General features: G+C 37.4%; 7 protein-coding genes and 2 pseudogenes across 8 annotated transcripts; 2 read left to right on the top strand and 7 right to left on the bottom strand.

Moving 5' to 3' along the window:
- Positions 1-5388: 5388 nt before the first annotated feature.
- On the bottom strand, positions 5389-5487 carry LOC132287387 (small nucleolar RNA R71; annotated as a pseudogene).
- A 13418-nt stretch (positions 5488-18905) lies between these two features.
- Positions 18906-19852, top strand: LOC132281339 (uncharacterized). The gene is made up of 2 exons (XM_059783050.1): positions 18906-19278; positions 19746-19852. The coding sequence occupies exons 1-2, from the start codon at positions 18906-18908 to the stop codon at positions 19850-19852; spliced, it is 480 nt and encodes a 159-aa protein (XP_059639033.1).
- A 73-nt stretch (positions 19853-19925) lies between these two features.
- On the bottom strand, positions 19926-22432 carry LOC132281338 (uncharacterized). The gene is made up of 3 exons (XM_059783049.1): positions 22334-22432; positions 20680-20862; positions 19926-20477 (listed from the first exon to the last, which is right to left on the bottom strand). The coding sequence occupies exons 1-3, from the start codon at positions 22430-22432 to the stop codon at positions 19926-19928; spliced, it is 834 nt and encodes a 277-aa protein (XP_059639032.1).
- A 40587-nt stretch (positions 22433-63019) lies between these two features.
- On the bottom strand, positions 63020-63607 carry LOC132282389 (uncharacterized). The gene has a single exon (XM_059784055.1). It carries the CDS (start codon positions 63404-63406, stop codon positions 63035-63037), a length of 372 nt encoding a protein of 123 aa, XP_059640038.1. The 5' UTR covers positions 63407-63607; the 3' UTR covers positions 63020-63034.
- An 18500-nt stretch (positions 63608-82107) lies between these two features.
- LOC132281337 (uncharacterized) lies at positions 82108-83145 on the bottom strand. Its single transcript, XM_059783048.1, has one exon. The coding sequence runs from the start codon at positions 83143-83145 to the stop codon at positions 82108-82110; it is 1038 nt and encodes a 345-aa protein (XP_059639031.1).
- Positions 83146-86465: 3320 nt separating this feature from the next.
- LOC132281336 (zinc finger protein 3-like) lies at positions 86466-87590 on the bottom strand. Its single transcript, XM_059783046.1, has one exon. It carries the CDS (start codon positions 87588-87590, stop codon positions 86877-86879), a length of 714 nt encoding a protein of 237 aa, XP_059639029.1. The 3' UTR covers positions 86466-86876.
- A 9091-nt stretch (positions 87591-96681) lies between these two features.
- On the bottom strand, positions 96682-108318 carry LOC132283694 (Golgi SNAP receptor complex member 1-1). Its single transcript, XM_059785694.1, has 5 exons — positions 108122-108318; positions 106946-107176; positions 105798-105965; positions 97387-97500; positions 96682-97005 (listed from the first exon to the last, which is right to left on the bottom strand). The coding sequence occupies exons 1-5, from the start codon at positions 108158-108160 to the stop codon at positions 96892-96894; spliced, it is 666 nt and encodes a 221-aa protein (XP_059641677.1). The 5' UTR covers positions 108161-108318; the 3' UTR covers positions 96682-96891.
- A 3970-nt stretch (positions 108319-112288) lies between these two features.
- On the bottom strand, positions 112289-125318 carry LOC132280745 (DNA-directed RNA polymerases IV and V subunit 2-like). 2 transcript variants are annotated; one of them, XM_059782468.1, is made up of 8 exons: positions 125131-125318; positions 123540-124109; positions 122369-122581; positions 120311-121194; positions 117737-118028; positions 113613-114545; positions 113135-113406; positions 112289-113013 (listed from the first exon to the last, which is right to left on the bottom strand). In XM_059782468.1, exons 1-8 carry the CDS (start codon positions 125134-125136, stop codon positions 112512-112514), a joined length of 3672 nt encoding a protein of 1223 aa, XP_059638451.1. In that variant the 5' UTR covers positions 125137-125318; the 3' UTR covers positions 112289-112511. The 2 variants fall into 2 exon arrangements, with proteins under 2 accessions (XP_059638451.1, XP_059638452.1); XM_059782469.1 differs by having other exon boundaries at positions 125135-125318.
- A 3956-nt stretch (positions 125319-129274) lies between these two features.
- LOC132281335 (two-component response regulator ARR12-like) lies at positions 129275-143670 on the top strand (annotated as a pseudogene).
- Positions 143671-144179: the final 509 nt, after the last annotated feature.

The raw sequence follows: 144179 nt of genomic DNA, 5'->3' as shown, positions 1-144179 counted from the left end.
CACCTTCACTCCCTAACCACCCACCACCCTTCACACTCAATCAACCCCATCCTCAATTCCTCCACAACACCCTCATGCATGCCATTCAAAAAAAAAAAAAAAAAATTGGCACACTTTTGGCATTCTTTTGCTATCCATTTTACACTTGTGGCTAATGTCTGCATTTGTGTTTTGTTTGGATTTTTATCTTGCACTACAATTCAGGTTAGTGTTTTTAATTTTGTTTTAATTTTTCTTAAGAGCCTATGCTTTTACATGTGTATATTAGTTGTGTTTTGCTAGGTCTTCATGACCAAGTTTGGGGGAAGCACTTGCATATTCACATAGATGGAAACCTTTGCCTTCCTCACTCCGCCTTCCTCACTCCGCTTGGTATTATTGCTCTTTAACCCTCTCTGTTCTTATTTTCGTTTGCTTGTCTTCTCACATTGAGGACAATGTGACATTCAAGTTTGGGGGTGCATTTATGTATTTTTGGTTTTACATTTTTGCTAAGCAATGATAATGGAATTTGAAACCTGTTGGAGATGAAAGCATATGTTTAAAACTTTGTGCATAGAAGCAGCTGATATTTTTGAAAATAAAGAAAATTTGAGTTGAAATGATCATGTAGATTCAAATTAGTCTGTATAAATGTCTCAATTAAATTCTCACTGGATTTGACACTCTTTTAAGCTTCACAATGCACAGATGCACATTGGAAACTTAACTGTGAGGCATGCAACTTGATTGAACTTGACCTTGCCCTAGTTAATCTGATTTGATGAACCTAATGGATGAATACTTTTGGCATGAATCTAAAAAAAAAAAAAAAAAAAAAAAAAAAAAAAAAAACTGAGAAAGAAAGAAAATAATGATCAGTTGACGTTCGTAGCCTTTCCAACTCGAGTTATTAAGCCATAGGAGTGTCTCTACACTTAGCACCCTAAAACCTTCTGGTTTGGGAGTTGTCGGCCTAACGCTTGCTACAGGGGTTGGTTAGAAAGCTTAAGGGACTTCAGCATTGCACAACCATTCTATGTTTCGCTTATGAGTTACAATAAATTGTCAACAAGCAACAAAAGTTGTCTTGTAAATAAATTCATGCCTTAGGGCCTTCATTTAAAAGGGAATTCAGTGATTTGAAAACTCGTGTCTTGGAATTGGAAAAGAAAGTAAAAGCTGCATGTTGAGAATCCAATCCACTTTCACTGAAGTTAGAGTTGATTTCCATTTAAGAGATGATAATTGAGTTATTTATATAGACTTTGATGTTGATGCATGTATGTGGAAATGTATTTAGCCAATTTTTGTATCAATGCTTCATATATGCAAGGTAGTCTTCCCAATGACCCCATCTCCAGCTCTTTTTCTATTTCAAGTTATTTTTGAGCAATGTATATATCTTATTTTACCATGGATGATATTTTTGTAGTAGCAAGCCCATGGTTGTCTTTTCATTAAGTTTTTCATTGTAGTTTTGCTAAGGGACTAGCAAAATGTAAGTTTGGGGGTGTGATAAGCGCCGAATATTGTATATTCAAGCGCCCTAAATTGCATTAGTAAAGCCCGTTGTATGTTATGTAGATTATCTTCATTTCTATATTTTTATGCATTTTCAGGTTCATTGGCCAAAATGGAACAAGAATAAGGCCTTGTGGAATCTTGAGCAACAAAAGGTGCCAATGCTGAATTCTGGCAGCAGTAGAACCTGGACTTTACTTGCCATTTTGACCTTCCAAACTCGAGAACTGGACTTCCCTCATAACATGAAAGATTTAGAGCTCTGAATTAGCTTCCCAAATCTTCAAACGGTTTGTCATTCGGAGCTTGGAGCAGAGAGTTATAGCCTTGTTACCAGAGGTGCGCAGAACTGCCTGGCAGCAATGAAATTCTGCCTTGATCTTCATTTTCGACCAACCATCCTTGAGAATTGGATCTCCACAAAAACATGAAATATTTAGATCTCTGAATTAGCTTTCTAAATCTTCAAACGGTTCATCATTCGGAGTTTGGAGCGCAAAGTTATGGCTATTTAACCAAAGTAGGTCTGGGCGGAGCAAGTGAAGCATGGAGCTTTTTACACTAAATTCGAGTGCTCGAGGCCTTGCTTAGAGTGCTCGAATTTTGGGCAGAATGCCCTTCAGAAATGGCTCATTTCAGCCCACTTGCACCTTGGTTTCTTCATTTTGTTTTCCTCTTTAATGAAGTGGTTGGAGATGTTGGTTGGTGGCCTTTTGGTGGTAGATAAGAGGGATAAGAGCCACACAATACATTAAGCTTCATTTTGGCAAGTTAGAGGAGAGAGAAGGGAGCAAGAAGGAGGAGTTCTTGAAGCTTCAAGGAGGGTGCACGAAAATGGAGATGAGGATCAAGCTTCTTCTTCAATCTAGGGCCACCATGGGTAACTAAACCCCCTTCTAGGGAGGTGATGAAGCCCTCTCTAGTAAGCATGTTCTAGCCTTAGTTTATTTTGGGGAAAATGATGTATATATGTGATTATTTCACAATCTAGAGTTACACTTGATGTAATCAACCTAATTTCTTATAAATGATTATGATGAATGTATTATCTTGTCTTAGATCATCTTTTCTCATGATTGTATGCCTTGCATTTCTATAGTGACATTGGAAATGAGATTGTGAAATGGGTTTCTTGGCATGTTGTATGAGAATCTTGATATTCCATAGCTTAGGACCCTCCTTTGATGGACTATTCTTGACTCTTGACTTCATGTGCTCCTATCATGTGATTAAAGGCTTGATAATCTCTAACTTAGTAAGCATGTCCAAGGCTACACACTAGTTTAGGTAGTTCAAACATGTGCATCTTTGATAGGTTATACTTGCCAATGATTTCATGAAATTCTTGAAGGAATGTAGCAATTTTGGTTGTAGCATTCCATGGTCACATATTTATGTTGTTTCCCCAATTTAGCTCTAATCTAGCATGTGTTTAGGGATGGAGCGGATTCATTTCCTTAGGCTTCTCTACTTGTATTATATCTCTTTACTTCCTAGCACATTACTATTTTATGCATTCTAAGTTCTAAGTTTAAGTGACAAACAAACAAAACCCTCTATAAAACCCTTATCATTCTAAGAACAATTCTAGACACTTAGGTTGCCATAGACTAGCGCAGTCCCAGTGGTTCGACTTACCCGACCAATAGCCCTATTTTACAATGATTCGTGCTATTGCGAAGGTTGATGTTTAGTTGATCAACCGATCAAGATCTTGTTTATTCAATGATTTATGTGGTTTAATGTTTCCAATTGATCATTTCATTCTATCCATATGTCTATGTATGCTAGAATAGATGTTCATGTGTTTGTCTCTATTTCTTGTGTTATTGATGCATGTCTATGTGTATTAATGCCATAGATCTAGAGATTGTCAAAACATAATGCTTAATGGAATGCTCTTGTAATTTTCTTGATGGTTCATGCTTATTTATTGATGGATTGTGCCTCTCCCTTAGCTTAATTAGTTTAATTTCATGTCATTAGCTTAATTGTAGTGTAGTGGTAGCATAGTTGTTAGATGGGAGGACAATCCATACTTGTTGTTGATGTTCTATACTTTTGAATGCAAGTAGCATATGTCTCTAACCTTGTGGTGTATTTGACTTGTGGGCTTAATGAAAGGATTAATGACTTGCTAGATATATTGTGTTTTTCACATACTACTTAGACAATATATACTTAATTGTTAGATATATTGTGTTTTTCATATCTTGATTAGACAATATATACGTAATTGGTCACCCTTGCTAATTGAATCAACCAAACACACACACACACACATCAATATTGCAACACACATTTCCCTCATTACTCACTTGTTAAGGGTGTAGAAAAATATTGTTTGGTGGTGACCTTTAAACCCCAAGATCTCTCTCTCTTACTTACTCTTTATTGCATTCAATTATTTAGTTTAATTTGTTCTCTAGTTAATCAACCAACCAACTATTTGTTTGATCACTCGACCTACTAACCCTAATAGTGATTCCATAACCAAATTTGACTCCAATCCCTTAGGACGATCCCTACTCACCCTAACTATATTTTTAGTGAAGGTAGTAGTGGCTTTTATAAATATAAAACTTGGCCCTAGCCTTCATGCACACTCTTAAGCTTATGGTGCAGCGACTGTTCGGCAACCATCAAGTTTTTGGTGCCGTTGCAGGGGATTAGGCAACGTCATATTTGTGGAATTCATTAGGAATTAGTACTCTTTTGATCGTGTCTTTACTTTGTTTTTATTTTTCTTTTTAATTACTCATTGTGTTTGTTCATCTTTGACAAGGAACATTGAGCTAGGAGGCAAGCAAAGGAGCCACCAAGCAAAGGAGTTAAACAAGCAAGGAAAAATGCTAAAAAATTAAAAAAATTGCTAAGCTAATCTAAATTTGGAGTTGAAATACTAAAGGACCTTTGTGAGACTTTCTTTACTCAATCCCTTAGTTCAATCGTCGGCCCGCGTGGAGGCTTATTTTTAAATTTTTAGATAAATTGTGAGCCCGCGTGGAGGCTTTCTTAATTGTTCTTTGCATTATTGTTGTTAAAGCATAGGAGTATGGGTTAAGTGTTTGTGGAAGAAGTTTCATTAAATTGTTGTAAAGTCGAAGTGTTTATTCATTCATTGTGTTTGTGTGTTTTTACATTGTGCATGCATGGTTGCAGATCACTAAGACCAACTCTTGTCCCTCTTGATTTGCATCTTGAATCCGTAGTTAGAAATCCTAGGTGAAGAGGAAGTTCTAGTTCTACCCAATCTATTACATCAATGGAAGGCCATAATGAAGAGCATGTAGAGGACCTTGGTCACATAGACCAACAAGGTATCCTCCATCCAAATGTGCATCACGAGAACATTCAAGTACCATTAGATATGCCCAGAAAATTCATTCACCAACCACAACAACGATAAGGCCAAGTTCCATTGGGAATACCAAGGCCAATGTCTGCTCCACAACCCCCCATCATTCAAGGAAATCAAAATCAAGGTGCCCATGTTACACCTCAAATTGCTAATCCTCCACTTGCTTTAAGAGATCACTATGTGCCTAATGAATACAATGCACCCACATGCATTCAATTGCCATCATTTAGAGCACATCACTATGAAATCAAGCCACAAACCATTCAGATACTTCCTAACTATCATGGACTTCCAAATGAAGAACATTACAAGCATTTGGATGAGTTTCTTGAAGTATGTTCCACCGTAAAATATACGGACATGCCGGAAGAGGTCTTAAGACTCAAACTTTTTCCATTCACCTTAAAAGACAAGGCAAAGTATTGGTTTAACAATCTTAGGCCTTTTTCAATCACTTCTTGGGCAGAAATGCAACAAGAGTTCTTGAAGAAGTACTATCCGGTTTCTAAGACCAATGCCATGAGAACCTCAATTCGGGAATTTTCACATGGGGATGGAGAAACATTTCATGAGGCATGGGAACGCTTTAATGAATTGCTTAGGAAGTGTCCACATCATGACATGCCCAAATGGAAATTATTTCAATATTTCTTTGAGAGCTTATCAGACAATTACAAAGGCATGGTTGATACTTCCATGGGTGGCTCTTACATTGATAGGCATGAGGATGACGTGTGGCGTCTTTATGAGAGCATAAGTAAAAATTCTTTGCATGGAACATTATCATCCAAGAATGGTAAAAATTTACAAGGTAGGAAGAGTGTTGGCTTACATCAAGTTGACCATTCAACTGAAATAGCCGCCGAAATGAAGTCTTTATCTCAAAGGTTTGATCAATTTTTTATTAACCAAAACTCGGTGAACCAAGTATCTTCCTTCCTTAACCATTCTCATCGTGCATCAAATGAATCATGTATGACTTGGTCTAGTGTATGACTTGTTCTAGAAAGAGTGTTGGCTTACATCAAGTCGACCATTCAAATAAAATAGCCGCCGAAATGAAGTCTTTATCTCAAAGGTTTGATCAATTTTTTATTAACCAAAACTTGGTGAACCAAGTATCTTCCTTCCCTAACCATTCTCATCGTGCATCAAATGAATCATGTATGACTTGTTCTAGTGTTCTTCATTCTACTTCTCATTGTCCTCACGGACAAGTGCAAAATGAACCTAATGAACAAGTCAATGCAGCTTTTGTGAACCAAGGGAACAATCCTTATGGTACTCATTATAATCCAAGTTAGAGAAATCATCCGAATTTCTCTTGGAAAAACCAAGGAGAGGGCTCAAACCCTTCCCAAGACGGTTTTCAAGGGAAGTACATTCCACCTCCACTTCAAAGCCAAGGATCCCAAGGTTATAGACCTTATCAATCACAAGGGAATCAATTTGCTAACTCTCATTTTCCCAACCAATCTTAATCCCAAGGAAACGCTAGAAGTCCCGCCTTTGAAGAAAAAGTTTTGAATGCTTTGGGCACTCTTAAGGCAAACACACAATTGCTTCATTCGCACTCTCAATCTATTGCGAAACTAGAAACCCAAGTACGGCAATGTGAGGACTTGCATTTTTATCATTTTTCCGAACATTTTAGCATTCATGCATTTTATTTTTATTGTCAAAAATATGATTATTTTGCAAATGTGTATTAAATCAATTAAACATCATTATGTGTTAAAAAGTATTATAGACTTTATTATGCAAATGGCATATTTGTCAATTAGTATTTCATAAAGGGCATTGTGGACTTTTTGTTTTACACATGGCATATATGGTAATTGATCATTTTATAAAGGGCAAAGTTTACTTTTATTTTTCAAATGGCATATTTGGCATTTGGTCATGTCATGGGGGTAGTGTGGACTTTTAGTATGCAAATGGCATACTTGGTAATACGTAAATGTGTGAAGGGCCTTTTAGTCATTTCATGGGGGCATGCTTTGGCTAGGTTTATGCTTGACATGTGGAGGGACACTTGGTTGCATATTATGTGTATAGATGGTGACTCTTGTTTTGTGATCCACACATTTGCAAAATAATTATAATTCCGACAAGAAAAATAAAATGCATGTATGTCAAAATGACCAGAAAAATGATAAAAATACAAGTGCTCACAATCTCCCCAATATACAAGGATTTCGTCCCCAAAATCAAGTCGTACCTGGGGAAGAAAACAAACTCGGATACGCAGAACAAACATCCTGTTCACGTAGCCTCCTCAACACCATGATGTCACCACAAAACCTTCACGAGAGTCACCGTTTTACCCCTTAACACTTTGTCCCGAGTGTCAAGAATCTGAACGGGTCCTTCCTCGTAAGAAACATCCTCATCAATGTCAACATCAACCCAACTCAATACATGTGATGGATCGGGCTCATACTTCCACAACATCGAAACATGAAACACATTATGGACCCTGTCCATCTGTGGTGGAAATGCCAATTTGTAAGCAACCTCGCCCACTCGGTCCAAAATCTCAAATGGCCCAATGAAACGAGGTGACAACTTGCCACTCTTTCCAAACGTATCAATCCTTTTCGTGGAGAAACCTTGAGAAACAAGTGGTCTCCCACTTCAAAGGATAATGGTCGTCTCCGTCTATCTGCGTAACTTTTTTGTCGGCTCTGAGCAGTCAACAACCGCTGCCGAATCAACTTAATCTTTTCAGTGGTTTCCAAGATAATGTCTGGCCCTAAGGCGGCTGTCTCACCCACCTCAATCCAACAAACAGAAGAACGACAAGGCCTACCATACAATGCCTTAAAAGGAGCCATCTCAATGCTCGACTGATAGTTATTGTTGTAGGCAAACTCAACAAGAGGTAAGTGATCCTCCCAACTACCACCAAAATCAAGTACACAGGCCCAAAGCATATCTTCCAAGATCTGGATAGTACGCTCCGACTGGCCGTCTGTCTGCGGATGGAATGCCGTACTAAAATGCAACGGTGAACTAAACGCTGCATGAAGCCCTTATTTTGCAAATGTGTATTAAATCAATTAAACATCATTATGTGTTAAAAAGTATTATAGACTTTATTATGCAAATGGCATATTTGTCAATTAGTATTTCATAAAGGGCATTGTGGACTTTTTGTTTTACACATGGCATATATGGTAATTGATTATTTTATAAAGGGCAAAGTTTACTTTTATTTTTCAAATGGCATATGTGGCATTTGGTCATGTCATGGGGGTAGTGTGGACTTTTAGTATGCAAATGGCATACTTGGTAATACGTAAATGTGTGAAGGGCCTTTTAGTCATTTCATGGGGGCATGCTTTGGCTAGGTTTATGCTTGACATGTGGAGGGACACTTGGTTGCATATTATGTGTATAGATGGTGACTCTTGTTTTGTGATCCACACATTTGCAAAATAATTATAATTTTGACAAGAAAAATAAAATGCATGTATGTCAAAATGACCAGAAAAATGATAAAAATGCAAGAAAGAAAATTTATTACATGCCAGGAAAATTCTAGGAAATATAATACAAAACATAGTCTATTATGCGGAATATAACACAACAACACCAGCCCCGACTATGTCTACAGCTGAGGAGGAACACCCTCCACACCATCCATGCTATGACCTAAAAAGATGTGAATAAAATAGGAATGAGCAACCACTGCTCAGCAGGAATTGCCTAAAGCGCACTCCTTAATACCTCCGTGAATCCAAACAAAGAATAGATAAAGGATAATGGGATCATATAAACACGGGAAAGAAATAATGTCATGTAGGATAATAAAATGAAGTGCCATGCAATGCGGATGCTAATGCTAATACCACTGACACTTCTCACTTCCCAAAATCCAATTTCCATCACAAAAAGTTAATATAATCTGTCCAGAGCTGCTCCCTGTACCACGAGGAGAGAGTTAGTCATCTATCCCTGACACAAAGCCACTCTTTGTAATCATTTTGGGGCTTTAGTGACACAATTACGCATAGAGCCACTCCCTACGTCTCCTCTAGATTCCCATTAACTGCACAGATAAGGCAACTCCTTGTCCGGTTTTAAAAATCATTGATTCAATTCCCTTCTCTAAACTCACGGATACAAGGCACCTCCCTGTAATCTAGTTTTCAAAACCAATTTAATGAGATGCTCTCACTTCCTTTTCCATTCTAACCTTAACCCCATGACCATGCAAGATGTATGCACAATTGTGTCATGTTTCGAAGTTTCTAAACAGTAAACAGTTCACACGTAGCATGTTACTTCCATCTTTGAAAATTCATAAAAAAATTCAATTCTAAGTCAAATTGAGTGATTCTATAGCCTAATGAAAGCTTAAACAATGTAATTTGAGAATGTTAATTTAGTTTAACAAAATCCCTTCCCAATTGGAACAGTTTTGACCCAAAAGTTTGAACTAAAATATGCCAGAAACTGATTTCCAGCCTGTAGCTTCCATCTTTGAAAATTCATAACAAATTCAATTCTAAGTCAAATTGAGTGATTCCAAAGCCTAATGAAAGCTTAAACAATTTACTTTAAAAGTGTTAATTTATTTTAACAAAATCCCTTCCCAATTGGAACAGTTTTAACCCAAAAATTCAAAATAAATCTTACCCAGAAACTGATTTCCAGCCTGTAGCTTCTATCTTTGAAAAATCATTAAAAATTCAATTCTCGTCCAAATAGAGTGAATCCAAAGGTCACTGAAAGTTCAAAGACTATATTTACAAGATAAAATTTTAATTCACCAAAATACCTTACCATTTAAAGCAAGTTTGATGAAAAACACTCGAACAGAATCTGCCCCAACCCAGAATTTCCAGCAAGAACCCTCTAACTTTGTGAATGAAAAAGACAAGTAAAGAAGAAGACTATGGTGAGGGAATGCAAGGGATGAAAATTCTGCAGCTTGCTTTTCTTTTCTTTTTTTATGGTTGTAGAAAATGTGTGGATCACAAAACAAGAGTCACCATCTATACACATAATATGCAACCTCTATAACACACTCGCCCACTCACGCTGCATGTGTATAGAGGGCGCAGCAGAAGCTTGAAGATTTTTGATGATCCAGTGAGGAAATCTTTTTCAGAGTAGGGTTCTCTATATCTTGAATGGCATGGGGAGGTTTTGTTTCAAATAATTTTATTAACTATTTTCATGAAATGCATATGTATTTTGTTTATACTCACCTGTATATGTTTATTTTGTGAAGTTGTTTTGTTAAACCTCCATAAAATTCTTGTTATGATTTTTCCTACAGGGACTTTTAGTCTCACCACCCTCCAGTTTCAGGTACTGAAGATGAACAGGGATTGCTAGATTCGGGCTTAGGCTAAAGAGCCGGCGTTGCAGGATTTTATTTTTTTATTTGGAGAATTTTTTGTATATTTGAGAAAATTGACTTTGTATAAAAGAGGGGGTAATTTTTATGATCTTGGGTGTATTTTGATGTATTTGAATTGAATAAATTGAGGATTTTGTTTGAAAATCCAAGGCGTGACAAGCAAATAGCAAGCACTCTTAATGCAAGAGAGAGGGGAAAGATGCCTATGAATGCCCCACCTAAGCAACAATGTGTTATGGAAACCCATTCCTCATCGAAAGGCCACACCATTGAGCATGTCAATGCGGTGACTACCTTGCGGAATGGTAGGATTGTGGACAATCAAGTGGGTAAGTTCAATGAAGAGAGTGAACTAGTGCAACCACGAGTTGTCACCCGTCCTGTTTTACATCCCATTCCTCCTCATTGCATATACATGATCTTGTGAATGAGAAAGCTTCAAAATGTGATTTGAAGAATGATTTTGAAAATGATTTGAGGAAAGATTTGCCGAAAAATGAATTTGAAAAGGTTTTGTTGAAAAATGATTTGAAATAAAGTGATTTGAAAAATTCTCGTGTTGAAGAGCTTTCAAAAGAAAATGCTAAAAAAGTGTTTGAGCCAAAAGCTCCATTTTCGGATGCCTTAAAAAAAAACCATTTCAAAAGATAAGTAAAAGGCAAAAACCAATGAAATCATGGAAATGTTTAGGCAAGTGAAAGTCAATCTTCCACTTTTGGATGCAATCAAGTAAATTCCGGCTTATGCCAAATTCTTGAAAGACTTGTGCACCCAAAAGCGGAAGAACAAGAGCCAAGCACCAAGAAAAGTAGTTTTAACCGAGCAAGTGAGCTCAATTTTGCAACATAACACTTTACCAAAGTTTAAGGACCCTGGATCACCCACCACATCAAGCATCATTGGTGATCATATCATTAATCGGGCGTTTCCTGACTTAGGAGCAAGTGTTAACCTTCTTCCATACTCTGTTTATGTCAAATTGGGCCTAGGTGAATTGAAACCGACGTCAGTAGTTTTACAACTTGCCGACCGATCCATTAAGAAGCCTAGGGGTATCATTGAGGATGTTTTGATAAAGATTGACAAATTTTTCTTCCCCGTTGATTTCGTTGTCATTGACACGGAACCGGTCCTTAATCCTAAAAGCCAAATTCCCGTTATCCTTGGCCGTCCTTTTTTGGCAACCGCTAATGCCAACACCAATTGTAAGACGGGGATAATGAAAATCTCATTTGGCCATATGAAGGTGAAGTTGAATATCTTCAATCCCACACCCATTTCATTTGACAAATATGAAGGAGAGGTTAATGTTGTAGATAAATGTTATGATCTTCAATGTCAAGGAAGTGAGCTTTTGTGTAAGACCAAAACTTCAAAGGGATCATCTTTGACCTTGCATTCTCAAAGTGTTGTTTCAAATTCTTGCTTTGAAAGGGCATGGAAGCCCAAAGATTGTGATTGCATTGACAAGGGATCAAAAGTTTCTTTTGAGCTTAATCCAACAAGTTCTTCAAAGAACCATTTGTTGGGTGGAGTTCAAAGCATCTATCACCCCAACAAGGAAGGGATGCATAACAAGATCTTTGATCCGGGCTAAAAGAGCCTAATGTCTTGCTAGAGACTTTAAAGACTAGCACGACATTTCGTAGGGTGTCAAAACCCTATTCCTCCCTTATTTCTATCTTAAATTTCATTTCTTGCGAAGTCTAGATACTTGTTTTTGGTTCATATGCATTGCTAGGAACTGTGGTTAGGATTGCATGAGCTTTCATGTTGGAGTTCAGCATTTTGCATAAGTTCGATCGATCTCAAATGAGAGTTCGATCGATCGAACGAACTTCTACCTGCATCCAACACTTAGAAAATTTTTCGACCTGCATCCACCTGCATCCAAATCACCTATCTGTCCCATCTTTCAAACTTATTCTCAGATCGATCAGAAGACCATAGATCGATCCAACTTCAAAATTCGATCGATCTTGAGTTCCAACACTTAGCCAAATTTTTGAACCAAAAACCTGCACATTTTTGCTCTCTATCTGATCGATCGAACATTTTGTTCAGATCGATCTCAGTTCTTCATCTCACCATCTTTGACTTTGTTTGACTTTTTAATTTTCAAAAATCCAAAAATATTTTTATTTTATTTTCCAAAAATACCAAAAAGATTTTCTTTTATTTACTTTTATTTACTTAATTTTTCAAAAAAAAAAAAAAAAAAAAAACCAAAAATATTTTCTATTTTTCAATTTTAATTTTTAATTTTAGTTTTTAATTTTTCAAAAATTCCAAAAATACTCTGAAGAGAGATCATCACAGTTCGATCGATCTGAAATCTCAGTTCGATCGATCGAACTGAACGGGAAAAGGTTTTAAAAAATAGAACTTGAGGCTCTCAAGATCGATTCATTAGATCGATCCAACCCTCCAAACCCTCAGTCCCTCATTCCCATCGCCACTGGGCACCCATCTTCATCATTATCTCCAGTGAGCTTTGATTCTCTCTCTCTCTTCTCTCTCCTCTCGGATTCCATCACCCTCTTCACATCTCCACTTCTCTCTTCGTTTGGGGTAAGATCCGAGATCCACTTTGTGATTTAAGCTTCTATTTTATGTATTCGTGCTTTACATACTAGATCCATGATATATTGTTGATGAAATCCACCATTAACGAAGCTTGAGGCACTATGTATATATGTGTATTTATATGTTTATTTGGTTTGTATATTTTTTATTTTTGAATCGATTTGTGGGAGTATGGGCTTTGTAAAGTGAGTAGGATTGATTGTATGTTGTGTTGATGGGCCCACGACACTGTTCGTGAAGGCCCAGTGCCATCCACGTCACAGATCTGTGACCTTTTGATTTTCATTTTCATACAGTTCAATCGATCGAACTTTTATCTCAGATCGATCTAGTGAGATCGATCGAACTCATTTTTTTAGTTTCTCAGATCGATCGAAGTTCTCAGATCGATCTCACAATTTTTGTGATCGATCGAACTTCACGGATTTTATACGCACATTCCATGCATCTTATCTTGTATCCATGCTATCTCATTCATGCCCAATGCCTGTGATATTCCACATTGGATGCATGTCATACTCATATTGCTTAGCATGTTCACCTCCTATCACTTGTATAGATTCATGTCATATATGTTTTATCTATCTTATATGACATGCATGTTTCTATTTTGTGCTTTCAAATCTTTATTCTGGCACTGACTCCCCTTGCAAGTTTTAAATTATTTTTCAGGCCATGACTAAGCGCAAGACTGTTGCCAAAAGGCAACACAGGCCTCAGAGACTTATCAGACCTAGGACAAAGGAGCCAGCAGAGCCCTCTCATATATAGGAGGAGCCATTAGAGCCTACTCCACCTCAGTCACCTTCTCATGAGGCTGAGGCTGATCATATTCCATCTACTTCTGAGGCTCAGCTTGCGTTTACACCATCTCCATCTCCATCACAGGATGAGGCTGAGGCTAAGCATTCACCATTACCATCTCCACCACACCAGCCAGCTCAGCCAGCTCGAGAGCGTGACAAGCCCGCTCCTAGATATGCACATATAACAGTGGACCATGAGTCAGTTTTTGACACAGATTTCTTCTCCAGATCGATGCTGACCCGATCAGCTTATGATGATATTATTTGAAGGGGCCTTGTAGCTATTCTTGCCCCAGTTACTGAGCCAGTCTACCCGCGGCTAGTACGGATGTTCTTCCAGAACCTCCGACCGTCCCCGCGTACCACGGCAGAGCTGGTCACTACCATAGATGGCCACCAGATTTCTATTACTGTGGACACGCTAGCCAGATCACGCCATTGTCCACACCGATGCCCTCCGGAGCTACAGGAGCTATATCCGAGGCTATACAGGCCTTCTTATGCCGACATGGTAGTTTTCTTGACAGGTCACCATGTCGATGGCGAGACTTTCGCCACCTGCACTTATCTTCCAGATGACCTATGGTTCTTTGATTCCGTTCTCTTTCTAAACATATATATGGCCGGGCACAAGATTCAGCAGCGAGGAGATTATCTGACAGCCCTCTACACATTTTATACAGACCGCTAGGTATCTATCCCCACGCTCATCTAGAGCGTGATGAAGAAGCTCTACGATGAGCATATCAACAAGGAGAAGCCCAGAAGGGCTAAGTCTCTCCCATTTGGCCACCTTATCACCTAGATGCTGATTGACCAGTGATATCCTTTCCATCCTCAGGAGCACCCTGAGCGAGGTTCCTGTCACTTCTTGAAGAAGGACTGGGATAAGAGTTATAATGCTATTATTACCCGATTACAGGAGGCTGCAGCTCAGGCGGCAGAGGACTTAGATTTAGATGATTTAGAGGCTGAGGCCCCAACAGCAGCAATAGACCCGGCAGCAGACGACGCACCAGTTGATCCGGCTGTCGAACGTATAGACATTGATTTAGAGTGACCTATAAATGACGTAGAGCAGCACTCTTCAACTGGATCACCCATTCATGTAGAGGAGCAGACTCAGGATCTTTCTTCAGATTCATCCGTACCTAAGGCTCCTAGTCAGATCCCCAGCTTTGGAGAGCGTCTTCAGGCTCTTGAGGATGCAGTGGTTGTTATCAGAGCTGATACTGCTGCCATTCGAGCTGATGTTGTGGCCCACCGAGTTGATTTTGCTACATTCTACACGGATGTCATGACTGCACTCCAAGACTTATCTCACGATATCCGCAGAGCTCGCCCTGCCCGTCCTGGCTCATCCACCTGAGATTCCCAGTTTCTTCTATCTTTTCATACTACACCTCTGTGATCTATACTTTATTTTTGTCACTGTATATTATTTGCAGCCGGATATGTCGACTTTGCTCTTTTGATGTACTCTACACTTTATTTTCTTTATATATATGTTTTTGCTATGGATGTCATTTATCATATTTTTATATCTGTCTATTTGATTCCATCAGGTGCATCATAGTGACTACAGTGAGAGAGAATGCTACATAATTTTCAGAACCACCCTTATATCTCTCTCCCTACTTTATCTGCTTTATCCCATTTATGCTTGCATGTCCACTATGCACTGAGTATCCCTTTTGTTATCTGATGAATTTATCTAAGTGCCAAATTTCAAGACCACAGTCAATCCCAAGTTTGGGGGGGCCATGCTACCCACTTAATTGCACCGGTATACTCTTTCCTTTTGTTCTCTTTGCACATTAAGGACACTGTGCCATTTAAGTTTGGGGGTAATGTTGTAATTAATAGTGTATGTTACAGTGTTTGCTTTTAAATTCAAAATTTTGAGCATGACTTGTGTATTTGAGAGATTTTCTATGATTGGTCCATATTAGCGATGATTTTGATCTTTTGAGGACTATATTACTTAAAATTTAAAAATTACTTGACTTGAGAGTCTAACACTCCTTGTATGCCTTGCGGATGCCATTTAGGAGTAAATTTTTCGAAAGATTGATATCTTGCTTGCACTTGTGGTCCACATCATCTTGATTTTGTGATTATTTTGAGATTCACTCTAGTATTCTACACTAGCACAGGCGCACACTAGTATTCATTTATGGAGTACATGCTTTGTTGATTATTGAATTGGTTATATCCCAATTGGGCTAGTAGTGCAATGAAAGCTTTTATTCTTGATAAAGGTGGATAACAACCCCTTTTCACTAAGTAGCCGGGATTCTAGCCTCATCAAGCACTAAACTTCTCGCGCCGAAAGGTGGAGGGCCCAAACTCTAGGTTAATGATTAAAAAAAAAAAAAAAAAAAGAAAAAAAAGAAGAAGAAGAAGAAGTTGCAAAAGCAATAAATAAATAAATAAAAGTGAGGACTTCTCCCAAAAGGTGAGAGTGAGAAATGATTAGATGGAGGTTGTCTTGATTTGTAGTCTAGTTGATTTGAGCTTGTAAGTCCGTAGGGGTATTTGAACACCTAATGCCTTAAAGCCGTCTGGTTTGGGAGTCATTGACCTAACGCTCGACCTCATGAATCGCTAGAAAGCTTAATAAATCAACACATTGCACCATGCTTTCATCTTTGATCCTATAAAAAAATAAAATAAATAAAAAAATCAAGCGAAAAGAATAAGCGCACCTAGAACAATAAAGCTTTAATAAAAGATCCATTTTTTATCTTGATGATCAGTACTAGATTTGTGTGCTAGTTTGAGGGTAAGGATGTAATTAATTCTTTAGTTGGCTTAGATAGCAACACACTTGATGCCGGTCCACTCAAAAAGGATTCTAGAGTTGTTTTGATTTGTATGATCATTTTCTTGATGTGTGGAGGACTACACTTGCTTACTTGATGTTTAGATTTTGGGAGATTTCTTGGAAATGGTTGAAAAACTGCATACTTGAGGTAGTTTTCTCCCAATGCTTGTTTGCAATATTGGTGTCACTTTTGAAAGAATAAGCTTAAAGTTTGTGGGTATCATTTCTGGAAACCCTCATGAGACTTCACTCGTCCACTAGGGGTAACCTAGGGGTTTTAAAGGCTTATTGCATATGATAAGTGCAATCGTGTTCCCTACGAAAGTGGCGTTATCCATTTATTGCTTTCTAGTTCATAGTTGTATAGTTATTCATTTCATTCCTTTACTTTCTAGTTCATTGCTAGGGACTAGCAATATTTAAGTTTGGGGGTGTGATGAGCACTGAAAAGTGTGTATTTAAACCCCTTAAGCTTAGGTATTCTAATACCTTTATCTATCTTACTTTACCGTTTTGGATTGATTTCATGTTATTTCCATTTTCAGGCACTTATCCCGAAAATAAGCTAACTCAGCCAAATAAGAGCAGAAATGAAACAATTCTGGGATGAATCAAAGAAATGAGCCAAGTGGAAGCAAAAGGAAGAAAAATGTGGAATTCAACATCTTCGATCGATCTCAGATCAAAGTTTGATCGATCTAACATAATCAATCTCAGCACTTCAAGATGGATCAGAGTTGTGATGACATTTTCAGAGATCTCAAAAGTTCGATCGATCCAACATCATTCTTCGATCGATCGAACTACCTTGTCCTTATTCAAATGATTTATCTTATCTAGTTGTACCACCCTACTAACCACTTTTGTCCTTTTCCCAAAAATATCTTCGAAATATCTCAGATTTGTTTTTATCCAAAAGGATGCCGCCATTGAGGATCGATCCAACTTCAGTTCGATAAATCTCAGCCATGATAGATCAATCCAAGTCCAAGGTTCGATAGATCGAACTTCCTCCAATGCGAAAAAGTTAAATTTCCTGCTCATTGAAAGCTGTCCTTATCCAATCATTGGGGAATATTTTGTGCACAACCCTAACTCATTTTGTGTGTCACTTGACCTACCTATATATAGAATATGATACACTTTTTAAGGAGGAGACACTTAGATTGATCTGTCATAAGAGAGGCTATTCTTAGGGAGGAAAAAATGATGAGAAGGCTAGAGACACAAGCTTGGGAGCTCTTCATCAACCAATAAGTAGATTTCTTCCATGGAGTTTGCCCTTGAGGTTTGGAAAAGCATTACCATGAGTGGCTAGACATCCTCTTGGGGCTAGAGTTAGCCCCAAGCATGCTTTCTACATCTTGATTTTGTGTATTATTGAGGGATTAGTGTTGTAATACATGTTTTGGCACTTTTATATATATAGTTCTTGTTTATTCAATGATTTATATGGTTTAATGCTTCCAATTGATCATTTCATTCTATCCATGTGTCTATGTATGCTAGAATAGATGTTCATGTGTTTGTCTCTATTTCTTGTGTTATTGATGCATGCCTATGTGTATTAATGCCATATATCTAGAGATTGTCAAAACATAGTGCTTAATGGAATGCTCTTGTAATTTTCTTGATGGTTCATGCTCATTTCTTGATGGATTGTGCCTCTTCCTTAGCTTAATTAGTTTAATTTCATGTCATTAGCTTAATTGTAGTGTAGTGGTAGCATAGTTGTTAGATGGGAGGACAATCCATGCTTGTTGTTGATGTTCCATACTTTTAAATGCAAGTAGCATATGTCTCTAACCTTGTCGTGTATTTGGCTTGTGGGCTTAATGAAAGGATTAATGACTTGCTAGATATATTGTGCTTTTCACATGCTACTTAGACAATATATACTTAATTGTTAGATATATTGTGCCTTTCACATGTTGATTAGACAATATATACTTAATTGGTCACCCTTGCTAATTGAATCAACCAAACACACACACACACATCAATATTGCAGCACACATTTCCCTCATTACTCACTTGTTCAGGGTGTAAAAAAGTATTGTTTGGTGGTGACCTCTAAATCCCAAGATCTCTCTTAGTTACTTACTTTTTATTGCATTCAATTATTTAGTTTAATTTGCTCTCTAATTAATCAACCAACCAACTATTTGTTTGATCACTCAACCTACTAACCCTAATAGTGATTCCATAACCAAATTCGACTCCAATCCCTTGGGACGATCCCTACTCACTCTAACTATATTTTTAGTGAAGGTAGTAGTGGCTTTTATAAATGTAAAACTTGACCCTCGCCTTAATGCACACTCTTAAGCTTATGGTGCAGCGACCGTTCGGCAACCATCAACGGTTCAACCGGATCGAAAGGATTGGTCATTGCGTCTCAATGATGCTTTATGGGCATATCGCACAGTATTCAAGACACTAATTGGGATGTCGCCACATCGCTCAGTCTTTGGGAAAGCATGTCATTTACCTGTGGAATTGGAGCATAAAGCTTTTTGGGTCGTGAAAAAATTGAACTTCGATATGAGTCAAGCTAGGCTGAAGAGGAAGTTTCAGCTAAGTGAATTAGAAGAACTTCGCAATGATGCTTACGATAGCGCAAGAATTTATAAAGTTAGAACCAAGGCGTTTCATGATAAGCACATTGTGAGAAAATCTTTCAAGCCAAGTAACAAAGTCTGGTTATTCAACTCCAAATTGAAGCTATTTCCAGGGAAATTGCGCTCAAGATGGGATGGTCCATATCAAGTTCAAATGGTAACCTCTCACGGGGCTATCACCATTTTTGACCCAAAGAAAGGTAAGACACTACAAGTAAATGGTTAGAGATTGAAGTTGTACATTGAAGATTTTGTGCCTATAAAAGGAGTTGAATCCATCACTTTGACAGATCCCATTTACTCCACCTAATCATCCAGGTATCACATCGCCTACCGACATTAAATATAGGAATTGTAGGATTTTTCATTTATGTAATTTTTTATTTTTTATTTTTTCCTTTTCTCTTTAATTTTATCTTTTGCTTTAGTAGATTAGGAAAATTTAATGTGTTTCGTAAGATTCAATCAAACTTTAAATCTTCCTAATCTACTAAAACAAAAGATAAAATTAAAGAGAGAAAGAAAAACAAAACCAATAAAAAAAATTCATAAATGAAAAATCCTATCTACAATTCCTATATTTAACGTCGGTAGGCGATGTGATACCTGGATGATTAGGTGGAGTAAATGGGATCCGTCAAAGTAACGAATTCAACTCCTTCTGTAGGCACAGAATCTTCAATGTACCAATCTTTCCGATCTGATCAAACAGTTTTCTTTCTTGATGCCTTCCAATTCATAATATCAGCATACCATGGTGGAGTCTCCTTCTAAAGTTGAAATAGCTACGTATCCGGGAATGAATTATGGAATGGAAGAGTGTTTTCTAGCCCAAGATATGCATAATTCAAATGAAAGGGTACGACTTCAACTCTATCTCTGGTGGAGACTTCAAAGATGGCGTAGGTGGTTCACTTAACAATGGTAGAAGTGGCTCAATAGGAATTTTCCATGGTGGAATGTTATGCATATTGGCTCCATCAAGAGTGACATTTACTTCTTCAATGCTTTTGTCGACATCAAAGGACTCGGTATCAAAGTAAGATAGGTATGCTTCTAGTGGATCTTTTGTTAAGGCAAATGGGACCATTTCTTCAACACATTCATCGATGGTATCGACAAAAAAATAATCCTTATCATCTGAAGGGCATTGATTGGAATTGAATATATTTAAGCGCACATTCATATTGCCAAAAGATAAGTCCATGACGTCATTCCTATAATTTATGCTTACATTTGCTGTCGCAAGGAAAGGACGACCAAGGATCACTGGAATACGCCTCCTTGACTCTGGAACTGGCTCGGTATCTAGCACAATAAAGTCTACTGGGAAGTAGAATTTATCTACTTTGATGATCACATCATCAATGACACCACGGGGTTGCTTGGTTTTACCTATCTGCCAATTGGAGAATAATTGAGATAGGTTTTAATTGTCCTAATTTGAGTTGCAAGTAAACCGAATAAGGAAGAAGGTTTACACTTGCACCCAAATCTAGGAGAGCTCAGTCTACTTGATGATTCCGTATTATGCATGAAATTGTTAGAGCGCCTGGATCTTTGAATTTTAGAGCAGTGCAGTGCTGGATTATGGAACTGACTTGCTCAGTTAATAGCACCTTCTTAGGAACATGGCTATTTGAACGCCTCTTCTGAGTACACATATCTTTCCAAAATTTGGCATAAGCTGGAATTTGCTGAATTGCATCAAGCAATGGGAGATTAATTTTCACCTGTTTGAATATCTCCATTATGTCCTGAAGTTTGCTTGCTTGCTTCCCTGCCTATGATGTTTTTTGTAGTCTCTGAGGGAATGGCACAACTGCATGCCTCTGCTCAAAGATGGCTCAATAGTTGGAGGTACTTCTTGTGCTTTTTCATTGCGCTCCTTTTTCTCTTCAAGTCTTTTCTTCCAATTTTCATTCTTTTTTGCTTCCTCTTCTTCCACCTTATTTTCAACACTCGTACCACTTCTCATAATAGTAATTGTTTGCACTTGTTCATGGTGAACTTCTTGGCCAATAATGTCATCAATTATATGCACACCTCTTGGATTAGCTACTGGTTGACTAGGAAGTTTGCCGTCCTCTCTTTTGTTCAAAGGTTGAGCTAGTTGGCCAACTTAAGTCTCTAACTTGGCAAGGGATTGAGAATGAGACTGCACAAGTTGATTAGTTGGCTCTAACTGCTTTGCCATCATTGCCTCGAGTATTGATAAAAATTGTTAAGGTTGACTCATGGCATTCATAGGAGTAAATCCAGGAGGATTTGAAGTCTGAACTGGAGATTGAAAATTGCCTTGAACCTGAGGTACTTGAGGTGGAGGAACTGATGTCCCTGTGGCGTGATTTCTCCATGACAAGTTTGGATAGTTTCTCTAAGCAGGATTATAAGTATTTGAATACATATTATTCCCTCCGGGCCTTCCATAGGTAGCATTAACTTGCTTTTGTGGAATTTCTGAATATTAAGCTACACTTGGACAAATGGACACATGGTGAGTTGGACTAGAACAAAAAGAGCACACTTCAAAGCCTTGAGCATTAGTCGAAGGAGGAGTAAAATTGGACTGTGAAGTCATCAATTGATCCATCATGTTGGTTAATGCCTCAATTTGGCTTACTAACCCTTGATTTATTCCTGCTTCATTCACACTTTCTGCTCTCCTCAATATTATAGGAGGTCTTGCTACTGGAGGTAAGACATGTTGTGTAGAATTATTAGATATATTTTTGAAGAGCTGCCATGCCTCCTCTATACTCTTCAACATAAAATTTCTACCACAAGAGGCATCCACCATATACCTTTGTGCCTCATTGAGCCCCTTATAAAAGAAGTTGACAAGCTACCATTTTGGCATGTCATGACGAGGACATTTCCGAAGGAGGTCTCTAAATCTTTCCCAAGCCTCATGAAAAGGCTCGTCAGGCCCTTGAGCAAAACGACTAGTAGCATCTTGATATTGAGTAGTTCTCACCATAGGGAAGTACTTGTTTAAAAAAATTTGTTGCAATTTAGCCTATGTAGTGATGGAGTCTAGTGCTAATGAATTAAACCAGTCCTTCGCCTTGTCTTTTAATGAAAAGGAGAAAAGGTGTAGCTTGAGCACATCATCGTTAAAGCTTTAGATCTTTATTGTTCTGCACACCTGTGCAAAGTCATCCAAGTGCCGGTATGGATCCTCTTTTGATAGGCCGTAAAAAGAAGGCAATAACTGAAGAATACTAGCCTTAATTTCGTAGTGAGGGGCCTCACTTGAGGATACTGAACTACAGATGAAGTGTTGTATGCACCTGGTTCGTAGTGATCCTTTAAACAGCGAATTGCTTCTGCAGCTGGTGGATCATCTGCCATCTTTTCCTTTTTAAGGCCTCCAAAATCTTTCTTCAAGTTCTTGATAGTCCTTTCGATTTCTAGGTCTAACGGAAGCTAAGGGAGTGACAAAGAACGTCTTCCAAGCATATAATGTCAGCTACAATAATTAAAAGAAAACAGTATAAAAATAAAGAAATAAATTAAATTAAATTAAAATCCTAAACTAATATCATAGTTGAAATTAATTGTAGAATTTAATATTATCTGTCAAGAACTAAAACAAGTTCCTCAGCAACGGTGCCAAAAACTTGTCGTGAGATTTATATGTACCACTCACAAGTGCACGAATCTTTACAGATAGGGTTTACTTGTAAGGATGTCGTACCCAAGGGACTTGTGTAAAATAAGTTTGTCAACAAATTTATTAAATTCCAAATTAACTTGAAAGTAGGATAATCGAATTGTGATGATTTATTCTAAATTAACTAAATAGAAAATAAATTAAAGAACTATAATTAAATATGATATAGAAAATAGAGAGATAGAACTAGGGGAATGACTTCACCACTAAAGTCGCACCACCAGTTAATTGTATCAATTTATTGGAGATATATCATATAACATGCATAGGGAATAAATCATGGCTACAAGCACATATTAATTCAGCTAGAAAAGAATATAATTTAAAGCTAAGCATAGACTATCTTCGATTAGCATAAATCATTTACCTATTTACTTTACTCTAGGGTGTAACATGGTTTATCTTTTCTAGACATAATCTATCAAATCTCTAACATTATATTCAGATAAAAACCATTGTGTAATCATCTCATTCACAACTACAAGAAGTGAATAAGTTGTGTTCAATCACAAGATTAAAATATCTAAGACAAAATAGAAAAATATTTGTAATTGAATTAAAACTCTAAAACCGATTCTTATTGAAAAGTCAATTAAAAGTCCTATAGATTACACAATCATGCATGATAAAAATTGTTCTTTAATAATTAAATGCAATCAAACTAGTGTGCTAAGCGAGGGCTACATCACAACCCTAGCAAAGCGTTTAGCCAAGCATAACTGGAATGGAATTCTTCAAGGTTGAGGAAGACATCTTCACCGCCATGGATCGATCTCTTCTTTTTTTTCTTAATGCTCCTCTGATCTCAGCCTAAAGCTCCTCTGTATGATGATTCAATATTGTAGAGGACTCCTTTAAATAATAAAAGATCGGCCCTAAAGTTCCCTTTTTCATATAGAAGACATACATAGAAATTCTATCAAATAAGGATTCCAAAATTCGTACAAACTTCCAGGCCATTTTTGACAAGGTAACCAGCTGTTTTATATAATCCTCATGAAATACAAAATTGTAGCTCTTCAAATTTCCTTTCAACCCTTCGTGGGAATTTAGCTGTTTTGACACTCGAGGAGAGAGATACAACCAGATTACCAAAACGGGTTCAAGTTACCAACTTCGGTGAAAGTTTCCTTTTCGGAGAAGGAGTTTTCCTTTTCTTCTTCTTTCCATTCTTATCAATTGGTGTCTTCTTTTGGAATATTTTCTAAGTATAATTAGACTTGGATCTTCAACATCGCTCGGTTCCATGGAATGTCATCTTTTAAAGCTCAGAATCACTGATCTTGACGGATTTTACAATTAAAGCCCTGAAATAAATAAAAAACAATAAAAGAATGTAAAATCACAAATAAATTATTATTAAGATAATAAAACATGCAAGTAAAGGGGCTAAAATGTATAACATTCAGCGCCTAACAACTAGAGTAGACTCTATACCCCCAAACTTGAATAGGACAATGTCCTCACTGGGAAAAATCAAAAGTAAGAAAAATAATAACTAAAAATAAAATAAAAACAAAGAATGAAAGCACTTAACAGGATAGCTAAAATAGATGCGGTGGAGCATCGGGATTAAGCCCGTTATGAATCATACGCGCACGCATTATGGCCATCATTGATCTTTGATCCTGACGAATCATCCTTTGTTCCTCAAGAATCATCCTCTGCCCTTCCAAAATTGTCCTCTGCTCTTGATGAATTTCTTGAACTTCAAATTAGAGTTGGGTTACCTCACCAACCAAATAGTCAAGTGCTCATCAATGTCATCAGCGGCAGCCTCATGGGTAGGAATTATTCTAATGGGGTAGGAAAGGTGGTGCTTATAGTGGTGATTGTGGGGAACGATAATGGATTATGGTATAATGGAAGGAATTTGGTGGTGGTTTATATAGAGATGGAATACGGTAATTTGGAAAGATGAAAGGATAATGGGTTTAGGTAATTTGATGTTATGTTAGGCAGTGAAAAAAAAAAATTTACCACGAGATAATCAACAATTATAGTGCATACTTTACCTGGTGAATAATCATTCATAACCCAACATTCAATGAATAAACAATCACCCAAATAATACCCGTTAACAAAATCACAAACTCACTGAGTTGTAGTCACCACCCACAAATTAGAATTCAACCAAGTGCAACAACCCAATCAACCACTAAACAGCAACCAAACTACCAAAGTCACCACAAATATCTGCCCTAAAATCTTTCTTCAAGTTCCTGAGACTCCTTTCGATTTTTGGGTCAAACGGAAGCTGAGGATAAGAATAAGAATAAAGTTGTGCAAATTTTGGCGCCGTTGCCGAGGATTATTCTTAGGCTACTGCAATTTCATGCCTTAAATTTTTTTATTTCTTCTCCAAAGTTGTGCAATGGTATTTGGGATGGTGAAGAATAAAGTTATGGAATAAGGTATATATAGATGGTGAGGAAGAAGGAAGAAAGGAAATTAGGATGGTGAAAGGATTTCTAATGTGGGAAGGCAAGAAATTGGGGCACCCACCAAGTGTTCGACAAAGGGTCTCAAAAGAAAAAAAAAAAATTCATCCTCCATGGCTCCAAGAAAGAAAAACACCACATAAGGCGGTGCTTACGCAAGCCGATCCATTCAATCTTCCGTAGTGCAGCCCACTCTTCGAGATACCATAGATGAGAGGTGGTATGAGTGCAAACTTAATTATGAAGTGGGCTTTGACATCGAATTTCTTAATGCATGCATTCCAGAAACTCAATGACCCATTGCAGATTTACAATGCCGGTAAGCTGAATGCCTTTTTGAGGTGGCAGGTAAACTCATGTACCCCAAACTAGTCAAGGTGTTTTACAAAAATCTTCATTCCAATCCAGATGAACAGGGAGCATTAATGTCATCTGTTGATGGTACTATAATTCGCATTACTCCTTCAACGATTGCCATGACTTTGGGATGTCCACATCAATGCCTGGCTAATTTGGAGTTAATTTTCACTCTGATGTTAGAAGTCCCCACTAGACTGATGATTAATCGCCTTGCTGCAAATTGTTTCTCCGGTTCCAAATATAATTCTACTGCCAAATCATCTCTACCATTACACCTATGGTTCGCTGATGCCATACTTTTTCATAATGTGTGCCCTCTTACTCATCAATCTGAGTATCATCAAGATTTTCTACGTGCCTTATATGCCATCCATTTTGGCCATTGGATATCTTTTTCGGAAATCATCTATGGGCAGCTTAGAAAATTTTATGATTTGGTAATCCAGCAAACTCCGAAAAAAGAAAAAGATTGGGAGTTTCCTTTGCCATTCTTTGTTATTCGACTAGTCACTTCTCAGGGCTACACTATTGCTGCAGATGAGTTCGCTTCTAAGCACAATGATCGCTATAATGACGTTGAATGGAATCGTAGCCGATCTCACATGAAATTAATGGTGGTTACTGCACCTGGAGAAATGACTCGCAAAATTGTGGAGGGTGAAAAAGTTCTACCTGTTCATCCAAGTCAATTGGCTACTAGACAAGTCATAGAAGATGAGTCCACTGATGAACCCCATGATGAGCCTATGGCAGAGGCAACCCGTGATGACGAGGATGATACTGATGACCATCCCTATGACTATTTGGTTGGTGAGGTGACCCAACTCCGATCTGAAGTTCAAGAAATCCATCAGGAATAGAGGAAAATTCTAGAAGGGCAAAGGACGATTCTTGAGGAACAAAGAATGATTCGTCAGGATCAAAGATCAATGATGGCCATCATGCGTCCACTTATGATTCATAACGAGCTTAATCCTGATGCTCCACCGCCTCCATTTTAGCTATCCAGTTAAGTGCTTTCGTTCTTTGTTTTTATTTTCTTTTTAGTTATTATTTTTCTTGCCTTTGATTTTTGCCCAGTGAAGACACTGTCCAATTCAAGTTTGGGGGCATAGAGTCCACTCTAGATTTTTAAAAATAAAAAATAAAAATTTAAAAAAAATTTAATTCTTTTTCTTTGGCATATTGACTTTAATTCAAGTATTTGAGAATTGTTCGAGGAATTAAGACACATACGTACTTTTAAAATTCTTTTCTGAGATCGTCTTGAATCCCTAATTTTCGTGTTTTATTCTATGTGGGTTCCACTATCTAGTATGATAGGAATTTTAGTAATTTTCAGTCCCTGATGGATTTCACATGCACACTAAAATTTTATCTATAGGTATTTGTATTTTTGGTTGAATTCTGATGACTATGGTTGGATATGAAGTGGTGAACTTTGAAGGTTATAACTATGCCAGATATACTAAAAATAAAAAATAAATAAATAAATAAATAAATAAATAAAGAAGGAAAAATAAATAAATAAATTTCGTAACCCTTTCATGGAGTAATCGGGGCTCATGTCTCATATGCATAGAGTGTTCGCATGAAGAAGTGGGGGTAAGGATAAGAGAGAGAAAAATAAATAAATAAATAATATTTTGCCATAGAAAATAACTTGAGAAGGGATTTGAGAAATTGAAGTTATAGAAGTTAGTTTCAATTGAAAAGACATTACTACATAGGTAATTTGCTAGTTCACAAATTCCACAACATTAGGGACTGATTCTGCTATTGTTCTTGTTATATAAGTGTGTGGGAAACATTGAGATACAGTATGAAAATAGGGACAAAACAGTATAGTCAGATGATAATTTTTAAAGTACTTTTGTGTAGTTTTTCCCTTAATTATTGTGATGATATGAGAACATGTTGATTGCCAAATGATTGAATTATGTTGTATGTTTATGGGTATCATCTCTGGAAACCCTCACGAGACTTCACTCATCCATTAGGGGTAACATAAGGGTTTAAAAGTCTTATTGCATACGCTAAATGTAATCGTTATTTTTTCTTTAGTTTTATTGCCATGGGACTAGTAATATCTAACTTTAGGGGTGTGTTAGGTGCTGAATGTAATACATTTTAGCCCCTTTATTTGCATGTTTTATTATCTTAATAATAGTTTATTTGTGATTTTACATTGTTTTATTGTTTTTATTTATTTCAGGGCTATAATTGTAAAATCACTCAAGACCAGTGATTTTGAGTTTTAACAGATGACATTCCGTGGGACCGAGCAATGTTAAAGATCCAAGTCTAATTATACTTAGAAAATATTCCAAAAGAAGCCACCAGTTGATGAGAATGGAAAGAAGAAGAAAAGGAAAACTCCTTCTCCAAAAAGGAAACTTTCGCCGAAGCTAGTAACTTGAACCCGTTTTGATAATCTGGCTGTATCTCTCTCCTCGAGTGTCAAAATAGCTAAATTCCCACGATGGTTGAAAGGAAATTCGAAGAGCTACAATTTTTTAATCTTGAGGATTCTACAAAATAGCTGATTACCTTGTCAAAATTGGCCTGGAAGTTTATACGAATTTTGAAGTCCTTATTTGACATAATTTTTATGTATGTCTTCTATATGAAAAAGGGAACTTTAGGGCTGATCTTTTATTCTTTAAAGGGAGTCATCTACAACATTGAATCATCATACAGAGGAGCTTGAGGCTGAGATCAGAGAGGAGCATTCAGGAAAAAAAAGAAAAGGAAGAGATCAATCTATGGCGGTGGAGATGTCTTCCTTAACCATGAAGAATTCCACTCCAGTCATGCTTGGCTAAATACTTTGCTAGGGTTATGATGTAGCCCTAGCGTAGCACACTAGTTTGATTGTATTTAATTATTAGAGAACAATTTTTATCATGCATGATTGTGTAATCTATAGGATTTTTAATTGACTTTTCAATAAGAATCGGTTTTAGAGTTTTAATTCAATTACAAATATTTTTCTATCTTGTCTTAGATATTTTAATCTTGCGATTGAACATAACTCATTCACTTCTTGTAATTGTGAATGAGATGATTACACGATGGTATTTCTCTGAATATAATGTTAGAGATTTGATGGATTATGCCTAGAAAAGATAGACCATGCTACACCCTAGAGTAAAGTAGATAGGTAGATGGTTTATACCAATCGAAGATAGTCCATGCTTAGCTTTAAATTATATTATTTTCTAGCTTAATTAATATGTGCTTGTAGCCATGATTAATTCCCTGTGTATGTTATATGATATATCTCCAATAAATTGATACAATTAGCTGGTGGTACGACGTTAGTGGTGAAGTCATTCCCCTAGTTCTCTCTCTCTCTATTTTCTATATCCTATTTAATTATTGTTCTTTAGTTTATTTTATTTTTCTACTCAGTTAATTTACAATTAATCATCACTCATCACAATTCGATTATCCTACTTTCAAGTTAATTTAGAATTTAAGAAATCTATTGACAAACTTATGTTACACAAGTCCCTTGGGTATGACACCCTTACAAATAAACCCTATTTGCAAAGATCCGTGCACTTGCGAGGGTACATATAAATCTCACAACACTCTTCTTTGTGAGTATTTTGGTGTCCTCCAAGTGCTTGTGAGCTGTAGAATTTTCTCTGGCAATAGTTGCATGAGAAAACTCACGGTTCGGGATTGAAAGATTGGGGAGTTTCTGATGAATTTTGAGGTGAACCCATGTTGAGACAGTCAATGAGGTTGAGTTCTGGATTGAACATATGATCATTGAAATCCATGCTAGACAAATTGAGATCCATATCTTCTCTCTCTTCTTTTTCTTCTTCTTCTTGTATGTTTGCCTTTGGACTCTGCAATGAGGTCCCTGGTGTAGAGATGATTCTTGAGGTCTCTGGACATGGTTGTTTCCCTAGTGGTGGTTCCATTGGATAATATAAGTTTATTGATGGGAGATAAAATGTTTAGGCTTGATCTGTATGGAAGTTTACAGTATTATAACAAAATCTAGAGTGAGAGAATAGTATATTTGTTTGTGACATGGAACTCCACAATATAGTATATTTCTTCCTTAACTATGTATTCATTGAGGAGTTCATTATATAAAATACAAAAACCAAGGAAGGAGAGTCCATTGTTTTTGCTATTTAGGTCCAAAAGTCGCTCAAAACTCTTTTCCCAAAATTATCTCATTGCTTGTTCTAAGGCCTATTACTGGTCAACGTACAAGGACAAAACAAAACAACTTGTTATGCAAAATTTATCTACTCTCTTCAACTTCAGGTCACTATTTGGTGGTCTATATCAACTTCTAAAACCCATGTGTTTATTGCATCAGTAGGCTCATCCTCGCCATCACTGATTTTATTTTTTATTTATATATTATTATTATTTCTGTTTTCTTAGAGATCTTTGAGAATATAATTGCAGTTTGGAAAGTACTCAATTTCTTAATTTCTTCTCATCTAGAACACTTGACATAAATGATTTCTTAATTTCTTCTCATCTAGAACACTTGGTATAAATCCAACTCATTTATGTCTGAGAAAAGTTTATGCACTAATATACCTAAATTACATACTTGGTGGGTTCCAAGACTTTCCTACGATGATTCGTCGCGGCCCTTTTTAAATTCCATATGCGATCTGTATCGGTCAATTTACACTAATTATATTCAAATCTGTTATACCGCGATCCGTGATCGGGAAAATTGCGAACCATGTTCCCTACTTATTAGTTTCTTTTGAAAGCTTGCTTCCACAATATAACTTTAGATTTACATTGACTGCCCCTTACATGCTTGCATAGTGTAATCAGTAGCTTGTTTTCTTTCTCACGTCTTTAATTGCTTTCATTAGTGTGATCATGTGATAGAGCAATTTTGTAACACTTAGTTTAGTTTTCATTTTAAAATTGTAATTCATGCATGGATCGAGGCTTTGGTCAAATCATAATTGAATGTAACTAGGACCTCGCATTTTGTACTTTTGGAGGAATTGTAACTTATGTTAATTCCTTCCTTGCTTAAGCGGTTAGATTGCTCCTTATTGTCTGTGGGAGCTCAACTTCAAACATTCGTATCTCCCTCTCCACTAATGCCTTGCCATGAAAAAATGAAACTAATGTCCATCTACTACTTTGAAGTTAATGACAAGAATGCTACTTTTTAAGGTATTGATTGTGATATGATTGTTCTTCTCTTTTAACTCTTTCTAATTGCAATTAACTTATTTCAAATGGTTCAATAGATTTTTTTTTGTTAAGATATTAACTCCCTCCAATTAACTTACTCCACGGTCGGTTATTGTTGAGAGTTAAATATCTTCTTCAGCATACATAGCGGAAACATATATCATTATCACACAAATATATATATTTATAGAGATAACAATTATACACATCCACGCACCACACAAAATTTTACATAATTCACCCAACTCTAGAACTACGTCCATAGAGAGAGAGATTTCATTATTATGAATCAAGAAAGAGCATATACAACTAGATGCCAAAACTCCCACTTACTCATCATCGTTTTTGAGGCTACACCTCGAAATTACATATATTCTCCTCTCTCTTCACAACAATCACCAAACTCTTACATATTTCCTCTCTACCTCTCATACCCCATTTTTAATTATTTATAGAGTTTTCAACCTCAATTCCTTGTTGGACAAGAATTCTCTAACTTGCCTACTAGGAGTTACCATATCAGTATTCAACTCTAAAATAGCATGAGCTTATTGCCAAAAATGAACAAGTTCCAAAACTGTTAAACAAATCCATTTGGGTCACTCATCTTTGCAACACTGTAACGACCCGAACCCAAGGGTCCGAATCGCTAACCGGGTCCTTACCCAAACCCGAGGTCATCTAAGGCATTACCGTTTTTTCCTATGTTAATGCATAAAATATATACGTCACCCCAACACTCATAGTATATCATATCACTAACATCATAGAAAACTCACAAATGTAGATAGAATGGCAGCGACATCCAAGTCCGTGGATACAAGTCATACGTCCATACTCCTCCGGTTTCCTGAAAATGTTAAGATAAGGGGTAAGCTCAACACCTCAGTATGTAATGCCTAAAACACCGGTTTTGGACTCCCTTGAGCGAACAACCAAAGAACAGTAAAAAGATGTCAGGATCATACACGGGGAATTATCAAAATCACAATCCCCGTCATTCAATTTAAAAGATTATCATCATATAATCAATCATAATCATAGGTGCCAAAATGCCATGAAATGCAATGCATTGCGTAACCATCCCGAGCTTGGTCTAAAACCAACCCTAAATCCCCACCTACGCTAACCGACTTTACTGAGCTGGGATTGACACTTTTAGTGTCAACTTTTTCACGTCCTACACCAGGCCGTTCCCACTCTAGATCAAGTTAGCCCCGATCTCGCGATACCCGATTTGTTTCTAAATCTTTTTCTCACAATTCCCTTTCAATCACATTTCTTTACAAGAATCATTTCAATCTCACTTTTCCCAAATCATACCCATGCTATGAATGGAATCAAGCATGAATGAAATTGACAATACACATGCTTGCATTTTATCAACTTAATCATACATACTCATCATTGTCATCACGTATATATATATATATATAACCTTAAGAGAACAATTCAACGCAAGGCATGCTCATTAAATAACTTTACAACTAAGCACATATATATACACAATTAATATCATTTTGATCATGTTTTGCCACATAAACTTGTAAACACATAATCAACAATTCAATCCCGATATTCGTCATTTTAAGTAAGCTTAGCAAGAAATCAAATAATGAACTCAACTAAAGTCAAAACGTGACGGTTTAGACATCTCTACCTCAAAAGTAGCCAAAATGCATCCCCGGCCAAAAAAGTCAATGCTGGTCAACGCAGCCAATGCCAGTTAACGAAAGTCAATGCCGGTCAATGGCGACGGAACGAAAAATTGTTAGGTGGGAACGTAGCCGACGACGAGGTGAGTCTACTATTCTAAAGACGTGTCTCCGAAATCCTACTCTAAGTGGCCCAAAACCCCTTCTAAAACCTTAAATCTAAAAACTTCAAAAATTCGTAAAATAATTACCGCTCCTCCGAAAATTAAATCCTTTGACTACATGAGAGAGAACGACAAGAGGAATATTTTCCGTCAGGGAACCAAGATTGGAAACTCTACCGATTAGCCGAAAAATGGAGGAGAAATATAAAGTTCAAAGAAAAGAAAAATAAAAATAAAATGAGAGGAAGAGAGAGAGCTGCGGGAGAGCTAAAGCTTTCTAGAGAAAAAAAAATGGCCATGCGATATACGTTATAAGTGTACGATATGTGGGGCTTACCAAGAAAATATCTCCCATTTACCTTTATATATATAAATATATATATATATATATATATATATATATATACACACACACACACACTAAACACCTCACAACCACAAATTTTCACACACATAACCTCATAATTATACATCACAAAATAATGTATCGAGAGTAACGACCCCCTGAGAAATAATTCTCGTGCATAACAACACCGGTTACAGGTCCCGTCTGGGACATCCCGGCCCAAAAAACTGAAAAATGCCAAAATAGCCAACAATGCATTTATAAGAGTCCTGAATTTGAAGAAATGCCCAAACCAACTCTCGGGACTCACCCGGCATACCCAACGGTGTCCGGCATACAAAACGAGGTACGGAAAGAAAAATCCTGAAAAATTAAAAGCAAAATCCCAAAAAATGGAAAATAAGGAAAATTAGAAATATTACATTCTACCCTCCTTACAAAGATTTTCTCCTCAAAATCTACCCTTCTTAAAGAAAAAGGGGCCCACAACCACACACCTTCCCGAGAAATACTTCACTAAACAGCAAGATTAAGAACTCACCAACTTTATTGCCTTTGACATTGGAAGTCAACAGGCAATGACACACCACTGCCACTAAAACACAATGCTCACCACCCTATGAGGGTACTCATCACTCACAACATCCTAATACAATTCCACTGGATTCTATACCTGACTTAAAACGAACACCGGTCCATTCTACAAAGCTATGTAAAGCTTCGGAGCCCAAAAAAAGAACGATCACTAGACCACTGAATGTGACAACTTCCAATCTCGACTCATCCTTTAAAGGATACACAAAACCCCAGACAAGGAATCCCATCTGTCATACACTAAGTCCCAATCCAAGTGAACACATTCTCGATAACCACATTCATGCTACTTAATACACAGCGACACCATCACATATCAGTACAAGTGACTACTAACCGCACTATACAGTAATCATCATACTTAACAATCTCAAGATGACTAAACAACAGATCTCCCAATGATTACATAATTATGAGTTACCAGAACAATTAAACGTACTATCCTGTATTCAGGATAAAAATCCTCAAAATGAGATCTTCAATAATCAATGGTCATACCACGACCCTTTATCGAACACTTGGTCCTACCTACACACCTCGTCACCCGAGACAAACCACCCGAATCCACACTGTTACACTGATACAATGCGTAATTCTGTGCTCTCACTGTCCTTGACAAATCATAACAATCATGGACCTTTGACCCGACATCATACTAGAGAGGGACTGATTCAGGAGAAATGGTTGGCAAGGCCATTCTCATCATCGATCCGATCTCAACACAGACGTCGTTCCTGTCCTCAGGTCCAAACCTCAAACACAATCTCACACAGTCTACAAGACAACCATGAGATCCACTCATTATCAATCCATCGCTCTACGTAACCTCAACAATTATACTATCATATACCTACTCTAAAAATCTCAATCATGCCTTAATCACACAACCATAACAAGCTAAAATCAATACAGCACCAAATACCACAATCATCAACCCATATAAAAGCTTTCCGATCTTTCACAGTATCGATACCAGGTAGAAAACTCTATAACATCATTCAATTCAATTCTTACCTCGTCAAACACACAATACGACTATCTCATGCCTAAAATCTTAAAACCACAATTAATCATTCCCATTATTCCTCAACAGAATCACACATTCACTTTCTATAATCGCGTAGTTCTAAGGCGACATCGACAATTGTCCTCAAAACACTGCTCAAATCAGATATCTATAAAAACATCTAAGTACATGACTCACATCACATCACCTAACCATCCTTGAACTTATAGTTCATGACACACCTCTAGCCATCACCGCTAGTACCAGACACTGGAAACATACAATCGTGCCTCACATACCACCGGTCGAAACCATTCTTAAAATAAACACCACCAAGACCAAAGACCCCACCTCCCTCTATGGGAGTAAGTCGACCAAAATAACCAAACCTTTACCGGTGAACTCTAACAGCGTAATAAACCACACATAAGTTCGTCCATCCGCAGACGCAAATAAAACCTAAATAGAGAACAAAACTTATAACAAGCGATGTCCTTAGCAGAACTAGAACAAATGGAAAGGGTAACTAACCTCGCTCTCACAAGAGACTGACAACTCACACTTTAATGCACCTGACACCTTGTCACATGCTACTTACAAATCGTCCAACTGTGACACCCAATCTCACCCGAGATAAACTAAACTCCCTACACACAAGAAAAAGAACCAATCGGATATTCGTACAGAACTACGAACACAAATATAATTGATCTCGCCACTAATAGATCGCCATACACAATCAACACCGAAACCTTGCATATGCCACTCCGTAACACCCACGCTAACCAAAACTAATCAGATAAGAGAACCAATTGCTCACAGCGTACTAACACTAGGAATGATCAAAGCCCTTTAGACACCGCGTCCCATTCCATTTGGAACCCGTCACCCCCAAATGACAACCTCTATGCTACATGATGACATTAGATCACCCATTCCATCTCTACCTTTCTAGGCAACACTCTCTTGAACACCGTGCACATAAGACCCGTGACCTTAATCACAACAACCTACTACTCGTTAAAAGAAAGAGGTGCTTATATGGCAACATCGCCCTCACTGGCTCTAAAGACTAAACCGTTCATAATCTCCTCGATCGTGCACACAACTCCATCACCTACCTGATAACATACAACAACAACTCAAAATTTCTAATCCATCCTTGGATCATACCATAAACCATTCTGTTCATCAGTACTAAAACACCACGCCACAACACCTTTACTACCATCATCCTCAAATAATAACTCGAACCTCTTATCTCACCAAATCATTAAGCCATTACCAAACAATTCCTCCTCAAACATCCTTAAGATAACACCATCATAACAAGAGAATAAGCATTACTCTCGATACTCCCCACAATGACCACTACTTACCATTAGAAAATAACATCTATATAACAATGACATGCCGACAAATCTCTAAGGAAAAACGAGCACAAAAACCACAATGCTCAACACCCAACTGTCTCCTCAAACCATCTACAACACTCAATCACTAACACTTAATCGATTACTCCGACCATTCATCCCAAGATAACCTACATACTCAACCAAAGCAACCTTACGTCCTAGTGTCAACACCATCACCATCTCTCTTCACCGTTCCTTAGATCACATTTGGCCCCGACAAAAGTCAATTGGGGCTACCTACTATACCTATAAGATCACCCTCGTTCCAAATTACTCCAAACAATAATCTATTCCTTTGGATCCTCAATAAGGAGTACCACCTCCTTATAATTCAGACGCAATTTGAATTGCAACCCCAATCCACAACTCTTAATTTCCAAAAAATAATCCATTTGGTAACACAATACATACCATCTATCACTTCATCCACAACCAACCAAGCAATTTAATGACCCCATACTACCTGCCTTATCGTGCAACCCTGCACTACACAGTTAAAAACTAATCACTATACCCCACCTCGAGACTCTCTCGATAACCGCGCCAACCTACTACCTTGCTTATCTACCAAGCCATGCAATCAACTCCCCGAGAGTCGATTACCCGCAACACATTCATGTAGCTCTTCAAAATAGGGATCACTCCTCAACTAACCAGTCTCTAAAACATACTCTTGCAAGATCATGTAATGAACCACATCTAACAGTCAATTACCCAGCACTAGCACGACTCCGATCTATGCCTACACCATCCTAGACTCACAGAGTCCAATAAGTCCCCTTAATAGTCGTACCAACACGCTTCCTTGGACTGTATGAGAATACCCAAAATACACGTCTATAACCCATAGACTACATTCGTGACTCTAGCAACACCCGCCACACTTATCACAAATTGGTTCGAAAAAAACCTCCACACCAAACCGTGACCCAAGTCACAAACACTAACCCCCTAAGGTTATACCTTTCTCCCATGGAACTCTCACTCTATACACCTAACCTTTTCGGTCACCAAAACCCATACACTAACACATGAAACTCATACATCCCACCCTGGACACTGCACTACACCACATGCAATCATTCAAAAGTCATGCCTCAAGCACTACACCATGAAAACCAACAAAGATAACCGCGCATCGAATAACTCAATCCACGAGCTAGAAGACCAAGCCATTTATTCAATAAAAACTGGCACCCAAACAACCCTAGAGCAATCGAGCTCCTTGCTTACTTAGGTCAAAATCCATAAAACCATCTATTCGCGATAAGTACTTTATTGTACTAATAACTATCCCATACTCAACCGCATATACATATAAGTATATAGATATAGATATATATATAATGATTGTAACTCACAATACCATACAAAACATGCTTTTAAATCACATATACACTTCATTTACATATACTGGTATTTAAACACATAAGCACTTAGCAAATAGGCATGCCTTCAAAACCGTAAACATATAAGCGATCGACGGATCGATTACAATTATAAATCAACCCATTTTTGTAATAGCACAAATCACTGTAAAATAGGGTTATTGGTCGGGTAAGTCAAACCACTGGGACTGCTAGTCTATGGCAACCTAAGTGTCTAGAATCATCTTTTAGAATGATAAGGGGGTTTATAGAGGATTTGTTGGTTGTCACTAAAACTACGAATTGAGAAAAGCATAAAATGGTAATGCTAAGAAATAAATAGGCAAAGGTAATTAAACCTAAACACATGCTAGATCAAGACTAAATTGGGGATAGATAATATATATATAATGGTCAAGAATTATATAGCAACACATGGTTACCCTATAATCATCAAGAAGTTCATTAAATCAAAACAAGAATGATCCATCAAAAGTTCATACATTTGAACTACCTAAACTAGGGTGTAGCATCAAACATACTACCTTAAGCAAAAGATCATCAAGCCATTAATCAAATGATAAAGCACATAAAGCAAGGAATCAAGTATAAACCATCAAAGGGAATACCCAAGCAATGGACTATCAAGTTTCTCTATCAACATGCCATGAAAACCATTCATAATCTTATTTCCATTGTCACCATGAAAATGTAAGCATTAAGATTAATATAAGGATCATCAAAGGCAAGATAATTAACTTACATCAATCATTTATAAACATTGAAATTCATTACAAAAAAAATTAATATGCTCTAGATTATGAAAAGACCAAAAATTATACATTATTATCCCCAAAATAGAGCCTAATCTAGAACATGATTACAAGGGAAGGCATCATCACCTCCCTAAATGGAGGTTTAGTTACCCATTAATGCAAGGAGTGGAAAGAAGGAAGAAGAAGAATTCTCCATTGTTGCACCTTGAGCTCCAAGAACACCCAAAAAGCTCTCCCCTCTTCCCTTCATTTCAATCTATGAGATATGAGATATGTCTCACCATACCCGCTTCTTCTCCTTCCAAAACCTACTCCCCATACTCCCAATCCCGAGCCTTTTCCTCTGCATAAAGCTGGACCACACAAAAGAATGATAAGGGGACAAGAATGCTAAAAAACAGGAGCAGTTGAACTGCCTTCTACAGGTTAGCGGGTTCCCGCGAGGCACCCGCGGGCGCCTACGGAGGCTTGGCTTCGAGGGGATGCTAAACCGGACCGTGGATGCACTTCCACGACGAACGCTCAGTCATGACTTCACGAAACGCCAACAAAAGAGGTCAGGTCCAAAAGATGACTCCCCGACACAGCGCACGTATTTCAACACAATTGATGCCAAATCCGCTTCTTTGATCAAATTCAGGGAGACCAACCTGAAACAAGACAAAAGTACAAAAATGAATTAAAACTGTACATTCTGTTCCATTAAGAAACTTAACTAATGCAAGAAAGGGTGCTTGAATATGCAATATTCAGTGCTTGAATATGCAATATTCAGTGCTTATCACACCCTTAAATTTACATTTTACTAGTCCCTTAGCAAAACAAGACAAAAAGCTTAATGCAAATGACGACCAATGAAATGCTAACACATGCTTCAATCATGAGACAAAAATATCGACGAAGCTCAACTATGATTTGGAGCGCAGAAAATTTTGAAGATAGACATTAAAAAGACTACCTTGCATATATGAAGCCTTAACACAAAATGGCAAAACAAGTTCAACTTAAATGCATCGATCATCAAGTTCTATATAAAAACTTCAATTATCATCTCTTGAATAACATGAACTCTAACTTCAGTGAAAGTGAGCCGGTTTCCTAATATGTGGCTTTTACCCTCTTTTTCCAATCTCAAGAACACATTTTCACATCCTTAAATCTCCTTCTGAATGAGGTTCCAAGGCACAACTTTATTAACTGAACAACTTTTGTTGCTTATTTTTTTTTAAAAAAAAAAAAACATATTATGGTCGTGCAATGCCGAGAATTCATTAAGCTTTCTAACTATCCCATGTAGCAAGTGTTGGGCCAATAACTCCCAAGCCAGATGGCTTTAGGGCGCTAAGTGTAAAGACATTCCTAGGTCTTAATAATTCGAATTGGAAAGGCTACGAATTTCGACGAACCATCTTTTATTTATTTTTGAACAACCGTGCAATGTCTAAGTTCTTTAAGCTTTCTAACCAACCCATGTAACAAGTGTTAGGCCAACAATCCCCAAGTTAGATGGCTTTAGGGCGCTAAATGTAGAAACATTCCTAGGGCTTAATAACTCGAGTTGGAAAGACTACGAACTTCGACTGGTCATTGTTTGAAATTTTTTTTTTTTTTTTTTTATAACTTTTGCCAAGGATAACCATTCATTAGGGTCATTAATTCAGACCACTGAGTCCTGATCAGGGTCAATTTGGGTTGCATACCTCACAATTAGGTTTCCGGTGTGCAAATGTGCAATGTGAAGCATAACAGAGTATGAAATCCGACGAAAATTTAATTGAAGTTTTTATACAAACCGACTATGAATCAACATGTTTAATTCAAAATTTTCTTTATTTAAAAAAAAAAAAAAATGTCTTGGCGTCTATGCACAAAGTATTAAGCACATGCTTCATCCTTCAAAAAGTTCCCTTTAAACAAAATGATTTTATTAACTTATAAGCATCAAAAATGGGTAAAAATATCAAATGAGCAAAGAATATCGAAATTGCAATAACATGCTCATGCATCAAAAATGTAATAGCATGCACATGCACCCCCAAACTTGAATGTCACATTCTCCCCAATGTGAGAAGACAAAGGACAAGCAAAGAGAAAGAACAAATGGGGAAAGAAACAATAGTACCAAGTTGATAGGATTGGAGTGGCGGTACAAATACAGGCCAGCTCACAAATTCCCGGAGCATGCCCCCAAACTTGGTTTCAAAAACCTGTCAAAAGATATCTATACAAGGCAAGAATCATATGAATCTAAATTCAATGAAAATAACTGCAATTTATTTGACTAAAAACGATAAGCCATGCAAAATAGCAAAAGTGATGCAGTTATAAGTGCCAAAGAAAAACTGAAAAGCAAATGCCAAACGCGGCCCAAAATAAGTCTAAAAAGTACTACTGAAATGAGAAATAAGAAGAATAAAATCACTCCACCATTGGAGTAGAGGAGGAGGCACTAGGTGGGCCAGGTGCACAGTCAATCAAGGACTGGAGCATAGCCTGTAAAATCTCTTGATTCTCCTGATTTTTCTGGACGGCACCCTCTATAGCATCAAAGCGCAAGGAAAAAGTATCAAGACGAGCATCCAAGGTAAGATAGTCGGCACGAGTCATGACATCCGGCAGCGGGGCAAAAGGGGCAGCTGGAGAAGCGGGGGCATCAGTAGGAGAGGGAGCAGGAGCCACAAGGGGCCGGAGCACCCCAATCCAACTCGTCACCAATGCGGGCCTAACGGGACGTCTGAAGTTGAGTTGTACTGGACTTCCAAACCCCAAGGTTGAAGTTCAACACATCTTTCTCTTTCTGTTCACCACGGGGAGCTCGGAACCCCATATTTTTTAGCAGCCTTATAATAAGGTATGGAAATGGGAATGCCCAAGTTGTGGTGGTACGCAACCGAACCAAGATTAATTCCTTGTAGATTTTTAGCAATTGGTCCTAGACAAGTTGTGGGACACAAAACCAACACTCCTTTTCAACATAGTAGAGGGTTTTTAGAAATTCCCCCTTTCGCTTGAAATAGCCTGGCACGGGTAGGACGTTCTTGGCCAGGACCGAATCGAGAAACCATAGCCGATATGGTAAGAAAGATTTATTGGTGCTTGTGGTTCTGTTTCCGGTGAATTGACCATGACAAATTTCTCCCACAATGTCCGCTAAGGTAGGCTGATTGGGACCTTCAACATAAAAGGGGAGGCCCGCCTCATCCACCGGAAAAACCAAGGGGCAATCCATAGCCATAGCAAGGTCATCGAGGTCGAATTCATAATCATAGCCATCAATGGGGGTTTTAATTTTGTCCGGTTCCTCACATGAGTGGACCATGTTGGCATAGAATAGATGGACCACACGCGGGAAGTAAGAAAGAGGCAAGGCCACGAGCCCTCAATTCGCGGACGGACCATGTGGTCTCCACATTGCTCTCAAAAGTAGGTGTAATGTTGAAACGAGCTTCGGTTTCAATTGGCCATTCAGCCCAATTTGGGGTCGGAGGAGCATTAGAAGGGCCCTCGGATGACCTAGCATGCTTGAAAATAACCCTAGGAGCCATTGGAATGAAGAAAATTGGTTCAGGACTTTTTTCAAACACCTGGTATGCAGCAGATATTAGAAGAGAGCAAAATGAGGTTAGAAAGGTGAAAATTCTAAAAATTTGCATCTAAAATCAACCATGCACAACCCCAACAAATTCTATAACCTTCACCACAGCAATCCCATCCTCCATTGATCATGAAATCAAAGAAATAAAAGAAGAAGAAAACTTACCTAATGTGGTGGAACAAAGTCTCCTCAAGCTTGAATGATGGAGGGTGAGGATGGAGATTGGAGATTGGATGATGAAAGTGGGAGAGAGAATGGGCTTTCAAGCCCATTTAATTGCCAACGGAGGGAATCCGCGGGCTCCCGTGGGGTGACGAATGCTACTGCAAGGTTTCGCGAGGGCCCGCGAAGGCTCGGCGGGGCCCCGCGGTTCTGCTAAGTACACTAGCATGATTCGCGGGCGCCCACGGTAGCGTGGCGGGTGCCCGCGGAGGCTCTTGAACTGATGCCTTGCACAGCAACCTCAAACCTCTCAAGGCCGTGAGTGAATCAGGTGAACTCTTAACATGACATGGGGTATGACGGAGATCTTGATCACCGTATAAAGGAAGATGGAGCGAATGAATTCACAAGCTATGGCCAAAAGATGAAAACACTATAAAAGCTTTGAATGGAACGGAGAACATGCCCAATGACTTCGAATATTTCCCGAAGTGGAGCAAAGATTTGGATATAATGAATAAAACCAAATGGAATTGCCGGAATGCCCAACGTACCAATTCAGGAAACATGCACATTCTTGGTCAACTTCGCAACTTCCCAGGAAAGTCTTGGCACTGGACGTGTAGAAGACGGAAGCTAAGAATTCGGAAGAATTGCTTCTCATTAATGCTAAATTTATTGTTGATAGCTAGACGAACCAGGCATTGCATAGCGCACTAATCCTCGTAGATTGGGTCTGTCAATAGGACTTTCTCAACTTTTCGAACAGGGATCATGCCATCAATGTAAGGCTTAAGCCGTTGGCCATTAACTTTGAAGAGAGATCCATTGGTAGGATCTTGGAGTTCGACTACACCATGAGGAAAGACGGCTGTGATGACATATGGACCATCCTACCGTGAACGGAGTTTACCGGGAAAGAGTCTCAATCTAGAATTGAAAAGCTAAACTTTTTGTCCAGGGGCAAAAGACTTTTTGACAATGTGCTTGTCATGAAAAGCTTTAGTCTTTGCCTTATAGATTTTGGTGCTTTCATACGCATCATTTCGAAGTTCCTCAAGTTCATTGAGTTGCAATTTATGAGTAGAGCCGGCTTGTTTGAGATCAAAGTTGAGCCTTTTTATGGCCCAATAAGCACGGTGCTTTAGTTCAACTGGGAGATGACAAGCTTTTCCAAAGACAAGCCGATATGGCGACATGCCAATGGGTGTCTTGTAAGCCGTTCGGTAAGCCCAAAGCGCATCGTTTAGTCTTAATGACCAATCTTTGTGGTCCAGTCGAACCATTTTTTCCAAGATGTGCTTAATCTCCCGATTGGATACTTCCACTTGACCACTCGTTTGAGGATGGTAAGGTGTGGCAACCTTGTAAAGGACGGAGTACTTAGAAAGGACGGATTTAAGATAACGGTTTCGGAAATGAGTTCCACTGTCACTAATGATTGCCCGGGGTGTACCAAAACGACTAAAAATGTTGGACTGAATGAAGTTGATCACTACTTTATCATCATTGGTTTTGGTAGCATCAACTTCCACCCACTTGGAAACATAATCCACCGTTATAAGAATGTACTCATGGCTATAAGAAGATGGAAATGGTCCCATGAAGTCAATTCCCCACACATTAAAAATTTCTATGATTAAGATGGGAGTGAGGGGCATCATATCTCTCTGAGACATGGATCCGAGCTGTTGACATCGCTCACAAGATTTACAGAAATTGTTTGCATCCTGAAACAAAGATGGCCAATAAAATACGCTTTGAAGGACTTTGTCGGTGGTCTTTTTGGCACTAAAGTGTCCCCCACAAGTAGGAGTTTGACAAAAATTTAGGACACTTGTGGTTTCATTGTCGGGAATGCATTTCCGGATGATTTGATCCGGGCAATATTTGAACAACTCCGGATCTTCCCAAAAGAAATGCTTAACTTGGGAGAAGAACAGATCTTTCTCTTGTTTGGACCAATTGGATGAAATTTTGCAAATAACTAGATAGTTGACAATATCCGCATACCAAGGGAGAGTAGAATGGGAAATCTGAAAAAGTTGCTCATCCGGAAAGGAATCACGGACTGCAGCAAATTCAGAAGATTTTTCGATGAGTAAACGAGAGAGATGGTCTGCGACAACATTGTCGGACCCTTTTTTATCCCGGATTTCAATGTCAAACTCTTGAAGTAAGAGTATCCATTGAATTAGACGGGGTTTGGTCTCTTTTTTAGCTAGCAAATGCTAAAAAGCGGCATGATCCGAGAAGACAATAACCTTAGAACTAAGAAGATAAGAACAGAATTTATCCAAGGCATACACCACAGCTAGCAATTCTTTCTCAGTGGTGGTGTAATTCAACTGGGCATCGGAGAGAGTCTTGCTAGTATAATAGATGATGTATGGAAGTTTTTCCACACGTTGGCCCAAAACTGCGCCTAATGCATAATCGGATGCATCACACATGATCTCAAATGGAAGAGACCAATTAGGCGGTTTCATGATTGGGGTGGATGAGAGAAGAGTGTGTAATTTCACGAAAGCTTCCATACAAGCTTCATCAAAATTGAATGGAACGTCCTTGGCAAGAAGATTACACAAGGGCCGAGAGATTTTGCTAAAATCTTTGATGAAGCGCCGATAAAAACAGGCATGTCCAAGGAATGAACGGATTTGGCAAACCGAATTTGGAGGAGGGAGATTAGAGATTAACTCTACTTTGGCTTTGTCAACCTCAATTCCCCTTTTTGAAACGACATGTCCTAAAACAATGCCTTCTTGAACCAAAAAATGACTTTTCTCCTAACTTAGAATGAGATTTGTTTCCTTGCCCCTTTGAAGCACAAGAGATAGATTTTAGAGACACGAGTCAAAAGACGATCCAAAGATGGAGAAGTCATCCATGAATACCTCTAGGAATTTTCAACCATATCTGAAAATATGGACATCATGCATCTTTGGAACATGGCCGGTGCATTGCATAGCCCAAAAGGCATGCGTCTATAAGCAAAGGTTCCGAAGGGGCATGTGAATGTGGTCTTCTCTTGATCTTGTGGATCAATTGCCACTTGGTTATAGCCGGAATAACCATCAAGGAAACAATAAAAGCTTTGGCCGGCTAACCTCTCTAGGATTTGATCAATGAATGGGAGTGGAAAATGATCCTTCTTAGTGGTAGAATTAAGTTTCCAGTAGTCAATGCACACACGCCAACCGGTGGTGGTGCGTTGTGGCACGAGTTCTCCCGAGGAATTTTCAACAACGGTGAGGCCGGATTTCTTAGGAACAACTTAAGTGGGACTCACCCATTTGCTATCGAAGATAGGATAGATGATTCTTGCATCCAATAGCTTGATCACTTCTTTCATGACCACTTCCTTCATGTTGGGATTCAACCGGCGCTGCACCTCTCTAGAAGGTTTAGCGTCCTCCTCCATATGGATGCGATGCATGCAAATAGAAGGGTTGATACCTTTCAAATCAGCCATTGCCCAGCCAATAGCTTCTTTGTGCTCTTGTAACACCACTAAAAGGCTAGGTTCTTGATCCTTTAAAAGGTCAGAAGCAATGATGACTGGAAAAGTTTGATTAGCACTAAGAAACACATACTTGAGGTGAGCCGGGAGCGGCTTTAGCTCAAGTTGTGGAGGGAACTCCAAGGAAGGGACCGGAGGAGTAGAAGAGAGTTGAGGAAGCCGTTCTTTTGGAATTTTCCATGGAGGAGTATCCATGATAGCATCAATGTCAAGCACGGAATTGACTTCTTGGATTGATTGGTCAATATTAAAGTTTGAGAAGTCGAAATGAGACATGCAAGTTTCCAAAGGATCTTTGCTTAGAATGAAGGGGAGAGATTCTTCGACCACTTCATCTACCACATCGATAAAGAAGCAATCATCCTCATCGGAAGGATGTTGAGTTCCATGGAAAATGTGGAGTTTGACTTGCATATTTCCAAAGGCGATATCCATCACCCCAGTTCGGCAATTAATTGAAGTGTTAGCCGTAGCTAAAAATGGCCTACCGAGGATCACAGGAATATGCTTCTTTGGGTCATGGACCGGTTCCGTGTCAAAAACCACAAAGTCTACCGGAAAGTAGAATTTGTCCACTTTGATAATAACATCCTCAAGAATGCCTCGTGGGTGCTTGACCGATCGATCGGCAAGCTGCCAGACCACGGAGGTTGGCTTTAGATCTCCCAACCCAAGCTGTAAGTAAACTGAATATGGAATCAAATTTACACTAGCTCCTAGGTCAAGGAGGGCCCTTTCTATCTTGTTGTCGCCAATGGCACACGAGATAGTTGGGGCACCCGGATCCTTATACTTTGGAGAAGCATTGTGCTGAATGATTGCACTCACATTTTTAGTTAATCTCACTTTCTTTGGCAAATGATTTTTGGAAGTGCACCTTTGAGTACACAAATCCTTGAGAAATTTTGCATAGGGAGGGATTTGTTTTATAGCATCCAAGAGAGGCAAGTTGATTTTTACTTGCTTGAAAACTTCTCACATGTCTTGAATTTTGCAATTCTTGTTCCCAATATGTGTCGACTCTTGGAGACGTTGAGGAAACGGAGCTTTAGGCTCATAAGAAGTTTCCACACTTGGGGTGACAAGCTTGGGATTTTCATGAATAGGATTTGGATTAGAAAAGCTGGGACTTGGATTTGGATTTGTCGAGGGAGAATTTTTCTCATCCTTGTTTCCATTAACCTTGTTGTCAACAACACGACCACTCCTAAGGGTGGTGATTGCTTGGATTTGTTCATGAATTGGCCCACTCGGAGGAGGGGATTCATCAATCACATGCATCCCTCTAGGATTTTCAAATGGTTGCGCAGGAAGCTTACCCTTGTCTTTTTGGAGCAATTAATTCATGGAGTTAGCTATTTGACCCACTTGATTCTCAAGTTTAGCTATGGACTGAGTATGAGAATGAACCATTTGGAGAGTGGGTTGCAAAGATGTCAAGAGTTGCTTGTTAGAATCCATTATTTGATTATTCAATGATTCCATCATTTGCTTGTTTGCAGCCACAATCTCATCAGTTGGGAACACATGGGGTTGATTGGAGACATTTAGATTATATGGAGGATGATAGCTTGAGGAGGCCTGGAATTGCCTATTTTGAAATTGAGAAAAGGGCTGATTTTGTTGCCCTTGATTTTGAAATTTTGAATTTTATGGGGCTTGTTGCCTCCACGAGAAATTCGGATGATCTCTCCATCCGGGGTTGTAAGTATTGGAATATGGATTATTTCCAAGCCTTGAGAACATTGCATTCGCTTCCTCTTGATTGGAATTAGGAAATTGTTCCGGTGTGGGACAATATTTTAAAAGATGGAATGGACTAGTACATGACGCACAAACCGCACTTGCAGAATTTTGAGACAAAGAGGGGGAGAGATGTGGTGACATCAATTGATAGAATTTATGAGCTATGGCGTCCACTTGGGAAGATTCCTCCCTCACTGTTTCTGGTTGACAAGGGTTGGTGTTCTTTGTATTGGTTGAGGTTGGACCACTACGAGAGTTATGCTGCAATGAGTTTTCACTCAAATTTTCAAGTAATGTCCATACCTCATCCGCATTTTTAGACATGAACATCCCTCTACAAGATGAGTCAACCATGAACCTATGTGGGTTGGTTAACCCAGCATAAAAAGCTTGCACTAATTGCCATTTTGGAATTAGGTGGTGCGGATATTTCCTTAAGAGGTCTTGAAATCGCTCCCAAGTCTCATAGAGTTGTTCCCCCTCGGTTTGTGAAAAGCTAAGAATGGAACGCCTCATTAAATTGGTTTTACTCACTGGATAATATTTCTTTAGGAATTCTTGCTGCAGTTGAGCCCATGTGGTGATGGAATTGGCAACAAGGGAGTTCAACCAATATTTTGCCCGTTCTTTTAATGAGAATGGGAAGAGATACAATTGGAGAGCATTATTAGGAAAGCCCCTCAACTTAATGGTAGAGCATATTTCAAGGAATTCATCAAGGTGCTTATAAGGGTCCTCATTTTCAAAGCCATGAAATGATGGAAGCATTTGGATGGTGCTAGATTTGATTCCATATTGAGCGGCCTCAATATTTGGCATCACTATGCAAGAGGGAGAAGTATTAGTGGTAGGGATGAAATGATCTCTAAGAGTCATAGGAACCACATTTAGAATTTCGGCCCTATCATTATTAATTCCCTTGTTTCTGACATTTCCTACATTTTCATCCATTGTGTTAAATTCAGTTTCAAGCTCTCTTATGCTAGAAGATTCCCTAAGGGTTCGTCTAAGAGTTCTTTCAAGAGAATTTATATCAACTGGAGATTCAAGAGTTGGTAGGGAGAGTGATCTACGGCCAAACATCAACGACTCACAACACAATCATCACAACAATTTATCATCATCAACTCCACATACGATGTTCCCTTTCTCCTCAATTATCAAGATAGGAATTAAATGGCCATGACAAGGACCGATGTTTTACAATGTAAATTCACAATAAGTAGCCTCAACAAGGGCTTCACAGTTTAACTATCGCTAATTTTAACACATGCACGATATTAACAATTTCGAAACTAGAAGGTCGAGAGACTTACCTGGAGTCCTCTAGACTTACAAATTTGTTAGCGTTCCCTCGGCAAGCATTAAGTACCTAGAATCACACAAACATCTTACAACACCAAGATGGCAAATCCGCACAAGAAATACTCACAAATCACAATATTAACAATCAATCCAAAATTAACCCTAAAACTTTGGTTGCAAAAACCGTTTGCAGTCCTTGGCAACGGCGCCAAAAATTGATCGACGGATCGATTACAATTATAAATCAACCCATTTTTGCAATAGCACAAATCACTGTAAAATAGGGCTATTGGTCGGGTAAGTTGAACCACTGGGACTGCTAGTCTATGGCAACCTAAGTGTCTATAATTATCTTTTAGAATGATAAGGGGGTTTATAGAGGATTTGTTGGTTTGTCACTAAAACTATGAATTGAGAAATGCATAAAATGGTAATGCTAAGAAAAAAATAGGCAAAGGCAATTAAAAAGAACTAGGGAAGTGAATCCGCACTAAACCCTAAACACATGCTAGATCAAGACTAAATTGGGGATAGATAATATATATATAATGGTCAAGAATTATATAGCAACACATGGTTACCCTATAATCATCAAGAAGTTCATTAAATCAAAACAAAAATGATCCATCAAAAGTTCATACATTTGAACTACCTAAACTAGGGTGTAGCATCAAACATACTACCTTAAGCAAAAGATCATCAAGCCATTAATCAAATGATAATGCACATGAAGCAAGGAATCAAGTATAAACCATCAAAGGGACTATCAAGTTTCTCTATCAACATGCCATGAAAACCATTCATAATCTTATTTCCATTATCACCATGAAAATGTAAGCATTAAGATTAATATAAGGATCATCAAAGACAAGATAATTAACTTACATCAATCATTTATAAACATTGAAATTCATTAAAAAAAAATTAATATGCTTTAGATTATGAAAAGACCAAAAATTATACATTATTATCCCCAAAATAGAGCCTAATCTAGAACATGATTACAAGGGAAGGCATCATCACCTCCCTAGATGGAGGTTTAGTTACCCATTAATGCAAGGAGTAGAGACAAGGAAGAAGAAGAATTCTCCATTGTTGCACCTTGAGCTCCAAGAACACCCAAAAAGCTCTCCTCTCTTCCCTTCTTTTCAATCTATGAGATATGTCTCACCATACCCCCTTCTTCTCCTTCCAAAACCTACTCCCCATACTCCCAATCCCGAGCCTTTTCCTCTGCATGAAGCTGGACCACACAAAAGAATGATAAGGGGACAAGAATGCTGAAAAACAGGAGCAGTTGAACTGCCTTCTACAGGTTGGCGGGCGCCCACGGAGGCTTGGCTTCGAGGGGATGCTACTGGAGCGAATGGCGGGTGCCTGCGGTGGCACGGCGGGTGCCCGCGGAGGGCTGCGGGGGCTTTAGCAAGGCTCCGCAAAAGAGGCCAAAGAGTCGAGGGGTTCGGCTGGCGCCCGTGAGGTGTCGGAGGGCGCCCGCGGGAGCTTACCCTTGCAACATTATCTAGGCTTCTTGCAAGCCTTCTTCAAGTAGGACCGTGGATGCACTTCCACGACGAACACTCAGTCATGACTTCACGAAACGCCAACAGAAGAGGTCAGGTCCAAAAGATGACTCCCCGACACGGCACACGTATTGCAACACAATTGATGCCAAATTCGCTTTTTTTATCAAATTCAAAGAGACCGACCTGAAACAAGACAAAAGTGCAAAAATGAATTAAAACTGTACATTCTATTCCATTAACAGACTTAACTAATACAAGAAAGGGCGCTTGAATATGCAATATTCGGCGCTTATCAATAAGCAAGTAGCAAGTAAGCATGCTTCATAAAACAATAACCACTTAAACACAAACACATAATCAATAATTAAATCCCGATATTCGTTATTTTAAGCGTGCTTAGCAAGAAATCAAATAATGAACTCAACTGAAGTCAAAACGTGACGGTTTAGACATTCCTGCCTCAAAAGTATCAAAAATGCATCCCCGGCCAGAAAAGTCAACACCGGTCAACGCAGTCAATACCGGCCAACGGAAGTCAACGCCGGTTAACGGCGATGGAACGAAAAACTGTTTGGTGGAAACATAGCAGACGACGAGGAGATTCTGCTGTTCCAAAGATGAGTTTCTAGAATCTGACTCCAATTGGCCCAAAACCACCTCCAAAACCTTAAATCTAAAAACTTCAAAAATTCGTAAAATAATCTCCCCTCTTCTGAAAATTAAATCCTTTGACTACGTCATATAGAACGACGAGAGGAACATTTTTTATCCAGGAACCAAGACCAAAAACTCGACCAATTGGCCGAAAAATGGAGGAGAAATATAAAGTTCAAAGAAAAGAAAAAGAAAAATAAAATGAGAGGAAGAGAGAGAGAGCTGCGGAAAAGCTAAACCTTTCTGGCCAAAAAAAAAAAAGGTCATGTGATATATGTTATAAGTGTATGATATGTGGGGCCCACCAAATAAAATATCTCCCATTTACCTTTATATATATATATATGTGTGTGTGTGTGTGTGTGTGTATATATATATATATACACACACACACTAAACACCTTACAACCACACATTTTCACACGCATAACCACATAATTATACATTACAAAAAAATGTATGAAGAGTAACGACCCCCCAAGAAATAATTTTTGTGCACAACAATACCGATTACGGGTCATGCCCGAGACCTCCTGGCCCGAAAAACTGAAAAATGCCAAAATGGCCAATAATGCATTTATAAGAGTCCTGAAATCGAAAAAAATACCCAAACCAACTCTTAGTACTCACCCGGCACACCCCACGTTGTCTGGCATGCAAAACGAGGTACGAAAAGAAAAATCCAAAAAATGAAAAATAAAAAAAATTAGAAATATTACAAACACACCCCAAGTGAACAGGTCGATCTTCTGCACATGAATTCGAGACACAAACCTAACAATCTCCACCTTGGCTTAAATTTAATCTTCACTTGTTAGCCCATAACTCCATATCGACTAAAGATATCCCATAGCTCCATCTGGATTGAAGATTTTTCCACCTCGAACCAAACACTACAATGAAATTAAAAAACACTAACATTTGAGTTGAGGCTGAAGTAATCGAACCTGTGAGATGGTCATTTCATGCTCTCCACAGTCATTTAAGTTTAATAAGGACAAAGTAACATGCCTCTCCAGTTTATAGACATTAGGAATATTTTTTTGGCTCTAGTTAGGTTGGCTGAAGCCAACTTAGCCACCCCAAATTTGGACTCGACAATCCTGGCACACCCACACTCATAAAATTACAGGTATACCCCTCCAGCACACTTTGAGCCAAACATAAACCTTGAAACACTAGTTTAATATTAAACAAGTTAATTAATGTAAGTAAACCACAAATTTGACCCAAAAATAAATAAATAAATAAAAATAAAGACATGGAACATGTGTGTGATTACTAAAGAAAGAGCGATGTTACTTGATCGAAGATTAATAGCACTGAAAGCTCTAACCGAAGGCTTTTAGCCATAGATGCATCTAGTAGGACCAAATCAAGAGTTCACCGGATGCATCTAAAAGATTAGAGAGCCCTTCGATTAGAGTTTCCGTGGTCCTCACTTATAGTTCCGCAATCATTTTCCTTGAAAAAAATTCTTGAAAAATTATTAGATGGTACTAGTTCTTCTCTTCTTTTGGATAGATTGATTATTAGTTTCTTAACCTGGATGTAAGACTTTAGGTTACTAATTTTGAAGTCTTATTAGGTGCATTAAGACTATAAATTATTAAATTCAAACAAGCCAAGTTTATATCACTAAAGATCATAATTTAGGTGAAAGAGAGTGATGATTTCTTGTTTTTGTAATCAAGCTACCAAGCAGAGCTCAAATTTCTTCAATTATGGATGAGCGAGTTCAATTATCTAGGTTAGAGTCCACTGGTTTCAGAGCCACACTTGCACCTTTTTTTTGTTTTTTGAAGTTAAAGCAATAGACATATATAGAGCACTTGCACTTTTTTTTTTTTTTTTTTTTTTTTTTAAGTTAGAGCAACTGACATATATGGGATGGGGTATCGAACCTGGGCCTTTGGCCACAAGCATAAACACCGTACCACCTAGCTATCACACCACACCCCATACTTGCACCTTGCATATACATGTCTGTGCAAGCACAAGCGTCAAAATAAATTAAGCTTATGTGTCCATATATAAGCAATACACCCGTTAGTTTTTTTGTTAATTAGTGCTCGTTTGGCATAGTTTTTGCTTCTACTTTTATACAGAAGAAAACGAAAAGTAGAAGCTATCAATTCTATTTGGGAACTGTATTTTAAAAAGAATTTTCAATGCCATAAGAGTTTTTTTTTTTTTTTGTCAAACTCTTCTACTATTAAAATAACTACTATACGGAAAATGATATTTATGCCGATAGGTTTGGCCAATTTCCTAAGTGGTGTCTAGTTGGCAAAATACAATCCATTCATCTTCCCCGTTTATCTCCTCTCTTAGGCCAGACAACAGTTTTACGGTTCCACCAACATCAACATCTTTTGGGTCTTCTTCCCCCCTCCCACTCCTCTCTTTCTCTCTCCAGCTTCATCTAGTGTACTATAGGTGCAAGCACACGAGATCAACGCCAGTGAAAAGCAAGGACAGAAATTTCAGATTGTTATCATTGTGCTTTGTTAGGTCACCGATGGGTGTCGTGAGTTGTGTCATCACTGTAAGAAATTGATTTTGATTTTGCGGTCATTGTTTGCATAGGTGAATCTTCATCGGTTCTTTGTCCTTTTTGCCGAAAGTTGCAGAAGTGGTGAACAATCCAACTAGTTCATCGGTATAAATGAGTACGAGTTGTGTGAGATCGCCTAAATGAAGATGGGTAGGTTCGAAACTGAGAAGATTGGGTGTCGGTGTGTCGCCGTCGGAGAGTTCACCTCAGATTGTGTGTTGCAGTCCAACAAGAGCTTATTGGATTTTACAGCTCAACCTTCACCATGGAAATTGCCGATGAAGACCTGTTACAGCGACAACTGAAAACGGTCCAGATACATGCTGTTTCGACCTCGACCACACACATCCTACAACGTCAAGGACAGAAGCCACGTTGTTTGAGCAAGTCATCTGAGCATTGCCGGTTGAGTTTTTGTGAAAACAGTGTTAACGCGGGGTACGGAAGCTATTAGTTGATTTTAATTGTGATTAACTCCTTTAATGACCCAGATCTGATTATTAGGTCAACTTGCTCAATTTATGATTGATTAGTTTATATGATCAATTTAAACATCCACAATCATAAATATAAATACTAAAAAGTAAAGCAAGTTTAAGTTAGAGATATTGCACTAGGATTTTTAGCGAGGAAACCCCAGTTGATAAAATACGTCAACTGTTTGCATGAGAAAAACCTCGTGGACTGTTTAATCAAAAGTAAACCGATCCACTATGTTTGAAACAAAGTACACTGAACTTTGACTCTGGCTCACACCCTATCGTTCTACCAAACACCAATTGCTGACAATCATTTAGTTTTTGCGACGTCCCGTCCAACAGCAACTTGACCTCAAGTTTATGCTTGATCTTTGTAGGAGAGCAACAAGTAGATCAGACAACACTTCTCGAATGCTCTAACCCTTTCAAAGTGTGATCGCTTTTAATTCTGTTCTTTAAGATTTGAACTCAATGTAGAAGAATTAAATCCTGATTTTCATTCAGAATATCTAAATCTTCAATATAGCTCCAATTCCGATGATATAAAGAACAACACTACTAAATAACTCATGAATATATGTGTGTGCTCTCATAAATAAATTTAGAATAATCAGATTTGACTTTCTGAATTTTCTCTCTCTAAAGGCTTTCTCAAAATATAGAATTGATATTCCTTAAAGCCATGAATACACCTAGAAGACTAACAAGGTTTATATATAGTTTAGAATGTCGTAATCTCTCTGAAAATATAGAAAATTTCGTGCATAGGATTTGGAGGAAGTTGGGATAAAAATGAAACAATCAGAAAAAGAAACTAAAAGTTCTGATGCTGCCAGGACTTCTGGAACTGGTTCCCAAATCTTGGAACCGGTTCAAGAAGGTCAGAATCCTTTCCGATGCACTTTTGCTACCGGTTCCCAACTGTGGTACCGGTTCAAGAAGGGCAGTGAAGAATTCTGCTGTGAACCAAGGTTTGGTACCGGTTCAAAGATTCTCCTACCGGTTCTGAATGAACAGAAGTGATATTATGTTTCCTTTACCTTCTAAACTCCCTAAAGTATTCTTGCTTACTCACATACCTTTCTAAAGCATTGTTCTCATCATTCCAGAGTGTAGTAAACCATGAACACTTGAACTTCTTCAAATCTACATTCGATCTTCAATTTTGAATTTTAGAACTGAAAAATTATAACTCGATCGAACTTGTTTTGACAATGAAATTAGCCAATTACAAAATATATATCTCATAATCTCCCCCTCTAGTAATTTCGTGACAAAACCCTAAAAACAATTCAGCAATTTACCCAAGCAGGAAAGTAAATTACAATGATTGTTAAAGGAAATAAACCGTGGAAATTTTTTTTCTTGAACCTCATGAAGCTTCAACACATGTAGTAATCCACTATGTTTGAAACAAAGTACACTGAACTTTGACTATGGCTCTCACCCTGTCGTTCTATCAAACACCAATTGCTGACAACCCTCTGACTTTGCGACTCCCCGTCCAATAGTAACTTGACCTCAGATTTATGCTTGATATTTGTAGAAGAGTAGTAGGTAGATCAGATAACACTCCACAAATGCTCCAATCCTTTCAAAATGTGATTGTTTTTACTTTTGTTCTTTAAGATTTGAACTCAATGTAGAAGATTTAAATCCTATTTTTCATCCAGAATCTCTGAATCTTCAATATAGCTCTAATTCCGATAAGATAAAGAACAACACAACTAAATCACTCATGAATATATGTGTGTGCTCTCAAAAATAAATTCAGAATAATCAAAATTGATTTTCTGAATTTTTCTCTCTTTAAAGGCTTTCTCAAAATATAGAATTGATGTTCCTTAAAGCCATGAATAAACCTAGATGACTACCAAGGTTTATATAGAGTTTAGAATGTCCTAATCCTTCTGAAAATATAGAAAATTTTGTGCATAGGACTTGGAAGGAAGTTTGGTCCAAAAAGGAATTAAAACAGATAAGGAAACTGAATTTTTATACTGATCAAGACTTTTTGAACCGGTATTAGAAGGTAGTTACTAGTTCCAGAAGGTCAGAAGATTTTTCAATGCACTCTTGCTACTATTTCAACCTTTGGCTACCGGTACCAAGAAGTTCCTATATGTTTCCAATGGACAGAAGTGAATCTGCTATTTTCCTACCAGTACTAGATTTTGGCTACCAGTACCAAAAGGACAAAAGTAAATTTTCTACCAATACTAGATTTTGGCTACCAATACCAAAAGGACAGAATGTAAATTTCCTTAACACTTCAAACTTCTAAAACTTCCTAAGTGTTCTCACTCACTCACATACATTTCTAAAGCATTGTTCTCATCATCCCGAAGTGTAGTATACCATGAACACTTGAATTTCTTCAAATCTGCATCTGATCTTTAAACTTGATTTTTAGAACTGAAAAATTACAACTCGATCGGACTTGTTTTGACAATGAAATTAGCCAATTATTAAATATATCTCACAATGCTTGAATCTCAATGCAATATGTAATGCAATGATCAATGGTTCTCCCCCTCAATGCAAAAAGTATTTCTTCCCCTGAATGATAAGACTCTAAACTTTCTCCCCCTTTTTGTCACAAATTAACAAGAGTTTAAAGGAAGAAATATACTAGAAGTAAGAAGCAACCAATCATATAAATCTTATAAATTGAAACCAATGAGAATGTAGACTCTACAAGACTATACGTATCAACACAAATAACCAACATCAATTCATTTAAGTTCCACAAACTTAGTAAATGTAGTAAAATCACCACCAACTTCCAAAAACATATGATCTGTCAACTATTCAGATTTCAAATAATAAATCAATGATTTCACATATCCTTATAAATCAAACAATCAACATGTAAAAAAGACTATTTTTTTTTCTCTTTGTGTTCCATTTTTCTTTTTGCACATTGGCGGTTTTCACACTTATGGACAGCCAGCTCTTTCTCTTATTCTCATTTATTTCGAGTCAAGGTAGCTTCAGACAAGTCCCATAGGTAGCCTTTTCTATCTCACCTTTTTTTTTTTTTTTTTTTCCTTTCTCAAAAACAGCAAATATATTGTCAAAAACTTTTTATTCCAAGCTGTTTTTCAATTTTCTTTTCTTTTCACTCTTTTGATCTAAAACACATAAAGCAAAATTTAAATTCCAAGACAATGATCAACCATGTCAACATTATCTTTGATCAAAACAATGACATCAAACACAAGTAAATATACTATCAATGATTCATTTACTATACGAAATAAGTAAGTAAAATCAATTTCAACAATTCATAACTATAGTATGTTTTCCACAGATAATTCACGTGTAATAAAACTCCTAGTGTTTAATATACTCAATTAATATGGTTTGCTTAATTTCCCAAAAACATAATCTAAACACTCGAGATATGTAAGAAAATCCTTTCTAGACTATGTCATTGCAATGCATCTAATCAAGACAACAAACGCCTATAGATTTCCTAAGATGAGAAAACGTAGGAGCATCTAATGGCTTAGTGAGAATATCAGCCAAATTCTTATCAGTATGCACTTTTTCCAAGACACGACATTTTATTCAACAAGTTCCCTAAGAAAGTGATGTCAAATGTCAATGTGTTTAGTTCTAGAATGCAAAAATGGATTCTTTGAAATATTAAATGTACTAGTAATATCACAAAAGATAGCAATAGTACCTTGATCAACTCCATAATCCAGAAGCATCTGTTTCATCCAAAGCAATTGTGTGCAACAACTTCCAGCAGCAACATATTCAGCCTCACAAGATGATAAAGATATGCAATTTTGCTTCTTGTTGTACCATAAAATATGATTAGTACTAACATGGAAACAACCACCTGAAGTACTCATTCTAACATCCTTGTTACCCACCCAATCAGCATCAGTATAGTTTGCAATTGTCCAATTTTGCCTTTCCACTACACCATTCTGTTGTGGTATTTTAGGTGCTAAAAATTCATGCTTAATGCCATATTTATCACAATATTCAATAAATTCCTTAGGTTCGAATTCACCTCCATTGTCGCTCCTAATCCGATTAATTCGATATCCCTTTTCATTTTGAATAAGTTGGCAAATAAACCTGAAATTCACAAAAGTATCACATTTTTCTCTCAAATATGTAACAAAAATAAATCTAGAAAAATTATCAACCATAACAAACATATATCTTTTTTCTCCAATGTTATCAAGTGTTATGCAACCCACTAAATCCATATGTATCAATTCTAAAGGTCGAGAAGTGACTTTATAAATAAGTCTCTTATGTGACACTCTAATTTGTTTCCCCAATTGACATGGACCACACATTTCATTCTTAGGCATCTTCAATTTAGGCAAACCTCGAACAAAATCATTGTTAGACAAATTCACTAAATCATTAAAATTCACATGTCTAAGTCGTTTATGCCATAAAACTGTCTCATCAGTAATTGCAGAAAAACACATTAGTGAATGATTTGAAAACACAACATAGCAATTATCAGAAGTTCTAGTTCCTTTCAAAACACATTCACCTTTTTCATCAGTTACAAAACACACTTGTTGAGTAAAATTGACTTGAAACTCTCATCACAGATTTGACTAATACTCAACAAATTAGCAGCTAAACCTTTAACATATAGAACATTTTTTAATTCCCCAATTCCTAGAAATTTGATTTTACCTTTACCACTTACTTTTGAAGCATTACCATCACCAAAAGTAACAATACCAACAATACATTCCTTGAAAGTGGTAAACAATGTTCTATCCCCTGTCATATGCCTAGAGCAACCACTATCAAAGTACCAACCACATGGACCAAGTGCTCTAAGTGTTGTGTGCATGGCAAGGCATTTAAAATTTTCTTTCTTTACTCAAAAAATTTTAGATTCATTATGTAATGATTTCCCTATTGTTCTAGGCAAAGTGTCACAAGACTTATAAGTCCTAATCCTCTTCTTTTTCAAATTTGAACTCTCTAGATTTTTTAATTTCTTCCCTAGTTCAATTTTTCTTTTCTGACACTTATACTTGATATGCCCTTTTTCACCACAAAAATGACATATTGAAATAAGTTTGGGAGAACTAGAGATAATATAAGGTTTGATTTCAACTTTCACAAAAACATCTTTAGATTTTTGAAAATACAAATCCTTTGAAGTTGATACCAAATCTTTGTTACTCCAAATATTCTCAGCCACTTCTTTTAATTTATCAATTCTGCAAGTGTCAAAGTCAACTTTCTAAAAAGACTATTTTGATTTAACAAAATCACTACTAAAATTATCAATTTTTAGTTCCAGTGATTTATTAAACAAATTTACCTTCTAAAACTCTTTTTCCAGAAAATCAATCTTATGAAGAAGATTCAAATTTTTATGGCCAATTTCTTTCAATTTTTTATTAGAGACAGAAACTTCTAACTTATAAATATTTCTATCAAGTTCCGCAAGATTCAAATTCTCTAACAAATTTTTTAAATCCTTTTTAAACTTAAACCATTCAATTTGCATGCTTGTGATAGAATCAAAAACAGGAGTTAAAGATAACACATCAACAGATGAATTTTCAGACATGATGCAAAAATCAACAAATATGATCAATTCAGTATATCGAGTTACCCACTTTGATATCAATTGTAAAAACAGTGTTAACGTAGGGTGCGAAAGTTATTAGTTGATTTTAATTACGATTACTCCTTTAATGACCTAGATCTGATTATTAGGTTAACTTGCTCAATTTATGATTGATTAATTTATATGATCAAATTTAAACATCCACAATCATAAACATAAATACTGAAAAGTAAAGCAAGTTAAAGTTAGAGAGATTGCACTAAGATTTTTAGTGAGGAAACCCTAGTTAATAAAATACGTCAACTGTTTGCATGAAAAAAACCTCGTGGACTGTTCAATCCAAAGTAAACCGATCCACTTTGTTTGAAATAAAGTACACTGAACTTTGACTCTGGCTCACACCCTATCGTTCTACCAAACACCAATTACTAACAATCCTCTGGCTTTGTGACATCCCGTCCAATAGCAACTTGAACTCAGGCTTATGCTTGATCTTTATAGAAGAGTGGTAAGTAGATCAGACAACACTCCTCGAATGCTCTAACCCTTTCAAAGTGTGATCGCTTTTACTTCTATTCTTCACGATCTGAACTCGATATAGAAGAATTAAATCCTATTTTTCATTCAGAATATATAATCTTCAATACAGCTCAAATTCCAATGATATAAAGAACAACACTACTAAATCACTCATGAATATATGTGTGACTCTCATAAATAAATTCAGAATAATCAGATTTGATTTTCTGAATTTTCTCTCTCTAAAGGCTTTCTCAAAATATAGAATTGATGTTCCTTAAATCCATGAATATACCTAGAAGACCAACAAGGTTTATATATAGTTTAGAATATCTTAATCCCTCTGAAAATATAGAAAATTTCATGCATAGGATTTGGAAGGAAGTTGGGATCAAAAAGGAAACAATCAGAAAAAGAAACTGAAAGTTTTGATGCTACCGGGACTTCTGGAACCGATTCCCAAATCTTAGTACCGATTCAAGAAGGTCAGAATCCTTTCTGACATACTTTTGCTACTGGTTCCCAACTGTGGTACCGGTTCAAGAAGGGTAGTGAAGAATTTTGCTGTGAACCAAGGTTTGGTACCGGTTCAAAGATTCTCCTACCTGTTCCCAATGAACAGAAGTGAAAACTTTATTTCCTTCAACCTTCTAAACTCCCTAAAGTGTTCTCACTTACTCACATACCTTCCTAAAGCATTGTTCTCATCATGCCGGAGTGTGGTAAGCCATGAACACTTGAACTTCTTCAAATCCGTATCCGATCTTCGATCTTGAATTTTAGAACTGAAAAGTTTCAACTCGATTGGACTTGTTATGATAACGAAATTAATCAATTACAAAATATATATATCTCACAGTTTTCGCCATTCACTAAGGTCATCGGCCTGATTTCTGCAAAACCGATTTTAGTAAACCAAGTTTGGGCTATCTAACTCATGTAGCCAAACACCCTTCATCTTCTTCACAATTTCAGTCACCAAACTGCGGCTCACCTACGACAAGGACACGGCAGCCTCTGCAACTCTCTCTCGGTAATATAGAAGAACCAGTCGATGGCAAAGGACTAAGTAATCAGCCCCAAATGAAAACACAGATCACAAAACAGTCACAAACGGCAAGTACACAACCAACGACAACTGGCGACAGCAACAGAGGGGCCGTCAGTGGTCATCGATGGGATAAACAGCACAATTAATCTCTGCAAACTTCTCAGTAACCGAAAATTGAAGCTCATCGGTGAAAAAAACTGGCCGATGATTTTGGCCATTGGTTTGGCATAATATAGGTGGCAGTCCAGGTAAGTAACTAGGTTGGAAAACAATTAACATGATGAGAATCGGGAAGAGAAAGAGAAGAAGCGCTCCGCCGACGCAAATTACAACAATCGTTGCCGATAAGACCTCTGTTGTGGCGTTGGCGATATACTCGAAGGTGAAAGCGAGGAAGGAGTCGCTAGTAGGCATCACGTCAAATTCCCTGCCACTAATGAGCTCACAGGCAGCAATACAGAGCACTGGTGAGACGCACTTGCCACAGGAGAAGCTTTAGATTGGAGAAATCGAAGGGAATCTGACCGGAGAGGCGTTTGGCACTAAGGCTAAGGACTCAGAGCTAAGCCAATTTTCTGATTGTGTTGGGTGGAATCTGACCCACAAGACCTACACGGGAAGTTGTAGAGGTGCAACAACCCAGTTATAGCGCACCGACAATGAGTTCTTGATCGGCGTATGGCATCTCGAAGTGGTGGAGCTGCTGAGAGGAGTCATCTTCGTTCCAATGTCTCGGTGTTTAACATAATGACCAACTGTAGCTTCCACCTCTGGATGCTTCTTCTGTATATCTCTTTCTAATTCTCAGCATGTCTGCGGCGATGGAACGTATGAAGGATTAAGGTAGATTTTGTGTGGTGAAACTGCCGAGAGGAGTCATCCCCAATTTGATGTAGATCTTAGGCGAGCAAGAAATAGGCCAAAATACATTTTCCTCTACCTTGCCTGAACCATCAGTCCTTGCTTTTCGTCGGAGTAGATCTCTGTATCACTCTTGAATTTTATTTTGGGTTGATTAATAAAGTGTTCTATATGTGTTTGATGTGTTCTGGGTACAAATTTTGGTTCATTGTATTGTGATTTAACTTATTTGTATACATAGCTTTATCCATATAAAATACTATAAAAATGCTTGTTATTGATTTCTGAATTTCAGTCTCTTCACCATTAGAGAAGACCCAAAAGAGAGAGGTGGTATATACGTTGCTCAGGCCAGAGAGAAGAGAGAGAGGAGAGACGGGAAGATGAATACACGCGTATTCTTTTTTTGCCAACTAGACGCCACCTAGGATTCTGCCTAACAAATCAGCCAAATCCATCGATGTAAATATTATTTTCCTTTCACAATATATTTGAATGTAAAATTATGGGGAGCTGTCGAAGAACTAATACGGACTACTTGCTTATTAAATTCAAAATTAAGAATATTTTGTAAGATTTTCCATTTGCTTTCCACACCAAAGTTTATTTTATAGCTTCGTAAGAAAATTTATGCTTGATTAAATGTTTCTCGAGACCTCTAGTGATGAGTGAAATAGTTTCCTAAATTTAGTAGAAACCATAAGGAACTTCATCCTTATTTTTATCACATAATTTCATTTCAACCATAAACATAGAAAAATAAGGTACTATCAAATACTAACGAGATCACTAAATACATAGGAGGAAAAAGAAGGCACCAACAAATATCAATGTAATCATAAACATAGAAATCAGAGAGCCAAAGTATAACAATCCAACAAATATCCATGTACTGTCAATCACTTTTTATTGTTTATTTTACAATATGATAATAGTTCAAAAAAAAAAACAAAAAAAAAGAAAAAAAAAAGAAAGAAAGAAGCAGCGTATATTACCGGATAAAATGATAAACAAAAGAGATGATAATATACCGGATAAAATGATAAACAAAAGAGATGATCGTCTTACGAATGAGTTATCTAAGTTGTTGTATGAGTTGTCTAGGTAAATATTAGAGTTTAGGAAGAAAATCATCATCTTTTATTACAACATAGTTTGTAATTTTAATTTTTTCACTGACATACGGGTACACTTGGCATTTTGAAAAGTTTTTTTAAAAGTTTAAATTGCTCAAGTTTTTTCAAGAAACTTGTCAAGAAAACGCTCAAAAAAATCTTCCAAGCCCAAAAAAGCCAAAAGTAGCGTTTGAATTTTTTTTACAAACAGGCACTATTTATATATATAATTAATCTATAAGCAAAAGAAAGATCAAAGACACAAAATAAGACTACTAGAAAATGAAACTCAGAGCTTGAGAGACAAGTCTAGCTCTTTTAACTTATCCTGTTTAGTCTTCAAGCCACCACTATGTCCCCACCACTTGACACCAATGTCTTCATCTGATAGAGAACTCATCACCTTCCTCTTGGTGTTGAATCTGCCTTCTCCACCTTGAGACAACAGTCCGGTCAACGTAGTTGCCTGATAATTCTCCGTCGCTAGCTTCCCAATCACCGGTCGTTGGTGATCCATAGGTTGTCTTGACCATCCACCATGTCCATACAAACTTTTGGCCCCAAAAGAATTTGGCACATGAGGAGGCTTATACATCATAGAATGAACCTGAATTCCAAGAGAATTATAATTGTAAGCACCATGAAGAGGGAGTGAAGCCATACAAGAATAATAGTCATAATCATGATGGTCTAAGTAGTAGTAGTTTTGTAACTTCTGTTGTCTTCTTTTTGCCAGAGTCCTCTCTCTCGTGGGCAATTTGGTGTCCTTTAAGTGCTTGTGAACTATAGAATTTTCTTTGGCAATAGTTGCATAAGAAAATTTGTGGCTCGGGATCGATTGGTTAGAGAGTTTCTGATGAATTTTGAGGTGGACCCACGTCGAGGCAATCAATGAGGTTGAGTTCTGGATTGAACATATGATTGGAGACCATGCTAAATAGATTGAGGCAATCATTGGCCAAAAATGTTATGGAAGTGGTTAAGCAGCTCACACTTAAGGTCCTGTCCTTGAATAAGATTTCCATTTGGGTCAGTAATTGACTGTATCTTCCTTCTGTTGGCTTTGGAGTTAAAACTTTTCATGAAGAATGTGGTATTCTGGTCACCCTCTCTAAGCCAGTGAACTTGTGTTTTTTGTTTAAAAAACATCTCCTCAACTAGTAAATGCTCAGAGAATTTCTATAAGAGTTCTTTCTCCCTGAGCCTAAAAACATCATCATCTGGGTTGGAGTCAAGATTCTTTTGGTAAAGGAACAAATCATCTCTGGAAGCTGCTACCCTTTCTGAAATAGAACTGAATTCCTTCTTGTTTAACAGTTTCAGAGGCTGCTTGAGAGCTCTTAATTTCTAAACCAACCTAAACATTCTTGAACCATGCACTTTCATTTACTAAATTTGTGAAACAACGGTTGCAAAGCTTGGATGTAAGGCCCAGAAATTAAAGAATCTAAATGGGAGGTTTCTTTTAGGAGCAAGGGTTCCAAAGTTAACCATCATAGGTAAATGGTCTGAAATTCCATTTGTTAGGAAATGGCATTCTGCTTATGTGAATTCGACATCCAAGGTTGGTTGATAAGGACCCTGTCAAGCTTCCTTGAGATATTGGCACATCCAAAGCTTCTATTAGACCATGTATGGAAAATTCCATTAAATATTAGGTCCTCAAGACCATTCGAGCTCAGAAAATCCTTAAATTCTGCCATTCCATTAGTCAACCTAAGGGTTCTATCAAATGAGTCGTTTACATGTAGGAGAACATTAAAATCACTAAGTAAAATCCAAGGGTCATTTGAGGAAGAATTGAGCCTCAGGTTCCTCCAAAGTGCTCTTCTATCCACTGCAGTATTTGCAGCATAGATGAAAGAGGTTCTACAATTCACCTTCGGATCCTTGAGGAAAATAGAGCAATTGATTGCCTAGCTGCATTCATTTGATGAAACTATCTCTACACTGAGTGAATCCTACAAAATCTAAACCTTCCCCAACACTGAGGTTGTGTAATTGCATTTAATTAGCCAATGAGGAGCAATTCTCCTGTGAATTGATGCCACATTCCCATTGCAAACCTTGTTTCAAAGATGGCCATCATGCTCAAACCATTATCTCTAATGAGATGGCTAACCTCTTCTTATTTGAGGGGAAAGTTGAGCCCTCTTATGTTCCATGCTCCCCAAATCATTGGGATGAGGTTTTGAGGTTACACATACCTTTATACCCTTTTAGGGTAGTCAATCCTTTTGCTATTCTTGCCCTTCTCTCAATTGTTAAGTGCTTTGAATGTGTAGGTTTCCTTGGTTTAAGGATTCTTTCAATAGCAAGAGAGAATGCTGGGTCATTGTTGCTAGAAATTGTCTCTTTATCAGATGAGGAAGCTAAATCGGCTGAGTATTCATTGTCTTCTTCCAAACTTTCAACTGGCAGTACATCAAATTGATTTGAGGTTGTAATGGGGGAGCTGTAACTGTATTTTTCTGTTAGTCTTAAGGTTGGAGGGTGTGAGGTCAATAACAAAGTTTATTGCTTTTGTGTTGGCTGCAGTTGTCATTAGGGTTTCGACAGTTGGAGGGTAGCTTACACTGGGTAGTAGGAGTAGAGGAAGTTGGTTAACTACAGCTGAGGGTGTGGTTGTCTTCTCCAAGTTTGGTATGGGGACCAATGGTTCACACAGATTTGATGAGGTTGTAGCTTCATTCTGTTGCTGAGAGTTAGCATTCGGGAATGGATTAGGAATAGGTCTACAGACAGATCTTCCATTGCATTTAGTAACCATCTGCCAGTTATTCGAGTCTGTGGGATTCATTAGGATGCCTCTACCCTCTTGTCCTATTTTACAAGACTCGTTGTCATGGCCAAAGGTTAAGCAAGTAGGACACCTTTAGGGAATCCATGGGTACTGAATTCTTACAGTTTCAAAACTATCATCCAATCGGACTTGGAATGAGGATGGCAATGGTGAAGTAGGGTAGATTTCAACACATAGCTTGTCATAGTCAATTCGACTCTTATTCCCAGTGTTTTCATCCGCAAATAGGGGTTTACCCACTGCACTACCCAAGTAACTAAGACCTTTAGGTGACCAGTATTCAAATAGGACATTGAATAGCTTGATCCAAATTGTAATTTTGCTTGGAGAGGAGGAGGAAATATGTGCTTCTTGATCCCACAATGTGATACCCCCGAATTTCTGGATGCGGGTTGGCAAAGTCCATGCCCGATTACCCGAGGAAATCAAACAAATCAGTAATAAACGAACACAAAAGACAGATAAGATAAACAAGAATAAATAAAACTGCTGAAAAGAAACTAGAATGATAATCCAAAACTGAAAACCTCAAAATAAAATTTTATAAATAAAGTATTAATCTGATACATCCAACTTTTCCAATTCCAATACAACTCGAGAATCCATCTGGTGGACCCCTAATCAAAACCAACACTGGAAAGCGAACAACTGAAAAGAAGTCCACTGCTAAACCATGAAGAAACCTCCTACGTTGTCGGTAGAATGAGTAGTCATCTCTGCTCAGCACGAACAAGCTCTAAGACCTGGAACCGTCCATTACCTGAAAATAATAGTGGGTCAGGCCCACGAACAAGTTCTATCCTAACTACAGTCCAAACAGAGACCCGATACGCAGATACATCCTAGATGTCCCAACCATATCTATATAGTCCGTAATAGATAAATATATATCCACACTACAGGACTCTCACTAAACTATGCTGAGGGTCTCAACCTGAATAAAAGGCAACATGCAATACGCACCTGAGTGGGCATGACTACCTAAGCCTAACAGGGTATACCTCAACCAACATAGCTAGCTACGCATCCTACTGCATATACGCTCCCTAACCGTCGACTATGAGACTCAAGTTCATGTCACGGTACCATAACAATATATATATAATCCGTTCACATTCATCCATAAGAAATCCAGTAAGTCGTTCGGCGTATTCAACCGCACTGACTCATATATATAAGGAGGATTTTATTTAACAACCCGTACCCTTATTCCAAAATAGGTAGGACTGAGTATTTTGAATCAGTCTGTCCCTAGTATGCCACGGTCCCATACCAGTGCATACAATCCACAAAATCCATATAATTGATTGAACAGGTAAAACTGTTCACCAATTAAAATCCATAAAGTAGGAATTAGCGTTTTGAGCCAAACCATACCTAATATGTCACCGTCCCATACCGGTGCATACAATCCTCCATATCCATGTAAATTACAACATATAAATAATAAGTAAGTAATTTACAGTCCAAAACCAAATATCCAAATAATTGCAGAAAGAAGATTAACAATCTTGCAATTAAAATCCAGTATTAATCCATGTAATTGCATCAAAGAATTTAATATTCTAACAATTGACATCCAAGGCATGCATAGTTCCAATCTAAAATAAAAACCTTATCATGCATTTAAAACAAGTTTTATTAACATACTGGATCCCATTAAATTGCTAAAAATTTAATGAAGCAATTAATCCGTCTTCCATCCGTTAACAGCATAGAAAATTTATCAATTTTATACTGTTTGTCCCATTGATTTAGAAATCAACTTTAATCAATTCAAGGTTTTAATCTCACCCAAATTAACTATTTAATCCCTCTGTGAAGTCCTATTAAATTTCTGAAATTTAAACAAGCCACTCAGTTCCTTTCTTCTGTTAATAGCATGAACAGTTGTATATTTTTACACTGCTTCATCCTTTATCATAGAGACTTAAACCATGCAATAATAAGTTTAATAACACTTAGAATTAACCATTTAGACCCTCTGTAAAACCTCAGAGTCAACAGAACAGTTCCCATGCTCCAACAGTAAACAAACTGTTCGTTAAAAAAATAAATAAATAAATAAAAAATAAAAATAATTCAGAAAACACTATTGAAGAGAGCCTTCTCCAAAAAACTGGAGAAGGCTTTAAACTCCTAGAGCCTTCTCTAAAAAACTGGAGAAGGCTCTAAACCATTTAGAGCAGGCTCCCACATTCCAGAGCCTTATCTTTTTTCCTTTGAGCCTTCTCTTTTGCTTTCTATTCCACTTGCATTATTGCATCTCTTATGCACTGAGAGCTTATAACAATACCTAGGTTGCATGTTAATCATTTTAGTTTACTTCCCACACAGTTCCAGATTCAAGAATCGTCCACACAGTTCCAAACAAAGCCTAAAAACTACTCCAGAACCCATCCAAACAACCTTGTACATGAAAGCCATCATAGAGCCTGCTCTAAAAAAAAGTGGAGCAGGCTCCAAGCATCCTAGAGCCGGCTCCCTAGCCCTTGGAGCCGGCTCTGCAAAGGGGGAACCGGCTCCCCACTTCTAGAGCCGTCTCTCTCTTCCCCTCTCTGAGAGCTGCTCCTTCTTGCTTCGTTTTGCATCATCTGTTCATCTCCGGCCTCTTCCTACCCTTCTGTTCTTCCTTAAGACTAATTTTAACAGTCTAATATTTATACATTGCCATCCCAGTTCTTGGTTTACAACAATAAGTACCACAACAACAATTAAAACCATAACAGTTTCATGCTTTAAAACTAACCACGAAGAACAGAAATGCAAGGAAAATTTCAGACATATTGTAAACATATACAAATGATTATATTGGCATATGATAGGCATGCAAAAACTTAATTAATATTTAATTAAAACCCTAGAGACCATCTAAGAGTGCACAAAACACAGGCCAAGGGGAGAGAGACAGAATAGAACTTACCTTTACAGTTTTGGATTCAAAACCATGTCGCCGTCTTCATAAGCTTTCCCACAACGTCCGAGTACTGTCAACTCCACCTTCTACTGCTCAGTCTTCCCTTCTGCCTAATTCGCAACCGAAACCCTCACCTAGGTTACTCTGTTTTCCTCAAACCCTCTTTCTGTTTTCACTCTAAAAGCTCTCTGTAAAATAAACCCTTATATACGTGAATAGGGTCTGTGTTTATTTTCCAACCCTAAGACGACCTATTGTTGTATTTATATAGGCTTAAAGAAAACCTAATTCCAATTCTGAGAGGAGACGGGAAAAAAATAAAATTATACTAAGTCGGCTAACTCGTGAGATTAAACGAAACCCTAAAATTATAATATTCATTTAATAATAATTTTCTAATTTAATTATTAATAATTTCTTATAATTAAATTAACCCAAACATACATATATCCCCATAAATACATGAATATAAAAACATTAGTATTAACCGTACCCATGTAATCCAACCCATCCAATTGGCTAAAAATAAAAATAAAGCAACTAACCACAATTAAATCAAATAGACTAATTAATCAGATACGGAAAATTCAAATACACTATGAACAATTAAATCAAGTAAAAATAAAACAATTAAACACATAACCAATTTGACATATAAGCACCTAGCCACAAAATCAAATTAAAATTGCACATAGAACAAAATTTAAATTCCAATCTTATCCTTTTGAAAACTAGGAGTATTACACACAATCTAAGAGAAACTAGTTTGCCAGCTAGGTACCATTGAAGCCCTACAATAACACTTTTGCAACTCTCCTTACAATCAAAACAGAAGAAGAATGTACCTTTGGTGTTTGCAACCACTTGCTTTAGTCCTCTGTTCTTTCATAGCTTAAAGGCAGAGCTTGAAACTGCTTTAAATGGCATTCTTTTATGGAATGAACCAAGAATACAGCTTTGCCAATACTGAATACCCTCAATCTTTGCATCCTCAGGTGGTTCCACCAACACTGTGCCATTATTAAATTGGGGTTCATGGTAGTGATGGTCCCATGAAGGAGAAGGTGATTGCGCAATATCAGCCTAGCTTGGAGGTTGTACAGTTGCCCCATAATTGTTATGGTTATCAATTTGAGGGAAATCCACATGGTTTTGAGGGATTGTTGGGGGATCAGAGTGTTCAAACTTTTTGTTAGGGTTAGGGTTATGGGGGGGTAGGGGGACAATATGTAATTCTGGTTGGGTTGGCGAGGGAGTTTGTGTTAGGTTAGTTGGATTTTGACTTATATAGTTAGGATGCAATGGAGTAGGACTTGACTTCACTTTCTTGTGCTTGGGGCAGTGTACAAGTTCAGATCATGGAGTGGGTTTGCATATGGGGTGACTGGGGTAAGGTTAGCCTTTTACTTGTCAGCCACGGCTTCCAATCTTTCCAAATTTGAATTTGAAAGAAAGTCAGACTTTGGTGATGTTAGCGTAATCTCTGCTTGACCAGTCACAGGTTCAATCACTTGCTCGATGAAGTCAGGGATCGTCGCCGAAGCTGAAGGGGAGGACATCATCATCTTCATCCGTTCCAGTGCAGCTTCAACTTCCTCCTCTTTTGACTTAAGCAATTTCCTGAGTCTACAGTCTCGTTTGACATGCTTTTTAATCTTGCAATTTTTTATTCCTTCTCCTATAAAAGTAACCTAAGCTTCACAACTTCCTCAATGAGCTCAAACTTCGAAGCTTCCATAACCACCTCGTCAATGCCATCTGGGAGGAGGACTACATCATTGATCTCAAGCCCAGTGGGATTCAAGAATCTGTCCTTCTGCAATGCAAGTCTGACTTTTTCCTTTATAGCCCCTGCGACTGAAGAAGGGCGAGGGAGAAGATGATCTGGTTCGGTACAAGCTGCTTTCTTAGGTGGTAGTGGTGGTTTAGGTAGTGCGGTGGGTTTGCAAGGTGTGGGAGGTTTTCCTTGTATAAAGTATGGTAGAGCAGTTTCGAGTTTAGAATTAAGGTTAGATGTGCTATGGACTGGTTTAGAAGGAGATGCGTAATGGTGAGATCTTTTACTGTGAGCTAGGAGGAAGGGGGGTTTAAGGTGGTTTGGTAATTGGCTATGGAGGTTTGAGGAATTTAGGGGTTTTAGAGGTTTCAGAGGTTCCATGGCTTTTATACACATACTTTTTACACCATTTAGAGCTTCCATATAAAATTCCACTCTTCCTATTAAGGAAGATGCTAGGTTTAAAAGAATTACTACTACTTGAATTTACACATTTGCATCACATGCTTGCCAAGAAAATTTAAATAGTCAAACCAAGACACCATACTTGGCCTACAATAATAGAAGCATTAAAAGGACCCAATAAAGTATAACAAGCTAAAAGCATAAAATCTGTGATTTTAATTGCAAAACATATTGATCATTCACAAACCATATTATAAGAGTTACATAAATATCCCAAAAACAACTACATATATAGTTCATCCAAATCATATTCAAAAGTAAACTTAATAAGAGATATAAATATCCAAAAACCATAGTTACTACTTGTTCATCCAAAAACCATATCTAAAAGTTTAAGTAGCATCATAGAAGCATTTGTTCATCGAAAAACCATATCCAAAAGTTTAAGTAGCATTTAAAGAACTACTTCCTTAACCCATGTTTCCTTCTCCTCGTCTTCAATTGTAAAAAAAAATTATCTAGCAAGTCATGATCACGAGCAAGTTTAGCAGTTGTTCTATATCGCTCAATCATACTAAAACTGGATAATTTTTTCAATTCTTCATTTAGCTTGAGTTTCATATCTTTCACTAATGCATCTTCAATTGCTCTACTAATGCGTTTACTAGATGAATCTATCTTAGAGCCGATGAAACTTGATAAACTCTTTACTACTTCGAATATCATTTCTTCACCATTTTGGCTTCTCTTCTTTCTTTTCTTTTTAGAACTTGTTTCACTAGTATTACCAACTGAAAGTACAAAGAATTTTTCCCTAATTGTAGAGAGAGAAACTTTACACTCCCAATGATTTTTCAACCCCTTTTCCCTCTCAATCCCTTCTATTTATAGACAGTTACAACCTCCACTGAGTTGATCCTATCCTATTCTCCTTTGGCTAGACTCGATTCCTCTCATTTCATCATGGGCTTTTGAAATGGCTTTATGGACCTGGGCTCATACGGTGCGAACTGGCTCCATCCCGTTTGTCCACATCCGACCCATCCTATGCAATGTGGATCACTCCAAGCCCGGGTCATTTTGGTATCCTCATCTGCCCCCAATAATCTCTTTCCTCATTAATGAGGGTGAGATTATTGAAAGGACACGATCTTGGTCTGACGGCTAGGAGCAATAACTCGAGGAATCGAATGGCTGGTACAAGAACCCAGGTTTCGAGATCTACAGCGCCACTTTTTGCCTTGACCTTTGGAGTTCCATGTCGCTCTTACTTCTCCTCTTTATAAATTCTGATCTTTCTCTCCTTCATCCTCTCTCTTACCCCTTTGCTTCTACTCCCTGTTGCTTTCCTGCACATTCTGGCGATCCTTTTTACTTTCTCCGGCAAGTTCTTCCGACGAGTCCTTCCTTTTCGATTTTTAGCTAATGTGCCGTTGTTGAGTTCACCACAAACCTTCGAGGTTAGTTTCTCTATTTTTTTTTTTAAACATCCTCTCCTTAAAGGCGCCTTTACTGCCTAGAGCTCTTCCCCTTTTCATGGCTTCCCTTAACCTGAACACCATTCGATCCAAGAATTGTATCCCTCGCGACGTTTCTCTCAGAGTCTACCCAACAAACTTAGATGAGAGATCCGGTGAGGGTCTTCTTCCTGGGGAAGTTTTGTTCTCTGTCGTTCACCTGAACGTCATTAGGTTCCCCGTACACCTATTCTTTTGCTACATTTTCAACAAATTGGGGCTCTGCCTCCTGCAAGTTAACCCAAACTTTCTTAGGGTAATTTCAGTTCTCCTGCTCTTGAATCGTGACAGGGGTCTCAATCTTGACATTATTGACCTTCTCCTCTGCTATCGGATTAACAAGATCTCACAAAACGACTTGTACTATCACTTCTTTCCTATTGACAAACGGTCAATCTGCACTGATAAAAGCTCATTTGAAAAGGGTTGGAGGCGGAATTTAATTGTGGTTGGTGGGAATTGGCGGACTCCGCTCGGCCGTTCCTTCCCTATCCCCTCTTCCTTTGGAACCTGTTCTGTCTCTGGCTACAAGAAGCTGAAAAAACATCCTTCTGAATGCCACTGTGAAAGTAGTCTTCCCCGCTTTTGCACTTTTCTTTGTAGATGCCTTGAAACTCCCCATGATGAACTAGTTTATAGCGTCTGCAGGGCTAGGCTAGATACCTTGCAAGAAAACGTGCTGAACGATGTTCCTTCAGCTACTGATTTGCTTACATCTGATAATCTTTCTGGCATCTCTCTTTTAAGGTTTACAATGGAGAACATTCAGATCCCATCGTTCAGCAGGAGGAGGCGTCTTGCTCCCACCCCTTCTAACACTCCTGCCGTTATTCCATCACCTACACCTGCTTCCATATCATCTCTTCCTGCTGTCTCTACCCCAGAGCAAGTTGTGGTTGCCCCAGCTACAACTCAAGTCTCAACCCGTTCTGCTGATGCGCCTTTAGAGCTCACCCATGTTGAGAACCCTGTTGCGGGCCATACTGCTGAAGTCCGTCCTGCTGCCCCCGTCATTATGCCATCAAACATTTCATCCGACACTTCTTCAGAAAGCACTCAGGATGCTGGAAATTCTTAGGACAACGGGGGGCCAGCTAATGCTGCTCTGTTAGAAAAGAGTTTAGGAAAAAGGCCAATGCCTGAGGGCGGTCATGATCAGAGTGATATCCCTCCGACCCGAAGGATAAGGACGGCTTCCTTCAGGGTTACTGAACCATCGCCCCCTGCCCGGTTCTTTATTCCTGAAGGTGAGTCGGCCAGAACCTCTGGTCCAATTCCATCCGTTCTTCCATGGCGACCTTTGCTCAGCCGTGAAGATGGATCAACCATTGGCCCCACTGACTCAATATACAAAGACCCTCAAACCTCGTTTGCTTTTTACAAGGGCTTCTGGACCCCCAAAGACCTTGAAATCCAGAACAAACTGTCCTTTGGTGAGATGTTCCAACGGTTCTCGGCCGCTGCTATGGAGGTGACCCTTCTTCCACTGAACTGTGTTCCTTTTCAGTTATGATTCCTTTGTACTTAATCTGATCTGAATTTCTTTTTCTTCATGCAGACTCTGTTCCGGATGTTCACCTTTCAGAAAACAGTTGAAACACTGAATAAAAAACTTAAGTCTCTCTCTGTGGGCCTTAAAAGGTCTGTTGAAGCAGAGACTCTTCTTGAGGCCAGAGTTGCTGAGCTGGAGTCAAAGCTTAGGGACTCTGAGAAGAAAGTTGCTGACCTAATGGCAGAGAAAGATGGTCTGGCAAACAAGAGGGATTCCCTCAGAGCTGAACGGGATTCCCTGAAGACCGAACGGGACTCTCTTCATGATGAGGTTGATGTCTTAAAAACCGAGAAGAGTGTAGCTCTGACAGAAAAGGACTCTCTCAAAGCCGAAAAGGGGGACCTTCAGCGTTCATTCATTGCTGAACGGTTATCATATGCGAATTCCAAAGAAAAACTTCTGAACGAACGGTCTTCCCTAATGAACATGATCAGCAGAGTCGAAGGGGGAATGAGGGCTCTCCTTGCTCACTTTACCAGGACCAGTGCCACCCGGTATGCTGAAGGGTACAGAGACGGTTTTGTTGACCGTTCTCCCCCCGAAGGTGAATCAAGCTCTTGTGCTGGTCCTGATGAACTGGATGCTTCTCTGGACATCCACCCCCCAAACAACTATCAAAATCCACCATGCGACCCAGCCGAGAACATTTTTATTAAATGCATAGAGGTCACATCTTCAGGAATTGTCCCACCCTTTCACCCTCTAAACATTCTTCCCCTTTCTACCATCGTGCCATCTTCCTCCGTCGCTGCTGAAAGACCTATGCCTGCTGAGGGGGTGATTCATCTCGACTCCCCTTCTAAGGATGATAGGGCAGATGGAGATCTCGATGGTCCAGAGGGAGATGGTGGCGAGAACGACAAGCCACAGTCTGGAGAAGATCAGAATTGAGAGCCAATAGCATTTTTTTTTTTTTTTTTTTTTTTGAATCTGCATGTATGGTACTATGTACCTTGGGGCCTTTTTGGCTATGAATGATAATATCTTTGCTCAGTATCACTTTCCTCCATTGAGTTTTCTGTTTTCAGCATTGCAGTGTTGTTTTTTTTTACAAGTGTTTAGCGTTCGGCCATATCATCATTCTGTCCTTTCCTTACTCATTTTTGAGCAAGTGTTTGGCGTTCGGCTTTAAGTGCCAGCTGCCACTAACTTGCTGAAAGCCTGTCGCTCGGCCTGAACGCCTCTTGCCACTTGGCTTTTTCATTTTCTGAGCAAGTGTTTGGCGTTCGGCTTTAAGTGTCAGCTGCCACTAACTTGCTAAAAACCTGGCGCTCGGCCTGAACGCCTCTTGCCACTTGGCTTTTTCATTTTCTGAGCAAGTGTTTGGCGTTCGGCTTTAAGTGTCAGCTGCCACTAACTCGCTGAAAGCCTGGCGCTCGGCCTGAACGCCTCTTGCCACTTGTGTGATACCCCTCGGATCCGAGACACGGGTTGATCAGGCCCAGGCCCAAACCCGAGGGAATATCAAACAATTAAAGCATTTTAAAACGAACACAGATGACAAAAAGAACAATAAAGGTAGAATAAAACTGAAAGAAACATTAATTATAAAATCCTCCATGTATAACTGAAAATTGAAACTCCAATCCTCCAAAACTTTAAAGTTACAACTTGGGAATCCACTGATGGACCCCTAACTAAAAGTTCAACTGAGAATGAAACTGAAAATAGATAATACTAGAAACATCGAGAGAAGTCCTACGTAATCAGATGAAAGTGAGACTGTCCTCGATAAGCACGATCAAGCTCTAAGGCTGGAACCGTCCTGTACCTGAAAAGAATAATAAATGAGTGGGTCAGACCCACGAGCAAGTTCTAATCTAACTGCAATCCATACAGTGAACCGATACGCAGATACACCATAGACACCTTACAATATCTATCTAGTCCATACGTATAAATATATCCACACTAAGGGACATTCACTAGTCTATAATAGGGGTCTCAACCTGAATAGAAGGCAACATGCGAATACGCACCCAAAGGTAGGCATGAGTACCTAGACCTAACAGGGTACACCTCAACCTATTATAACCAGCTACGCATCCACTGCATATACACACCCTAACCAACAAGTCTGAGACTCAAGCTCAACTCGTGGTACCATAAACATATATATAAAATCCGTCCAAATCCAGGGTAAGCAGTTTAATAATTTATTAAACTGACCTACAATAAACCAACTAGTTAGTCACTCAACTTATTCAGTGGATATGACTTAACTACCATCCGTTAATCCAGGAAGTCATCCAACTTGGTTACAGCTGATCTGACTTAGTCACAATTAGGATTCGATATCTTACAATCCATTTCATTAATTCATTAGGTTAGGTCTTAGCGTTTTGAAGCTAAACCATCCCTAGTATGCCACCGTCCCATACCGGTGCATATAATCCTCCATATCAATGCCAATTACAATATAGAAATCATAATTTAGTAAATTACATTCCAAAACATTATCCAAATAATTGCAGGAAGATATTTGATGTTCTAGCAATTAAAAATCCAAACGATAATCCATATCATTGCAGAAAGTATTTACTATTTCAACAATTAGCCTCCAAAGCATGCATAGGTCAACTTCAATACATCAATGACCCTATAATGTATTTAGAACAATTTATAAACATATTAGATCCCACTGGAATGCTCAAAAATAAGCTTGAGCAATTAAGTCTTCTTCCATCCCTTAATCGTGTACAATGTGCATAAATTTTATACAGTTTGTTCCGTTAATTTAGAGGTAAACTTTAATCAATTAAAAGACCTCTTAATACCCAAAGTTAACTTCTTAATCACTATAGCAAGTCCCAATATTTTTTTTTAAACAGTTCCCACACACAACAGCTTTAAACAGTGCATTAAACACCTTCTGGAGGCAAACTGAGCGAGAACGGGTTATGAACAAAAGGGGAGCCGGCTCCAATTTTTATTGGAGCCTGCTCTACTTGGGTAGAGCCGGCTCTACACTTCCTAGAGCCGGCTCTACACTAGGGGGGAGCCGGCTCCCTCCTCCATGGAGTCGGCTCTCTCCCTCTCTGAGAGCCGTCTGTCCGTCTGTGACTTCTTCGACCTTCTTCTTCAACGCCGGCCGCTTCCCATCCGTTTTATTTAGTTTTAGACTGTTCCCAAGGGTCCTAACTATGTCCAATATAATCCCCATAGAGTGTTTACAACAGTTGAAATCAAAAACAAAAACTACAAGTTCCACAGACAAATCACGCTTAGGAAAACAACTACTGTAATGAACTTAAAAAAACCATCACCGAATTCATTCAAGGCAAAGATAAGGTTAAATTGACATATAAAAACATGCTTAATTCAATTATTGATCCATTAGAACCCTAGAGTATGTCTAGGTGCACAGAACACAGGCCAACGGGAAGGAGGAAGAAAAGAACTTGCCTGAAGTTTTGGACTCAAAACTTGTCGCCGTCTTCCCAACGTCCGGTAACCACTGCAACACTGTCTAGCCTCCTAATACCTCCTTGGTCCTCTCTGTACACTTCCTCTTAAGCCTCACTCTGTTTTCCCCACAACTGCTCTCTGTTTCCCTCTCTGTATCTTTGGTACGTGAATAGGGTTTTTTTTCCAACCCTTGATACAGAGTGACCATATATATATAGGTGTAAAAACATAAACCCTAATCCGTGTTTAATCAGAGACAGAGCCCTAATTCTAAACCTAGTCGACCCATGAAACTACCGTTGTTACGGCTTACCTAAATGTGAAATTTCCAACCCCAAAGTTAACTGTAACTTAACACAGCATTAAATAAAAAACAATTAAATAATTAAATCCGCTTAACTAATTAATTCCAGTTAAAAACCCAATTAAATAATTAAAAACACTTAATTCAATTTAAAACACATGACACATAGGTAAACAACAATTAAACCAAATAATCACATAAAACAATTTAATTCAAATTTCAAATAACCAATTAAATAAAAATGCGATAAAGATAATAAAATAAATTAAAAGGCAATACAATAAATATGTTGAAAATGCCGAGACTATCCTTTTTAAAATTTGGGGTATTACAACTTGGCTTTTTCATTTTCTGAGCAAGTGTTTGGCGTCGGCTTTAAGTGCCAGCTGCCACTAACTTGCTGAAAGCCTGGCGCTCAGCCTGAACACCTCTTGCCACTTGGCTTTTTCATTTTCTGAGCAAGTGTTTGGCGTTCAGCTTTAAGTGCCAGCTGCCACTAACTTGCTGAATGGGAAGGGTGTAGATTTTTAACAAAGAAGAGGCTTTTTATAAAGCATGGAAATTTCATACACTTTCAAGCATGCAATTCAGAATGTACAATATGCTTGAAATTAAACTCTACTTTTACTGGTAGTACCTTTTCAGAGATATAGCATTCCATGGCTTATTGACTACCCTTCCTGTCATAGTTTCTAGGACGTATGCCCCCTTCCCAATGACTTCTGTTATTCTGTACAGACCTTCCCATGGGGAGAACATCTTTTTGACTATTCCCACCTTCCTTTTCAGAACCAGATCGCCAGGAGCGAAACCTCTGTGCCTCACCTTCTTGTTATGGCTATTCACGAGAGTCTGTTGATAAGAGGCGAGCCTCACTGCAGCCGCATCCCTTTTTTCTTCCAATAAATCAAGATTGAACCTCAGCATTCTATCATTCTGCTCTTGATCCCATGCCAAGCTCCTTACAGTTGGAACTAAATGCTTGACTGGTATCACCGCCTCGGTGCCATAGGCCATAGCGAATGGGCTCTCACCAGTTGGCCGTCTTGGGGTTGTTCTGTAAGCCCACAAGACGTTCGGTAGCTCATCCAACCATTTGCCTTTTTCATTCTCCATCTTTTTCTTGATACAAGCAAATATTGTCCTGTTTGTGATTTCGGCTTGACCATTAGCCTGAGGATGACTGACTGCTGCTAACATTTGATTGATTCCATATTCCTCTAGCAGCTCTCTCACTTGCTTGCTATCGAGGTTGGTTCCATTGTCCATCACGATTGACCTTGGTATGCCAAAACGACAGATAATATTATTCCAGATGAAGCGTCTTACTTGAGTTTGGGTGACACTAGGGTACGGCTCCGCTTCTACCCATTTGGTGAAGTAATCAGTAGTTAGCAGAACGTACTTATTCTGCGATCTTGCAATCGGCAAAGGGCCAACCACGTCCATCCCCCACTGCGCGAAAGGCCATGGGGTGGCCATTACGTGCAGGTCTTTAGGTGGTTGATGTATCAATGACCCCAACCTCTGGCATTTATCGCATCTTCTAGAGAATTCTTCTGCATCTCGTGCCATGTTCGGCCAGAAGTACCCCTGTGTCATTGCTTTGTGTGCGAAAGATCTTCCTCCGGAGTGATTTCCGCATACTCCCTTGTGAATGGTTGGCATAATCTGTCTAGCTTCTGTAGGGGTAGCACACTTCAAATATGGACCCGAGAAGGAGCGTCTATATAACTGACCGTGCACAATGGCATACTTTGCTGCGCTGGACCTAATTCTTCTTGCCTCGTCCTTACACTCGGGGAGTGTACCACTACGTATGTAAGCCATGATTGGATCAATTCAGCTCGGCTCATATGGTATGACATTAACATGTTGAGTGCTCGGATCAGGCAGTTCTTCAAAAATGGAAGGTTGGATCAGTATGTCGACCGGGATGACCCTAGCTAAAGTATCTTCAGAACTGGATGCGCTACAAGCCAAGCGATCGGCATCTTCGTTATACTCTTTCGGCAACTGGATAAACCTGATCTGATCAAAGGCTTTCGCCTTACGCAGAACCGCAGTTCGGTATGCTTCCATAGTCTCATCCTTGGTTCCATAATCCCCATTGACTTGTCGAATGACTAGTTGCGAGTCACTATAAGCCATCAGATTCTTGATCTTTAATTCCTTAGCCAACTTCAACCCGGCTATCAGCGCCTCGTATTCTGCCTTATTGTTGGTCGCGCTGAACTCTAGTCTTATCGCTTGGCTCAGCGTAGTTCCTTCTGGTGTTTGCAATTGAATTCTAATCCCGGCCCCCATTTGATTCGATGAGCCGTCCACGAAAAGCTTCCACCAAGAACAATTACAATCCTCCACCGTATCTTCATCATCACAGTCAAGTAGGAAATCCGCCACCGCTTGACCTTTGATTGCCGTCCTGGCCTCGTATGTGATATCAAATGAACTCAATTCAATGGCCCACTTGGTCATTCTCCCCGACAGGTCCGGTTTGTGCAGGATCATTCTCAAAGGGAAAGTTGTTAAAACGACGATTGGGTGAGATTCAAAATAGTGTCTAAGCTTCCTTTTTGCGTTGACCAGCGACAAGATCATTCGTTCGGCCCTAGAGTATCTTCTCTCTGGTTCAGACATTGTCTTGCTAACATAAAACACCGGGAACTGCTTGCCCTCTTTGCAACGGATCAGAACGGCACTGGTTGCTATGCTGGACACCCCGAGATATAGAAAAAGATTTGGTTCTGGAGCAGATAGAACCGAGGGATTACGCATGTACTCCTTCAGGCTGGTTAGTGCATGCCGTTGTTCATCCCCCCAGGTTTGCCTTCCATGCCCTCGTATTGTATCAAAGAAAGGTTTACAGTGGTCCGAAAGCTTGAAAATAAATCGGCTAAGTGCGGCTATCCTGCCTATGAGTGCCTGCACCTCTTTAATTGTCTTTGGCTTTGCATTCCTGATCAAGGCTTCTGCCTGTGCTGGGCTGACCTCAATTCCTCTATGATTAACCACATGTCCCAGGAATTGAACGGAGCTTACACCGAATGAGCACTTGGCCGGATTAAGCTTCATCCCATACTGGCGCAACACATCGAACACATCTTGCAGGTGCGCTAAATGATCGCTCTTCTTCTTACTCTTGACCACCATATCATCAATGTAAGCCTCGACAGTGCTGCCCATCTGGCCCTTAAAAATCTTGCTGATCAGCCTTTGATAAGTGGCTCCAGCATTTTTCAATCCGAATGGCATGACTTTATAGCAATAAGTCCCTCGTTCAGTAATAAATGAAGTCTTTTCTTCATCAACTGGATCCATAGGAATTTGGTTATAACCGGAATAAGCATCCAGGAAAGTTAACCGCTCATATCCTGTGGTGGCATCTACCATTTGATCAATCCTGGGCAATGGGAAACTATCCTTTGGGCAGGCTTTGTTGAGGTTGGTGAAGTCGATGCACACTCTCCATTTTCCATTCTTCTTCTGCACTACAACAACGTTAGAGAGCCAGGCCGGGTACGGAACTTCTCTGATGAATCCGGCTTCAAGCAGCCTATCAACCTCCTTAGCTATAATCTAGTTTCGTTCTGGAGCAAATCTTCTCTGCTTCTGCTTTACTGGCTTTGCATTCGGATCCACATTGAGGGAATGGCAGGATACAGCAGGATTTATCCCTGGCATATCTGAATGGCTCCATGCGAATACATCCGCATTCCGAATCAGGAAATTAGTCAACTCTAGTCTCTCTTCTTCAGTGAGTTTGGTGCCCACCCTTGTTGTTTGGTCTAGTTTTCCACGATCAATCTTTGCTTCATGAAGGGGTTCTGTGGTCAGAACTAGCGGCTCCTCCCCCCCATCCTTGCTGGGAGAAGGGTTCTGTAATTGCTATTTTGGAATGGCAGAACGGATGGGATTTTTCCCTTTTCCAGCAGATTTTAAAGTTACTGAATAACATTCTTTAGCCGCAACCTGGTCCCCATGTATATCTATCACCTTGGTCCCATCCGGACCTAAACATCGCATCACTTGATGTAAGGTTGACGGAACGCCCTGAATTCTATGAATCCATCCTCTGCCCATCAAGAGGTTGTATGATGGATAAATTTCCACTACCACGAAACTTTCAGTCAGAACTCGCTCAGCGGCTTGTACTGTCAATTCTACTATTCCAATGGGTTCCACTCGCTTCCCATCAAATCCGAGCAGCGGATTCCCTGTGGGTTTGAGATTTTCGGGTGCGATCTCCAGTCGATCGAACATCACCCTGGGCATGACATTCGCACTACTTCCTGGATCAATCAGGACTCTCCGAACCAGGCATTCTGCAATCGTCAGACTGACGACTAGTAGATCTTCATGAGGAATCTGAACGCGTAGCAGGTCCGTTTTATCAAACTTTATCGATGTGGACGCGTTCTGCTGGTGTAAAGCATGCACACTGCCAATTCTTCTTTTCAACTGGGCCTGGCGTAACCTCGTCCTGAGCAACTCCTCTGACTCCATCGTTTACTTAGGCCGGCCATGAATTGCGTTTATAATCCTGACGGATTGAGAGTTGTGTTGGTTTGGCCTCTGGTTCCGCTTGATTTGCTCAGTCGGGCGATTATGCTCTTGCGCCGGACCCTGGACATAGCTTGCAAACTCCCCATTTGCGATCAGCATCTCTACCTGCCTCCTTAGGTTCCTGCATTCGTTAGTCTGATGCCCAAAATACTATGGAAAGTAGAATGTTTAGTCTGATCTCTCTGTTCAAGAGGTTGCCTGATTGGCAGAGGAGGACGAAACTTATCTTTGTTCTCCTGGTATAGCCTTGCTAAAGTGACTCTGAGTGGAGTGACTGATTCCTCCTCCCTGGGCCTCTTCTCCGCCTTCCATGAGGGGTGACGTTGCGGTTGAGCTTGTTTTTGCCGGATCTTGGCTTTGAACTTCTCCTCCGTCGAAATAATTGACGTCTTCCTTGAATTAGCTGCTTCTTCCTCCTCAAGGCGAACAAAACCGTCAGCTCTCTCGTTCAGCTCGTCTATTGTCTTTGGCGTATTAACCACCAAGCTGGTGTGAAACGGCGTCCCCCGGTTCATTGCAAGTTTAAATGCTTGGACTGCTATGGACGGGTGGCACTCCATTACCATGCTCTTATCGAGGTTGAACCGGGTGAGAAAAGCTTGGAGCCGTTCATCCTCATGCTGCTTCATTGTAAAAAGGCTCGATACATCCTTAGCCGGACGCTTATTCCCGTAATACTGGCTTATGAACTTATCGCATAAGTCCTGGAAACTGGCGATTGAGCCTTGAGCCAGATTCTTGAACCAATTGAGAGCTGGTCCAGCCGGGCTCGTAGGAAAACACTTGCACATCAAAGGATCATTATTAGTATTCAAAGCCATTTTTAACTGAATATGGTATATGTGATCGACCGGATCAGTTGTTTCGTCAAACAGAATGAAGATCGACATGGAAAACTTCTTCGGATTCGGCGCGTTCAGAATTTCATCAGTGAACGGCGATGCGACTGTCCTTGCTGAGGAACGCAATGCTTCGTTTTCTGTTGAAAATCGTGACAAAAATCCTCGATCGGCAGATCTCCTTTCCGAGCTATTGTAATCAACAGTCGCTAATAAAGGTCGGTATGGCGGATCGAACGACCTATCCTCCGCAAATTCACTCCGCCATGGTGACGCAACCCAATGTTCATACGTTGGTGCTTCCTCCCTCATAATCCGTTTGTGATGCGGTTCCAGACTAACAGATCCTTCCCGATCTTCTACTCTTCCGTCATTCGGAGGCAGATTACCGATTATATCTTCATCACAACGTAGACCACCACGATTGACGTCTTCTGGATCACCTTAACGATCAGCTTCGGACGGTAAAGCTCCTTCTCCTTCAGGAGGTGGCCTCGGAATTGCAAGAGCCTCACGATGCTCCATTCCAGCTCGTAGCTCTGCATTTTCTTTCCTCAAAGCATCGATCATGTTCATCAGCTCGTCGAGCTTTGTCTGCTGGCTGTTCTCCAAAGGATTCGAGTTCGCCTCTCCGATCATCATTCCAGATCGGAGCAAAGTCATCAACTGCAGACTTCTTGACCAAATCGGAGCTCCGCTAACGCGCGCACACCAGATCTGAACCTACACTTGCTGAATTCAGTCCACTACTGGCCGGATTCAGTAATCACAACAAATCGCAATTGCGCAGTTCGCCGGATCAAGCACGGATCTGATCTGCTTGGATCGGACGCCAATTTTTCGAAATCAACCGGAGCCTTAACTCGTCAAGACAGATCGTATTATCATCAATGTTGATTCAGCTTTCACAGAGTAGTCGTCTTCCTCGCAGAATGCGTTGAATCGATCCGATCTAGAATGATATCAATCAATCCTTCTTGTTCTTCCCACAGACGGCGCCAATTGAAAGTACAAAGAATTTTTCCCTAATTGTAGAGAGAGAAACTTTACACTCCCAATGATTTTTCAACCCCTTTTCCCTCTCAATCCCTTCTATTTATAGACAGTTACAACCTCCACTGAGCTGATCCTATCATATTCTCCTTTGGCTGGACTCGATTCCTCTCATTTCATCATGGGCTTCTGAAATGGCTTTATGGACCTGGGCCCATACAGCGCGAACTGGCTCCATCCCGTTTGTCCACATCCGACCCATCCTATGCAATGTGGATCACTCCAAGCCCGGGTCGTTTTGGTATCCTCACCAACTATTAGTGGTATATCATCTAAAGGGTTTTCAAAGTCATCATTATTTTCAACCTCTTTCTCCTTATTAAGTTCTTCATCTTCCAGTGCTTCTAAAACATCATTTGGTGTTGCAGCTTCTTTATCGTTAGCACGATCCTTTCCAAATATTTTGCACAATTCCTTGTAGTGTGGAAAACACTTATCTTTGAATTTTACAACATTCTTATGACTCTGCAAATTGACATAGAAAAATAATTATTGAGCATATTATAATGTAAAAGGATTTATCCAAATAAAGTAATGTATAAAAAAAAATACCTGTAAGTAGGCATCCCATACTGCTTTTTCAGCTACCACGCGCTGTTTCATTTCATCATAACCAAATCCACTAGCATTTAACATATCATGGACAACATCAAAATGAGTTTTCAAAGTTTTCATTCTTGATTTTATATGGGGGTCTGTCTTTAAGCTTGAATTTGGTAAATTGTCTACAAGTATTTTTTCCACAGCTTGAAAATGACCGGGTTTAAAACCACAATCAGCATTGTACTTCCCAATGTTATGTAAATCAAGAAGAGCCCCAATAAGTTTCATATCTTCTTCGTCAATCCACTTTCTTTTATTTTTACCGGGGCCACTTTCCATCCCTAATTTAAAATAGTACACCAATACAAAAAGTTTTAAAATAACGCCAAACATAATTCTTTATATAACATAATAATATTTCATAAACAACACGAATAATTAAAAAAAGGACATATAACACAAAAGAATTACTTAACACAAAATAGATACCAAGTCTTAATCAATAAAAAAGTACAAAAATGCTATTTTGTAAAATTTTTATTAGGTTATGAACAATACAAAACAATGGCAAACCCTTGCCAAAAAAAAAAACTTATTAAACCTCGGACCCATTTCATCAAAAATCTAATATGCAGAGTGCTAGCTAAATTCTTTTCTTTATACATAAAGCAAAATTGCATAAAACCAAGAATCCAAATCAAATATTGATAATCCATCGTATTAGAGAACATGATTTAGTGAAAGAGAGATTGAAAATCAACTACAGAAACAAGGGAGAAAATCAACCATACAGTACAACAAGAATACCATATAACTCCACAAAAATATATAAATAAATAAAATCAAACGCTTTAAATTATTATGAAGAACAGAAATTTACCTCAGACTTCTAATCACTTCTACCCTTTTCAAAACTCCACTTGAATTTCACTTGCTCTTGTTTGGTTGTTTTGGAAATCTGCCAGGTAAGAAAAAAATGAATGAGCAAAACTTTGAGATAAAAATAAAAAAATAAAAAGAATCATTTTTTTTCTTAAATCAATTCCTTTCCGTTATAAGGTCTTGTTTGGCTAAGTGTACAAGAATCGCCTCTTAAGGCAACCGTTATAAGGCCTTGTTTGACTAACTGATCAAAAATTAGCCATAGCTGTGTGGGGATGGTCAAAGACGGCCCCCACATGGCTGCTGGCCAAATCACATGCCACAAAAAAAAAAAAATGCATCAGCCGTTGTTCTCTTTTCTCTCCATTCTAACTCTTCTTAATTGCAATCAACTCACTTTAAACGGTCCAACAGAGTCTTCTGAGTTTGGGTTGAAGTGAACAAATGTGTCATTCCTGCTCCCCACAATGGCTAAAGTTAGATATACCAGGCTAAGCTAACAGGACACTCGTGACCATAGACATAAAGAATATTTGGTTGGCTTTAATTAGTTAGCTCGGCTGAACCCAACTCAGCTACAAATTTAAACTCGCCAATCCTGCCACGCAGCACTCATAAAATTACAAGTATACCTCTGAGGCATACTTTGAGCCAAACAAAAACCTTGAAAAACTTAGTTTAATATTAGATAACCAAACTTAATTTGGATATTTGCATATGTAGCCAAATTGATTACAATTAAGAAAGACTAGTTTTTAATCTTTATAAATTTCATACAAAATAGACTATGTAGCATATTTGTGATTATTAAACAACCTTATGGTTTAGTTCATTCCATGCATGGCTACCCATCCTAAACCTTGTATCCACCTTTAACAAATCATTGGCTAAGCAGTAGTAGCACTTCCTAAATCACTACACCTTCTGTCTATCCTCAAATGAGTCATCTCTTCTACTCTTGCTCATTCGTCCACCCAACCCTATGTTCATTCTCCATTGCGGCACTCTCCGCAATCATTTACCATGTTTGGATTGAGAGAAACTCACATATCTTCATCCGACCGCCAGGCCCACCACTGCAACTGCCGGAAAATCATCTGAACGCCAAGTGGTGAGGCCATGTCTAACATAGGGAACTCACTGATTTAAATTAGCAGTAATACAACGGGTATATATTGCTCAATTTGGGCTTACACTTTTAGGTCAAAGAGAGGAACGTGTACCATCTTGGATAGAGCCCATCGATTGCATAAATGTGTATTTGTGTGTGCACTAAGTCTCAAAATAAATTAAGCCTATATGTCGATAAGCAATACCTTTTTTTCTTTTCTTTTTTTCTTTTTTCTTTTTTTTTTTTTTTTTGTAAACTAGGGGAAAGAGTACTCGGACACGGGTAGTTGGAGCACTTTACTAACTAAACCACTGAATAATGCCCGTGTGTCCATAAGCAATACACTTATAATTATAAAATTAAGAAGCAAAAGAGAGATCAAAGACACCTTTAAAAAGAAAAAGAAAAAGAAAAAATCAAAGGCACAAAATAAGACATACTAAAAAAATGAAACTTAGAGCTTGAGAGACAAGTCTAACTTTTTCAACTTATCCTGTTTAGTATTCAAACCATCACCATCTCCCCGCCAATTGCCACCAATTTCTTCATCTGATAGAGAACTCATCACCCTGCTCTTGGTATTGAATATACCAACACCACCTTGAGACGAGGGTCCTGTCAACACAGTGGCCTGATAACTCTCCGCGGCTAGGTTCCCAATCGCCGGTCGTTGGTGCATAGGCAGCCTTGACCATCCACCGTGTCCATACAAACTTCTCGCCCCAAAAGAATTTGGTATGTGAGGTGGCTTATGAATCATAGAGTGAACCTGAATTCCAAGAGGGAGTGAAGCCATGCAAGAATAATGACCATGCTCATGGTTGTCCAAGTAGTAGCTGTTTTGCTGTCCACTTTTCGCCAAAAACCTCTCTTTCTTGTGGGCATTTTGGTGTCCTCCAAGTGCTTGTGCACTATGGAATTTTCTTTGGCAATAGCTGCATGAGAAAACTCGCGGCCTGGGATAGGATAATTGGGGAGTTTCTGTTGAATTTTGCATGTTGAGGCAATCAATGAGGTTGAGTTCTGGATTGAACATATGATCATTAATGGAGTCCATGCTACGTAGATTGAGATCCATCTCTTTTCTCTCTTCTTCTTCTTCTTGTTTGTTTGCCTTTGGGCTCTGCAATGATGTCTCTGGACATGGTTCTTTCCCTAGTGGTTCCATTGGACAGTATATAATTTAACAAAATTTTGAAAGAGAGAGAGAGTAATATATTTGTTTGTGACTTGAAACTCCACACCATATAGTATATGTCTTTAACTATGTATATTCATTGAGGAGTTGATTATATAAAAAATCATAAATCAATGGATTCACTATATATGGAGTGGTGTGTCATCCAAAAAGATTAAAGGATTAGCTTGCATGTTCATGGTTTTTGCTATTTTAGTTCCCAAAAGTCCCTCATAACTTTTGTCCTATAATTGTCTCATGTTGATACGCTATCCACTCTCTTGAATTTCAGGTCACCAGTTGGTGGTCCATATAAACACCTGAATGCCACGTGTTTATTGTGTCAACAGATTGAATGTCACCATCGTTTTTTTGTTTTTTTTTTTTTGAGATCTTTGAGAATATAATTGAAGTGTGAAAAGTGTAATGAGCTATGAGTACATGTTTTCCATGATATATATATATATATATATATATATATATATATATATATATATATATATTCGAAGTCTATTAAAAAAAAAAAAACTTGTTTAATATTAACAATCAGTTTTTAATTTTGTTTCAGAGCCTAGGTGAAAGAGATGATGAATTATGAATGTTTATCAAATGATATTGAAAGGTTATTACTTGATACATGTGTCAAACCTAGAAACACTTGTTTAATATTAGACTAAATTAATGTGAGTGACTAAACTTTGGATATTTACATATGTCAAAACAAATTGATAATAAAGTATGAAATAAAAAAAAAATTAAAAAAAAAAATCTAATCAATGAAGTATAGAGAACTGTAAGAACAGAAAATTATTTCATGAAAAACATAGGTAATCAAAATATGAATCAGTAATTCTTTAAGGTACTAAAAGATGCTATAGAGGAGCTATAGCAAGGTTGACGTAGAGAACTCACAAGATAAAGCATCTACAAGTAAAATACAGATAATATTCTTTATCAGACATGTTCAAATGAAGATGTGTTTACACACGAAATTCTCGAAAATACTGGAACTTTTTACCTTTCACATGCATTAATCAAATAAAATTAGAATATATTGATTTTGACTATGTAATAAACATGAACAAATCATGAATTGGGTTCAAATTGTTTAGATTACTCTAATATACAAATTGCACTGTATTTAATACAGCTAAATTTTAATTCTTTACGCACAAGAAAAGGAAAGATGAATAGATATGAAGATGTAATAATATTTCTATTATGTTGCTTTCGATGTGCAGGAATGCAAGTAGAAATATAATGAGAATGGAAATGAAATGAAATGGCCATTTTCATTCTATTGTTTGGTTGCAAATCTAAAATGTGTAGGGATGAAATGATAATAATTAATCATTCTAATATTTGGTTTGATCAATCTAAAATTTAGAATGGAATGAATTTCAAATTAAATTATCCAAAATACCCATCTTATTAACAAATAAATTAAATTAACAAAATAACATTCTTCTATAAAAAAAAATTTAAAGAAATGATGGTGGTGGTAGATGGTGGTGGAGGTGGAAAGCAATAGTGGTGTAGGTGGTAGCGTTGGAAGGCAGCACGGTGGCGGCGACGGTGACAATGGAAGGTAATGGTGGAAGCGTGGTGTGGTGGTGGTGGAAGGCGGCGACAGTAGTGGTGGTGGTGGAAGGCAGTGGAGGTGACGATGGTGGCGGTGGCGATGGCAATAGTGTGGCGGTGGTGGAAGGCAACGGAGGCTGCGGCAGCGTTGTGGTGGTGGTGGAAGGCGGGGACAGTTGTGGAGGTGACAATGGTAGTGGTGGTGGAAGGCGACGATAGTGGTTGCAGTGGCAATGGTAGAAAGTGGTGGCAGTGGAAGTGGCGGTAATGGTAGACGTAGCGGCGATGGTGGAAGGCAGTGGTGGAGGCGTGGTGTGGTAGTGGTGGAAGGTAGCAACAATGGTGACGGTGGCGGTGGTGGAAGGTCGCAGTTGCAACGACCCAATTCGGTGGATCCGGATCAATGTCGAGTGATGCAAACATAAGCCAGGTTCTTACCCAACCTGAGGTCAATTCAACAGCAAAACGATCATTTCAAGGTAAGAGAGAGAAGTGGGTTGACTTTAAACTCATTTCATAAGATTCTAGATGCAAGAACAATGTTTTCATACAATTGACCCTTTTGGTTTAGAAGATTTCCAGAGTAGTCCGTACTAAATAGTCATAACTTCCTCTACAGTTTGAATTTTTAGATTAGGTACCATTATAAATCTGACTCAAAATCCTTGAAATTAAACTTAAACATGATCCAATTTGAAGTTAAAATGAAGGAGATATGACTATTTGAAGTCGAGTCAATACTCTAGGTAAACTGAAAGTTTCAGTCAGCTGAAATTTATGTCAAACTCAAGGATCAGTCGACTGATAGTGATTGTCAGTCGACTGAAATGATGCTCCAGGTCCCTAAGCTTCTGTCCAAGCCCAATTTACACTATCAATCTATTGGCTAATATCACCAGCTGACCGAAACACCCTTGAAGCTGAAAAATAGGCCATTTTCAAGGTGCAATGGTTGTGCACTCCATCTATACCAATCAGATGGGTACCAAAATGATCCGAAACTTACCTAAAAGTTGAAATATGCCAAATGAACACCATGTACATTGATAGATATAGATCTTTATCAAAATACATCATTTAGTCAAAACATAACCCTTTCTTCATCATTCATCCTTACATTAAACAAAAGTGATTCCATTGCCATCATATACATATCCAAAAATATAAAAAACCATGTCTAAAATAATAAGGTTACTGGTTACATTGGCAATGCATTACAAAAACTGAATTTGATTACAAAGGATGTCAAAAACGATCTATCTAGCACTAGCTAAGCTTGTGGAGGAATATCAGCCACCACTTCCTTTCCATAACCTGAAAAATGTTAAATATAGGGTAAGCACAACGGCTCAGTAGAGATTGCTTAAGTGGCATCTCCTCAAGCAAAGTACACAATCATATGCTCTATACAACAAGGAATAGAGATGAGATAATGGGATCATGCTAGGAATTTCACAACGCCATTAAAAACATCAAGGATCATTCTCATCAACTTCAAGCAATACAATGCATGGAATGCATTATGCAACCACATTCCACACACACACTCTCGTATATATCCACACACCCACAACGAAAACGTACTAGCTAGCCGGACCTTGGGTACCTCCCTCGGTCCCTAAGGAGAATTTTGCTATCATCCCTAATGGAAGGGTACCTCCCAACCGCCATTTAGGGCCCGAGTCGCTAAAATTTCTCACGGGTACCTCCCGTATCCCTATTAACTAGCTTGCACCATCGATAAAGGGGTACCTCCCAAATACCAGGTTTGAGAAAACTGTTCTCAAAAATTTCTCATATTCACATTTTACCTCTTCACATTTCTACACACGTCTCTGCACACCCACCTCATGAGTACATGAAAATGTCATCAATGCTATGTGTATAGAAATGCTTCATACATAACTCATTCACTACTTATCATGCTTTGATAATCCAAGGGATAATTTCATGCTCACAACAAGCTTTAATTGATAGTCATAACATCACTTCAAGCATATATTAGAATAATATTGAGCATGTGAATAGTCAATATCATCACAATAATAACATAATGTAGTTATAGAATCCATCACATAGCAAATTTGGTAGCATGTCATTTGAAAATTATACACAAAGTGAGCACATAGTCACATATAATACATCAATTAGACAAGAACTCAAACATACACCAAACCTTAGAATTTAATATATCATGCAATTAACAACAAATTGGTATGCATATAAAGGGGAATAATGTGTAATCAATTACAAAAAAACTCTATCTCAAATAAGACCAAAAGACCCAAATTCAAAATTTTCCAAGGTCACCCAAATGAAGCTTTGCTCCGATCAAATCAAAACTCTCATCAAACCCTCCAACTTTGCATTCTATGGTCTAAGCTTGAAACATGTAAAGCTTTGGTTTATAAAGAGAGAAAGTGAAGTAGTGAGAAAGAAAATGAGTCTCGGCTAAGGAAAGAAATGATAAAATGGACCAAAATACATTTCTAAGAGTCATGGGCTTAAAGAAATGTCTCAAATGACTACCAGAACCCATGTGACACGGAAACCGATTGGCTAAAAAAAATTTAAAAAAAACAACAAAAAATGTCATAAAAATCCGAAAAAATCCAGGACGCTATAGTAGTGGTGTATGCGGTAGTGATGACAACGTTAATGGGGGTTGTAATGGTGACAGTGATGGTGGCAATGACGGTGGTGGAAGGAAATGGAGGTGGTGGTGGTGGGCGACGATGGAATGTGCAGTGGTGGAAGGCAGTGGATAATACGGCTGTGTGGTGGTTGTAGGAGGCAACAATGGTGATGATGGTAGTGACGGTGGTGGAAGACAATAGAGGTGGTGATGGTGAAAGGAGGCGATGGTGGTGGTGGAAGCAGTGGTGGTGGCGGTTGTAACACCCCCACATTTTCCACGCATAAGTTGATCAGGCTTATACATGAAAAACGAGGGATATCAAAAACAATTGGCAATATACAAGCATGGAATACAAAATGATGATAATAAAAGAATTTAGACAGGAAAGGAACACTAAATAATACAACATCCATCCATCCTTTATTTAAATACAGTACTCCATTACAACTTGGAAATCCTATGTCAAGGATCCCTAAATATAAACCTGAGAGTTTAACGTCAAAAGTAAATAAAAACTAAAACTGAAGTAATACGTAAAACTTCTACCCTGAACTGGATCGTAAGAGTAGATGAGTTCGGATGGTGGTCCCTCACTGCTAACCTCAACCTTGGAACGGGTACTGACCGTATCCTGAAATAACAACAATGGTGGGTCAACCCCACGAGCAAGTCTTCTCTACTATGACCCAAATCAGAGAATCAAATAAATTAATCATTTATATCCGGATGAGTACTATATCTGTATACATCCTAAGGGAACCATCCAATGTATAACATGACCTCAACCAGAATAGACGGTGATCACCTAGACTCACACTAGGTGGTTAAGTGTCGCATTTCCCTACCCGGAAAATCAGCTATTATACATGGTGCACGATACTGACAACACAGACTATAACGAACTACACAGTGATAACACCTCTCAAAGTACTGATGAATATACTGAGCATACAAATTAGGCAACACATGCCAATAATATTACTAAATATACTGAGCATGTCCATTAGGCAACACATGCCAATAATATTAAACCACATACCCCGACAGCCACACATCTGTCTATAGCAACGAATGCATAAGGTATAAATGAGTCTAAACTTATTAGCCAGCTCACATGGTTCTATATGGCAACACATCCATATAATATAAATGCGACATAATAAACAGTCCATTTATTCCCTGAAATGCACACAGCATAATAATCATGGTTGATATATGATTAACAGTATAAATATCCCATAATATAATGGATAATTTATATGACGATAACCGTGACATTATTATATTTGAACAGTAATAATGAATACCATTTAATAACATAATAATACCATCTATAGTAATGTGGTCAAATGAGTCACATTCATATACGTACGGTAAACGGGCCAATTAAGGTTTAGAAATATTAATCGGCCATAATAATACTTAACGGGTATTAAAATAATAATTTCGTGGCCCATTAAACCCGTAAATACCAACGCAGTACCTAAAAATCCAAGTTTAAGGTTCTGGAATTTACAAAACAGGCCTTAGGGGTATTCTGGTAATTTCCAGCAGCTGTAGAGACCCCACACGCGCCCTCACGCGCCTCCCAGAGCCTCCCCACGCGCAGCCCAACCTTCCCCACTCTCCCACGCGCCTCCACGCGCGTCTGGCATCAGCCACGCGCGCGCACGCGCGTCTGGAATCAGTCACGCGCGCGCACGCGCTCCCACGCGCGCGTTGATGGCTTCCTGCTGATGTGGCGTCCTCCGGTTGGTTGGCTGCATCAGTTTTCCTACATGCGCGCCACACAGGATCAATCCACCTACCTTCCCTCCATCCAACGCTCACGGATCCGGGTGTACCGCGGTAACATGGACCGCGGTGCACCGGATCAATCGCTGCTGTTTAATGGTCCAGATGCGCGCGCATACCCTCCTATGGTGCGCCGCATCACACCGGATCACTCCGGTCATCTCCCCCATTGCCGGCGACCGGAAAACTCGCCGGAAGGTCGCCGGAAATTGCAGAAAAGCCCCGGAAAAATCTAAAAAATTCTAGAAAAATCCCTAAAGCTTTATTTAATTATTTTCGGCCATTATTAATTTCATAGGATATTAAATAAATATATACCATCCTATATAAATAAAATTTCATTAATTTAATAAGATAAAATTTATAATTTATTAATCTACTAACCTTGGCTCTATGCATACAAATAAACTAAACAATTAATTTATTAATTCAAAGGGGAAAAGTAGATAATAACTTGCCTTTTTGGATTTAAAATAAATCCGCCGGTTGCGCGTAGTCGGGTAAATTTCTCCTACACCGGTCCAAACTCCTTTCTTTCTCTCTCACCTTTCTTCTCTTTCTTTCCTCTAACAACAACTCTCTACTATTTTAAATTGGTTTCTAACTTACCTTCTCATCAAACTAACTAATATTTATACAAATTAAAATAATATAAATATTACAAATATCTAAATTTACATTAAACTCACCACATTCCCAACCATATGGCTTCAAGTCCTACCTATAAATATTAATGAAATCCTATCCTAATCTCTAATTTCATCATGACTTATGATTTAATACTATTATTATTATTATAACTATTATTATTATTATTAATAAACTATTATAATTAATATTATTATTACATAAGAATACATTATATCATCATAATACTTTATAACATAAATATAATACTTTAATTAACTAATATTGCTTAATTAAACATAATCAACAAATAAAATTGTTAATAATAATACATGCACAATTAAATGAATAAATTTACTATTTTAACATATACAATTAATTTACATGCACCATTAAATGAACTTAATATAATAATGTAGCATGCACGATAATAGGTAAAGAAATCCACACATAAATGAATTTAAATAAACTAAACTTTTTAATAAAATACGGGGGATTACAGCGGTGGCAGTGGAAGGCAATGGTGGTGATGGTGGTGGTTTTTGGACTAGGAACATGAGAGTTTTTTGGAAATTTGAAATTTTTTAAAAAAAATTTCGAGAATAGAATGACCATTTCATAGATTTAATTGTGGAATGGATTTTTAATCCAATGGAATGTACATTCCCACTTTAAATTGCATACCAAACAAATGAATGGTCGAAACAGGTATTCCATTCCAGCCATTTCATTTTTGCACACCAAACACATCATTAGATAACTTTAAGGAATTTGTGGAATAGAGAAAGACTAGTCTTTAGTCTTTACAAATTCTAAAAAAAATAAAATAAAATAGGCATGTAACATGTGTGTGATTATTAAAGTAAAGAAAGGGTAATGTAACTCTAATTGAAAGAAGCATCAAAATAATTTCCTTTAAAAAAATAAGCAAAGAAATGTGTCCTATAAATAAGTCAGCTAAAAAAGGAAAAGTTCTTGTCTCCGTAAAATTATTGGACCTAAACAAGGTGTTTAGGATCTGAATGAAAATTCTCCAACTTAAAAAAGTAGACCCCGCTCACAGGCCTTAGCTCTTGTTCGGCTATTCGACGTTTAAAGCATGTACAGAGTTATGATTTCATTTAAACAGGGAACATTGTACTAGATAGAAATAAAAATAAAAATTCAACTAATCGGATTTACGAGATGATGTGGTGATTGTATTGGATAAATATTGAGGACTTTGAATTTTTAATATACAATATTAATTCACATTAGTGGTATGACTTCACCCGTGAGTACGCGTGTAGTGTCAAAAGAAAAAGAAAAAAAAACAAAAACAAAAACAAAAAAATTTAAACGAAGTTCTTTTGGTACAAGTAACAACAATAAGACAAATTAAACAATAAGACAAATTGCCGACAAGTAAATAGGAAAGCTGTAGTGCATTATCTTTCGAAAAAAAAAATTCAACTTGTTTCAAAAAGGCATGAAAAGAAAGAAATGGAGAAAGTGAAGCTGACTTGTATTTGTATTTGCATTCCCATTTGCATTCGCTTTATGTAATGAAAGCAACCCAGATGATTCCATTGTGACTTTGCTTGTCTAGTCTAATGGGCGCGTGTCTCTCTATTTAAGATCTCTGATGGGTTTTGAACAATTGCATGTTTTTAAAACCCGTTTGTTGAGCTTTGTGTGGGTTCAAGCCTACACAAAGCTTATGAGTTATGAACTATAATTAATATATTCTTTTATAACGGGCATTTAAAGTTTGAAGTGGATGGTAAGAGTCACTAATTAATTAAGAGGGGCTAAAACTTATAATTTTCGATTTTACATATAATAAAGACTTTTACCAAATCTCCACCGTAAGTAAGCTTTACCGAACCACGTATAAATTTTTGTATTCTTCGTACGATATACTTATTTTTCTATCATATTTCGTAAGAATTATTTAGTTCGCTACATTTGCCGTAATAGACGAAAATGAGATCACGGGATTCACTGTTGAGTTGATTACATTCTCACTGATACACCACAGAATGAAAGTATGCAGAAGAGGATGAAGTCCTCCCAGGAAAACACTAATTCAATTATCTTAACGGGCCCTAAAAATAAAATAAAATAAAAAAACAGTTAGGCAACATCTTACCCAATGGTTTGGATGGGAAAATTTTAATCCGTTACAAGTGGTATCAAAGTCTTTATAGGATCCAACCACTTGGTCATTATTGAGACCTCCCAATACAAGATCTGGAAAGAATTAATTGTAACATTGGCAGAGGTGGTGGTGGTATTTAAACTCTTATGGGACGTTTCACCAGTCTACCATTGCTAAAATGGAATACTACACAACATTCAAACAAATTCTCAGTAATTCATCAGCTGTCAAAAAAAAAAAACCCTGGCCTGTCAAACTAATATTTTTCTCGTAAGCGAAGGAAATGGGAAGAGATCAGAACATTCAATAATGTTGATTTTTTTAACTGAAATAAATCTACCAAGCTGGAAGCATTAACTTGTACTACAGAAGCAGAGTGCATATAATGCTGTCTAACGTACCATAAACATGAAGAATGCCAAAATTTATTAACAAACCAACACGGTATTTACATACAATACAGTGGAGGAAGAACATGCCGTGAGGCTCCCACCAGAAAACCGCAATAATTTCTATTTGGTCAACCAATAAATCAAAATGAGAAATGTGCAAACTGAGGCAACTAAAGAAAGGATGATAGTATCCATAGACTTTTTCTTCTTTATTGATGAGAGTATATGGTTTACCTGCAAATTTAAAATCAGATGAGTATCAATAAAACTCACAGATACAATTAAGCAGTGACGTCAAAGGTGTCCCTTGGCAAAGGGTGGATTGCAAGAGGCTGATGGAAATAGTATATAACTATCAACAATTCCACTTTGTATTTGCATCATTTACAATGATACTCTGTCTTCCTAACAAATTCTTTGAATGATCTCACAAACAGTATTTTATACGTAAATTTACTTCAATCTGGAGACAACTCAATTACAAGGTATTTTATGCCTTCAAATGTTACTAATATTGAAATTGTATCATTATAGTATACACAAAATATACATTATAAATATATTTACCAGAAAATATAATATATACAAATACACCCATGGGATTAGTTACTGTACCGTTGGAAGGCGGCTGCTGACATTGCTAAGCTTCGAATTGATACCCCCAAATGTTGAACGCTGAAATACAAGTGTCCTAAGGGTCTCTTGTGCGTGAGAAATCACAGAATCCATCTGCGGCAATATCAAAACAGTGACCACAAGTAAGAAAAGACTGGAATACCAGGAAATAACCAGGGAGCTGGATATAACTTGTTTTTCATCAAGAGCAAAAGAAAGACCTACCCTTTAGTTTCCAAATATTATAGACCTCCCTTGAGGTGGTCAAGACAGCAACAATTAACTTTCTTACATATAAATATGGTGCCTTAAGAATTTCTTTTATTCCTCATAATATGGTTACTTGTGAACTCTTTTTAGACGCTCAAGAGGGGAGTGCATCACAAATACAACTTCAGAAAGAACAAAAGATCCACTATAACGGTATAACCTGATCCTTCGTAGATTTACAATGCCAACCATGAAGGCAACAATTTAGAAACAAGTAAATATTACTAAATGAAAAGTATTCTATATCTATATGAATGGATGGATAAAAATATTGCAAGAATGCTTCTTTTTCTTTTCTTTTTTTCTAAATAAGAATTAGACAGGCACCCATGATCCAAACCTTCAACTTCCCCCCCATATGGTCTAGCAGGAGAATGAATCCGGCTAGAAAGCTGGTACTTTATTGTCAAGAAAATAAAGAAATGGGTAGATCTGTTTCAAACAAAAAGAACGCACCCAAGCAAGGTCAAAAAGTTCTAGTTACCCTAAAATAGTTGCCTGTTACAAAAGACTTTCCTCGTTCAATTCAACTCAACTCAACAAAACTTTTTCCCAACTAAAAGACTTTCCTCATTCAGAAATGATAATTTCACAATTTAATATCCAAGCAGGTAAGTCAAAAAACCGACTACAACTAACCCACTACTGAACTTCCTTTAACCAATAAAAGCCTCTAGAGTTACCCTGACCAATAAGACAACCCCGTTAAATTACACACTGCAAGTAATAACATAGAAACTATTATTGTTTTGGTTTGAACTGACAACATGGCATCCTGAATGCTCCATTTACATCCAAAAACTATTCTTCAAAGTAGCACCCCAATCCCAAATGCCCCCACCCACCATCCCCCTTGTCATCGAGGTTTGGCCAAGGCATCATAGGCCTTCAAGAAACTTGGGCTGGAATGTGAGCATCAAAGGAGAAGGTACAGCATCTCAATGGTATACACAAGACCAGGCTGCACAACCACAGTACTATCAAGAGCAATGACTGCCCCATCAGCCCGACACTAAAAAACTTCCAAGCCAAGATCAGCTCTTGCCAAGTCAACAATTGGATGTATATAATACCCACCCAAGACAAAATAAACAAAAATAGAAACAATTTTGATGCAGACCACAGACCCAAATACATATGCATCCATCTTCATGCCCACCAACCGTGGCATTGCTTCATCTGCTGTCGCAGGCTCTTCCACATGCAAAGATGCAGTATAGCATCCGCAAGTCATTATCAACCATGACCAATAAATCCAAGCACAATCCTCTTTCTCCTCTTGTGCTTGCTTGCAGGTTCTCTACTTCACAATAGCAGCAAGGAAACACTATCACCCTGGCCCGCAAACACCCTTCTCTATTATGCTGTTTTACTCCCAGAGCAACAAATCCAAAATAATTTCCAATAGAAAACATTTAAATGTCGGCCGAGAATAATAGAACTCTACTGAAACTGAAGCGGTTTCTGGAGAAAATGAGACTCTACTGCTCGCAAGGAAAGAAAGAAGAGCAACATACAAAAGTTATATATATATATACAAAAGAAGAGCAACATTGTACAGGAATTTCTTGGTACAAATGTTTTGGGCAATGAAAAGCTGCAAGCTTCACCTTCGCAAGTTCAACAAATCATCCCTGGAGGTGATTCATTCCTTAGTTGCAAAATACCATAACTATATGTGTTCTCACATGTTAAGCTTATCCAAGGCATTTGATTAAAAATTGAAAGCAATCACATTTTACCTTAACCAGTGATTCGGTAGCAAAGAGCTATAATTTATACATAATCTTTGAGATTGAAAGAATAATGTGCAGCATCTTAAAAGAGGTTCATATTGTCTACGATAAACAATCACAAGTGATGTCCCATGAATTATATGCATTTAGAAAAAAATTAAAGAAAAAGGTAAAACAAAAGAAACAACTGCTGGAAGGTAACAGATGTTGACATCCACTGGATGTTGTAATCACAGTAATAGCCTGATTATGACTCAGCTCATACAATTCCAAATTTTGTATTCTTACAATCCAACATGGAGGTACAATATCATATAATACAGTGTCTGACGTGCATAAATATAATGTATGCGTCTGCCTGTCCGGTATTTACATCTAGTACACTTCTTTTTCCTCTTCAAGCAGACTTCTGGCTAGATGGCTGATATCCTGAGATGTCTAAGGCACATTGATGAAGGTTCAACTTAAACACGTAAGAGCATTACTTTTATGGACTTCAACACTATGCTGTTTCAACCAAATTGATGATTTGACTTAATAGGTATGATCCATTCTTTATAGATATGGAAGTTCAAGCATTCTACCTTCTTTCTATCAATGCTATAGTAATCCGATGTAACCAAATCCAAGCCCTAATCTCAAAAGAAATCTGAGCCAATTTGAGAAAATTCTTTTGAGATACTCTAACCAGAAACTCAAATTAAAATTTTTTATCACAGTTTTCCAGTACATAAACCACTGGAGAAAGCCCAATCACAACTAACTACTTGGGATCAATCTTCTTACAGACTCATATTTCATCAGCATTGAGCAACAGAATAGCATCCTATAAGGATCCACTTCATCTATCATGTGCTAATGTCATTCTCTAATTTAATGATGACAAGCTCCCTAATTTCCCGTACATGGATGAGCACACAAAGAAAATAGTAAGAGTCATACTTATCCAGAAAAAAAAAATCGTAACAGTCGTGCCCGAATCTTAACCTTACCCAAATTACATTCCAAATATATTGTCTCAGTCCATCTCATTCAGAAACTATCCAACTTTGGAGCATCACTTGATTATTTTAACCAAAAATTTAATCTAACAATTTGCCCTTCCATTATTGTCACCAGCTTAAAACAATTTTGTAATTGGAAAACAGCAAACACCATTTAGCTCTTCTATACATCCAGCAAATTCATTCATAAAAAATGCTAAAAAAATATAAGGTTTAAATGTGGCACTTCATGTAACCCTGCTGTGATAAAAGAATCTCATACTGTCTACTCAAATTGTTATTGTTATTCCATTATAAAATTCCTTGACCACAACAATGTTATATTGTTCATACTAATTTCTTCATAAGAACACATCATCTCTCTACAGGATCCGTACATATCTAAGTCAATGAATACTTGTCGTCTAATTATTGGACCAGCCATCCACATAATAAAATAGCTTCATTTTACTATCTAAGGTCCTGACTCCTAACTGATGATTTTTGCATAAGCTTTCTTGTTTAATTCCTGCAGCACGAACTACATACTATTATCTGATACATTTGTTTAATTACTTAGATCTGTATGCTGTTTAATTCCTGCGGCATATTTTCTAACAGCAAATTTGCAGCAAACAGAAATAAGAAACAATCTACACACAGAAGATAGACAAGAATTACTCCAAACCTGAAATGTGATGCTGATTAAGACTTATTATAGAAGAGAAAAGGGGCTGCCAATTTATAATACAGCCAATAATGACCTCTAATCTTCCCTAGATAAACCTTACAATCCCCACACAGCGATAATATCACCTTCACCACTTTTCTAACTAAACAATTAGCAACTCCAAAGCTTAATTACTATTTAGTACCCAAAAACAAAAATGAGTCTTTGACTCACTTCCATAGCTCCATTAATTATTTGCATAAAATTTTTAACACCGCCTCCTTTTGAGCATTCATCGAAGCACACCATATGATGCATATAAATATATATTTACATGGTTCCTCTCCAATTATTTAGCATTTTCACATTTTATTGCTTGCAGAAAACTCCTAAAAGTTCAGTTCACCAGACGGCATGATCATTAAAGCTGATATATTTCCTCACCTCAAAGGGAATTCCATGATTTGTATTGTTTCCTATTTCATTCCTTTTTTTACTTTTATTGGTAGTTTGTCTAATTGAATTGTACTAACCTGCTAAAATATTAATGACTTCTATCCTCAAAAAAAAAAGAAAAAAAAAAAAAAAAACCCCAAATCTACTTATCAAATATATATATAGCAAGTCCATAAATTACCTACATTGTTTTACTATGTAATTTATGTAAGAAACCTTACATCTTCCATCAAAATAATTCTTTGATTCTCCCATTCAGAGAATTTATCATTACCCCATGATGCATTTTTCCCTCCTCAAAGTTTGTATGTCTTACCAACGGGCTAGTGGTCTAGCGATATCAGGCTCTTACTTCCCAAAAGGAGGTCAAGAGTTCAAGCCTCAGTGGAGGCACGTGCGTGTTAGTACCAATTAAGGAAAAAAAAAAAAAAAAGTTTGTATGTCTTCATTAAATCCTTTGCCTCTTACTACCAAAAATTATGATACAAATCAGGTGCTCGATCTAACCTCACCATGCTCTTTGAGCTCCCTTTTTAATCATACACCTTTCAGAACATTCCTCACACCTAAATATTTGCCAAGTTCTGTAATATGCACATTTTGCACAAATACTGTCATTTAGACTTATTGGTTCGCCTTCACGTTTCTTTTCAACAAAATCCAGTCAATTCAATTCATTGAGACCTCATTGTCACGATCCGATTCCTAACGACGCCATGAGCATAGAAGATACGCATGCTGGTTGGCTAAGAACATTCATTGACTGGGAATGGTTCCAGGGAAGGGGCGTGCAGGACCACAGGATGGTACCTCTTCAGAGTTCAGGCAGGTCGACTCGGTTCAGTTCGAGGTGCTTGTCGCTAGTCTTGGACTTGACTATGAAGAAGGGAGTTGGCCATCCCTGCACAAACTGGTCGGGAGCTGGAGCCGTTCCCCTGACGAGGCCATGGCAGGCCGAAACCAGTCAGCATGTATCCTTGGGAGGGCAGGTCGTGGTGGCTGACCAGGGCGCTTGCGCGAGCTGAAGCAACGCCTTGGTGCCGCACGGGCCGTGCCGCTGCGCCGAATCTCTAGGCCCGTGACAAATGGTATCAGAGCAGGACTTGGGGAAAAGCACAGAGGTGTGCCCCCTTGTCGATCCGGGGGTCTTGAGAATGAAGACGGTGCACTAAAGCGTCAGTGGGTAATCAATGCTGTTGGAGGAGAGCCTCCATCTCCCCATGAAGACGCGTCCTTGAAGGGCCGGAGGGCCGCGCGCATCGGATGGCCGGAGGGCCGCGCGCACCAAAGTTCTTGCAAGTTCAAGAGGCGTGCAAACCGTTGTGAAGGGCGGGTATCAAGTCAGTCGGAGGGCGCTTGTTTGCTCGGGGTGTCGCGGAGGCGGCATAACGTGGGGTTGCGTCCCGAAGAAGTGGGCGTCCCTTTAGCCCGAAACCCTATCATTGGGCGAGTGCAGCCAGGGGTTGTACAAGGAAGCGATGGTGGGCAGGCGAGCATACCACTTGGAGGAGAGAGACTTTGGAATGTTGGACGCAGCGGAGTCAGCGCCGCACTGCGACGAGGGCGTCGCAGGATTTGGGTGGGGGAGAATGTCACGATCCGATTCCTAACGACGCCATGAGCATAGAAGATACGCATGCTGGTTGGCTAAGAACATTCATTGACTGGGAATGGTTCCAGGGAAGGGGCGTGCAGGACCACAGGATGGTACCTCTTCAGAGTTCAGGCAGGTCGACTCGGTTCAGTTCGAGGTGCTTGTCGCTAGTCTTGGACTTGACTATGAAGAAGGGAGTTGGCCATCCCTGCACAAACTGGTCGGGAGCTGGAGCCGTTCCCCTGACGAGGCCATGGCAGGCCGAAACCAGTCAGCATGTATCCTTGGGAGGGCAGGTCGTGGTGGCTGACCAGGGCGCTTGCGCGAGCTGAAGCAACGCCTTGGTGCCGCACGGGCCGTGCCGCTGCGCCGAATCTCTAGGCCCGTGACATCATGCTCTTCATAAGATTGATCATTCATTTTGAATCTTTTCTATTATTACCATTGTAACAGTTTTTCTCCTTACGAGTTTTGATTTTTTCATTCTCAAAATAAATATATCCATCAGCATAAGACTATTCTGGTGAAACCTCCTTTAGTATAACTTCATAATCCTTTTTGAAAAAGGAGCTAAACAAGCCAAAAATGTATAGCAACACTCAACTTTTTCCACATTGATAATATCTGATGTTCCTAAAAATCCAAATTGCATTTTCTTTTTCAGCAGCTGGCTGCAATGAATCTTGGAAATTTTATCTTCTGAAATTGTGGTCGTAGTGACAACTCCTCTTAACATGCGACCAAAAACCCTGACACTTCTACACAGCCATGTATTAGAGCAACAATATATCCCATTTTTTCTAGTACTATAGAGAAATAAAGGAATTCCACTAGCACAATGTTGGTAGCTCTGGAGTCCCTACAGGGATATAAGTGTAGCCTATATGATGCTTTACATATATTAGAGCTTGTAGCATCAGAAAAATTGAACCCCATCAAATTTAACAATTTAAAATATGCAAATTTATCATGCACCAATTTCCTCTTCTAAATATCCACCAGATTTGGCTGAAACTCTGCTCTCGAAAAAGATCAAAACCGGATTTCAGTAGGATGGCCATGTCACTTTTCCTCTTCCAAAAATTCTTGCATATACTTACCCAAGGAAGGAAAGAAATCATACTTGACTACGAACCTTGACAGTGAAATTTTTGAACAGAATATGCACAATCCATTACAAGAGCAATATCAAACAATGTCACAGCCTTATCTTCTATGAATTATAGTTAGAAGCCTTAAAAGCTAATAAAAAGCTTCTAAAATGATGAATAGGCATTCAATGAGATTTCTCTCAAAGGTATCAAACGAGATTTCTATCGACTTGAGTAACCTATACCATATTCCAATCCTTAAAATCATATCCACAAAAAACAAAAACAAAAACAAAAAAACCAAAGACAAAAACAAAAAACCTTTAGTATCCCAATATTAACAATCGTTATCAGGGCCCGAGTGAACCCATGCAAAGAAGTGAAGGACCCAACATCTAACACGACGTATATAATCCAATTGAGATCTGCATATTGCGTATACTGAGACCAAATTCTTAACCCAAACGAAAAACCCCCACCAACTTGCAAGACTTCTAGTGCTCTTTCACAAATCTTACGGAGAATTGGTTGCTTACACATCTACTTCTCCCAATTTTATCCTTTTCTTATTTATTGTAGTAGTCCAGAGAGTCAGGAGGTTACATCCTTCTCCCCCACATGCATAAACCTTCTTCTACCTAATTCTACATTTCTTATGAAAAGAAAAAAAAAAAAAAAAAAAAAAATGCAGTTTTCAAAGGTTCACTTGGGAGGCTTAAAAGACATGAGACTCACCTTGTGCACTTGGAACTAAAGGAATATATCATTTTAGTTAATTTTGTGTCCTTTTCTAGTTTTATTATAATTTAATAACTAAGGTTGGACATTATAAAAATAAAAAAGAAATAAAAATAATAATAAAAATCTACCTAGTGCAGGGGTTGGTAAATCTCTCTCATTTCTGTAGTATTCCCATAGACTTTTCTTTGTGATTTTAATTACTTTTGTAGGATACCTGAAAACTTATCAATTTGAAGGTGCATGGTTCTCAATTATGGGATTAAAGCAAGGATGATGATGGTTCTCAATTATGCGAGCTATGTTCAGTCATGGACCTGGAATTAATGGAAAATACCTAATTGTCCATCTTTTGCTAGTTTAAGCCTGGCCATTAGTAATGGACCACAACCCAAAATTATCTAATACAAGGGTTGTAAAGGTCTTCCTAACAAATTTCTTAATAGTTTAAATATTCAAAATTTAATAGTAACCGATTTGCAATATTTAGAGAGTCTAGTATTGAAAAAAACAGTAGTGTTCGGATTGAACTTTTCCAAACTAGAACTGACCACCTTGCAACATATAAATCAGGGCAATTTACATATAGTTTAAAACCAAAGTAGAGACAGAATTGTACTACCTGTAATAACAGTGGGCTCACATGAAAAAAGTACACCATAAATGGAAGTTAGAAACAACTCCAGACTAGGAATAAAGCTTCACTCAATGTTTTAACAAAATAGAAGCTTAAGTATCAACCATGTTGGCTTAGACAAGGTGAAATTTTAAAAGCTGTATTCTGCTAGTCTATCTGAGACAACCAAATATTCAGCTTTAAAAGATATGGAACTTTTATGTGGTATAAACATATTAAAATTTGCTTATAAATACCTGCCCTGTATTTCTGCTGATGGATGCATGCTCCTTAAGGAGAGCCTGCTCAGAAGAACCACCACCTTCTTCCAGATCTAATCTTGTCCTATCAAACTCCCTGAAATCCTCCAGCAGTGAAGCATGCTCTTTCTTAGCTCTAAGGCTGGAGCGTAGCCGATTAAACTCCTGCAGTTCAATTGTTTTTGTTAAGCACCGTATGATCACTGGCAAGTAAATTCTTTTAGCTCAAATTACCGGATTGGTTCAAAGGTACACTATCATTTAGCATCGCTAGATTTACTATGAAGCCGTATTCCACAACACCCCTAGGAATTTTTTTTCTAAATAATAAGGCAAGTTCAAAAGTAATGCAGCACACGCAAGAAGATTCAAATTCTCAAATTAAAATTCAAATATATTCATCTATTTACATGATACCCCACAGTTTGTACTTATCAAGTTTGTGAGCACTGAGCAGTTTTCACGTCTCCTCAGTCCACTAGAACTTCAGATTAACAAATTAAAATATTTCCTCTCATAAAAAATTCTATGCATGAGGAATAGGCCTCGTCCAGACAAGTAACAAAGAGAATATGAAAGCTTTGGATTTTTTTTTTTTCAAGCAACAGAGCAAAGCCCAATCTTACCACAACCTTCTCCTATCTTCTCCAATGGGATAAGAACAATTTACTTCCACACTCTCTGTGGGAATCTTAGCATCCAATGTGAATCCCAAGAAGAAGAAGAAGAAGTAAGGTAGTGAAGCATGCCAAACTTTCTCTTACTATAGAGCAATCGAATGATTCCATGATTGCAGATTTCGGTAATATGGCATAGGAGAAGTTTATAGTTTGGCCAGGAGTGGGCCTCATGCAACCGTATCTTGATTGAGGTCGAAGAAGAAGAAGAAGAAGAAATTAAAAAATAGATTCACAAAATCATTTAGGAAAACTGCTCTATTGATTGACTAGTTCTGTTTAAGTATTCTTGCTTTAGGTTGGTTCAGAGTATTTTGTTTGTTAGCAGCACACTCGTTTGTGGCTTTTAATGCAACAAAGTTCATATTGACTAGAAGAATCAATGCTAAGTGTTGTAATTTCAACAGTGTCTGTTGAATGGTAAAAGCAACAATACTTATAAAAAAAAAATGGTAAAAGCAACAATACCTGAGTAAGATCTTGAAGAATTTCTTGATGGCGTGTCAATGTATGAGAAAATATTTCTGAGCCTCCCGATGATAGCCAAGCTTGCATCTGTAAATTTACTTGCTGAAGCTGTTGTAGTAGTTGATTTATTCCGGATTCAAGATCGTTATCTGAACCATCCTCGACTTTCGTAGAAACTAATTTACGATACATATGCATCTGCTCATCCAACTGAGCTTCAAGCTTCCTTGCCTACATACACATGATTAACAACAGACAAAAGTTACACTCGCCAATTATATATGAAGTTCATAATCAAATTAACATTTCCGATTTTTCAGTACATGCTCCAATTCTTTATGAAGTTCATAATCAAATTAAATTTTCTGTTTTTTTCAGTAAAACAAAGATTAAATCTTGAGAATTCGTATATGACTATGATGGCAATTTTTGAAACTAAAGGAAATTAATAGGATCATTTTGATTTTGAAATGAATAGAAGAGAGATATCAACACCAAATCATGATTTTTTACTTGAGGGTTTTTTGTGAAGAGCAGCATTGCTCTACCGAAATTACAGTAGAACAGCAATCCTATACATCACAACTACCCTATTCCAAATCCATCTCCATCTTGAGTGATGTGACCCTTTTCTTACCGTTTTCAACTCAAAATAAAATGAACACCACCCTCCCATTAGTTTCAAAAATGCCTCTCTCTCTCTCCCTCATATCATTCATTACAAAGCAACCAAAACAGGGCTTTCACGACAAATTCAAGAGAAATTATACAAGTATATACTTTGACCGACAATCAATGAGACAACACAAATCTGTCAATGAACCTGTCCAAACATTTTATTGATACAATTACCTCATTTAGTTATGCAGATCACTTCAAAGATACCATCATCAACGCCATTCAACTAGATTTGACATTCTAAACACCATTCAACTAGATTTGACATTCTCATTTCAAAGAACTTTGAGACTCCCACTTTTTTTTTTCCATTTACAACTCACAAAATGAAATTTTCAATTTCATGATACCCTAACCCTAATACAGATATATAACAACTCAATCACAGCAAGGAATTCAAGTTCATCGCAGCATAAGAAATATTCTGATATATGTCTATGCAAAAACATACATATATACAGAGATGTCAATATATTGGTGGGAGGGAGAGGAATTGACCTGTTTCCGCAAAGAGTCCCAGGAAGTAGGCGGATCCATGTTGTAGAGAGATAAGGAAAATCAAAATAGATATACAGATATATATATGTGTGTGTGTATTGTTTGGAGCTTGTAGATTTAGAGAGAGCGAAGAGATCGAGATGTATTGAAGAAATTTAGGAGGAGGCCTTTTTGTTTGGTGAGAGGTTGAAGAGAGAGGAAGGAAGGTTTCATTCAGCTGTCAACGGATGGAAGTGGGGTCCACTTTCCGTATTATCTGATTTACGGCCCGAAATTTACTCGACGACCCGACTATCATATTAACCAGGGAAGCGGGCCGGGTTCTATCCAAATTCAAAGCCAAATCATCTAAATTCGATTTCATATTCATATTTTAGTGGTAAGTTTTACATTTGTGTTCCATGGACACATGTATATCTGATTCTAATGATCAAATCAAGTCCTATTAAACTAAAATATAATTTTGAAAAAAATAAAAATAAACGAAAATATAATTGCTTTTGATTGAATCTCAAGCAAAGGTTAATTTATTTCATAATTGATTTTGTTCGAATTTTAAGCAAAAGTCAGATTTATTTCACGATTAATCATCAGTTTTAGCTTGAATTTATGATTAATTTATCAAGGAAAATTCTAACCCATCTATGCCCACTAAGAATATCTTGGATCAACCCACGCATTTCATTCCTTGATAATATTTGAGAGGGGCCAATTGAACCTTTATTTGTTACTCCTTTCCTTTTGACCAACTAGTTAAATTCCTACCATCTTGCCGTTTTATATATTAAAAAATTTATGAGTTGATTTTTAAGAGTTAAAGTTTTTAATTCGTAATTAAAAAATAAATATTTTACGTTAGTGATAAATGATAACATGCCATGTTATTGTTAATGATAAGTGATATATCATTTAAAATTTTATCCTATTTTTAAGTAGTAAATGATATCATGTCATGTTAATAATAAGTGATATGATATTACTTAAAATTTTAACATATTTGTAAGTGAAGGATACTTGGGTCCTCACTAGTGACGTGGACTAATAATAAATCACCATCTCTGATTTGGTAAGTAGATATTTATATCATCACTAGTCACCATCTCTGATTTGGTAAGTAGATATTTATATCATCACTAGTCACCATCTCTGATTTGGTAAGTAGATATTTATCGTGTAGAGTATTGTTCTTTTTAAGTTGTGTTTATCATTTTCAGTTAGAGTAGTAATATTCACATCGAACAGAATGAATTGTCTAATCGAATAAGTTTTAATAGACTATTTATATCACATACAATTAAGTGAAGAGTTTCATTTCCTTATTTGTTGCATAATTGACTACTTACTAGAGTAAGTCTAGCAATTCATTGCAATTATTCGATGTAAGAATCATTTTCCTTTCAGTTATATCAAAATTTCATTATCAAATTCACTTAATTAGATAAGTGCTTAATCTATTCATAATTAAGCGTTGAATTGAGTTGTCAAACAGCGTCTTAACTCAATTTACTCCTTGATAAGAAGTTCCAAAACCCAATTGTAAATAGAATTAAAGCAAGTGTAGACATGACAAATTAGTTCACACGTATTTGGTAACAAAGCACTTTGACAGGAGGCTATGGTGTTAAGTAAAGCATAATAGAAAAATGCGATTCAGGTAGCCCACCCTCAAATAATTGGAAAAATATTTTTTTACTATAGTGTTGTTAAAAAAGTGTTTTTATTTTTTATTTTTTATTTTTTATCTATTCATTTTATCTTGACAAATATTTCATGTATTCACTATATTTGGATGAAAACTTGAACAACTTTTGACCTTCCACTATGAAAGATGATGAACTACTAAATCATCGTTATTGATGGTAAAAAAAAATATAATGGTTATTAAAGGAGTAAAATACCGCCAAAACTCCAAGCACTTTTTTGTAAATATTTTTATAAAATACATATTTTCTACTGTATCATTTTCATCTCTACTCACAAGCAATACATAACATGTCAATTTTTATATTTGATAAAAAGCTTTGTGATGTCAAAATTTTCTTTAAAAGCCCAAATGTATATTATTTTTCTGTCACAAAACCATGTGAAATGAGTTTCCAAACTAGCAAATGAGAATCATTCAATTTCCAAATATATAAATGATATAAAAAATAGAACAATGCTTGGGTTCTTCCCTGGTAAGATGAAGTTCATCCTTCAACTTATGTGGTCCAATGTAATTAGAACACATGTTTTAAAAAAATTATCATTTTTTAAGGTTTAAACTGTTTTTTTTTTTTTTTTTTATCTTTTCCTTTTTTGCTTTCCTTCTTAATGATGATCGTTTACCTCTTTTTCCCTCAACAAAGCAAATCTATCTTTTCCTCTTTCATCACAAACATAATTACACAAATATTATAGTCAGTTATTAAGTAGCTATTCCTTGCAAAATTAGAAACAGAATAGGATTGAATGTGAAGTACTGCAAAGTAAACGTGTGCCTTATTCCTTACAAAATTAGAAACAGAACAGGATTAAATCTGAAATATCCTCTCAATTAGTAACACCTCTCACATGGAGTTTGATCAAAACTTTTAAATAAAGCAAAGAGGTTTTGTAATTTTGAATAATTGTATATCAAAATATAAAACTTGCAATAATAAAAATAATAAAAAACAAAAAATAAAAATTATAATTATACAACAATCTTAGGGCTAAAAAATGATTTGTTTTATTGTGGAGAGAGGGGAAGAGAGGTTAATGATCGTGATTCATAAGGAAAGAAAAATAAATAAATAAAAAATGGTTATGGAAAGAATAAAAAAAGAAGGGGAAAAAAAAAATTGAGTTAACTTGTAAGAAATGGGTAATGTCCATCATTGAACTTTTTTTATTTTTTAAAAATGTGTTCTAATTACATTGAATCATATTGACGGGATGTCATCCTCATGAGGAAGGGACCCTTGTTTCACAATAGTTTCTATTGTGAAAATATAATAGAAAATATAAGTCTATATATATATATATATATTCAGTAATTTTCAGTGCAGATCGACAACTCCTATGACTAAGAGCTATGCTGTCTTAAAGAACATGCTAATAAGCATTTCTATTATAGGATACACTTATTTTTTAAAAACGATATATTAGGGTACTCCACTTTTATATTTACAATTTATTTCATTTTTCTAATAGATAAATGATACAATTACCTCTTCGAAATGGAGACAATAATATATATTTTTTTAAAAAAAGAATTAATAATTATAGTACATGATGGTCTTTTATAAAAGCAATTATGTCATTTCTAAAGAAAAATAAGTATAGTAGTGCAAAAATGAAGTACCAATTTCTTATACCTTTTTTCTTTTTTTCACATCATCAATAAAAAGTGAAGATTTGGTTGTTACATTTTTCCAACCAATGTAACACACGATGGCTTAATCTAACTTTTCCTACCATAATTTGATTTGTAGATCAAGTCATTGACATCAATGCAATAACCACTAGTAATTGAATGTTGCTTCAAGTCAAATTAAGCTTGGCAATGCAAGCACACATTATTATATTTATATATATGAGATTGATGTATGAATGAGTGTTCTTGGATCTCAAACTTCAGCGTACCATTTCGTCTACGTTTGTTAAACATAGTGTAAAATTAAATTAATTTCTGACCTAGATACATTTTAAACATCGGATATTAAATATTAAAATAATATAAAAAAAGCCAAAATGTTTACTGAATGAAATACATGATATCATTGCTTTATGTTTTTGGACAATACCAAAATAACCGTTTTGTTATAGGAGTGTTTTAAGTAGAAATCGGAATCATGTTTGGTAACCAAAATTTGTTTAATTTCTTCGATACAGTACCAAAACACACGGTACCAGGCTACCAGTAGTCCCAAACATGATATGGGCCAAATTTGAATACCAATATCAGGAAAAATAATACCATAACACTTCCCAAACCGGAATTACTTTTTTTTTTTTTCTTTTTTGGGTAAACAATTGCTAGTTTTAACAAAAAAAAAAATAGCATTAATTTTAACCAATAAGATTCATTTTTTTCCTAATTAGGGAAGTCTCAGCATGCAGACATCAATGCCGCTTGGTCTTAAAACAAACAAATCATAAAACAAAAATATATTAACACAGGTAAGAACAAACAAGACCTGCAGATAAGCAAACGTACATTTTAAGACCAATTATTTGTCATTCCTGCAACAAACGATATTACGTAATTTTATACCATTTGCCTCCTGAAACCAAAAATAAATTACTTTTACCACGCATATTAACAGATTTCCACCAAAATGTTGAACAAAACCCAGCACAGATCATGTTTGCTTCACATATAAACAGACCACCTATTTCCAACAAAAATAAGAGATGTTTTTCAGGCTCAGCATAGCTCAGTATCAAACTTCAGAGATATGCCCATGCTGAAAAGTTCCTGACAAAGCAACTTGGCCCCATAAGGCACATTCACCCTAACAATATCTTCCACGGTTTCACAAAACCGACAGTACGGACCCCTAATCTTACGGCCACCAGGCACTGGCCTTTGGATAACACTAGCAATGTTTTGGCATTTCCGACAGATGTGCATTTGCGAAGAGTCACTGAGTGTGAACAGGCGTTCATGAAGATTGGCTGATGCACCATGGGCTATAAGGCAGTCGCGTTCCATCTCACCGAATTTGATCCCCCCAAATCGTTTCCTGTCTGCCACTGGTTGTCGGGTAAGGGGATGGACTGGCCCCGTGTTTCGGAATTTCACCTTGTCTTCAGCCATATGTGCCAGGCGCTGGTAAAATGTTGGGCCCATAAACACAAGGGAACGAATCATTTCGCCAGTCCGACCGTTGTAAACTCTCTCATTCCCCCATCTTGAAAATCCAGCTCTGATATGCATATGAACGAGAACATGAATCAATTTTCAATATGGAGCAACAACAAAAAACCAATTACTAGTTAAATATGCATTATGATTAACGTGTAGGACACTTCAAATATAGAGTTTACCTATGCAGCTGCTCTGTTATGGCATCAACAGATGTGGCTGAGAAAGGCGTGGCATATCTTTGTGATCCCCCGCATGCAATCCCCTTTCCAAGAGCCGCCTCTAGCAGCTGACCAGGAGTTTGTCGTGAAGGAAATGCATGTGGGTTTATCACAATATCTGGAACTATCCCCTGTATTGTGAAAGGGAAGTTCTCTTGAGACTCCAGAAAACCTAGAACACCCTTTTGTCCGTGCATGCTTGAAAACTTATCCCCAAGACACGGTGAACGAACCTGCACCATAGAGTCGAGAGAAGCATTATGAATTGACACGAACTTGATTTATTAAAACTTAATTTGAGAAGGTAGCAGGGAACTTCATGTTTTCTCCACATCAAATATAATATACTAGCGTTATGCTACCAAATGTGTAAGTTCATGGTCTGACACACTATTTTTGACAAGCATATATATTGAGAATGTATGAAATAATAAATTACCTGTCTCAGAGATACCACGGCAAAGTTTTTACCATCATCATTTGCAGATAATACAACCTTCTGAACCATACCCCTTTCTGTGTGCTTCAATTTTATACTATGATCGGCCCCTGATTCTGCACACCTCCCAATAACAATATCACCATTCTGGAGGTTTGCACCAAGGAAGGGAAAACCGTCATCATCGAGGCTATCCACTCTGCCAATTTTACTTTGTATCTTTCCAAAATTGACAGCATCCTCAAATTTTGGCCTCTTTCCCAATGCTTCCTTGTTGTCAACCTCAGCCTTGTAACTTCTTATGTGTTCAGATCGAAACATACCACGCTCTAATGAAGCCCGGTTCATTACCAGAGAATCCTCTTGGTTGTACCCAAGGTGAACGTTGACCGCCAAAATAACACACTGACCGTTGAAGAATTCAGGCCGTGGAAGAATGTTACTATGCCTTGGCTTTCCAAGACAATCAGAAAGCACTGTCCGGAAAAGTGGCCTCTGGGGGTAATATAACTGATGACTCAGGGTATCCACTCTGATATTCGGATTTGTAGTGGAAAACCCAAAAGCCTGCTGAGAATGCTTTTCAGACTGATAGAGGACTCTCCTCGCGTGGTCATGATTTCCAAACGGAATAAGTCCACAGCTTAAACCTAATAAGAACGACATATCAAGTTCACAATGAGTATACTTTACCGGTGGCTCACTTTCCACAAATAGGTACTTAATTCCCCATGCTGTGCGACAGTCTTCTTCCTCTTCAGTTCCAATCAGCTCAATTATTCCACTATCCAAGAGAGACTGAAAGTTGTACTCCCCCCCTTTCAAAAGTTTAATCTTTTTTAGATTCTCAACAACCAAAAGAGGACGCAGAATCCTGCCAGCATCCAAAAATATGCGCACTTCTCCATTCTGCTCATCTCTTTTGATTTCCACCTACAAGAAAAACAAGCTTCAAAAGTTCAACAGCAACACGAAATCAATCATACGAGAGAGAGAGAGAGAGAGAGAGAGAGAGAGACTCATAAAAAAATGGCAGGCTGTTAAAACTTAGAGATAGAGGTTTAATACATTTACATATCTAACAGTAAAAGCAATATTTGAAAATGAAGCATCCGCCAATTAAGAGATACGTTAGTATTTTCAGCAGAGTAGTGGCTTCTATGTTATAAAATAAACCACCAAAACAAGTAGGTCGTCTAAAATCATATGTTCCAGTAACTTCAAAAATAATACGAAACCATATAACATGTGCAAGATAGGCACTCTCATCTGTATCTGACATTTTAGGGTTCAATTATTAGAACAGAGAAAGCTAAATACAGCCCTGATGTGCCTCCCTCCAAGAGCACTTTTTTGTTACAGAAAACAAAAAGGAAGGACAAAAGTTGCCACCAGGTCAACATTTCAAATTTTTCTGTCTAGCTAACAAAATGCCAAGATCTCTCCACCATACAGGCCAGGGAAGAAGTTTGTAATCCCATGAAACAGTTATGGACATGTGAAATCCATGAGAACTTAATATCTCTCCACCATATGTATGTCAATATTATCCCCCAAAAATCTTCCCAATTACTTGCCTTCTTTAAAACCAAAACACACACCAAAAAAATGAAAAAAAAAAAAAAAAAGAGTAATTCTTAAACATATCGGCAGTGAACCTCCATGCACAGAAAATCTCCAATCAGATTGCTTACTCCACCAATCCCATGTTTACATAGTTTATACATTCAACAGGAACACAAGAAAAGGAAATTCAAGAAGAGACAACCAAATAGTTCCTGTTGAAGAATATATATATATATCAATTTCAATATAGAGATATAACTACCATCATCCAACTGATAGAAAGAGATACATCCATGACCCAGACACATGACTCAATAAGAACTCGAATCTAGCACCTTCCCTTTGCGAAAAACAAGATATCACAGAGCTGGTCGAGATAATTATACAACACCATCAATGATTTTTAGTAGACCAAAAAGATTGAAAGAATGAGGAAAAAGTTCAAGAATTGACACTACAGAAATCATAGAGAACTGCAAGTCACGCAACACAAGTAGCACAGTGACAGTAAAAGTACATCTTGAAAGTGTCTGTGCACACATATAAAACATAAATACATATTTCGTAGAGAGGGGAAGGTTTTTTTTTTTTTTTTTTTTTTTTTTTTTTGGATTAGTTAGAGAGGGGAAGGTTAATTAAAAGGGATGATGAGCTAAGGGAAAAAAATCTTATATTCAAGTATCTTAATAGAAATAAAAAATCAAGATCAAGGTCAATATGAAATAGATGAAAATTATGAGAGATTATGTTGAAATAATAGGGTTCAATTAAGATAAAAAATATATAGAAGTTAGCGTGATAATATGAAACGAAAATATAAGGATTTTCTACTTAAGTTAGAATTGGGTAACATATATACTTGTCATTCTATGGACTCTACCCACCTACCGCCTCAGCTTACAGCCTTATACAAACAAAGCAAGAAGAAGAGAACAATGCACAGTGGCAAGGAATAAAGGGATGAAAAGAGAAGGAAATGGAGAATTCTCATGTGCATTTTTCCCCCATCCATGACATAAATGATCTCCAGGTACCACCGAACCAGGAAACTCTAAGTCACTCTTCATATTTTTCTCCAAAAAAAAAAAAAAAACCTCCAAATTTGATCTCAATAACCATAAAACACAAAGTATTTCCTCCGTCTCACAATAAATGTTCCTCTTCCCATTTCGTGATGTTTCAAAATAAATGTCCCATTTTGAAAGATCAACAAAATAAATAAATAATTGTATATTTCTAATCTATGCATGTTTTGAAAATTTTTAATCCATCCTGTTCAAAATATAGCCATATAGTAAACTGGTCACCTTACGATTGATTCTGGTAAACCAAATAATTAAATGACAACTAAAACTAGGTCACATGGAGGCTTCAGAATGAGTGGCCCACCCTAAAAAACACAAGAAGATTATGGGTGTTATCTACCATCTACTCTAAAAGCATAAGCTATTAGAGAGGGTATAACTTAAATATATATATATATATATATATATATCCTTCAACACGCCCCCTCACGTGTGGCCTTTTTTGGTCCAACACGTGTTTTTCAATTTTTAAATTAGGTTGACGGTGAGGTTTGAACTTGAGACCTTTGGCTCTGATACCTCCTTAACTACCATCTACTCTAAAAGCTTAAGCTATTAGAGAGGGTGTAACTTAAATATGTATATCCTTCAACAATGGACATGGGATACAAGTGCAAAATGCCTACTGCTAACTACTGCTATTCAAACAAGCATATATACAACTATACATATATACTCAATGCTTACTTTTAAGTTTCTCTCTATACACAAGTAATTTGGAAAAATTAAAGTACCAACATCAGACATATTATGTTACACAGCATATCACTTACCCCAGCGTATATGGGAAAATTTTACACCTCCATTTACAGGGAAAGTTTTTAAAAAGTTCCAAGTCAGCGGGTCAAGCAAGGGACTGAAGAAAGCATAAAGAACACAACTCCTACTTGAATGACACTTCAATCCCTATATAATTACAATAGAACAACTCAACAATCAATGTCTCATCGCTTAATCAACAAGGCAAAATAAAATACCATGGATGGTCCATGGGCATTGGGCACTATATCCTCAACCAAACATGTTAAAGTATGGATTGTAAACTGCATTCTAGGATTATTCAAGGTTAAACAACTTAAGATAAAGAACAAAATCAGGTGTTGCAACATGAATCATGGCGAGAAATGTAACATTGAGATGGCTCATTTGCACTCATAGTTCTTAAACGGGCTTGTTTAGTTTTGGAATGTAAACTACTTCAGGGATAAAGCAACTCATGATTAAAAGCACAAGCATGTAACAGAACATATGGTAAGGTTCTACAAATCTATCTCCTCAAGCCATCAGGCTCTATATAATACTAATAGATTTAATATCTCAATTATTATCAACAAAAAGATTTAAGTATCTCAATCATTCTTCCACAACATAGTCTATATATGCCTGCCTCAAAATGGAAGCAAACCAGACTCAAGATATATATTTGAAATAGAAAAAAAAAATTGGATGGTGCATGAAATGAACAAAGAGAACCTGATGTGGCACTTCCTTCATCCGTCGCTTGCCTCTCACTTCTGCAACAAAAGAGACAGGATCTTCACATATTCCAACCCAATCCCCATCCAGAAAAACTTTGTTCTTTCCACCAAGCAAAGCTGAAGTATCATCTACCAGTTTCTCCATCCCACAATCAAACAATTTGTTAATCAGAGGTTCCACAACACTTGTACTGACAAGTCCAGTGATGGCCAAATTTTTTACAAGCCCGCAATTTTCACCATCCGGGGTAGAAAGGAAGCAAACTTTTCCCCAGTGGGAAGGGTGCCTGCATCCAGAAAATTCTATTCGCATCAGATCACAATACCAAAACTTAAACACCTAATAAAGTCAAATGACCAGACCTCTGCAAAGATTAGGTGCTGTTTGATAAAACTGAAAATTAAGTACTGAAAGTTTTAAGAGCTGATTTTAAGTGATGAAGTTTTTAAGTGGTAATTAAAAAATAAATATTTTTTTGATATCTTTGTGAATTTTCAGCGTTCAACATTCAGTGGTAAGTGATGTCTATGTCACTTAAAACTTTACCCCATTTTAAGTGGCGCTTACTGTCTTCTGTGATACTTAATTGTGTTATCAAACACACTTAATTGGATAAGCGCTTAATCCGTTCAACATTAAATGCTGAATTGAGTTATCAAACAGCACCTTAAATTAGACGGGGATAAATAGATGACATAACTTGAACCCTTAAATGAAATATGCATGTATATGTGTGTCTGTGTATGTATATATAAACCCAGGACCTATAACAACTCAAGAAAGTCTAAAGAAACACATTATTTAGCCCCAATATTATGTATACAAGAAAATTCCACATTAACACTTTAAGAAAACCAATTAATCAATGTTTAAATTTATTTTTATAGAATAGAAGAAATAAAATTCTATTGAGGTTCATCTACAAACAGTTCATTGTATGTGCTTGTGTAAATACATAAAGATATATGTATAACCCATATGCCAGCCAAGAGCAATCAGATATGTTCTCGGTATGGTACAGGAGGTACCAAAAAATTGGCATAAATAAATGCAATAATTCTCACAAATGCGCACGTGGCCAAATTATTTGTTCAAAGAAAAAAGCATTAAATTGTACATAAAAACAGATTTACTATACATGCTTGGTTAAATGCATGTGCAAGGAAAAAGAAGAGTCTGTTAGTCATCTTCTCTTGCATTCCCCGGTTTCTATAGACAGTTGGGCTTTGGTTTTTGCCCTTTTTGGTGTTCATTGGGTTATGCCAAAGTCCCAAACAGCATGCTTGAGGCTTGGAAAGGGTGTGCAGTGAGAACAGGTGGTTCTTTTATGGTGTGGAGGTTCCGTCGTGGGTGTTTCAGTTCTATATTCTTTATACTTTATTTTTTGGGGTATTGAGATGGAATTGTAAATCTGTGGGAGATATAGTGAATTATGTGGATTCGTTGGTTGTATAGCTGGCCTTACTTTTCTTCTTAAGCAGCCCCTCCCTTTGGGCGCTCTTCAATGAAATTTTACTTATAAAAAAAATGCAGACTGAAACTGCATACTATACATCAAAACAATCTTCAGCTGACAAGGCAATATGAATCTAACTTCAAAATTCTCCCACATGCTTCTCCATGTTACTATATTAAAAATGTAAGTAAAATATCAATTCAACATTCAAAGTCATTAGTTCCAAGACAAACTAACTTCAGTAAAAAGAAATAGTAGAAACTCATGCGTGTGCACACAGACACACACATGGAGATAGAGAGAGATAAGAAGGAAGAATTAATATAAAAGATTATATATATATATATATATATATAATATATATATAAGTATTAATATAAAAGAATATAAAACAACCAACTTAAGTTCTAAGAAGTAGAATAACCATAAATTCCGAAAATTACAAAATGCTTGAAGCTAAAGTATTCTCTCAAAATTCCCTCATGCCACTTGGCCCACTTCCACATACCTACATTCACCTTATGTCAAGTGAACAAAAAGAACTAAAATTTTAAGATTTCACTACATTGTTGGTGGAAGTATGAAATTCTACTACGAAGCTTAAAATGTTTATTGCTCACCCACTGAAATTCAATTATGAAGTTGTTCAATTCATGTATTGGAAGTAAAAGGCCATTACCAAGTGGTGGTCCCATTAAGTGAGGGTGCTAGGAGGGGTTGACTACAGAGAGGGTGCTAGGAGGGGCAACTAAGTACAGACCTAACCTAAGGTATTAATTGCACAAACTGATTCCCCTCATGTTCAAAATTTTCAAACATGCATTCTTTATTATTGCAAGCAAGAGAGAAAATGAGAAGGGAACTCTCCTCCCTTAATAATAATAATAATAATAATAACTGCAAAAAAAAAAATAGCCAAGTAATAAGCTATAAACTGCAGAGACATAAGAATTTTACGGCACAGTCATAACCCAGGCATAACAGCATAACAGTGCAGTAACATTACTACCTTGCCAAATAATATAATAGCATAAAATCACAGGTACAAGAATCAAACTATAAGGTTAGAACTAAGCTTGAAGATACTAAGATTCAAGTGTAAAACTACTCACGGGTATCTGGCATCTCCAGCCTTCCCAGTGTATGTAACCTGCTGACGTGTTTTCCTCATATCAGCCATCGTCTGCAAAGGATTTGTTCGTCTCAGCATTGCCACTACACCAGAGGTCCTTTCAGACCTCTTGTAAGGATGTGCCCATGCTCCGATCGAAAATGCCCTAGAAAGACCATTGGTGATGATTGATGCATCGAGATAGTGTTCAATTTGATGAAGACTACGATCTCCATAAAGATCTCTCTGCATAGCCTTCACCATGCGCCTCTCAGCATGTTTAAGGTGCACTCGCAGCTCCCGCTCAAGGAGCTCACCAGCTAGTTCCAACCTCTTGTTTCTAAAATCATCTCTATTATCGACTTTCCTGCGGCCAGTATAGGCTTGCAAGAGGCATTTGACCATATAACCTAGAAAACGAGCCTTTCTCCCAGAGCCACTAAGATTGGGGAATAAATAGTTGCTAATGAACTCTTCAACAGTTCCTTCAGGCGGAAATTGACAATCTTTTATCCGTTTAGCAATATAATGTAGAGCCTTCCCCGTTTTCCGGAAATCTTGACACTCCTGGTCAGCATCATGAATCGATGCAACTAGTATATTGATAATACTAGCATCTTCAACATCAGAATCAATCAAATTCACTACTTCTTTGTCAGAATTTACACCAAGTGCGAAAAACAATATCCAGATTGGAACCTCTGTTACTGAGATATACACTTTAAGGACTTTTTCTCCTCCTCTAATATGTTCAACTTTAGAAGAATCTACTAACTTTATAAAAACTCTTTGCCGTTTTGCAATTGGACGGTAGGCCACCAACCAGGTTGGATTATTAGACACCCAGAGTCTTTTCAAGCAGATTTGCTCCTGCGCAATGAAGGTCTGCCATAGATGTTGTAAACAAATAAGCTAAACAAAATTATCTGGATGCATCTTTAACATAACTATCATCAAATATAATAAATAAATAAATAGATAATACCAAGTCACTTCAGACATTGCAACGACAACAAAGAGAGAGATAGATGAAAAAAATGAGAAAAGTGAATTCGATCGATACATGTTTTCCAAATAATTGAATGGGAGACGAATAACGTAAAATTCAAATTAAATAAAAGGAAAATCAGTTACAAAGGCTTGTGTGTCAATTAGTGGAAGCAGATTCAACCACATTTTGAACGTTTTCTTAGTTTAACCACGAACACCAAGAAAGACCAATTTTCTGATTAGTGAACTCAAGATGGATTACTATTTATTTGTTTGTTTTTATAAAGAAATGCATAATAACTACGCAAGTGTCATGCTTAGTCTATTATGTTTATACGGCTGACACAAGCCCAGAAAAGGAAGATTGCATTCAGTAGCTACAGCAAGTATAAACTTTTGTGACAACTAAAGAATATACGAGTAGATGCTAGGGCATTCCCATTAAATGACGCATCGCATCAACTTCCAGATACTATGCAAAATGGGCAAGGCCAGGTGTGGTATAAAGTATGCAAAAGTTCCACTTTCTTTAGGAGGAGCACAACTAAAAAAGTTAGCCTAGGATAGTAGGCTAGGCTAGGGAGTTGAGAATACAAGAACTCTAATTAGTAAAGAAATGAAGTTATTAGACACTATGATGATAAGGACTATTAAGGAGGGTTAAAATATGATGCCTAATTCAGGAATATATATATATATGATGCCTACGAGAAACTAAAGGACAGGATAAAAGACCAGAGAAATTGATTCTTTATTATATGTAAAAGATAAGAAATTGAAATAAACTAGGGATAATCATTGACAATAAATAAATGAAGATGTTGTTATTATAAAAGGAGGTCTGCAGAGGGTGTCATAAAGTGTGGAGGAGAGAGAAAGGGGAGGCGAAGGTGAGAGGAAACCAGTACTTGGACACGGATTTGAATCTCGTCAGAGACTTGACAGGCATGCAGACGACGATCTACGTCAATAGGTCGTTGTTGCTGGCTATTTTGTTACACAACAAAGTAAAAATGGGTAACAATAATAATAAACAAAATATTGAACATAAAACACATAAAAGTATGACCTTTTCAGCACCCTTGATTAAGAAATAACCTCCATGGTCAAAATCACAATCACCCTTCTCGACTCCATTCATCCAACACAAGTCAGACCTGACCATCACAGGAAGCCTCCCAATAATGACATCCTTGTCTTCTTCATTTAAAACCTCCTTATCAACATATTGTTCTCTACCAGTTTTGAACTTGTCACTTCTAACAACTTTTTGCGTATACACCTGAAAGAGCACAGGAATGAAACAATCAAACATTACAAGACCCAAATAAGAAATTCAGATTAGTTGTACTGCACAAAAGGGTAGTATCAAAGCACAATAAAGAACAATGTGCATTGGGAGGGTTTTTGGTTTATATTATTACCATTGACCCAAAAAAATAACAGGATATTCAGATTAGTAATTCGGCATATGCGTGGATAGAGGAACTAAATGGTAAAAGAAACCAGTTATATTTCACACAAGAAATCTATCAAATGGTTAGTCTTTCTTCAAATTTCAAGTACTATAACTTCCTTTTTTAATAGAGTTGTAACTAAGTGAAGCGTGACAAGAAAGAAGAAGAAATTCCAAATGAAATCAAGAAAGCACAATTTATTTCCTTTTAAAAAAAATCATAATTATCCATCTCTTTTGATGATCAATTAGCGTACCCGGAAAAAGCACAAAAAAATGACAAAGAATAATTGAACAGTAACATAAATAGAGGGCTTGTGACGCTAGAACAGTTAAGAGCACAGTATTCGATGGATTCAAAGAATGGTCTTGTTGTTGAGTGCGAGAAACCATGAAGTACAGAAATCATAGAAAATCATTTCCGCGATTTCAAGTTCCAAGACAATTAGGTGGCTTTTTACAGCACGTCGATCAGGCAACAATGTAATTCCTAACACTAGCATGTCGCTTGCCTATCTGAGTAGTCCTACAATTTCTGAAACACAAATTTAGTGTTTTATAAATCAAAATATATAGATACAAGAGATGCCATAATAAAATCAAGTAACTTGACACAATACGGCAATTAGAGATTCAACACCTTTGCTACAATAAGCAAGACACTTCCATCAACAATAAGAATGTAAAAACGGAAAAAGCATATTAATTCAGACGTTATGAACATGAAAAGACCATCTCAAGCAGAAATTCGAATTAACAGTGCAATTCAATCACATCTATCCACCTGAACAAGGATTTGCACTTTCATCCGGGAGGAGTACGTCATATTCTGAAGCCGAGCATGTCTTGGCAACAAATTCAGATAATCTTTACCACTGTCAGAGGAAAACTTCTCACCTGTCCAAAATCTCGGGCGCTCAAGGGTGACCTTACCAAATCTCACTGAAGCATGCTTCCATTCACCCTCCCCTTTCTTTGACGGGTCATATCCAGGCTGCACTATAACCTCGCCAATGGAATCGAACACCTTTTGGATTCCATTGGTAATAAAATCATTGTAAGAGTTTATTTGGTGACTTATCAGACCATACTGTTCAAAAAATGAAGTCGAAGCCTTTTTACAGAAATCACTCAAAAACTCTTCACCTAAATCATGTATTGCAGCTGAGTCCACTAGATCCTCATCATCCAAGTCCATATCAGCTGTTCCATTGTGCAAATTCCCACCCTTACTACTTGTCCCTACGTCTTCAAACATATCATCTATGTTGATATCCATTGCATGAATGTTAAACTTCTCATCCGTGTCACTTGTCCCCGGGTCTTTTGCTGATGCCCCCATTAGACTCGCAATCTGAGAAAATTAAATTAATAAACTTAAAGAACAATACATCACAATTACATTATTAAATAGCTTCAGCAACAATCGCATAATATAAACCTCAAATCCAAACCATAGAACTTGGACTCGGTTGACATTTCGAAAGTGTCATATAATAAGCCCAAAATAACAAACACGTAGAGCCAACAAGCATTTGGAGAACAGTTTCCTTGCACTGAGCAAAATAATAGCAAGTTCCACTTAAACATAAGAAAATAAATAAATAAATAACAATCAAAAGAGAATAAGAAAAGAAACTTCTAATATGCTATCAAACGAAGCTTACATAGAAGTCCCTAAACCCTAAACATAAAGGGAAAAAAAATATATATATATATATATATATATATATATATATAATAAAAAAAACACCAATTTAAAAATTAAGCATGAAATATATCAAAATCAGTCTGTAAGCTGGAAAAGTTTTCATGCACACAACAATTTAAACATTTTTTTAGGCTTTTTATTTGCGCTTTGCATTCCTTAAACCCACCAGAAAACTATAAAGTCTAAAAGCTTCAAGAAAAACATGTGCATACAAGAAACATAAGAGAAACTTTCCCTGTTACTTGATTTTATTTCCGAAAAACAAATAATATCTTTCAACGCCTTCAGGAATTTGGTTCATCTCTAGCATTTCTAAATCCCATCACAAAACCCTAAAACCTAAAATTTAAGCAAAACATTAACATGCAAGAAATTTAAGCAAAATATTTCTTTGAAGGAACTCATTCATTTTCTTCACAGAATAAACAAATATTATATATATATATATTTATATATATATATATATATATGAGTAAAATGTTACTTACAAATAAAATAAAAAATAAAAATGAGTAAAATGTTTAGCTCAAATTAAAGACAGAGAACTGTTACAGAGAAAAGAATCGCAATCAACTGGTAAAACACCATAAATTCGAAAAATTAACGAACAGACACAGAAATAGATAGTGATTAAAGGGATAGAGTCTGAGAGATAATGAGATACTTGCATCAAATTGTAGCCTGTGCGATTTTAGGGTTCTATGCACTCTCAATAACACAATGTGTGCGTTCTAGAGTTTATACCGGTCAACAAGCGAGAGAAATTTCTAGGGTTTATACTCTCTCTCTCTCTCTTACAGTGTGGAAATGAAAATGAAGTCTGTGTGCGTAACAAAACTGAGCACTGATGTAAATGCAAATTACAAAGACCCAAAAAAGCATATAGTACAGCAGGCATTTTTGGTTCCTCTTTTGCCCAACCCCTTAAGGCCCATTAGGATCAGATCCATATTTGGATCGGAATTCTAATAATGTAGACTTGATCCATATGCATCTTTACAGGGCCTGTTTGGTTGGTGTTCCATTGTGTTTTGTAATGTTCCAGACCCGTTAAAGAAGGATCCGCATCCCACTTAGTTCTAACTTCTAAGATGAATTTTGGGAAACAAACGGATCTCGGGTCAAAACCATTATACCATATATTTCAGACCCTTCAGACTCCATAGAACTGATTTTGATGGTCTTATTCAGTATTTTAGATTTACTTTTGTAGGGATAGAGATGTTATTGGGTGGAATGCCCCAAAATTTCTATACATGCCTCTCAAAATTACTGATTTTGTAAATAAACTTAATTTGTGATTTCCAATACTCATAGCAATTTTCAATTGATCCCCCAAAAAATATTAATTCGGCCAAAAAAAAATATACATATAGGGGGATAGAGAATAATATAACTTGTCTCTTTAAAAAATGTAAAATTTTAATTTGTTGTAACCCTAATTTTTTTTTTTTTTTTTTTTTTTTTTTAAAGTATTTTCATTACTATGGTAGACCTTAACTAGCATATCAATACTTTATTAACATTTATGTACACATATATAATTCCATTATATCTCTTAATTATATCTCTTCCAAACTAGGAATCACATTTCTCCGGAGCACAACGACGTTAGTAGGGATTCGGAAAGTAAGTACTTAAGGTCTCGTTTTTGAATTGCACCCCTAACTTGAATGGTGCGTGTGTTATTCGGCCGATAAAAAAATTAGGAATCACATTACTTAATTTTTTTTCAAAAATATAATTTGAAAAATTTGAAAAAAAAAAATTCAAAAGAAAATTCGATTCTTTATTTTTTTATATTTTTAAAAGGAATTACTTTTTTTTTTTTTGTCTTGACAAATCAAAAAATTGGTCTAACAATTCACGGCAATTATTCGGTACAAGAGATATACATTGGCCAGTATCAAAATAGTATAATTGAATGGATAATGATTATTCCGCTAAGCACTTCCAAACAATCATTTCTCAAAAGTAATATAAAAATAGGGTACAAATAGAGGTTTGACAAAAAAAAATATACATTAAATATGATTGAAATTGGGGAAGTTTAGTTCAAACTTTTTGCTAAAATTCCTCAAATTTCAATTTCAAGAAAAGTAAGTCAAAAATTAAATCAATTAAATTCATGCTATGTTTGGATGCGCCAAATTGGTGACATAGATTTAGAATTGAATTTCTTTTAAGTAAAACTTTAAATTAAATATCTTTCAATCTAAAATTTAAAGTATAAATTCAGTGATCCAAATACAACATAAAAGTTTTAAAAACTATAATATGTAAATAAATAGCGAGAAAGGTGGCAATGGAGTGAGTTTCAAATAGCAAACTTTTAAATTAAATTTAGTGGGAAAAAAAAAAATGTATATCTATGGTGATACAAATTAGTTGGAATAGAATGTTCGATCCCAAGTAAAGGGGGTAGTCTAGTTTCAAAGTTACTGAAACATTTAGTTTTGCTCTCTTAGATAAATTAGCTTAGATATTGGAAATTGGAGACAAATCTCTAATTCTTCAAAATTTTCAAGCACAAATATTTTTACTAAATAGGTACTTTTTGGACTCAACTTGTGGAGCTAATGCTTCTTGGGTCTAGAAGAAGTTTTTCAGCTGCAAAAAGGTCTGGAATAACAAATGGTTCTCAGGTTAAGCTACCAGACCAAACTAACTTCGTGGTTGCTACAAGCTACAAGTGAAACTCCATTGCTACAAATGTTATACGATTTTACCTCTTTAGGCCAAGATTCACAATTACGGTATCATTCGCAGTAACGGTTGAATACCCTATCATCTAGTGTAATCAGTAATATTATTCACAATAAGCTAAGCAAGTGAACATAATAGGACATATGAATGAGAAGTGTGGCTTCAATAGGCGTTATTTATATAGATTATAACAATACTTCTTAATCATTAAATATTTAGCTTGTCATTTTACGTATGAGTTATGATACTTGGGCCGAACTCTCAGAGTGAATTGTATGATTTACAAGTTTTAATTGGTCATCTTTATCAAATATAAGAAAGTTGAGAGTCCTATTTCTTTATATTTTGCATACCTGACCAATCAAAACTTATAAATTAGACAATTCACTTTAAATAATTGGTCTGAAAATCATATTCCTTTTATATATTCGGTAAACCAACAATACTAAAAGGGGAGATGAGGGTTATTATTAAAGTTAGAGGAAAAATTCTTATTATTTGAACATTCTTTATGAGCTGTCATAATAATTTACCCCAAAAAAAGAAAAAATAATATTCGAACTATTTGACACAATATTTTTTTACCCGAATGCAAAAGCCATCACAAAGTACCAGATGAACAATCAAATTTTAATTAATTATATTATATTTACAGTCTTATTAATAAGAAACTAATTTTAGAAACAATGGGCTTTTCAATTTTAAAAAAAAAAAGACACTGGATTAACTTTAGGGTTGCAAGTTGGGCTGGCACAACCCAGCCCAGTCCCAACTCAACCTCAACCCGAATCGGGTTGGGTTGGGCCAACCCGAATTGTACTCAACATTGGTTATGGTCAAAACCCAGCTCGAATATTCTCAGGCCGGTCAGGTCGGATTGGCGGGTTGAATTTTTTTTTTTTTTTTTAAATAATAATAATTTTAGTTTTTTTTTGAAAATTTATATATATATATATATATATATATATATATATATATTAGATTATATTATTATTAAAAAAACAAAAAAAAAATTAGGGCAAATCATTTCAACCTCCCCAATTGCCTCCAGGTCTCGCTCCCAACTCTCTCTCTCTCTCTCCAACTACAAACTACAAAACCTACAAGAATCAAAAGTTCAAAACCCATATATTTCAGATGTCTGCGAGAATCAAAAGTTCAAAACCCATATATTTCGGATGGTCTGCCAGAATCAAAAGTTCAAAACCCATATCGGCATATCATTTCAGATTGTCTAAAAAATCAAAACCCATATATTTCAGTTTCCATCACCCACTGTTCCAGTTTGGGTTCGCCATTCGCAAAGCTTCAGCCGCTGTCTCTCAACTCTTAAGCTTCGCCCATGGACGGCGGCAGAAAGAGAGAGAGAAAGAGAAAGAAAAAGAAGAGAGAGAAAGAGAGAGGAGAGAGAAAGGAGAAAAAAAAAAAAAAAAATTTAAGCCCCCCTCTCAACTCTCAAAGGTTGCCCCCCTCTCAACTCTCAAGCTTCGCCCATGAACGATGGCAGAGAGAAAGAGAAAGAAGAAAGAGGAGAGAGAAAGGAGAAAGGAGAAAAAAATAAAATAAAATAAATATATATTTGGGTTTTGGGTTGGGTTCGGGTTGAACCCAAGCCCAACCCAAATTTGTCTGGGTTTTGACAAAACTCAACCCGAACATGAACTCGATTTGTGAATATAAGCCCCAATTTCAAAATTTCTAGTTTGGGCTTGGGTTAGGCTGGGTTAGCCCGCCCAAGTTGCAGCCCTAATTAACTTACATGCACCCCTATAATGATGACTAGAGAAATAGGAGGACTTTAAACAGCGCACGCGCGCGCGCTCTCTCTCTCTCTCTCTCTCTCAAAATATAATATGATTCCATTCAAGCCAATCAACCATCTTTGATTACTCTTTCTATACAAGCATTTCTCTCTCCTTTTATAGGTTCTGAAATCTAGCATTTCTCTCTTCTTTTTCAGTTAAATATTGAAAAGAAAAAGAAAAAGAAAAAATTCACAACTCAACTCTGCTTTAGTTTTCATTTCTGGGTTTTGCAATTATTGTTGGAAAAATGACTATTGAGCAAAGAATTGATGTACCCAGTAATCAATTTCCGGTGGTATGCGAGTTCTGGCCGTGGATGATGACCCAATTTGCCTTAAGCTGTTGGACACTCTGCTCCGAAAATGCCACTATCATGGTTTGTTTGCTCCTTCTTTATTTTGATCTCTTGTTCATTTGTTTGATTTATTTGAGAGTTTTTGCAACATGGGTATTTAGATTTGTGCCCTCTTGTTTAGATTTTGTACTTGATTTGGATTTTATAAGTGAGAATATATAGATTTAGACTCAAATCTTCATCTCTCTCATGGTTTGTTTGTGAGATTTTGGATTTGTTCTTAAATTTGTTCTTTTAAATTGAGATTTTGTTCTTTATTTGGTGTTTGGAAGTGTTTTAGAAATGCTCTTTTCTTTCTCCATGTGGGGGTTTTTGAATATATGTCAATATTACAAAAATCATTGGGCCATATCCAAATACAAGATATAACGGAGCATCAACCAAAAGTACTTTCTTTCAGACACTCGGGCTATTTATAGTCTCAGACCTTTATCTCCGCCTAAGGTAGCCATCATGACCCTGTAGGCTTTTTAATAGGGGTATTCTGGTTCAAGGATAGTACCATTACATTAAATGCACATCTTTTCAAAAGCGGCAGTAGCTGGGCTTTATTAATGTGATTATCAGTGTTGCAGTCGAGGCACATGGACTCACCATTCTTTTGACTACCTTTATGGGTTTGGCGAACTTTGCTTGTTGAGGCATGTAGTATCATTGATGATACCGACTCGAGCCGAACCAGGTGACGTGGGGTGTGCCACGTGCTTAAGTGGGCTAGATCCCCTACACTACACACACATTCTGGATTTGTTTATTAGAATTTTTTTGGGGATAAATATTTGTTTATGGGATTTTGAAGATGGGTTTTTTTACATTTATACTTCATTAGTAAGATTTTGTCCCATCATTTTTTGATACACATATATAATCTCTCTCTATGTTCCATAAATTTTTTTCCTGAATAATTAGATAGATTTTTTCCGAAAGGGATTATCATTGTTGTTCACGATCTATATTACTATTGTAGATATTCTCTTAACATCATATTTGATATTTTCTCTGTAATATCGAATTAGGTTTTCGATTGCCTTTTGGTTTAAATGGGCCATTTTAGTTGTATATACGTTTTTTAATTCCTTAAATTATTTAAACAAATGGTTCATTGATTTGTAGTTACGACTACTAGTCAAGCAATCACAGGGTTGAAGTTGTTGCGGGAAAACAATAACAAGTTTGATTTGGTAATTAGTGATGTGTGATACCCCTCGGATCCGAGACACGGGTTGATCAGGCTCAGGCCCAAACCCGAGGGAATATCTAACAATTAATATTTAATGCGAACACAGAATACAAATTAAAAGAAAAAATAATAATAATAATAACTGACTGAAATGAATTCTAATGAAAAATCCCCAAAAATATAATTATTAAAATCCAACCTCCAAAATCTCCAATTAATTAACAACTCGGGAATCCATCTGGTGGACCCCTAATAAAAATCCCAACTGTAAAATGAAATAACTGAAGTACGATCCAAAGTTAATAAGTAAGCAGTCCTACGTAGTGGTGGAATAGAAGTCTGTATCTGCTCTGCACAACCAAGCTCTAACCCTGGAACTGACGAGCACCTGAAAAATAAAATAGTGGGTCAGGCCCACGAACAAGGATCTGATACGCAGATACACCCTAGATATCCTCACAATAGCTATCTAGTCCATACGTATATATATATCCACACTAAGGACATTCACTGGACTATAATAGGGGTCTCAACCTGAATAAAAGGCAACATGCGAAAACGTACCCAAATGTGGGCATAAGTACCTAGACCTAACAGGGTACACCTACCTACTATATCCAGCTACGCATCCATTGCATATACACACCCTAACCAACGAACCTGAGTCTCAAGCTTATCTCATGGTACCATAATCATATATCTAAAATCCGTTCAAATCCAGAGTATATCATTCAATTATTCATTGGGGAGACATACACAACACAGTCCAGATAGTCACTCAACTTATTCAGCTGATATGACTTGACCACAACCAACTAATCCAGGAAGTCACTCAACTTAGTCGGTTGATCTGACTTATACACAATTAAGGATTCAACAGTTTACAATCCATTCCGTTAATCCGATAGGTTAGGTCTTAGCGTTTTGAAGCCAAGCCGTCCCTAGTGTGCCACCGTCCCACACCGGTGCACACTGTGATACCCCTCGAATCTGAGACGTGGGTTGATCAGGCCCAGGCCCAAATCCGAGGGAATATCAAACAATTAAAGTATTTTAAATCGAACACAGAATAGAAATTTAAGAATTTAAATAAAGAAATCAAAAGTAACATAATATCCTCCAAACGATAATTAATAATATTCCAATCCTCCAAAACCTTCAAGGTTACAACTTGGGAATCCAACTAGTGAACCCTTAAAGAAAATCTCAACTGAACTAGAAACTGAACATATATTAAGCTAGAATCATCGAGAGAAGTCCTACGTAAACAGATGAATATGAGACTGTCCTCAACAAGCACGATCAATCTCTAAGGCTGGAACCGTCATGTACCTGAAAAGAATAATAGAAGAGTGGGTCAGACCCACGAGCAAGTTCTAATCTAACTGCAATCTATACAGTGACCCAATACGTAGATACACCGTAGATACCTCACAATATCTATCTAGTTCATATATATATATATATATATATCCACACTAAGGGACATTCACTGGACTACAGTAGGGGTCTCAACCTGAATAGAAGGTAACATGTGAAAACGCACCCAAAGGTGGGCATGAGTACCTAGACCTAACAGGATACACCTCAACCTATTATAGCAAGTTATGCATCCACTGCATATACGCACCCTAACCAAAGAGTCTAAGACTCAAGCTCATCTCGTGGTATCATAAACATATATTTAAAGTCCGTCCAAAACCAGGGTATGTCATTCAATTATTGATTGAGCTGACATACAATATACAACCTAGTTAGTCACTCAACTTATTCAGTTGATATGATTTAACTACAACCAATTAATCCAGGAAGCCATTTAACTTAGTCACAGTTGATCTGACTTAGTCACAGTTAGGATTCAATATTTTCCAATCCATTCATTTAATCTGATAGGTTAGGTTTAAGCGTTTTGAGCTAAACCATCCCTTATATGTCACCGTCTCATACCGATGCATACAATCCTCCATATCTATGTAAACTACAACACATAAATAATAAGCTAGTAATTTACAGTCCAAAACCAATATCCAAATCATTGCAGAAAAGTGTTTAAAGTTTCAGCAATTTAAATCCAAGAGTTAAACCTTGTAATTGTAGGGAACGGTTTAATAGTTCAACAACTAGCATCCAAAGCATGCATAGATCAAATCTAACATATCAATGACTCTTTCATGCATTCAAAATAAATTCTATAATCATATTATAGTCCAATAAATTGCTAAATTAATTTAAGCAATTTAGTTCTTTCCATCCGGTAACAGCGTACTAAGTTGTATACTTGTATTCTGTTTTATCTTTTAGCACAGAGCGATGCACTATGCCACAAGTCCAATTTGTTAATTAAAAGACTTCTCCGTGCATTTAAAACTTAATTTAGAATCATGTAATAGCACCTTCAATTGTCAAATTAAAACTAGACAATAAATTTCCTTCCAGCCGTTAACCGCATGTAAGGTCGTTAATTAGGGCGCTGTTAATTCTATTAAAACAAATGGGGTATTTTATGAAATTCGAGACCTTGATTACATGTTAAATTACTTATTGAAAACCCCATCAAAGTTTTAAAACTGTTCAGGAACCCCAAGTGCCCAAACAGTAGCTGAAAGATTACAGTACGCATCAAATTGGGAAGAGCCTGCTCTTGGAAAAATTAGAGCAGGTTCTAATCAGCCTAGAGCCGGCTCCATACAACCTTGGAGCCCACTCTTAACAGGTGGGAGCCAGCTCTTGGCATTCCAAAGCCGGCTCTCTTCCCCCCTGTGAGCCTTCTCTCCGTTCCAGTTTCGTTTCTGACCTCTGCTCCCACTCCGGCCAGTTGCAACCTTTTTGTTTAGTTTTTAAAACTAATCTAGAAATGGACCTACCTATTATAAGTAAGTCAGGAATACATGATTTTTAGAGTATTTTATTCCTTTCCTAGATCATTATGGCTTTATTCCTTTCCTAGATCATTATGGCTTTATTTCAAGAAAAAAGGCTAGAAAGAAGCCATGCTGCAACACTGGGTTGATGTCTAAGCCATCTGCAAAGGGGAGTGGACATCGTGGAGGTTACTTTACACCTCCATTTTAATGATTTCCTTCCTTACATGGAATATAAGAGGGTTGAACCAACCCTCTAAGCAGTCAGAGATAAAGAGACTAATCTCTGACAAAAGGTTTGACTTAGTCTCCATCATTGAAACAAAAGTATCTCCCCTAAATGTGAATTCCATTCACATGTTTTTGGCACCAAATTGGGATATAACTCACAATTACAACTTCTCTGATCTTGGGAGAATTTGGGTATCATGGAATCCCAACCAACTTGAACTATTTGTTATTGATGCTAATAGGCAAGCAATCCATTGTAAAATAACAGTCATAGGAGAGAACATTACCTTTTTTACTACATTTATTTATGCCTCTAACTGTGTAATTGAAAGGTAGCTAGTTTCTTTAGGAGAATTTGATCCACCATGCAGGCCTATGCAGTTCCTATCCTTGGCTACTAATGGGGGACTTTAATGTCATTTCCAATGTTGGAGAGTAACATGGAGGTTTAATGAAGTGGAGCCTTGTAATGATTGATTTCAAAGAGTGCTTGCATCATGCTGAATTGGAGGACCTCAAATACAAAGGGATCTTATATTCTTGGTACAACAGAAGTTTGGGTATTGCTTGTATTGCAAAGAAACTGGATAGAGCCCTTGTCAACCAAATGTGGACCTCTACCTTCCCACTCTCTGAATGCACTTTCCTCACACCTAGTATTTCATACCACAGTCCAATTTTGGTTAGCATGGATTTTCAGATTCCAAGGAGATGCATCCCATTCAGATTTTTTAATGCTTGGGCCACACACCAAAATTTTTCAGCTTCAGTCCATAATGTATGGAAAACATTCATTAAAGGGACTGCTATGTTTCAGGTGGTCCAAAAGCTAAAGTTCCTCAAACGAGTCCTCAAGGAAATGTCCAGGAAAGATTTCTTGGCATTGGAGTCAAAGCTCCATGTAGTCAAAGTTCAACTAGATGCATGCCAACTTGACCTTGATTACTTCTCCAGTGATGTCTCACTCAGATAAATGGAGAGGTTGTAATACCCCTAATTTTAAAAGGATAGTCGTGGTATTTTAATTAATTATTTAATTACATTTTTGTTGGTTTAATTGTTTAATTGTTTGAATTTTTTTAATTAATTGAATTGATTGAATTAATTGGATTAATTGTTATTATTTGACTTATTTGAATTAATTGATTAATTATTTTTTTATTTATTATTTGTATTTAATTGAATTATTGTAATTATTTAAGTAAGTTAATTGGATTAATTAGGGTTTTATGATTCACGGTGTTGCCGACTTGTGTGTGTTTTTCATTCCCCATGTAATTAGAATTAGGTTAACCTAAGAGGCCTATAAATACAATTAAAAAGGTCTGCAAGGGTTTTTAGAAATTTATTTACGAACAGTGAAGGCTGAGAGAAAGAACATGGTGGTTTGAGAGAGACAAGCTAGGGTTTTGGTTAGGGGCAAGGGCAGAACCAAGGAGGAGTAATTGACGCATGCTCGTGGGTTGAACTAAGAGCAACAGAGGTCATTAAAAGTAATTAAGGTCGCCGGAGTTGCTAGAGAAGATGGTTTAAGATTTCTAAACTAAAATCAGAGGCAAGTCTCTATTCTAACTTTTTCCCTTAAACCTGTATTCTGTGCATGCCTAGGTAGACTCCAGGGGTTTAATTAATGCTAAAACAAATCTTTTATGCATGTTTAAACTATATTTAATCTCTTTGAATTAAACCGGTTTGCAGATTTTTAAAGTTTTGTTAACTAGTTCATGTTGTCTTTGCGTTTAAGCTTTGTTTAATTGAGATCGTTGATGCATAATGTTGTCTTATAAATAATCTGGGACATTAATTGAACACTGAAACAAGTATTTAAAATATTACAGAGGCCCAGTTGTCAGTGATGAAATAATAGGGAGAAAATCTTCCATTTTAGTGTCTTGTAATGGTTAAGCCTTGGCCGGAGGCGAGGAAGACGACGCGAAAACGCAGAACGACTTTAGGGAGTAAGAGAGCAGGCTCCCAAAAGGAGAGAGCCAACTCCCTCATCAATGGAGCCGGCTCCAAGGAGTGTGGAGACGACTCTTAGTTCCACAGAGCCTGCTCCCAAAGTTAGGGAGCCGGCTCCCATGTTAATGGAGCAGGCTCTCAATTTGTGAGAGCCTGCTTTCGCCCAGAATTGCGTACTGTTAGTTTTTAGGGCACTGTTTGGACTGTACAGGGTATTTTTACTTTGTTTAAACTGCTTTAAATGATGTATATGATTGTCACAGACCTGTAAAAATACAGGGAAACAATAATTCATAAATGGATTAAGGAATGGACAGTGTGAACTTAGGGAAAAATCCTACATGTTGTATTTTGGTTGTTAATCAACTTACATACTGGAACTTGGAGATTTTTGTAAATATGATTTAATACTGTCTAAACATATTTAAATAGAGTTATAAGTGTAGTGAATTAACTATGCTTGGTTTGAATTAAATTGATATTTAACTTACTCTTAACTGTATCAATTTATGGACGATTTGGAAGATTTAAATGCTATGATTTATTTTAGCAATTTAAATAGCTAAGACATGATTTTTAGGTTCTGTAATGAATGCCTAATGACCGGTCCTTTACAAGGGTCGCGATACCAAGTCAAGCTTGAAGAGTTGTGAATTTAGGAGGTGGCCAAGTTTTACATTTATAGAAAGCCACTATTACCTTTCTCTATATAAAATATAGATAGGGCGAGTAGGGATCGTCCCAAGGGATGTGATGGTGTATCGAATTGTGAAACTATGGTAATTAGGGTTAGTAGGTCGAGTGATCACACAATTGATTGGTTGGTTGATTAAGCTAAATTGAATTCAACTAAATAAAATAATATGAAGTAAACAAGAGAGAGAGAGAGGTCTTGGGATGTAGAGATCACCACCAAGCAATACTTTTCTATACTACTAACAAGTGATCAATTGAGGGTAATGGATGTGTTGCAATATGATAAGGGTGTGTGTGCATTAGGTTGATTCAATTGGCAAGGATGACAAATCAAGCAAGTATTGTCTAAACATCATGTGAAGAGCACAATATATCTAAACAATAGAGCATATATTGTCTAGACAACATGGGGATAGCACAATAGATCAAAACAAGTCATTAATCCTTCATTAAGCTCACAATCCACATACAACACAATATTAGAGGAATATGCCATTTGGACTCACAAGCATGGAACATCAAACATTAAGAGTAGATTGTCCTCCCATCTAGCATTACACTACCACTACACTAAATCTACACTACTAGCATGAAAATAAAGCTATCTAGACTAGGGGAGAGGTACAAACCATCAAGAATAGGCATAAACCATCAAATGAACCAAAATAGCATTCATTAAGCATATCATCTTGATAATCTCTAGATCTATAGCATCAATACACATAGACATGCATCAAAAACACTAAATCTAGGGATAAGCACATGAATATCATACTCTAGCATACATAGACATATGGATAGAATAGAATAGTCAATTGGAAGCATTAAACCATACAAACCATGAAATAATCAAGATTTATATATACATGAATATCAAGATGTATCATACAACACTAATCCCTCAATAATACACAAGATTAGAGTGTAGAAAGCATGCTTGGGGCTAACTCTAGCCCCAAGAGGATGTCTAGCCACTCATGGTAGTGATGATCCAACCCTCAAGGGCTAACTCCATGGCTGCTCCTTGTTGGTGAAGATCTCCTCCAATGGTGCTCTAGCTTCCCTCATTCCTCCTCTCCAAGAAAAGCCTCTAAGATCAATTTTCAATGTGTGACAAGAGACTCCCTCAAAAAGTGTATCATATTCCTTATATAGGTAGGTCAAATACACCCCATGATGAGCTGTGGTCGTGCAAGGCATATTCTCCAATCATTGGATGAAAGACGGAATAAATGAGCTGGACTTTAACTTTTTCTCGCTGGAGGAAGTTCGATCGATCGAACCTTAACTTGGATCGATCGAAAATGGGTTCGATCGATCGAACTGCATCTTGGATCGATCGAAGTGGTCTGACTCCTCCGTATAATGACAAGGCTGGGATATTTTCAAGATATTTATGGGGAAAAAGACAAAAGTGGTTGGTAGGCGTACAGCTGTGGATAAGATCAATCATTTGAATAGGACAAAATAGGGTTCGATCGATCGAACTTGAAATTTCAGCAAAGGCCAAGGTTGGATCTATCGAGAAGTACTGTGATCGATCATAGATGTTCGATCGATCGAACTTTAAGTTGAATCGATCGAACTTTTCAGCTGCACAACTTGATTCCTTTTTGCTCATTTCTTTCTCCACTTTGCTCCCTCCTTTGGTTTATCTTAGGATTGCTTCAATTAAGCTCTTATTTGGCTGAGTTAGCTAAATTTTGGGATTAGTGCCTGAAAATATAAATAACACGTAATAAGTCTAAAACGGCAAAGTAAGATAGATAAAGGTACTAGAATGCTTAAGCTTAACGGGTTTAAATGCGCACTTTTCAGTGCTCATCACCTAATATCGTTATTTATGTATTAATCTATATTGATGCATATTCTGGAGAATGATTGATGAATACATAGTGTTGTTTTATCAGTTATGCTAATTGGAGGATTGTATGCACCGGTATGGGACGGCGGCATACTAGGGATGGATTAATTTAAATACTAAATCCTACCTAATCTGGATTGAGGTATGGATTAACCATAAAGGTTAAATCCTACTCATATTGGTGTCATGTCAATAAAACAGTTGAATGACCTACTTTGGTTTTTTGATGGATTGTTATACATATATCAGGCCACTATACCAGATAGATGATATTTTGTATTAGGAGTATACAGACTTTATATATTTATGTTATGGTGCCATGGTATGAGTTTGAGTCTCAGGACCATGGTTAGGGTGCGTATATCGCCAATGATGGATAACTGGACATAGGTGTTGTTCCTTGGTAGGTCTAGGTACACATGACCACGTTATGTGCGATTTGCATGGTATCTCTACTCAGGCTTAGACAGACCTATTGGACTAGTGATCATTCTATAGTGTGTATCTTTACATATATGGACTATTCTAGTTATTATTGAGCTATCTATGATGTATCTGCGTATTGGGTTTCTGTATGGATCGTAGTAAGATAGGAATTGCATGCAGGCCTGACCTATTCTCTTATTTTTCAGGTGTTCGTCAGTTCCAGGGTTAGAGCTTGGTCGTGCAGAGCAGATACAGTGACTCACTCCTTCGACTACGTAAGACTGCTTTCTATTCTAGCTTTGGATTTTTATTACAGTTATTTTCTTTTCAGTTCGAGATTTTATTAGGGGTCCACCAGATAGATTCCCGAGTTGTTAAATAAATGGAGATTTTGGATTATTGGATTTTAGGTATTTAATTTTAAAGGATTATGTTTTAGAATTCCTTCAGCTTTTATTATTTTATTCTTATTTCATTTTTGTATTCTGTGCTTATTTACATATTAATTGTTTGGTATCCCTCGGATTTATGCTCGGACTTGATCACCCGTGGCTCTAGAATCGAGGGGTATCACAGAGGTCCTTCAGCTCAAAGTTTCTAAAACTTACAAATCACTAAGAGGACATGCTAAGACAAAAGTCTAGAATGACTTGGTTAAAGCTTGGAAATAGCAACTCAGCATACTTCCACAAGTCATTATCCTCTAGAAACAACAAGAAATAGATCTTATCCATTACAACAGATTCAGTCCAAATCATTGACAGCAAGGATGGAATCATAACAGAAATTATGGGACACTTCCAAAGGTTGTTAGGTACATCCCCTCCAACAACTCATATACTTTCTGAATTGCAGCCATTTATCACTGCACATGTCCCATCACATCTAAAGGTCCTCTTAAAGGAAATTACATCCCCTCAAAACTACATGTTCAAGCTAAATAGGGACAAAGCCAGTCCTGATGGCTACAATGCAGCTTTTTTTCAAAAGAGTTGGGGAACAGTAGGTAGATCAGTTACTAGAGCTATCACTAAGTTCTTCACCAATGGAAAACTACTTTCAAAAGCAAATAACACTTATATCTCACTTCTCCCTAAATGCCAAAACCCTTCATCCATGCATGATTACAGACCAATCTCTTGCTGCAACACAGTGTACAAGTGCATTGCAAAGTTGCTTGCAACCAAGCTTCAATCCACTCTTCCTCACATCATTGATAGCTCCTAATTAGCCTTCATCCAAGGAAGAAAGATCACTGATCTAATCCTCCTGACCATGAACTATTAAGGGGTTACCACAGAGACAATGGACCTCCAAGTGTGCAATTAAGATTGACCTAATGAAAGCCTTTGACTCTGTCAAGTGGGATTTCATCTTAAGTTGCTTAACACTTCACCAATTCTCAAGTAAATTCATCTCCCTCATCCATGCCTGCATTTCTTCACCTTCATTTACTATTGCAATTAATGGTGAATTCAAGGGTTTCTTTAAGGGCAAGAGAGGGTTAAGACAGAGAGACCCTATCTCCTCCTTTCTCTTTGTAATAGTGATAAATGCACTATCCTCTATCATTAACAATTTTGTAAGCAGGGTTAGGACATTCAAGTACCACTGGAGATATAGAGAACTCAAGATCACTCATCTTTCATATGCAGATGACCTCCTCCTCTTCTGCCATATAGATATCACCTCAGTGTCAGTGATCAAGTCAGCATTAGACTACTTCAGCATCATGTCTGGTCTTGACATTAACACCTCCAAAAGCACGATTTTTCTATCAGGAGTGGACCAGCACACTCATCAACTAATCACCTCTCTTCTTGGAATTCAAGTAGGCTGACTTCCAGTTAAGTACCTTGGGGTACCATTGATTTCCACTAACCTCAAGTCCTCTCACTGTAGCCTCTTAATTGAGAAAATCACCAAGAGAATCACACATTTGTCCCTAGGTCACTCTCTTATGCTAGAAGGCTACAACTCATCAAGGCTGTCCTAGTTTCAACACAAATTTATTGGTTCAGCATCTTCATCCTACCTAAAGCAATAATCAATGAGCTCAACAAGACTTTTAGATCATTCCTTTGGTTAGGTCCTGAAATGAAATCCACTGGAGCTAAAGTGACTTGGGGCAAGGTTTGTAGATCAAAAGAAGCTGGGGGGTTGGGAATTCTTAACTTCGAACTGTCAAACAAGGTTGGGATTATGAGGTTTATCTGGGATTTGCAAACTGACAGCAATGACAGACTTTGGATAAAATGGTGCAAAACTCATCTAATCAAATCAAGAAATCTGTGGGAGATCAATATACCTCACTCTTATTCTTGGAGCTGGAGGAAGTTGCTGCAACTTAAACATCCAGCAAGACTACTCTTAAAGCATTCCATTGGCAATGGCTCAGATACTTTATTTTGGCTGGACAATTGGGCTCTAGGAAGACCACTATGCACCAGGTTCCCCATATCAATCCTTTCACAGGCTGATATCAATTAAGCTACTACTCTGGATAATTTCATTGTGGGTTCCTCTTGGTCTTCCCCCCCCCCCCCTCTTATCATAGCCTATATTCCTAAATTGTTCCACATACAGCCACCAGTCCTTTCAAGAAGAAACAAGTAGAGATGGATTGTATCCTCAATAGGTTTATTCAGCCTTAGCCACACAACTTCTTTCCTTACAGGCCATCAACGATCAGTTCAATGGCACAATATTGTGTGGTGTTCACCAATAATCCCTAGAATGAAGCTAAACCTATAGCTAGCAGTATAATCAAGATTGCCAACTCTTGACAGCAGATCAATAGGGAACCATGCTAATATGTGTCCCTTTTGTTTTTCTCATCCAGAGTCACATAACCACATCTTTCTCAATTGTTATTTTACCTCCCCAATTTGGAGATTTATCAAAGATCGATGCCAATTTTACACATCAATTACAAATTGGGAGGAGCTCATACAGTGTATTAGTGTGAGATGAAAAGCAAAATCAGCTCCAAATCTTCTTAGAAAAGTTTGCTTCTTAGCTATGATATATTATACCTGGGAAGAAAAGGAATGAGAGGATCTTCAAAAAGAAAAAATCATCACAAAAGTCCTTACTCGAATCTACTCAACCATTACTGCAATCATAAGGCTCGGCTTCCTCCAAGACTGCACTACATCTAGGAAAATTCTCTCAAAGTGGAACCTATCCCCCTCTTGATGCAGACCTCCTCCTCGCCCACTGGATAGAAGCCACTGTCGGCTTAATGCCGGAGTCTAAGATCACCGGATTGAACGGCTAATAACCACCATTAATAGCAGTTAAAGGCAGTTAATTTTGGTTTTTAGTTATTACTTAAGGCTAGGTTTTATTTATGGGCCTAGACCCATTTGGTTTGCACTAAAGTGGGTTTGTAATTCCTTACGGGCTGTTTGGCCAAAAGGCTCTCACTGTAATTACTTTTACATTTATAATACTTGCTTAAAATTCCAACAAAAAAAAAAAAAAAAAACCCTTGTATATTTACCTGGAAAGATACAAATGAAAAGCTTATAATCTATCATTTTAAATGTAATATTGGTTTGTTGTTGTGGTTGCAGTGTTATCGGCTAATGGTGATCCGAAGCTTTGTAATGAAGGGAATTATATACACATGGTGCTTGCAATTATTGTTAAAGCCCATTCGAATTGAGGAGCTAAAGAACATCTGGCAACATGTAATTAGGAAAAAGAAATATGATCCCAAGGACCGAAATAACTCTAAGAACCCTCATCCAAAAAATGGTAAAGGACAAGGGCTCACTGGGATAGGAGATTCTGATGCGAGTGGGAAGCTCGTTAGGAAACGAAAGGACCAAGATGAAAATGAAGATGAAGATGAGGAGTATGATAAGAATGGAAACCGTAATGATGATACATCAGCCTAAAAAAAGCCTCGGGTTGTTTGATCGGGGTGCTGCATCGTAAGTTTATTGCAGCTGTTAATCAATTGGGATTTGACAGTAAGTTCTTCACCCCTCACCTTAGCCAAAAAAAATTGGCCTTCTCACAAAAATATTATATAACTAGTCCCAATGTATTTTTTGGCATTTATAAACCAATTTATTTTGAATGATTTGTTTCAGCTAGCTAATAATTTCATAAACATCTTGATTATTGGTGATCACACGAGCTATCCTTAAACTCAACAGTATATCTTCTTATCATAATAAATTTTTGAATCTCTGAATTCATTGACATGCCTTATTATTATTTTTTTTTCATGTTGTTCATGCCTAGTAAGGCTCTCATTTTCTCATGCTCCTCCCAATGCAGAGGTTGTACCTAAAAGGATTTTAGATCTGATGAATGTAGAAAAACTTACTAGAGAAAACGTGGCAAGCCATCTCTAGGAAAATGCCCAATCTTTCTTGTGCGAGTTCTTTGTAATCTAATTTTTCTGTTTCCTAAAAGCTTGTTAACTTTTTTTATGGCTGCAGAAATATAGGCTTTACCTGAAAAGGCTTAGTAGCCAGCAAGCTAATATGGTTGCAGTCATTGGCAGTGCAGATCCTACACATTTGTGAATGAATTCTTTGAATGGAATTGGAAATGTTCATACAATGGCTGGATTTGGACAGTTTCAGAATGCTACTCTGAGGTCCTCTCCTAATGGGATACTTGGAAGGTTGAGCTTTCCTGCTGGTTTGGGTTTGCGAATGATCTATCCTCTACCATTTTTCCCCATTTCCAGTGGCTACTTGGATAAAAAAATGAATGTTGTAGCTCTAGTAACTCTCTCTTGATGTCCCAAACAATCCCATGATGATACGAGGACACCTTCAAGAGATACAATGGAAGGGAGTCTTGGGAGATCAATCTTCTGTTACAATTGTTTTCTCAAATTCAGGATTTCCTTCTCATTTGACGGACTTTAGTAGATTTAGTGATGACTAGCCGATTGCTGTTCAGTCATCTGGGATCTAGTCTGGTTCTTACACATTAAGTGACGGTTTGAAACAGGCCCCTTTGATTGGCTTGACAGATGGTTTTTCTTCATTTCCCATGCATCATGTTAATCCCATCGATATAGTGATTGAACAATTGGATGCGTTTAGTAATGTTTTCTGTTTTAGAAGTTTTTGGAAAGCAGAAACATAATTTTGTTTTCTCGAGTGACAATAAAAGGCAATAATGACGTTTATTAACACTTGTTATCACAGATTTGAAATTAGAAAATAATAACAGTGTTTAGTAATACTTATTTGTTACAAATTTACATAATATATTTTAATTATTTTATTTTTATTTTCATTTTAATTTTTTTCATTAGTACAAAAAAACCTTAATGCTATGTTTGGTTGGAGAGAAGGATTGAGGAGGGATGGATGAGGTTTTTCATGTTTGGTTGGAAGGAAGGGAAGAGAGGGAGGAAGCAAAGAGGGATGCTTCATCCCTCATTTCTTCATGTTTTTCTATCCGCCCAATTTGGTGGGAAGGGAGGAAAGAGAAAATGAATAACTGCCTACAATATGCGATTTCCAATTTTAACTTTTTTAAAAAAATTTAAATGGATATCTACTTTTTATTATTTTATACAGTGAGGATATATTGGTAAAAAAATATAAAAAAATCTCTTTCCCTTTCTTCCAACCAAACACAAAAAAGTA

This window comes from Cornus florida, unplaced genomic scaffold (assembly GCF_030987335.1).
Source record: "Cornus florida cultivar Cherokee Brave unplaced genomic scaffold, ASM3098733v1 CherokeeBrave_3.0.0_Hap2_Chr11, whole genome shotgun sequence".
Lineage (NCBI taxonomy): Eukaryota > Viridiplantae > Streptophyta > Magnoliopsida > Cornales > Cornaceae > Cornus > Cornus florida.
This window is presented reverse-complemented; position numbering and strand designations above follow the sequence as displayed.

Bases quoted from the DNA above. Each gene is read 5' to 3' on its own strand.
- LOC132281339 (XM_059783050.1), top strand. From the start codon at position 18,906: ATGTCGCCACATCGCTCAGTCTTTGGGAAAGCATGTCATTTACCTGTG. The intron at 19,279-19,745 runs GTAAGACACTAC...CTCCTTCTGTAG, and splicing joins CATTTTTGACCCAAAGAAAG to GCACAGAATCTTCAATGTAC.
- LOC132281338 (XM_059783049.1), bottom strand. From the start codon at position 22,432: ATGGCAGATGATCCACCAGCTGCAGAAGCAATTCGCTGTTTAAAGGAT. The intron at 20,863-22,333 runs GTGAGGCCCCTC...AAAACATCATAG, and splicing joins CTGTAGTTCAGTATCCTCAA to GCAGGGAAGCAAGCAAGCAA. The intron at 20,478-20,679 runs GTCAGTTCCATA...TCCAATTGGCAG, and splicing joins AGGTGCTATTAACTGAGCAA to ATAGGTAAAACCAAGCAACC.
- LOC132282389 (XM_059784055.1), bottom strand. From the start codon at position 63,406: ATGGCTTCACTCCCTCTTCATGGTGCTTACAATTATAATTCTCTTGGA.
- LOC132281337 (XM_059783048.1), bottom strand. From the start codon at position 83,145: ATGAGGGAGGAAGCACCAACGTATGAACATTGGGTTGCGTCACCATGG.
- LOC132281336 (XM_059783046.1), bottom strand. From the start codon at position 87,590: ATGGAACCACTAGGGAAAGAACCATGTCCAGAGACATCATTGCAGAGC.
- LOC132283694 (XM_059785694.1), bottom strand. From the start codon at position 108,160: ATGGATCCGCCTACTTCCTGGGACTCTTTGCGGAAACAG. The intron at 107,177-108,121 runs GTCAATTCCTCT...ATGTGTATGTAG, and splicing joins GGGACTCTTTGCGGAAACAG to GCAAGGAAGCTTGAAGCTCA. The intron at 105,966-106,945 runs GTATTGTTGCTT...ATTGAACTGCAG, and splicing joins TTCTTCAAGATCTTACTCAG to GAGTTTAATCGGCTACGCTC.
- LOC132280745 (XM_059782468.1), bottom strand. The intron at 122,582-123,539 runs GTGGATAGATGT...GTGCTCTTTCAG, and splicing joins AAGTGCAAATCCTTGTTCAG to GTGTATACGCAAAAAGTTGT. The intron at 113,407-113,612 runs GTAATTTATTAT...TCTATGGTGCAG, and splicing joins CCGTGGTATCTCTGAGACAG to GTTCGTTCACCGTGTCTTGG.